Source organism: Adiantum capillus-veneris, chromosome 4 (genome assembly GCF_014529385.1).
Source record: "Adiantum capillus-veneris isolate H3 chromosome 4, ASM1452938v2, whole genome shotgun sequence".
NCBI classification, from domain to species: Eukaryota; Viridiplantae; Streptophyta; class Polypodiopsida; order Polypodiales; family Pteridaceae; genus Adiantum; species Adiantum capillus-veneris.
Window position 1 is genome coordinate 118,062,448 of NC_140934.1, and position 144,179 is coordinate 118,206,626.

Genomic DNA, 144,179 nt, shown 5'->3' on the forward strand with positions numbered 1-144,179 from the left:
CCAGCTTGATGAGAAGCAAAAAAGGAAGATCATTTGTACCATGTCAACATGTTGGCAAGAGCAGGCGCAACGATTGACAACCAAACTCCAAGGAGAGATTTTTGAACAGTTACTCCAACTTCCAATATTTTGCAACCTACAGAACTCGACACATTCTATACAGAGAGTAGTGCTTTCCAACATTCACAACACCTTGTCATAAGTCAAGGTCCCACACTCAGCCACAAAATTCTTTTCAAGAGGGCAACAGTGATGGCATGCATTAATTCAAGGGAAGAAGTAGATGCACGCCCCTTTACAGATAGAGCGCTTGCAAAATCATTGGGCATATACAGAAGAAACATCGGTTTTGCCAATGCACGACTCCATTTAGAGGATGAGAAAAATCCTTTTCCAATCTTAGCATGTCAACGAAAAGCTCATCTTCCTACAAACATCACAAAGGACATTAATTTAAGGAGGTTATGTTTGGTTTCTGGACAGCAAAGAATCGAGTCTCTCTGAACAAGAAGGACATATGCCAAAGGCGTATCGGCAGAAAGGATATTCTCATACATCCACTGCATTTTTTGGATGAGCCTTAGGTATTATCAACCATTTCCAAGTATATTGACCAATGTTCACCACTGTCAAGCGGTCACAACCATAATCAAACTATAAAAACCACTATCAAGTAGTATAGTGACCATTGTTCACCACTTTCAAGCTGTGAGAACCACTATCAAACTGTAAAAAACCTCTGAGAATTGAGAAAACAATTGAAAGTGGCAAAGCAATTAAAGTACTATTAGTGATTTTAAGTAACTAAAATACTACTTTCAACCCCCTAAGGGTGGAAGCTTGTACTTTGCAAAGTGCTAAAATAGTTTGTCACCACTTTAAAGTATTTTAATAACCACTTGCAATCTACCAAGTGCTTAGGTGAGAACCTATGTAAGCACTTGGAAGTTTTTAAACCACCTAAAGGTGATTGAAAGTGAAAAACAAACCACTTGAAAGTGATTTAATGACCACTTTAAATATTTTTTAGGTGGTTTTAAGTGCTTCAGGTGGTTTGAAATCTGCCAAGTGCTTGGGTGAGAACCTTGAAGATTTCAAACCACCTGAAGATGATTGAGAGTGGTTTGAAATCTGCCAAGTTCTTGTTGGGTGAGAACCTTGAAGATTTCAAACCACTTGAAGATGATTGAAAGTGGTTCCAGGTGACCCTTTTCAATCACCTTTAGGTGGTTTTAAGTGCTTCAAGTGGTTTGAAATCTGCCAAGTGCTCAGGTGAGAACCTATGTAAGCACTTGGAAGATTACAAACCACCTGAAGGTGATTGAAAGTGGTCAGCAAACCACATGAAAGTGGTTTGATAAACTTTTTCAATCACCCTAAGGTGGTTTTAAGTGCTTCAAGTGGTTTCAAGTTGTTCAAAGCCACTTCAAACATGAAAAACCACTTCTAAGTGGTAAATATTACTCTTGAGTTCTTTTACAAACCTAAGATCTGGGTGTTATCCAACTGAAGCTAATTGAAAGTGGTAAACAAATCACTTGAAAGTGTTTAAATGACCACTTTCAATCACCTATAGGTGGTTTAAAGTGCTTAAGTGAGAACCTATGTAAGCACTAGTTGGTGCAATGAAGATGGAAGCTTCATGTGCCAAATTATGCTTGAAAAATCCACCTAATGTCCCTAGCCTTAGTCCCAAGACCTCACACACCTTCAAAAATGGTGAGAGCTAGCAGGGAATGAGGAAAGATTGAGAGGAAGAAGATGTATCTTATGAGAAAGAAGTATTATCCTCACATAATTACTCTAATAGCATAGCTTAACTTAGTAATTAGCATGGTAGAGAAGTTGAGCATTCAATTGAAGCTTAGCTCTTGGTTGGATTTTCATTCCATAGTCATAAGTTGTTGGTGTAGGCCTCTAGTTCCCAATGCTTGGAGAAGGAGATGGAGTTCTTCTTGCACACATGAGTTGTGTGTGTGTGTGTGTGTGTGTGTGTGTGTGCAGAAATGTGTTAGACTAATTGCACCCATGTCTCTCTTCTTGGTCAACCGCTCTTGAGAAATACTCATGTTGGCTGCCCATTGGCCCCTGCAAATCTTAGCCAATCACAAATTAGAAGCATAATTGATAGCCTTGTGACATGTGTCCCTCTTTCCCTTTTGTAAGAGCTTTAGGTACTTAAATAATTCATTTAAAATCTCATTGAACCTTTTTGTCTTCTGGCCAATAGGAATTAGGCAAGCCATTTGGCTGTTAGATGCTCATTTGACCCCTTGGTAGATTGTCCAATAGTCTTCTAAGGAGCTTAATTTCTATTGGTTCTTTTATCAAGTAGTTTTGAATTGATTAGACTAATTTTACTCTAGCCTAATTCTCATTGGCCCACCTCTATGGCCATCCAATAGGATTTGAGGGGAAATTAGGGGCAAATGGCCTAGGAGCCTGCCATGTGTCCATTCTTCCCTTTGGGGAGAGCTTGGGAGTGTGTGTGTGTTTTTCTCTCATCCCCTACCATTAGGGCTCCCCCCCTCCTTCCTAGGGATGTGAGAAGACTTTTTAGTCTTCCCATGACCATCCAATTTTCCCCTACTTTGGCCATTGGACAATACAATTAAGTTTAGGAGCTTTAGCCTATGGAAGTCTTAATGGAGCTGAACCTTTGGGCTTTTAATCCCCATTGAAGCACATAACTCTTTTGCAGACTGTCGGGCAGCCTTACCAATATTCTAGCTTTTACTCCCCTGGTGCTTCCCCATATTAAATAACCAATTTAACATGAGAAAATCATTTGGGAGAATTAGATATTAGTTTTTATGATAGGTACCATCACCCACAAGTTATAACACATAAGAGGAACATTTACGACGTAGAAGTTGTTTTGCATGTTTGAAAGGGGCTTCAAACTTCTTGAAACCACCTAGCCTGAAGAACCTTAAACCACCTATAGGTGGTTAAAAAAGGTCATCAAACAAATTTCAAGTGGCTTGTTCACCACTTTCAATCACCTTCAAGTGGTTTGAAATCTTTCAAGTTTTGTCAAGGAACACAAAGATTGTATTGTACAAAAGTCTCCTTTGATGGGAGAAGCTATAATACAAAGCCTTTATGGAGGGGGGGCTGGCTCCATGTAAATCCGGTCCTCAAATGTTGTCAATTGTTCTATTTCTCTCTCTTTTAAGGTATTGTCAATGCCAAATTAGGTAGGTGTTGTAGACGGCTGGCACGTCACCATGTGGGAACGTGTTCTTAGAAGATGGGCAGTGAATCACTTAGTAATTACTACGGTAAACCCGAAGCATATAAATAGGTCCCATTACTTTGATATCGGGTGGGAAATTGTTATCACTTGTATTAGCGCTTTGAGCTATAATTGCATTTGAGCATCAGTGGCAGTATTATCGGCTACATTTTCCCTCTCTGTAATCATATTCACTGTAATATCAATCATGATATATATATATTCCAGTGATACTGACTTCTCAATAGTCTTCTGAATCTGAATCTTAACTTTACTCCAGTCTTTAAGTCTGATTCTCATTTCAGTATTTATATTTTCGTCTAGTCACTGATTTCTGTCTAGTCTGCTGACTGAACTCTTCCTACTCTAAGTAGTCGAAATCCTTCAACACTGGAATTAGCTGTCTCAAGAGATCAGCTCCAATTCCATTTTGGCGATCACGGTGGCTAGAGCTGAAGCTCGTTGACTGAAAGACTCTTCTCCCAGTTGAAGTTTTCAGCAATGGCACCAAAATCTAATCGTGGCCGGAAATCTACCAATCGTGTGGACCCCATTCCTGAGGAGTCAGGAAGAGAGTCTCATCCCAAGCAAGAGAAAATGACTAACACTGAGGCTCAAGAGGAGCATAGTCAGGCTGATGAGGCGCAGGACTCACAGCATTCCAGTCATTCTCGACGCAGACGGGCAGAACGGGAAGCACGAAAGGCAAAGAGTTCTAAGAGTTCTCAGTATCGCCAGAACGATGAGCATATCAAAGGCAGAAAGGGAAGTCACCGAACTTCTAGCAGACAAAACAGAGAGGATACTGAGACTGAGACAGAAATAGAGATTGATTGGGATGCTGACACTGACAACTGCAAGAAGGCTCCCACGCGTCAGTCTGAAGCCAAGAAGCGAACTGGTGGAATTAGCAGCAATCGACATGATTACTCCGCTTCCCTGAAGATTTCCTTCCCCATGAACATGAGGGAAAAAGGATGATCCTGATGTTCACATACAAGCTTTTGAGCAGTATGCTGAACTAAAAAACATTGATGAAGATGATTGGGGGGAATACTTTCCACAAACCTTGAAGGAAGCAGCAAGGAAATGGTATTACCATTACCCTGCATGCCAACTAAGATCATATAATAAATTACTTAAGGCCTTCAGGTTGGAATATTCCAACAATCGAGGAGATGAGGATATTCTCTGTGAATTGGATCAGATCAAACAGCGGAATTTGTCAGTCCGCAGCTATGTAGAAAAGATCAAAGAACTGACCAGACAACTGCAAGAACCATCGTCTGAGAAAAGATTAAGGGCATGGTTTCCGAATGGGTTCAGAAGCAAGAAGTTGAGAGAACAGGAAGTACCAGCACCTACAAAGAAATTCAATGACCTGGTCCAACGAGCGCTAAAACTGGAACAGCAGGCTAAGAAAGAAAAAAGCCACAAGAAGCGAAGGACCATTATCAGTAGTTCGGCTACTGAAGCTTCTGATTCCAGTGCAACGTCCAACAGTTCCGAGAGAAGTTCCAATGAGCAGACAAAGGAAAAATCAATGAGCAACTTATTTCTGCAGGTGAAGTCATTTTAGACAGTTCCCTTGTGCAAACTGTTCTTGATGCCTTACCAGATTCTTACCAGACTTTTGCTAGTACTTAGAGACTTATGACCCAAGGAAATCCAGAAGTTGTCAAGTTTGATGCATTATGCACATTGCTGTTGTAAGAGTCACTTTCTAGAAAAAACAAGACTAGACAGCGTGCAGTTGAACATGCTTTTATTGCTTCTCAAAGAAAGGGTGGTAACAGCAATGCATCCACTTCTTATGGTTCTGCTGCGAGTGACAAAACTTCTGTTCCTAATGCTTCTGCTAGCAGCACTTCGTCTAACAATTCTGGTGATAAGGGCAAAAAGAAGATGCATTGCCATTATTGTAAAGCTAATGATCACTTGATCAAGCAGTGTCTTAAGTTGAAGGCCAAAGAGGCTAAGAAGAAACAGGGTGGTTCCACTACAAATGCAATCATTGTTGAGTCTTCTGTGAAAGCAAACTGTAATGCTGATGTCAATACAGAATGGGATTTTAGCGTAGAGTGCACTTACAATCCTAATGTCCATGATGCACGCTCGTCAGTTGTGCTGAAAGATTCACATGTGTGGTATTTCGATTGTGGTGCTACAAAGCACATTACCTCACATCGTGAATTGTTCACCTCTTTCGAGTCTATCCCTCATGGGAATTCTGTCACTTGTGCCAACAATGCCTCTTATCCGGTTCAGGGAGTTGGAAAGATTGTGCTTATTACTGCTAATGGCAGTTCTTTCACACTTGTTGATGCACTTTATGTACCTGGGATCAAGAAGAATCTTTTGTCTATATCTGCACTTGCTAAACTTGGACTTGTAGCCAAATTTGTGGATGACAAATGTACAATTCATGATCTCAGTTTTGGTGATGAAATTGTTGCATCTAGGCTTTTGTGCCGTGGGTTGTATAAGCTCACTTTGTCTGACAAGTGTGGACAAAATTCTGGAAATGCAGTTGCAGATTCAAGGACTATTTTAGATGCAAAACTTTGGCATGCACGTTGGTGCACCCAAAACATGTCGATGCCAGATATGGGCTTGTGCAAGGCTATGGATGCATACAGGTGCACGTAGTGGTGTTGGGGCAGGTGTCTAAAGCCATAGCAGCGAGAGGATAGCGGAAATGTATGCTTAAAGCGGCTTTTTAGGCTAGAGGTGCAACTGAGTGGTCCAGATGGGATGACATGTCGAGATTTCCGAAATGCCAAAACAATGTCCTGAAAGGTAGTGCTCAGTGTGCTCTAGAAGTCGGTCCAAACGGCTCATCAAACGAAGCCCCGGGGTTCTAGATATTGCAGTTTAAAGAAAGGGTGTGTAGCAGATCCCCGACGGGCAGCGCAGATGGGGACAAGTGGCCCGGGCTGGTGTCAGCGCATACACGGGTAGAGCTTGAGTTATGGGGCATGCCAGTCTTCTCGGATTGTGAATGGGAGCTCTGGTTAGCAAGTTAAGGTCACTTGAAGATTTTTGGGGGCCGGGTTTGAGCCCACTTGCCCGCAAGGGAGTATGTGCCATTTGGCAGTTTTTCGGCCTCGCCAAGGTTCTTGGGGGGTAGTGTGCACTATGTAGATCTAGTCGGAGTCAACGACACTAGAGTCGGAGTCCGGAGCATGGAGGTATGTTTGGCCGAGGTCGGCAATTCGTAGCGAACGTGGATGGTCGGATGCTTTTTTCCATGTTTGGGACACGCCGTTTGAGGTCGTGAGGCGATCTGAATGAAGTGGAGTTCATGGGGTGTGGTAAGAGCAAGCCGGAACTCCAATTTAGAATGGTCCAACAAGCTGACGAAAAGTGTGTACGTGCGAGCACCGACAGCATGCGCAGCGAGTACTTGGGGAAGTTTTTTTTGAAAATGCAAAAGTTGAATGGTGGGAGTTCTTGGGGGAAGAAGGGAAAAGCCAAAGGTTAAGCTTTAAGGCTAAAGAGCTCACGAAGAGCACTGGCCATGGAAACCTTCATGCTGGGCTTGAGCGGGGCTCGCCCTTTCGTGTGTTTTGGTCCACGCCAGTTGCGGTGATGAAGATTGTACATTTTTTTTTAGTGTGCCTATGAAAGAGAAAGCCCCCATTGCAGTGGATTTTTTGCTTCGTCTCGCCCCCCTTCCCCCCTTCTCTTCTGCTCTCGTGTGTGTGTCTGCGGACGTGTCGGCAAGGGTGTGCCACCCGGACGAAGTGTTGCAGAGAGAGAGAGAGAGAGAGAGAGAGAGAGAGAGAGAGAGAGAGAGAGAGAGAGAGAGAGAGAGAGAGAGAGTGGTGCTTTTCATGTGTGGGAGAGCGCAGAGGCTACTGCATTGGAGTGTGTAGGTTGTGTGATTTAGTGTGCATCCGTGTGAGCACGTGTGTGCGTAGAGTCTGGTGAAAAGTGCGAGTTGAAGGTGCTCGCCAAGTGGATTGGGGTGTAGTGTGTGCCCTGGGCTATAGGAGGCAACCGTGTTAGCGTGCTGGGTGCATCCCCCATTCCCCCTCTCCATCTTCTGGTGCCCCCACGGAGGAGCGCGCTGATAGCTCCTCGGTGATGTGGTTTGAAGTAAAGATGTGGCAAAGCAGTGGCCCGATCTTCAGCGGAAGCGAGGATGCGGATGACTGGCTGGCAGATTATGAATTATTCCTGCAGTCATTGCAGATGACAGGTGATGAAGACAAGGTGCGTACGGTGCCCTTGGTGCTGCGAGGAAAAGCGAAGCTATGGTTTGATGGTCTACGAGCGGCAGAAAAATAGGTTTGGCAGAGTTTTAAAGAGCAGTTTCTGTTGCGGTTTCGTAAGGTGTTATCGATTGATGAAGTGGAATCGCAGATCAAAGGTCTGTGGCAAGATGTGAGTGCTAATTTTGAGGTTTTTGTGGCTGAGTTCGAAGCTCGTTGGAAGCAATTGGTGGCTATCACCATTGTGGTCAATGGGGATTGCTTCAAGATGAAAAAGTTTCTTGCATGTTTGCATCCTGTGGTTAGAGAAAAGGTGGATGATGACGAGCCTAGGTGCTATGGTGAAGCGGTCCAGGTTGCCAGGTTAAAGAGCCGCAAGGTGAGAAGAAAAGTGGATCTTGGCTTGCTTAAGCCGGTAGATTGTGCGCCGATTGTGGCAGCAACAGGGTGTTCTTTGGATAGGTCAAGGATGGTGCCAGGGATGCGAAGTATGGAGCCTGTGGAGGTAAGGCCGATGGTCAAGCGCTTGTGTGGAGATGCCTATTTGCAGGGTGCCAGTGCCTGTGGTGGATGCGCTTGCCAACGAGGGAAGCCATGTGTTGAGGAGAGCCTGTGTGTGGAAAAGATGGCAGATACCAAGTGCCAAGTGCAACTTGAGGAGATGGTAGAGCCTGTTCTTGTGGAGGGTTTGCTTGAGAAAGTGGCAGATTGTGGCCGAGATGCCAGGAGTTTGGAGCTTGATGATAAGAGTGTGCAGGGCCAAGTTGGCGGTGGTCAAGCCTTTGTGGAGCTTAAGAGTGAAGATGTAGCTACCGAGTTGGCCTATGACAATGGTGATGAGAGTTGGAGCTCGAGCTTATGGGAGGCAGGTGAAGAGGACGAGTCCACGTCCTATGGCGAGGAGACAGACTCCAGTGAGCTTGAGATGGTGCAGATAAAGCTGCCTTGCTATGTGCATGAAGAGGTGATGGTTGCCACTGTGGCTGAGGAGCAGGAGGAAGTGCCCAAGCTTGAGGATGATGGTATGCAGATAAAGGTCTTGTGTGGCACCATGCTAATGGTGATGTTGGTTAAAGTGGCCGTACAGTGGGCTTTGGTCATGAGACAGGTAAGGAGCTTGGACAGAGAGGAAGCTGCCATGGTTGTGAAAAGTGAGTAGGTTACAGAGGATGGTCTGCAGGAGGCATTGGTTGAGCCATGTGGCTCTGTTTGCATGGATGAGCCTGAGGAGACAATGGTCGAGGCCACCACAGGTTTGGAGTGCAATGAGATGGTGCCGGTAGAGAGGCCTTTGGGTGATGAGCAGGTGCATTTGGCCATGGATGAGGAAGAGCAGGCTGTGGATGCGGTGAGGCCATCAATGGAGGTGTGCATTTGGATGTTGAAGGCCATGCTTGTGAGTACAACAGTGCAGTGGGCATGTAGCCAGTTACAGGAGTCTGTGGAGGAGTCCTCCACTTTACATGGTTGGGTGGGAAGGTCAGGTTTGTCCATCGATGCTGGTATGTCTTTTGGTGTTGCCGTTGGGCAAAGTGGTGAGCACGATAGTGCTCTTTTGAGTGCTTGGATGCCAGTGGTTGCGTGGAGCAGGGAGGCTATGTTATGTGCACTTTGGATGCACTATTGTGTTTGTGTTGGGGTGCAACACTAAAGGGAATTGCTACTTGTGGATGGACAAGACCAGTGCTAGGTGTTTGACCCGGGTGGATGATAGTGGATAAAGCAGAGGGTTGGGCAACCCGCCTAAAGGAAGGGCAGCAGATCATGAGCTATGTATATATTGTACATACAAGTTGTGGTGTGGTTTGAGGTTTGCTCAGTGTTGGTGTGGTTATGCCGTTTTGGTGTGCAGTTAGTATGCTTTTGGTTGAGCATAAATGCTCAACAAGGGGGTGGGCAATGATGGTGCACCCAAAACATGTCGATGCCAGATATGGGCTCGTGCAAGGCTATGGATGCATACAGGTGCACGTAGTGGTGTTGGGGCAGGTGTCTAAAGCCATAGCAGCGAGAGGATAGCAGAAATGTATGCTTAAAGCGGCCTTTAAGGCCAAAGGTGCAGCTGAGTGGTCCAGATGGGATGACAGGTCGAGATGTCCGAAATGCCAAAACAATGTCCTGAAAGGTAGTGCTCAGTGTGCTCTAGAAGTCGGTCCAAACGGCTCGTCCAACGGAGCCCCGGGGTTCTAGATATTGCAGTTTAAAGAAAGAGTGTGTAGCAAATCCCGACGGGCAGCGCAGATGGGGACAAGTGGCCCGGGCCGGTGTCAGTGCATACACGAGTAGAGCTTGAGTTATGGGGCATGCCGGTCTTCTCGGATTGTGAATCAGAGCTCTGGTTAGCAAGTTAAGGTCAGTTGAAGATTTTTCGGGGGCCGGGTCTGAGCCCACTTGCCCGCAAGGGAGTATGTGCCATTTGGCAGTTTTTCGGCCTCGCCAAGGTTCTTGGGGGGTAGTGTGCACTATGTAGAGCTAGTCGGAGTCGACGACACTTGAGTCGAAGTCCGGAGCATGGAGGTATGTTTGGCCGAGGTCGGCAGTTCGTAGCGAACGTGGATGGTCGGATGCTTTTTTCTATGTTTGGGACACGCCGTTTGAGGTCGTGAGGCGATCTGAATGAAGTGCAGTTCATGGGGTGTGGTAAGATCAAGCCGGAACTCCAATTTAGAATGGCCCAACAAGCTGACGAAAAGTGTGTACGTGCGAGCACCGACAGCATGCGCAGCGAGTACTTGGGGAAGTTTTCTTTGAAAATGCAAAAGTTGAATGGTGGGAGTTCTTGGGGGAAGAAGGGAAAAGCCAAAGGTTAAGCTTTAAGGCTAAGAAGGGAATGGCAAAGGTATAAGGTGCAGACCCAAAAAAAAAAAAGGGAAAATTACCAAAATACCCCTCCAATTTGAGGAAATTCCCAAAATACCCCTCCAATTTCAAAAATTCCCAAAATACCCTTGTATCGATTTTGGTTGGAATGTTGAAGATTTTCTTATCTTCATTCGTTTTTGACAATTGAGATCCGTTTTTGAGTGCTCAGCATGTAATTTGTCACTAGTTACCATCGCAAAAAAGGCAATTATGTCTAAAAATAATAAAGCAATTCATCTCCAAAGCCTACGTAACCAACTCAAATTGTAGTTTTAGCATCTTGTACGATAGACAATAACTCTTCTTGTGAAGACCTACAGAAAAATTTATTTTTCGAGAAATTTAGTCTCACAACCAGGGGTATTTTGGGAATTTTGGAAAATTTGAAGGGCATTTTAGGAATTTATGACAAAATATCGGGGGCATTTTGGGAATTTTTGAAATTTGAGGGGTATTTTGAGAATTTCCTCAAATTAGAGGGGTATTTTGGTAATTTCCCAATGCGCTGCCTGAAAAGCCGCTGCCTGAAAAGCCACTCTGTTTGGAAAGTTTGAAACAAAGAAAAAAGCAATAAGGAAAGGGAGCAACGACGACGCCGTTGCCCCTTGGGATTTAAGAAAGAAGGGGAGTTAGTTTTGGAGGGGGGTTTTTTTTTTGGTGTTCGTTCGTTTGAAGGCGAAGAGCTGCTTGTTCGTTTGGAGCCATGGAGAGCTCACGAAGAGCAGTGGCCATGGAAACCTTCAGGCTGGGTTTGAGCCTATGAAAGAGAAAGCCCCCATTGCAGTGGATTTTTTGCTTCGTCTCGCCCCCCTTCCCCCCTTCTCTTCTGCTCTCGTGTGTGTGTCTGCGGGCGTATCCGCAAGGGTGTGCCGCTCCGACGAAGTGTTGCACAGAGAGAGAGAGAGAGAGAGAGAGAGAGAGAGAGAGAGAGAGAGAGAGAGAGAGAGAGAGAGAGAGAGAGAGAGAGAGAGTGTGGTGTTTTGCATGTGTGGGAGAGCGCAGAGGCTACTGCATTGGAGTGTGCAGGTTGTGTGAGTTAGTGTGCGTCCGTGTGAGCGCGTGTGCACGCAGAGTCTGGTGAAAAGTGCGAGTTGAAGGTGCTTGTCAAGTGGATTGGGGTGTAGTGTGTGCCCTGGGCTATAGGAGGCAACCGTGTTAGCGTGCTGGGTGCATCCCCCATTCCCCCTCTCCAACGTTTTGGTCATCTGAATTTTTCCACTTTGCTGCGTTTGCAGAAATCTGATATGGTTGCTTCTTTGCCACCTCTTGAAGCACCTGTCAAATATGTTTGTGAAGGCTATATTTTGGGTAAGATGCAGCGTTCTAAGTTTCCAAAGGATGGTTCAGTTTAGGCCACATGCAGATTGCAGCTTGTGCATAGTGATGTTTGTGGGCCCATGCAAACTTCTTCCTTGGGCAATTACCTGTACTTTGTGGCTTTCATTGATGATTACTCCAGGCATGCATGGGTATTTCTGCTTAAAGCGAAGCCCAAAGTTTTGATGTGCTTCAAACAATTTTTGGCTATGGCTGAAAATGTCTTGAAATGTACTATGGGCACCCTCGGTTCCGATCGAGGGGGGGGGGGGGGAGTATATGTCTCATGAATTCAATGCATTTCTGGCTAGTCTTGGGATAAAAAACCAATGGACAATGCCTTATACACCTCAACAAAATGGTGTTGCTGAGAGGAAAAACTAGTCACTTACGGAAATGGCACGGTGTATGGTTAAAAGTCTTGAGTGTGCCTTGAGCTTTCTTTGTCTTCTCCAAGCTGTGTGCGTTTCTTTGCAACCCTAATTCCAACACTACCACCTTGGCGGAGATGGCTCCATGAAGACGGCAGGAAAAATACTCTCCAACACCCCCTAAATGGAGAAGACCATTGCATACTTCTCTACACCATAATTCAAAGAGGGAAGAGAGAAAACAAGCAAAGAAAAAGGCGAGAAAGAGGTCACCCTCTTCTGCATCTTCTTTATCCTCTTCCTCTTCTGAAGAAAGTGATGGTGCACACAAGGAAGAACAAGGGAGGAAAAAGGTGAGAAAGAGGTTACCTCTTCTCCATCCTCTTCAAAATCTTTCTCTTCTAAAGAAAGTGATGGTGTAGCTCTCGAACCACCTAAAGGAAGAGGCCATAGGAAATCCTATACCGACCGGAAGAGGTCGTCCAAGCTCAAAAAGTTTAAGGAGGAAGGAACATCTCTTTCCTTACCTACAATGGCACTTTTGGTGCTACGAACAAAGTCTTGGCCCTTATCCAACAATTCAATGCAGCTTTTGGAGATGAGGGCTTCACGAAGTCCTCTAAGCTTCATCATGTAGCCATGCATTTTCAAAATTCTGCCACGCAATGGTGGTCTAGCCTACAAGCAAACAATGAAGCTCCACAACATGGAAGCTTTAAGATCTTCCATCATCAAGAAGTTTTAAGATCTTCCATCATCAAGAAGTTTTTGGTTACCGATGCCAAGACAAAGTACTCACCAAATGGCGAAGCTTGAAGCTCGCTCCCTATATCTATTCACAAATATGTAGACAAGTTTTGGGATTTATATCTCAAAGCCACTGTCTTCAAAAAGATGGATTTTGGAGAGCAAAAACAACAATTTTGTGTGGGTTTAACTGAGTATATGGAGGAGTATGTTAACTCCCAAAGGCCACGCACCATATTTGCGGTCATACACCATACCATAGTGGCTTCAAGAATCAATTTTCAACAAGGGGATAACTTGAAATCTTAAGCCCACGGAAAAAAACGATCGTAATGAGCCTAAGAGGAAGGAAAACGTCCAAAAGTCTCCCAAAGCCAACGTCAACAACAACAACACTAAGGAGAAGGGAGCTTAAAAAAGCAAAAATAAGCTCTCTCCTGAAGAGCTTGAGTGTTATAAAAAACATAACCGTTGTTTCAAGTGCAGGGAGCAAGGGCATGCATATCGTGCTTATCCCCACAAGCATACACGTAATGAGCCTCCTACATCTACCTTAGTTGAAATTCAAGAAGAGAATGCTCATCACAAGGATCTCCTCCATGCCATGCTTGGGGAAAGGTAAGAGAACATGATTCTTTCATTCTCTTTGACCCTTGTTCTACTCACAATTTCATATCCATAGAGTTGGCATCCAAGCTAGGCATCCAAGCCTATGAGATGGGAGATGTCCTACCTACTGATGGTGCTTTCAAGGGGCAAGAAGCCCCAGTCACTCCCTTAATTGGTAAATTGAGGCTGCATGTCCAAAGCTATGTGGACAGGGGGGATTTCTTCATCTCTCCTCTCAAGCATGAGGATGTAATCCTAGGGGCACCATGGTTTGATTGCATGACTGCCAATGTTAAATTCCATGAAAGGCAAATTTACTTTAGGTTCAGGGAAAAAGATATGTATGTAGATTCTAAGGAGTTGGGTAGTACCATACCCATTGTACATAAGAAAGCTTTCAATAAGTCAATAAAGAGCTCTATTTTTGTGTATATGATTTTTGTTAAAGATTCTTAAAATACCCCTAATGTTTTAGAAAAAGAAGATATAACCAATCAAAAGGAAAATTAGAGTTATCCAGGTTCCTCAAGGGATTCCAAGATGTTTTTATTGATGACATCCCTTGTGAACTACCTCCCAAATGAGGGGATGAGGACCATGCAATTGAACGTATTCCAAGAAGCTCCTTATCAAGTTTCCCAAGCTCAACAAGAGGAGATTCTGCGACAAGTGCATGAGTTGGTTGAGAAAGGCATGGTTAGTCCTAGCTCATCTCCATTTTGTTCACCAGTGTTATTAGTGCAAAAGAAAGATGGCACATATCATATGTGTGTCGACTATAGAGCACTAAATAGGATCACTATCAAGAATAGGTTTCTTGCTCCACGGGTAGAAGACCTATTAATCTATAAGGGTCAACCTACTTCAGTAGGATTGACCTAAAAAGTGGCTACCATCAAATAAATATAGTTGATCAAGACATTGTAAAGACCACATTTCGCACTACGTTTGTTCTTTACAAGTACATTGTCATGCCTTTTGGCTTGACCAATGCACCAGCCACATTTAACCGCCTAATGGAGAAGCTATTCAGACCTCACCAAACCTTTACTAGTCTTTGATGATATAATCATCTACTCTAATTCATTAGACAAACACAAGCAACACCTCCAGGTGATATGTCAAGTTTTACGAGAGAATAAACTTTATATTAATCAAAAGAAAAGTTGTAACTTCTAATGGTCTAGTAACTTGTTTGTAGTGGAGAATAACACAAGACATAGTGAGAGTTTCATTAGAATAGATTCCTAATGAGCATAGCAACAGATGGAGAGAGCAACAAAAGCATAACACCTAGCTAGATAGACATGAACAATACTTCAAAAAGACAGAGAAATTAATCTATTGACAACAGTTGAGGACCGGATTTACATGGAGCGGGTTCCCTCTCCAAAAGGCTTTGTATTATAGGTTTCCCCCATCAAGGAGATATTTTACAATACAATACTTTGTGTTGCTTGAATAACTTGCTAGTGCAATGAAGATGGAAGCTTCAAGGACCAAGCTCACACTTGTAAAACACAACATCAATTCCCTCACGGTCACAGACCCAAGACCTCACACGCCTTCAAAGATTGTGAGAGCTAGCGGGGTATGGGAGTAGATTGAGAGGAAGAAGTAGTATTCTTACGAGAAATAAGTATGTCTCCTCACATAATCACTCATAATAGCTTAGTAAGTAGAATGGTAGAGGAGATGATCGTGCATTAGAGCTTGGCTCTTGGTTGGATTTGCATCACAAAGCCAAGAATTATTGGTGTAGGCCTCCCTTCTCACAAGCTTGGAGTAGATGATCAGCTTTCCATTAAAGCTTGAGAAGGAGACAAACTTCTTTTCTCCACACATAACATTGTGTGTGTGTGTGTGTGTGTGTTTATGCCTTGCAAAAATCAGCCCCCCCTCTCTCTTGGTTGACCCCTCTTGCCTTTTACTCATGCTGGCATCCTATTGGCCCCTGCAAAGCTTAGCCAATGACAATTAAGAAGCATAAGTGATAGCCTTGTGACATGTGTCCCCCTTTCCCCTTTTGTGAGAGCTTTAGGTATGCTAAATAATGCAATCAAACTTTCATTGGACCCCTTAGTGTTCTGGACAATAGGAATCAAGCAAGCCGTTGGGCTGCCGAATGCTCATTGGACACCTTGATAGACTGTCCAATAGTCTTCTAGAGAGCTTATTTTCTATTAGTTCCTTTGTTAAGTGTTTTAAATGAAAATTAGATTTAATCTAGCATAATTCTCATTGGTCCACCTCTATGGCCATCCAATAGGATTTGAATGCACATTGGGGGCAACTGGGCTACGGAGCTGGCATGTGTCCGCTATGCCCTTTGTGTAAAGGGAGCTTGCAAGAGTGTGTGTGTGTGTGTTTCTCTCTCATCCTCTACTAAAAGGGCTTGCCCCCTTAAGGATAGGGATGTGGGAAGACTTTTGAGTCTTCTCACAAGCATCCAATTACCCTAAGGCTGGATCATTGGACATAACCTTCGAATTTTGGAACCTTAGCATTTTGAAAGTCTTAATGGGCTGAACCATAGGGTCTTTGAAGCCCATTGATTCACATTGCTCTTCTACGATGGCCCTCCATTTGGATCCCTATTTCCCCTCCTTTGGATCCTATTGTGACCAATCTGCCAGCCTAACGAATATTCTAGCTTTTTCTCCCATGGTACTTCCTCATATTAAACGATCAATCTAATATGAGAAAATCATTTAGAAGAATTAGATATTAGTTATTAAGACATTACCTCTCTCTTGAAATCATAGTCGTCCTTGACTATGGGGTAGAGAAGATAAAGCCTTTTTATTAGTCCTTTTTCTAGTGGGTAGAGGATCCCTATTTTACCCTACAACATCGTTCCAGAATGGATGAGTAATCCATTTGGCGCTTGAGAGCCTAAGCTGCCGCCGCAAGCATGTCTGTGCATTATTCCTATCAATATTATGTAGTAGAGTGACAAGCTCTACTTGGTGTTTAGAAGTCGTCGTCTCCGCAAACTTGATCCTAATCATGCATACTTCTTAACATTTGTTCATTTTAAACATTTTTACATTTGCTTACTCTAGGGAAGAATTGTAAGCACTGACAAGGTTTAGGTTATCCTTTAATTGTATGCCTTGCATCCATCTAGCATATTCAAAATGATAATTCTTAAACTTAATAAGATACCGTCGGATAATCTTACTGCCTCTCAATACCTTGTCTTCATGTCGGAGAATGGACTCGGGCTACAACACCTCTTCTTGGTCCTCAATCTCCGGTGGGTCTTCAATAGTTGATTCTTGAGGTGGCTCTCCTTTGTAAGGCTTTAGTAGGCTCACATGGAAAGAATTGTGTATGAACCAATGACTAGGAAACTTAAGTTGATAGGCCATCTCATTGATTGGTCTAAGAACTGGAAGGGACCATAGTACATTTTTGCTAACTTAGCATAGTAGGATTATTTCCCGTGGTGTGCCTTAATCGAGCCTTGGGAAATTTAAGCAAGACCCAATCATTTTTTTAAAAGGCTTGGGCTCTTCTGTGCTTATCAGTAGGCAACAACCTTTTGCCTTTGCTGTGAGATAGAGATAGAATCCTTAATATTTTGGAAAGATTCTTGTAGGTCTCGGCTATACTCATCTGCAACAAAGATCTTATTGTGTACCTTAAGTAGCAGGGGACTTTTGGATCTTCCCTCAATTACCTCAAATAGTGTTTTTCCCATGGAGGTATGTCCAGTATTATTGTAGGCATACTCCAGTGATGGTAAGTACTTTTCCCATTAGGATCTTTGATCTACTTCCGATACATAGGATTTTAGTAGATCAAGAATTGTTAGGTTAGATGTTTCACTTTGGTCATGTTTGAGGGTGATATTCCAAAGAGAAGTTTAGCCTTGTCCCTAAATTCTCAAAGAGACCCTTCCAGAATTACTGGTCATTATAGGATCTCTATCTGACACTATGGACATTGGGAAGCCATGGCACTTGAAGTTTTGTGATATGAAGAGGGTTGCCATTTGATGGGCTTTGATAGTCTTTTTGACAGGTATAAAATGAGCTTGTTTGCTGAACCTATCTACTGTCATCCATATTCCCGTATTCCCATGGATAAACTTAGGGAATCTAAAGATAAAATCCATGGATACGCTCTCCCATGGTGAATTAGGGATTGGCAAAGGTTGAAGCAATCCAAATTGCTTCCCTCTATCAAACTTTGTCTTTTCTCATACCACACATTTAGAAACATACTCTTGTATGTTTTCTTTCATGGTAGGCCAATAGAAATATGTTTCTATCCCTTTTAGGGTAGACTAAATCCCTCTATGACCTGCATAAGGAGGAGCATACGATTCATATATTACTTTCTCACGTAGTGAGTTAGTAACGCATAGTCTATTGCCATAGAGAAGATAAACATCTTGTAAAGTAAATGGTTCCTCTTTCTTCCCTGGTGCAAGGGCTGAAATCACATCTCTAAAATCGGGATCAATAGCGTACTCATCTATCATAGAAGATAGATCTTTGTGAGTTGCTATGGAAACCGCATGCACTCTCGGACGTCTTGAGAGTGCATCGGCTACTTGATTATGCTTTCCAGTAATGTGAGCAATATGAAAATGAAATTGCGAAAGGAAATTTTCCCACCTTATTTGTTTGTCGGAGAGCTTGGTCCGCGTCATGAAATACTTAAGGCTTTGGTGATCCGCCCGAAAAATGAAAGGAGTCCCCATAAATAGTGCTTCTTCGAGTCTAAGGCATGTAGAACTGTGAGGAGTTCTTTTTCATATATGCCTAGAGCTTGCTCAACAGGGTCTAGCCTTCAACTTTCATAGGCTATGGTGTGCCCTTCTTGGAGAAAAATAGCTCCAAGGCAATCACCACATGCATCACATTGGACCTCAAATGGCTTTGAGAGATCCGGAAGTGTAAGCATAGGTTGAGAGATAAGCTTTTTGAAAGCATTGTTCTCCTTGACAGACCATGTATACCTAACATTTTTCTTTGTTAGGTCATGTAATGGTCCCGCGATTTGTGAGAACTTTTCTATGAAGCTTCTATAGTATGCACACATACCTATAAAGCTTCTTAATTCATGTAGATTCCTTGGATTAGGCCATCCTTTTATTACCTCTAGATTTGATGGATCCATTTGGATTCCATCTTCAGAGATAATGTGACCTAAATACTAAATCTCTTGTAAGAAAACATCACTTTTCTTTTGATTAATATAAATTTTATTCTCTCGTAAGACTTGAAATATTAGTTGGAGGTGTTGCTTGTGTTCATCTATAGTGAATTAGAGTAGATGATGATATCATCAAAGAACACTCTAGTAATGGTTCGGTGAGGCCTGAATAGATTCTCCATCAAGATGTTAAATGTGGCTGGTGCATTGGCTAAGCCAAAAGGCATAACAATGTATTTGTAAAGACCAAACGTAGTGCAAAATGCGGTCTTTACAATGTCTTGATCAGCTATCCTTATTTGATGGTAGCCACTTTTTAGGTCAATCCTAGTGAAAAGTAGGTCGACCCTTGTAGCTTATCAAATAGGTCTTCTACCCATGGAATGGGAAACCTATTCTTGATAGTGATCCTATTTAGTGCTCTATAGTCGACACACATACTACATGTGCCGTCTTTATTTCTCACTAATAATATGGGTGAAGAAAATGGAGATGAGCTAGGTCTAACCATGCCCTTCTCAACTAACTCATGCACTTTCCGCATAATCTCCTCTTGTTGAGCTGGAGAAACTCTATAAGGAGGTTTATAAGGTGGTGAAATTCCTAGAAGAAGTTCAATTGCATGGTCATCATCACTGCATCGTTTAGGAGGTAGTTCACAAGGGATTTCGTCAATAAAAACATATTGAAATCACTTGAGAAAATTGGATAACTATAATTCCTTGTGATTGCTTATATTTTCTTTTGCTAAAGCATAAGGTTCATTTTGAGAATCTTTAACAAAAATCATGTACACAGAAATAGAGCTCTTTAGTGACTTATTCAAAGCTTGCGTAAGTACAATGGTTATGGTGTTACTCAACTCCTTAGCATCTATGTACATATCTTTTTCCCTGAACCTAAAGTAGATTTGCCTTTCAAGGAATTTAACATTGGTAGCCATGCGATCAAACCATGGTGCCCCTAGGATTACATCCTTGTGCTTGAGAGGAGAGATAAATAAGTACTCCTTGTCCACATAGCTTTGGACATGGAGCCTCAATTTCCCAATTAAGGGAGTGACTGAGGCTTCTTGCCCCTTGAATGCACCATCGGTGGATAGGACATCTCCCATCTCATAGGCCTGGGGGCATAGCTTGGTGGCCAACTCTGTGGGTATGAAATTATGAGTAGAACTAGGGTCAAAGAGAATAAAAGAATCATGTTCTCTTACCTTTCCCCGAGCATGGCATAGAGGAGATCCTTTGTGGTGAGCATCCTCTTCTTGGATTTCGACCAAGGTAGCTCTAGGAGGCTCATTTTGTGTATTCTTTTGGGGACAAGCATGATAAGCATGGCCTTGCTCCTCCACTTGAAACAACAGTTATCTTTACGATAACGCTCTAGCTCTTCAGGAGAGAGTTTATTTTGCCTTTGTAATCTCCTTTCTCCTCCTTAGCTTTATTGTTGTTGGCATTTCCTTTAGGAGACTTTTGGAGACTGTCCTTCCCCTTAGGCTTGTTATTACGGTCCTTGTTCTCCGTGGGTTTAAGATTTCTCCTAGACCCTTACTGGAAATTGATTCCTGAAGCCACCATGGTATGGTGTATGACCGCAAATATGATGCGTGGCCTTTGGGAGTTAACATACTCTGCCATATTTTCAATTAGACAATTACAAAATTGTTGTTTTTTCTCTCCAAAATCCATGTTTTTGAAGAGAGTGGCTTTGAGATGTAAGTCCCAAACCTTGTCAACATATTTGTGAATAGATTTGTAGGGAGAAAGCTTCAGGCTTCACCATTTGGTGAGTACTTTGTCTTTGGCATCACCGTAGCAAAAAAGTGCTTCATGATGGAAGCTCTTAAAGATTTCCATGTTCGTGGAGCTTCACCATTTTCTTGTAGGCTAGACCACCATTGCTTGGTGGACTTTTGAAAATGCATAGCTACATGGCATAGCTTAGAGGACTCCGTGAAGCCCTCATCACCAAACCCCGCATCAAATTGTTGAATGAAGGCCAAAAATTTATCTGTAGCACCAGATGTGCCATCGTAGGTAAGGAAAGAGACGTTCTTTCCTCCCTCTTTGAACTTTTTGAGCTTGGACAACCTCTTCCACACAGCATAGGATTTCCTATGGACTCTTATTTTTTGTGGTTTGAAAGATGCATCATCACTTTCTTCTAAAATAGAATAATTTGAGGAGGATGGAGAAGAAGGTGACCTCTTTCTCGCCTTTTTCTTCCCTTGTTCCTCCTTGTCTACACCATCACTTTCTTCATACGAGGAAGAGGATGAAGAAGGTGACCTCTTTCTCGCCTTTTTCTTCCCTTGTTCCTCCTTGTCTGCACCATCACTTTCTTCATAAGAGGAAGAGGATGAAGAAGATCGAGAAGAGGGGGACCTCCTTCTCACCTTTTTCTTCTCTTGTTTTCTGTCATCCCTCTTTGAATTATGGTGTGGAGATGTGTGCGATGGTCTTCTCCATTTAGGGGGTGTTGGAGAGCGTTTTGCCTGCTGTCTTCGTGGAGCCATCTCCATTGAGGTGGAAGGAGACTCACTTCTTTTTCGCTCTTTTTTTGGGAGCTCTACAATGGAAACTTGAGTTCTCCGTTGGGAAGGAGATGCGTCACAAGTAGTAGATTTTTGAGCCCTTCATACGTATCCTCTTCTTGTTCCCTTATCAGAGAGAGGCCTCTTTTGGAAGTCTCACGAGGAGGCTTCCTAGGTACTCTCTCTTCTTGGTGGGGAGTTTGGAGATCCCACGAGCATGTAGCTGCCGTTGCACCTCACTTTGGAGGGATGGATTGCCCATGGCATTTTGAAGCCTAGAAACAATGTAATTATGAAGCATAGGGACATCATTAGTAGCCTGCTTATTAGCAAAATCAAAGCTATCAACATGAATTTCACTCTCTTTACTATTGTCAGCCATTCTAACAATTTTTAGGTGTACTTTAGCAATTCAAGCCCTACTTGCTACTCCTCTTAACCCCTTTAGAAAAGAACTAGATCGAGAGGAAGAAGGAGTATTCTTACAAGAAAGAAGTATGTCTCCTTACATAATCACTCATAATAGCTTAGCATAGCTTAGTAATTAGCATGGTAGAGGAGATGAGCATGCATTGGAGCTTGAATCTTGGTTGTATTTGCATCACAAAGCCAAGAGTTGTTGGTGTAGGCCTCCCTTCTCACAAGCTTGGAGTAGATGATGAGCTTTCCATTAAAGCTTGAGAAGGAGATAATCTTATTTTCTCCACACATGAGATTGTGTGAGTGTGTGTGTGTGTGTGTGTGTGTGTGTGTGTGTGTGTGTTAATGCCTTGCAAAAATCATCCCCCCCCTCTCTCTTAGTCGGCCCCTCTTGCTTTTTACTCATGCTGGCATCCTATTGGCCCTTGCAAAGCTCATCTCTCATTGGACCCCTTAGTCTTCTGACCAATAGGAATCAAGCAAGCCGTTCGGCTGTTGAATGCTCATTGGACCCCTTGGGAGACTGCCCAATAGTCTTCTAGAGAGCTTAATTTCTATTGGTTCACCTCTATGGCCATACAATTTAAATGCACCTTGGGGGAAACTGGGCTAGGGAGCTGGCATGTGTCCACTATGCCCTTTGTGTAAAGGGAGCTTACAAGTGTGTGTGTGTGTGTTTCTCTCTCATCCATACTAAAAGGGCTTGTCCCCTCAAGGATAGGGATGTGGTAAGACTGTTGAGTCTTCCCACAAGCATCCAATTTACCCTAAGGCTGGACCATTGGACATAACCTTCAAATTTTGGAAGTCTTAATGGGCTAAACCTTAGGGTCTTTGAAGCCCATTGATGCACATTGATCTATTGCAGATGGCCCCCCCTTTGGATCCCTACTGTGACCGGTTTTCCAGCCTAACCGATATTCTAGCTTTTTCTCCTCTCGTACTTTCCCATATTAAATGATCAGTTTAACATGAGAATATCATTTAGGAGAATTATATTATATATTAGTTATTATGACAAAAGTGAATTTTTCTTACAAGAGATTCAATATTTAGGTCACATTATCTCTCAAGATGGCATCCAAATGGATCCATCAAAGTTAGAGGTAATAAAAGGATGGCCTAATCCAAGGAATCTGCATGAACTAAGAAGCTTTATTCGTATGTGTGCATACTATAGATGCTCCGTAGAAAAGTTCCCACAAATCGCAGGACCATTACATGACCTAACAAGGAAAAACTTTAGGTATATATGGTCCACCAACGAGAACAATGCTTTTGAAAAGTTTAAAGAGAAGCTTATCCCTCAACATGCGCTTACACTATTGGATCTCTCAAAGTTATTTGAGGTCCAATGTGACGCTTGTTGTGATTGCCTTGGAGCTGTTTTGCTCCAAGAAGGGCATGCCATAGCCTATGAAAGTCAAAGGCTTGACCCTATTGAGCAAGCTCTAGGAATATATGACAAGGAACTCTTAACAATTCTACATGCTCTAGATTTATGGAAGCACTAATTATTGGGGACTCCTTTCATTTTGCGGAAGGATCACCAAAGTCTTAAGTACTTCATGGCGCAGACCAAGCTCTCGGACAAACAAATGAGGTGGGAAATTTTCCTTTTGCAATGTGGGACACGTGTCTAACCTCACTATCCTATCTTAGTGCAGTTTTAGCGATAACCACGATTAAATTGTCAATCCATGGGACGAAGCTGACTCGACTGGTGCATAGAGGCTACAAGAGGTTGTCAATCTCTCAAAAAACAACTATCAACTCGCATCTAGCTCAAGATACACTCAAGTGACTGAAATCATCAAAAGCAAATCGCTCATCGACAAACCAATCACATCCGTTACAACATCAAATGACATCCAAATGTAACAAAACTTCTAGGACAAGTTTATAAGACCTAAGCACACATGCTATGGTCTCAAACCCCACTTTAGTTCAAGTGCCAAAGTCGCGATTATTAAAAGAAGTGGATTTTTGACCTAGCCGTTTTTTATCCAAAATGCACCTAAATGCTTAGCAATGATGCCCCAATACCCCGCCTATGCTTAGTTTTTTATTTTGAAGTGTAAATTCCTACTTATGATGAAATTAGGTTACGGGTCAGCGATGCCAAAATCTACGAAATATTGTTGTGTGTTTACATCAATGCGTAGAGCTCTTACCTACGGTTGCAATGCAACAAACACTACTTCAATGTGACAACCGGGGAGGAGTAGGAAGCGCAAGAAGGAGAGAGGTGAGCACTTTTAGCTCACGCTGTGTATTTCATTATCCAAAACTTACAATTAACTCACAAAAATTGGCTTTTATACCTTAGCCAAGGTTTTTGGTGGTCAAAACTAATAATTTGGAAGCTCTAACGAAAGATAGGTAATGACAGGTTGATACAATCTGGAAGCTTGTAGCCCCGGCTCATCAATTACAAGGTTTACCCAAAAAATAAGAGTTACAATATTCTCCATTTATCAAAACTAATAAGTGTTTTACAATGAGAGCTCCAAAAAATGGTATTCGTGGTATCCGTGTTAGCTTGCTGCTACCATTCCCCCTCCTCGCATGTGTTGTCCCTTAACACAGCTTTATGGGCTGAAGTAGTCTTCGGGTTGGCGGCTGGTGAGGCGGTCTTTAAGTGCATTTAGTGCCTTTTGGTATCTCATCTTCCTCTCTTTATTTGGCACTTGCAAGAACTACATGGGGACTTTGTTTTTCAGCTCCATTGTTGAGTACCTACAAACCTTGATGTGAGATTGATGATCATTGGTCCAAATATTTTCGTTCGCCAAGTGAAGAATCTTGTGTAGAACGCTTCCTCAAACGCCAGTATATTGTGAGAAGGTAAAAACATGCGTCTGACGTACAAGCCATACAAGACTTCTTCGGAAGGTTGACCACTAAGGTCATAGCATAATCCTTTATTACCCTCGACGAATGACATCCAAGGGGAGCTTGCTTTCTCTGGCTCATGGAAGACTTCGATGCATGTGAGAAGCATTCGATAAATTTTATATAACATTGCACATGATAAATCTGGTAGACTTTTGAAGAAGGACGTGGCGCCCGTTAGGTTTTTCACCATGTACTCTTTAATCAGCGGTTCCTTTTCTGGAGTAGGCAATCTGCGGTAATTCAGCCAAGTTGGCCGCTTCTTTGTTAATGCCTCCTGTTCTTGCCAGGTCCTTAATCTTGGTACAGAACAGAAAGTAGGATCCTTTTGTATGGCGGCAGGTGCTCTTGTGAACAGAATCAAATACCTTGGATTCTTGGTCAACCTATTGAGCCTCCATGATCTGCACCGTCTTCTTGCATGTCTTTGTACAACCTTTCCTTTACCTGGAGAAACTCCACCTTTATTAGAGGGTAAGGCAGGGATTGTTGGTGCCATTGTGCATTGATTTGATTGGGAGTGAGTTGTGTAACGTTGATGGAATGAAGAACTCTCAGCTCCCAATCCATTGCTGCCTTCCACTGCTCATCTACATCTTGTGTAATCTTCTCTTTTAGTGCATCTTCCTCAGCCTTTGAGAGTTGGACCATTGGCACTGTATCCATTTTGGTTATGTGTACCTGAAATTCTTCCTTGCCACTTAGCTCTTCTATTGGCTGTGTCTCCATCTCAACAAATGAAACTGAGGGGATCTCTATCTATGGCTGCTCAAAAGTGTCTGCCTCTTCTTGGGTTTCTGGCCGTCCCTCTCTCAATAACTGGTTTACTCTTTTAAGTTCTGCTATTTCTTTCAGCATCTCATCTTCTCTTTGGACCCGCATCAAAGCTAGGTCTCTGCACTGAGACTGCTCCAATTTAAGCTCCATCTCGAGGTCTTTATTCTTCTTCTCTAATGCCTTGTAGACCTCGTCTGTGCCTTTGATCGAGGATGCTACGGGACTTTCTCTGATTTGCTGCAGGAAAATTGCATGATCATTTATTCTTTGCTCTCAGTACTGTAGGGGGCATTGGCTACATCTAACTGAACCTGAATCTTTTGAACTGATAGGGTTGTAGTTAGAAGTTTGTTTGTGACTTCTGTTAGCTGTTCATCTTTTGCTTTGCATGCATCTGACAATTTTGTAAGCAAGTCACCAAGATCCTCCATTTCTTTCTGTTGTTTATCTCTTGCGAGCTGATGTTGTTCAGCTTTCACTTTCAACTCCTGCACTTGCCTTTGTAGATCGGTGATGACGTTTAGTCGGTTGTCTAACTCCCCTTGGAGTGCGTCAATCACCAATTTTAATTATTTGGCCCTTGTGCTATGGCTAAGTGCTGCTGAGCGAAGTCGTTCAATCATGTCCTACATTTGCTTAGCATACGCATTAACTTGTAGGATCACTTTGTCATTTGATTGCCAATCTTCGTTTTGTTCCATCTAACTTGATGTTTCTGTAGATTCTCACTGTATCCTTTGGCGGCATCATGGCTGCTGGTTGTTGTTGCCTTTGTGGCTGTGGCTGATCTCGTGCCGTTTTGTCATCCTGAGGCTTCATGGATGCCTCTGCCTTCTCTTGCTGTGTTGTTAGAGGGTGTTTCCTCGGCCTCTTGTTCTTTGGGTTGGTCAGACTTTGTGTTGTCCTCTACTGGAGCAGGACTTGCTGTCCTTTTTGGCTCTTCGTTGTGCTCTTTTTGTTGCTCTTGTGTAGATTCAGTTGTCTGTTGTGCCGGTTCAACTGCTTCTTGTTGTTCAGGCTCTGTCTCTTTTTTTGGCTCAGTTGCTGTGGTTCTAACTGCTGGTAATGGTGGTGGGCTTGGCATGGGGTGATCAAGATATTCAAAAACTGGTGAAGAAGAGCATGGAGACACCTCAGCCTGATCGTGTTGTGTTGCTCCTTGTTCAGTTGTTTCATCTGCTTACTTTTGTTGTTCTACCGCCTCTTTTGCTTTTCTCGCCGCTTCTTGGGCTTCCTTCAGCTTCAAGGCTTCTGCTTCTTCATACATCTTTTCCAAGGATTCTGTGGGATCTTCAGCCTGCTTCCTGGTATGATGCTTGGTTCTTGGTCCTTTCAGCTCAATGGGTACCCACTTTGTTGGGTCCTTGCCTTGTGCTTGGCTGTTGTGTTTGTAAGATTGCTTCTCTCTTTCAAATATGGATTGCTTTTGTACAGGTTCCTCCTGGTGTGCTGCCACGCATTTTCTCTTCATTTCTTCCCATCGTGCTCTTTTTCCCTCGTTATTTGAGCTTTCACTGCTGTGCCGTTCTGGTGAGCTCTCAGCTGACTCTTCGTCAGACTTGTATGATCTCTTGGCAGATATTGTAGCTCGAGGGGAAGGTTGTGCTGACACTATCTAAGTGTTCTGATGATCTGGGTCAGGCGACAAGTTGTTGTCCATGCCGATGGCATGGTACACAATCCTAGTCAGAACTTTTGGTGTACGCAGATATGTGATTTTCCCTTTTTTTTGTCCCTTTCAATGTGGATAAAACATACTGTGCATGGTCAATTGGTTTCCTAGTGGTTGATTTGAGGACTTGCATAAAGGTTGTGGCAACTGCATGATTTGGTGTTGTATACCTTGGCGGTCTTTTGGCAAGGAAGTGGAAATGCTGATGGTACAACCTTGAGAACTCTTCCACCTGTTTGTGGATGAGGTCGACAAATGTCGCAGCGGCACTTTCCTTGGTGAATGTATCTGCGTCTTTCTATCTCTTGCCCTCATTGTCATTCCTTTTGTTGGCAGTCAGAGTGCTTCTGCCACTACCTCCTTCGTAATCACTACCTCAACATTATTTCCTTGTGGGTAAGAGATCTTAGTGGTTCCATCTTCTTTGCTCATGGACAAAAGCTCATAAGCCTTTGGGAAGTCCACTCCACACGGATCTTGTTCATATTAATCTCTGAGTCCTAGCCTTTGGTTGGATTCTTTGGTCTTGAGCTTTGCGACGACATCATACACTTCTTTTGGTAGAAGTTGTAGCTCTACCTGATGTCCTTCCTCGCTCTTGAATCTATCAGGAACACTATAGTGTTGTGCTCTTCAAGCTGTTCTCTTGAAAGATAGGATGCTTTGGGGTTTTGACTGAGTCGGGGTCCAATTGGTATGCTGGTAGCTCTTGCAACTTTTCTTTTTGGTTGATCTTCTTCTTGGCCTTCTTTGCTGCTTGCATGGATCCTGTTTGCATGGATCCTTCTTTGCTGCTTGCATGAATCCTGTTGAGTGAATAGAGTGTCAAAGTTAGTAATGTTGGCAGACTTTCTCTGAAATTTCCTTCAGACTGAAATGCTGACAATTTAGGTCCAATTTGCTTCAAATCAATTTTTGAACATGCATAGATGCATAAAAACATGTAAAGATCAAATTCATAAAGTCAATACAAAAATTTGCAACAAAAGTAAATAATCGCGATTATTTAGCTGAGTAATTTCTTTGACTTTTTGCAAACTTGGCATTACACGCTTGAAGTATATACCAATTACATACTCTGAGTGAAATATGGGCTCATTTGGATGCATAGGGTGAAAATGGGGGCAGATTTAGGCTTTAGGTCTCTAAAACAGTAGATGTAAAGAGATTTTGCGATTCTGAGCTCCAAATTTGTTCAAACTTGGCTAGTGGTCTCAAGACATCATGTACTTTGGATGTATGGTGGCAAAATTGCAAATTTCTTAAAAAAAAGTGAATAACCGCGATTATTAACTTCTCTACCAAAATATAGATTTTTTGGTACAACTTGGTTCTAGGCATTGTATAGACCTTGTGTATGGGATATGGGGTGATTTGGATCAAACAATGTGGCTCATAGAGACTTCTTTGCATTTGTTGGCAATTTTCCAAGTTAAATGTGATCATTTTAACTCATGCTCAAATTTTGGCATGTGTTAGGTGTGTACAAGTGATAGGTGATGTGATGATGCAACTTTCAAGGAAAAATAGTGCAAAAGTAAATAATCGCGATTATTTACAGCAATCATATTTTTCTTGCAAAACTTAAATTTTTTGACCTAAACACATTTTATACAGCTAAAACAAGTCCTAAATTGAATTTGGTAAGGTTTGGTCTTGCTGGCATCACTTTGTTCTTCGTCAGCTCTGAAACCTCTGACTACAGTGTCTATTGAGTTGGTTAGTCACTTTTAAGGCTATGGACTTGTCCGCAACATAGTTATGAAGCAACTCATCCAATTTTGGTCCATTTGGAGTTAGTTTGACCCCGTATATCGAATTTGATGCTTTGTAGCCTTCGAGTCTTTTTTTGCTTTTTGAGGGCTCTGCTTGATTGATTTCATGAAACCAATCATATACATTGTGTATAGACCTAGTAGGTAAGTCGTCTGTGGAGTCAGAACCCAATTCTGGCATTTGCCAAAAACCTAGATTTTCTACTTGGGACCCCCTCGAACTTTGCCGAATGGTCAACTATTGCTATAGAAGCATTCTAATATATTGGGGCATGCTACAGTTCAAATCTCATCCGATTTGATTGAGCTGACAGGCCGCTATGGTCGATTTTTGGTCGTAGGTCTTCGTGTACCGCTCGGATTCTAGGGTTTTTTTCTAGGGATTTAGACTAGCTTCCGGCCATACAAAATGGATTATTGTTGAGTAAAGAACTTACCCCTCATGTCTTGTGTGAGACGGCGCTGAAAACGGGTGACTGTAACTCCGAAAAAGATGCGCGAAAGAGGTTGAAAAGCTCGAAATGAGGTGGTTTTAGCCTACCTTGGGTATCTATACTCGGACTTCCCGAACCATTTTTCCCCAGATTCCCCTATTAGTCCTACTAGGCTGTGAAATCTATGTTAGACTCAAAAAAATTTCCAATCAGATTCCTGTAGCTCATTTTGCAAGATTTCTGCAGAAGTAGGTATGGCAGCCTAATTTATGCTTCCCGCTTCCATCTTTCGATTTCATCGGAATTTTTTGTGTTTGTCTGCCTTGTCTTTTTGATCACTACCGTGTCTTTAATTTTCCATCTGAGTTCCTTTGCTATTTATTATTACCTGTTTATTGAAAAAATCAAAGAAAATAGCAAAATGTGCTAAAAAACAGTTAAAATCCAATAATTAAGAAAATCCATTGAAAAACACAGGTTTATTGTTTTTTGTTGGATTTATCCATTTTTAAGTCTCAATATCATTGCAGCGAGAAGACCCTTGCCATGTGGTTAGCTGAGAGGGGTTTCCCACCTGCAACACAGTCACCCCCAATACACTCAAACAATTTCAAAACAAAGGCTTTAGTGGGTGGGTGAAGGGACAATGATGCCTCTACCCTTTTCTTGAAGATATTAGATGGTTGTATCTATAAATGCTCTTTGATAAGTCAAGGATTCTAATTCAAATTCCAAAACCATATTCCTTTACTGCCAACCACATCATAAACAACAGAGGAGAGTAAGATCATTTCATGCTTGGATGGACTTAAGTGCACAATCTTGAATGCTTCTATTCAACTTCTTCTAAAGAATTCAAAGAAAATTAAAAAATGCTTGACAAATCTTATCAAAATGATTTCTAGGCATTTCTTAGCGCTTTCTAACAACTTGTTTAGCACTTTTTAACCACCTATTAAGCACCATTGAGCACTTTCTAACCACCTGGTCACCACTTTCTAACCACCTAGTAACCACTTTCTAACCACCTAGTAACCACTTTCTTGGCAACATAAAGCATTTCAAATCACTTTCTAACAACCTATTTAGCAACATTGAGCACTTCAAAGCTCTTTCTTACCACCAAGTCACCACTTTGTACTCCTTATGGCAGAGAAAGTGCTTTAGAGTGCAGATTAATTCCTTGAAAGCACTTTGAAGTACTTTCTAAGCCCCGTTCACCATTGTAGAGCACTTCAAAGCAATCTCTTTACTCAATCCTTAATAGTTGGTCTAAATTCATAACCACCTAGTAAAGCAGTTAGGAGCTATGTCAAAGTACTTCAAAGTACTTTCAAGGACCCATTCTCACCACTTTCTGACAACTTATTAAGCCCTTTCAAGCATATTGTAGGCACCATTGAGATCTTCTGAACACTTTCAAAACACCTGGCTACCACTTTCTTTGAACCAAAAAGCATTTCAAATCACTTTCTAACCACCTATTGATCAACAATAAGCACTTCAAAGCACTTTCCACCTAGTCACCACTTTTACTCCTTGTGAGCAATTAAAGTGCTTCAGATTGCAAAATGGTTCCTTGCACTTTGGTGTACTTTTGAAGCACCATTCGGTATTGTGGAGCACTTTCTAACCACCCGGTTACCGCTTTCTTTGCACTGTAAAGCATTTCAAATCACTTTTGGACCACCTATTAAGCAACATTGAGCACTTCAAAGAACTTTTTTACCACCTAGTCACCATTATGTGCTCCTTGTGAGGAGTTTAAGTGCTTCAAAGTGCCGGTTGCTTCCTTGAAAGCACTTTGAAGTACTTTCTTAGCACCATTCAGCATTGTGGAGCACTTCAAAGCAGTCTCACTCAATCCTTACCACTTGGTCGAAACTTCATAACCACCTAGTAAGCTATATCAAAGCACAAGTACTTTGAAGGACCCTTTCAGCACTTTGAAACACTTTCTTACCACCTATCAAGCATTTTCAAGCATATTGTAGGCACCATTGAGCACTTCAAAGCACTTTTAGGTGTGCTTAAGGCATTTGTAAGCACTTTCTAGGCACCATTGAGCACTACGAAGCTTTTTCTAGCCACCTGGTTAGCACTTCCTACTCCAAGTAAGCATTTTAGACCTATCTCAAAGCATTTCATAACATGAAGCACTTCCAGTATGAAGTCTAACCACTGGGTCAACACATTTTACTTATCTATTGAACAATTTGAATGTATCTCAAATCACTTCTAGGCACTTTAAGCAACAAGATGACTTGCAAGGAGTCCAAATCTTCTTCAAGATTCTCTGAATCAGTAGTGGCACATGCCTTGGACAACATGTTGGTGATAGCTGTGACCTCTACCTCTTTGCGGTCTACCTCCCATGGATCTAAATCGTGTGAGTTCTTGAGCACCTCCAGCTCCTTGTTTAGTTGCTCCAATTCCCTGTAGAAGTCATTATAAGCAGAAAAACGCCCTTCATTTTTAAGCCACGGGTCCCTCTTTTCCTGTAGCTGCACTTTCACCTTGCCTAGCAGCCTTTTTTGCTCATTCTCCTTGCCACTAAGTCCGCCATGCAAAGCACCAGCTGAATATACATTGTAGTCTCTACTGCGTGAAACGGCTACATGCAAAGCTTCACTTCAAAAGCAACAGGAAAAACAGCACATGCAGACATGGAAACCTCAATAGTTCAAAACGACAGTAGGGTTTACCTTCTTAGTCCGGCAAAGAAGAGGCGAGAGTGAATGAGATGTCTGCAAACCTTAGCAATTCAAAAAGGCAGTAGGGTTTACCTTCTCAGTCTGGTAGAGCAAAGGCGAGAGTGAATGAGACAAGCGTTTGAGTTTTGAAGCTCAGGAACATCACCTAGAACGCGGGAAGAATTTGTCAAAAGTTGACATCGACGTCGTCCTATGACAAGTCACATCACGCATACCTTGAAATGATGACTGAGCCATCCCGCCCTACAATCAATGGCCCCTTCCAACTACTAAGGCTATTAACATTTTAAAATTCCCCTTTTCTCTTTTTAATGATGACTGAGCTGCCCTGCCCTACAATCAATGGCCCCTTCCAACTACTAAGGCTATTAATTAACATTTTAAAATTCCCCTTTTCTTTTTTTATTTTATCACAAATTCCTTTCCAAAGTAGTCTTTTGGTGGTACCCCAAAAAATGAAATAGTGGTACCACCAATACATGCTTAGACCTGCGCGTGCGCACGTGTGTGTGTGTGTGGGGGGGGGGGGGGGGTGAGACCACATAATTTGCGTAAATAATTGGTCAGTTCAGCATCTTGAGAAGAGAAATTGGCTAACTCTCCTTTGTGTGCAAGTGTTAGGGTGGGAATGTTTTCAACGAATTTAGATAAATCTGCTACCCCTTCCTTAGAGTTGTTGACAAGTTGGGTGAGGGTATGGACACACTTGTCAAATGACATGGGATTTGGCTAGATTGGATGAATTAGTTCAGATGCCGTAGGGTCATGTATGCATCTAAGTACCTGAAGAGAGGCTTTAGAATGAGGCTTTGTATGAAGCTCTAACCCTTGAGATAGTGCTAAGTTCTGCATAGTCCATAAAATGTTAATTAGAGAAATATGCAACCAAAGGTAAAGAACTGGTAGCCTCTTCAACCTTCAACCGACCAGGAGAACCTATAAGGGCCGTGTGAAGAGAGCCCCATCGCACAAGGATCAGTCCAAGGTAAAACTATCTAGGACAGATACTGAGGGATAAAATATTATAAGTAGGCCTTTGAATAGTATCAATACTACCCTTGGTGCTAGGTGTGTGTGTGTTCCAATAACAATATAGCATATACACCAAAGAATCCTTACAAATTACAAAAGTGACTAGAAACTATGTCAATGAAAAGGTGGTATAATTCCCATTCATAGTACAAAAGAGTCTTTATACATAAGTACAAGAGAGTCAAGAGCCTGAATATTTATAAGTCCACCATCTTCAAGCCAAGCAACTTTGAAAACCATAGTTGAGAAGGTAGCCCTCACCTGCACCCATGGAAACAACACAACATATAGTTAGCATTGGCATCGTATGCAAGTGATTCATGGGTATCCGACATGTTATAGATGTCACCCAACTAGATTGCTTTCAAAGACTAATAATAAAAACTAACAATAACTTATATTCAGCGATGTTTTATTTTACAAGGGGTTGCAGGAAACCATGCAGAGCCCCTGTAGCTTTGCAAGTTTTCATGAGATAAAGGCCGGAGACGAGTCTTATGAGGCTTTTTTGCCACTCATTGGGCCACATATACATGTTTCTTAACTTTATAGAGTTTGGCATTAATTTTTGCTTTTTTTTTTGGGTCACTAATAGTGCTCATACGTGCATTCAATCTATACTTTGGAGCCCCCTGTAACACAAAGACATGTTAGTAAGTATGCACTACACCTCCCTAGGTGGAGACAGAAAACATAAAAGGTAGAAAGTATGAATGTTCAATCACAAACACGTAGAGGCGGGATATTCCAGAATCTTCTAGTTGTTCCCATAGGCCAAGGAAATGTGCTGCCAAGGCCCATCATAAACTTGATGCAATAAGTTTCAAAAGTAACTATATCATACAATAAACCATGGTAGTTGACTCAACAACCAGACCAAGCCCACAATTACTTAATAGTGAGGCATTAATCACCAAATCCAGCTTATGTCAGATGGATTTTTCCTATTGATGCTATCAATGCAAGTAATCTCTTTATTTTTAACCATGAAGTGACCAAGATGACTTACTAGACTTTTTGAAAAAGATTACAAACCTAAAGTGCTTATGATATGTCCGGAGACCTCTATTTAAGGAAATCTTTTGAACTTCAAAGAAACAAGGTTAACCAAGTCATTGACTTAGTAAGGCTTAAAAGGTTAGCAACGACATTATTCGAAACCCTAATTAAGGTTACAAAAGTTAGTATCACCCAAAGAACCATATCCAACATATAGTTACTTACCTTAAAATATGACCAACCATTCACAACCATATTTGGCTACATGAGTAGCTATAAGGTAGGCTAGTTATAAGTGCCAAGTTAAATCCCAATCCTTAGATAGAGTACATGTTTAAGTTAACAACAATGTCTAAGTTAGTCGATATTTGGACTGTCATAAAAACATCAGGCATATATTCTGCGCAAGAGCTTTGCCATAGATTTGTCACACAAAAAACAACAAGCAAAAAGCTTCATTTCATGACTGCATCTGAGTAAGAAGGAAAGCTCAATAACAAACCCCAAAAGGCACCTCATCAGAAACATAACCGCGGCAGCTGCCTCAGTAAAACATCTCAAAAGCCCACCATATAATATAGGATCATCACCAACCTTATGTAAGAAGGTACTTCCCTATTGATGCTTTTTTTTTGAAAAACCTCTAGCATTACTTTCTTAGCCATAAAAAGCTCAAGGAATCCTGCATTGAAGAAAGGATACAAACTTTCAATGTATTTCACTACTAATCTACACGTCGTCAGTAGACATATATTGAAAGAATTCTCTGAGATCGAAAGGATATTGAAAAAAACTAGTGCCGCAAATACCAAAGGGTCAGTAGAAGCTGTCAACCATAAGAAAGCTAGTATGACATAGCAACATAACAGACATACTTCAACTTAGTATAGCCAAGACATGCATGAGTTCTATTACCATATCAAAAAGTGATCGACATATTTTTGGTGAACCCAACGCGAATTTGCCAGGGTGAGAGTTTATGGTGGGTAACCATGGGTAATCATGCAGAGCAACATGGTATGCATTTTGACCCAACAACAACAATGCAAATGTTTCAAGCATTTTCAAAGATCATGCAACAACAACATTGTTGGACGGATATGCCGCGACGGACGTCAGCATAGCGAGAACTCACCTAACATATAATTGTCAACTGAGGATGGAGCTCGACCCACAGGCGTGTGGAAGCAAGCAAAGGGTGTCAACCTCTACTCGATCGACTAATGACTGTTTCCTACAGAGATATCAAATCTACATGCCATCGGTTCTGTGAATGTGAGAGTCTCGTATGCTGCTACCGCAAGCCAAAAGCCCATTAGACGTTCTTGAAATGTTACGAAACTTGAGGGATATCCTATCAACACCAATAGGCCACTCTCCCTAAGGTCCGTGACCAAAAAAACCTACCCAATACCCTCCGTGCAGAAAACGAGTAGGATGTTTGGCCGGTTTTTATAGGTCGACGTTTCCGAAAACTAAAGTGCCTAATGTGTAGCTCTACTCGCTCTAATCACGTGGATATGCTAAAATGAAAAAACGGACAACAGTTACTCACCGAAACTCCAAAAGTAGCTCGCGAGTGAATCTGCCAAAACACAGACGAACACGCGTTGTGAGCGGGATGAAAACACACACAGCGCCTCTATAACGACCCGACACACACTCTTGGGAAGATACACACACACACTATGGGGCACCACTCGGCTTAGACAACACACCTGGCCGAGACAGGGAACACACCTCTGGAGTGAGAGGAGAGAGACTATCCACTTGCCCACTCCACACAGACACACACACACACACACACACACACACACACACCCAAAAAACTCAGCTCAAAAGAGGAGAATTTCTGATGTTTAGATACAATTGAGCTTGGGCCAACACCAATGGGGAAAATAGCTCACACAACATGGGTAAAATAAGCCAGATACAATCACAAACTAGAGCAGAAACTTCGCTCATAGGAGAAACTTACACAGAAAAATAGCAGGAAAAGAGTGAGTAATTTGGCAAAATGGACAGCGCCATCGCGTCCGGAACGGCCCAAAACCCCAGTCTACAATGTCAAAGTGCTCAAATCCGACCTCGGATGAGCAGTTTACGGCCAAAACAGGCTCCAAAAACACCAAAAACACACCTGCGGCTGTTCCTCCTCTCTTCTCCACGTTTTTTCTGGTATTCTCTCTATTTTTTCAGTTCCCATACTTAGCTTTACTACTTGGGCACCCTTGGCCTTTTAGATGACCTCAAACGGACCCCGAATAGGCCAAAAACTGACCCTGCAGTGCATAGTTGTCACCTTTTTGCATCATTCGCACACCTGGCACTCAGCTTTTTTTCAATAATGCATCTCGCCACCACGTGAAGTGGCCCCAAAAAAAGGTCCTCATGATGACCTTTCTGCATAATTCTCACAAGCAAACACCCACGTCGTGTCCGTCCTCATCCGCGTGCAAATATTGACCTCGTTCGCCCTCCTGACGCCACTAGATGCCATCTGACGTACCTGCTGACCTCACGTCGTCGGCCCGCGGATAGCTTCCTCAAGAAGTTTTACGCGCTACCAACTCCTCCTTATTGTAGAAAAAACACACTAATACTGATAATAGAGAAAATCGCTGCACTATGTACATGCTGTCCTACCTGTACACATGTGGGCCCCACATAACCACCTGGCTAAGGAAAATGGGCAATCCTTTATTTGATGCACCATGCATGTATATGTACATATGCGCAATCCCTTGCTCCAAAAAACTCCTGACATAATTTGCCCATCCCCTAGCCTGCTAGATCATTCATGATCAGCAGCAACAAAGAGAGATATGAGACTCGCCGCATCACAGGTCTCCTCATCCCTCACAGACATCACTCGCTCTTCAGAAAACTCATCTTGCTCCACCATCATCAACCTGGCATGATACAACTTAAGACGCAATCCATTTACCCTTGACGTATGTAAAGTCCCATCCAGGTTAGCCAACTGATATGTACCATTCGGGAAACACTCCACTACCTTGAAAGGGCCTTCCCACTTAATTTGAAACTTCTTTTGGAAGGTGTTGTCCAGTTTGCTGTTGTAGCGCAAAACCAAGTCATGCTTCTTGATACCCTTACTTTTGACCTTTTCATTTATCTTTGCCAAAGCCTTATCCTGCATCTGCCCATAATGCTCCAATGCGCTGATCCTATCCAACTGGACCTCTTGTAACTGCAAGAGCCTCTCTTTGAATGCATCACTAGGCAACCCAAGCAACTTTTCTAACATCTTGACCGCAGGCAACTCTACCTCCACAGGCAATAGTGCTTCCTTTCCATACACCAAATGAAATGAAGTAAACCCTGTACCTGTCTTCACGGAAGTACGGTAAGCCCATAATGCACTAGGAAATTCCAAATCCCAATTCTTTCCTTGGTGCTCTGTCACTTTAGAAAGAATTTGTACCAACTCACCATTGAATCTTTCATTTAAGCCATTACACTGCGGATAATAAGGAGTGGTATGCTGGTGCCTAATCTTCATCTTTGTGCATAAGAAGTCTAGCAGTTTAGCTCTAAATCCTGGCCCCTTATCTGAAAGTAGCTCTAATGGCACCCCAAACTTGCAACATATTTCATCATACACAAATTTTGCCACATCCTTTGCAGTGATATGTTTTACTGCTATAGCCTCTGCCCATCTAGAGAGATAGTCCACTGCTGTCAAGATATAGCTTTTGCCCCTGCTTGTGATAGGTAACGGGCCTATTGCATCAATCCCCCACTTTTCAAACACATCAAATGCCATAATGGTTTTTCGTAGCTCTGGCTTCAACACTCTCTTCCCAAATGCTTGACACCTATTGCAAGACCTACACCAATGGTGAACATCCTTGTGCAGACTAGGCCATACATACCCTTCTTGCAAGATCTTATGCAAGGTGATCTTTAGAGAAAAATGGCCACCACATGCGCCTTCATGATTCTCTTCCAGCACTCTGTAAAGCTCCTCCCGCCAAGGTACACGTCTCAACACGAGATCAGCCCCTTTCATGTATAAGACATCACCAATCAATTTGTACCTGTATGCTCTACGCACAAAGCTATACTTCTTAGACTTCTGAATCTCCTTTGGAATGATTCCTGTTAGCAAAAACTCCTCTTCTTGAGCCAAACTTTCCCGGCCATGATAAAGAGGTAAATTGGTCCTCAACACGAATAGCTCCCCAATCATGCCTTGAGCTGCTTCATGTTCCTCTCCATTTAGAGCACGTTCAATGTGTCTGATGCTCCATGCTTCAAACTTCTTTAGCAGGCCTTTAATTCTGAAGCACATTTCCTTCAATGAGGTGTTCTTGCTCTTCCACACACCCAGCACTTGCTTCACCACTAACAAGGCATCACCTTTTATGCTCAACCTTCGAACCCCATGCTTCAAACAAATGTGTAATCCGGCTTCCAATGTAGCATATTTAGCCTCATTGTTACTATGCGCATCCAATTTGAACCCTCTCTTGCATACTAGCTTCCCCTCTGGATCATAAAGTGCTATACCCCCTGAAGCTGCATCGTGGCTCTTTCTGTATGAACCATCAAAGAACAACACATGTGCATTGCTGATCTGTGGCACTTCTTCAACTACCTTTCTCACCACCTCTTCCTTAACAATAAGGGGATTCTCCTTGTAGGTCAACAAATCAGCTAGGGTAGCCCTTGTACTATCTTCCACTAGAAAAGAGAACTCAAACTCTTGCAGCTCAATTACCCATTTCTTCACCACATTTGACATGTTAATACCATTAATTACCTGTGGCAAAAAGGCATAACTCGTCAAGAAAACAAAAGGCCGTGGTAGCAAGTAATGACGAAATCGTCGACAAGAAAATATTACACTGGCCATCACTAGCTCTACTTCCGATAACTTTCTCTCCGCTACCAACTTCACTCGGCTTGCACAATACACTGGCCTCATATAATGGCTGCCCTTCCCCTTTTGCAATAGCATGGCTCCAATGGAATCATCCCCTACTGATGGATTTACATAAAAAGCTTTCTCCCAATCAGGAGCCTGCATGGCTGACAAACCCCCTAACACCTCTTTCACCTCTTGAAACACTTCTTCATACTTGTCATCCCATTGCAATGGATCATGCTTTGCCACTTGCTGTAATGGATAAAGAATCTGCGAAGACAATGGAATAAACCGTGCCATGTACTTCACTTTGTGTATAAAGGTTGCCAATTGCTTCGTACTCATAGGTGATGGAAGAAGAATAATAGACTTAACCTTGTCTGGATCAGCCTCAATGCCATTTTCTGACACCATGTGGCCCAATAACTTCACCCTTGGCTGTGCTATATGACATTTCTTTGGATTTAGTTGTCCTCCACATTCATCATATCGAGCCAATACCATCTGTAGCTTCTCATGGTGATCAGCCCTACTGCTATAGACACAGAAGTCATCCATAAAAGCCTTAACACAACTACCAATGAATGGTTCCAACACCCAATTTGCTCTCTCTTGATAGAAGGAAGGTCCATTTGACAACCCAAATGGCAATACTGTGTAGCAATAGCAGCCCCATGGCATAATAAAAATTGTCTTTGTGCGGTCTTTAAGAGCAATCTTCAATTGAAAATAGCCTGAAAAACCATCACACACACTGTACCTCTCATAACGTGCCACTGAATCCAAGATCTGATTGATGAATGGAAGAGGATATGGGTTCTTCTTAGTGGCTGCATTTAAGGGTTTAAAATCCACACAAATTCTCCACTTCCCATCCTTCTTTGGACTGACTACAACTAGACTCACCTATTCTGTGGTCTCCACTGGAACTATGAACCCTGCCTTCAATAACTTGTCCACCTCTACCCGCAAGGCTTCCATTTGCTCTTGACCCATCCTTCTTAGCCTTTGCTTCACTGGCTTAGCTCCTTCTTTCAGCTCTATATGCATCTCTTCACCCTTGAACCCTCCGATCTCTTCATATGAAGTAATGAACAAATCAGGAAAACTAGCTAGCATATGCAAAAATATATCCTTCTCCATAGCTGAGAGGTCTCCACTAATCATTTGCGTCATTAATTCCTGCTTCTTTGACAACTCAACCTTGGTTTGCATCAGCCCTTCAATCACTTCATAAGGCCCTTCACTTTCATCTTCAACCTCATTTGCAAATGCAACTAAACCAATCTCCTGGATTTCTTTGTCCATCAAAAGAAATGCAACATCAGCATCCTCATCACTGCTGGTAGTGCTATCACTGTCCTCATCTGTCACCGTGGAAGAGTCTTCATCACTAGACTCATCCTCATCTTCATAAAGCTCCTCTAATCGTTTCTTTGTGTCCATATTATAAAGCTTCTTGGTACCTGTCTTTCCATAGAGGCTAATCGTACCATGTCGCCAATCTTGAACAGCTCCCACTGCACGTAACCATGGTCTGCCCAGTATAATAGGATATGCTCCCAACCCTGCTGGCATCACATGAAAATCAACCACTGCCTTTGCATCATATGCCTCCACTTCTAAGCTCTTTACAACACCCAAGCATTTTACTTTTTGATGGTTTGCCAATCTGATCCGAAAACCTGACACCCCAGCCACTGTGAGACCCATCTTCTCAACGCATGAATGTGTTATGACGCATATTTGGGCTCCGCCATCCACATAACCTTGTCCCAAATTTTTCCTTTTATGCCACACATCTACTATTGGACAAATGTCTGGTAGCTCGTCCATTGTCAACACCTTCACTGAACCTCTCTCTGGCTCTTTCTCCATTGGGTTAACCATCCTCTTCCACTGTCGCTTTAGCTTAGGCACCATCTCTATAAGCTGCCCAAAAGTAACATCTGCCTTCCTGCTCATCATATCCTCCTTCAAGTCATAGCTTAATTGCCCATCCCCTAGTGGAAAATCTGAAACATGAAACTTTCGACGAGCTCTCCTTTTCCTCTTGGCCTTGACATCCTCGCCTTCATGGCTCTTTCCTTTCTTCTTACTAGGACCTGGGGCACTTCTTCCTTCCTTATCCTCTGTGGTCCTCTTCCCAATAGGCATCACTAATGTATCCTCTAGCTTTGATGCCTTCTCCAAGGTGACTACACTTAGCACTTTTGTCTTTCCCTTTTCCTCCTGGGTCAGTCCACTGGTTCCTTCGTCTCCCTTAATTTCGATGCCATAATCATTTGACCTAGTTAACACCTGTCTTGGCAATGGATACATGTCTCCCCCCATCCTTGGTGGCTTATCACATTGCGGGCTGATGTGACCCACCAACTCTCCACAATTATAACATGTGGGCGTCTGCCTCCAAAACCTACTATTACTTTGTCCAACACCATTCCTAGGCCTTTCTTCACCTCCTGGCTGATTTGCAAACCTCCCTCGACCTCGATTATTTCCCACTTGACCTAGCATGTTTAGGCTGAGATTCTTCATCAAATCAACCACTTGCCTCATGTCTTGCCTTAGCCCATCATCTTGCACTGCTGTAGTGACCACTGTTGGCATAACCTGAGTAGTAACAGGAACCACTGGTTCATGATGAACCACTGACATGCGCCCTTGTAAAGACTCTATAGGCTGAAATTCAGACCTCATTGGCAAAGACTCCACCCCTAACTGGCTCATTTTCCTCAACTTCCACTCTTTGTTCCTTGATACCTCTAGTGCATCTTCATATGTCCTAGGCTTCTTTAGCTCCACTCTCCAACGTATATTCTCCCAAAGACCAGCCAAGAACCTGTCCTTCTTCATCATGTCAGGCGGGGGTACCTGTGGTGCTAAAGCCTTGCACATTCGCTCCCATGCCAATGAAAACTTTCGTATGTACACATCTACTGGCTCACCTTCCTTTTGTACCAAAGCCTGTACTTCTTGCCACACTTTGTCAGGATCTTCTATCTTCACAAACTCCACTTCCAATCCATGCCTTAGATTGTCCCAACTCAATCTTATAGGTGGATCAGCCATACGCAACTCCTCTTCAAATGCTTTGGACCAAGCTCGTGCATCACTCTTCAAACAAATTTGGAGAAGCCGTAATATTTGCGTAGGGTCATGAATCTGGTTGCTAATGCAGGCAACCTCCATCTTTTCCAAAAAGTCCTCCACATCTTCATCACTTCTTCCATGAAACTCGGGATAAGAGAAAGCCATGGCTACCCAAGTTACAATGCTTTGAGAATCCCTTTGAACACACGTGCAAGAACCCAAAACTTTTGAGTACCCAATCCCCAGAAACTTCAATGGAGCTCAGCTTTAGATGAGAACAAACACATGCACATCAAATGAGTTTTCATAGTTAATCATCGGAATGACAACAGGCAAAGGACATTCCAGGATCTCTCTCAATCTTCTTGGCCCAAACATAAAGACTATGCGCTGCTGGAAAAAGATCTTCCTGGACACATGAACATTAATCTGAATTCTTTGAGTTAAATGAAAAGGAGTGAACTGAGGGCCATTTTGATCATCCATTAAAGCCAACCATGAAGCTCCTAAGAAGGCACACCTGACTTATCCTTTGATTTTGCCAAAATTTCAGCAGCATAACAGCATAAATGGCTCAAAATACCAAAAAACCAGCCATCATAACTTGGGAAAATTTCGATAGAGTTTCCCCAGAAGTAGAGCAGTAGGAACCCAAAATATAGACTGTATCTGTATGCATAAACTGCCAACAATAGAACCCGAGCATCAAATAGGACTCACTAGTACATAGCCTATGGCGAGGTCACAAAAAGGGTGCTCCAGCTACCTGTATCACCGAAAGGATCTCTACATTTGAGAATCCCCCATCTCAATAAAAACCTCACGCTATCGACCCTCATACGAAGGCTAATGCAAATCGCATATAGTCAAGTCTCAGAAATGACTATCTTCCAGACCAAGTCTCAGAAATGGCTGGGACTGCCAAATACAACCAAGTATGGCTCCACAAATGCGTACAATGGCAGTTTCCATAAGTAACGTACAATCCAGCAGAAAATGCGCTCAAATAGGCGCCAAGTGATGCATTCCCACAACAACTGCAAGTGACATCACTGCTAGTATATCACTATACTCCAGCTACATGTACCTGTGTGAATCACCTGTACATGTACCTGTCCCTGTAACCTGTAACATGTAACCTGTAATCTGCAACCTGCAACCTGTAATCCCGAATCTCGAAGCTCGAAGCTCGAAGCAGAAGGTACTCAAAGAAGATCCTCCGTGGGGGCACCAAAAGAATGTGAGCGGGATGAAAACACACACAGCGCCTCTATAACGACCCGACACACACTCTTGGGAAGATACACACACACACACTATGGGGCACCACTCGGTTTAGACAACACACCTGGCCGAGACAGGGAACACACCTCTGGAGTGAGAGGAGAGAGACTATCCACTTGCCCACTCCACACAGACACACACACACACACACCCACCCAAAAAACTCAGCTCAAAAGAGGAGAATTTCTGATGTTTAGATACAATTGAGCTTGGGCCAACACCAATGGGGCAAATAGCTCACACAACATGGGTAAAATAAGCCAGATACAATCACAAACTAGAGCAGAAACTTCGCTCATAGGAGAAACTTACACAGAAAAACAGCAGGAAAAGAGTGAGGAATTTGGCAAAATGGACAGCGCCATCGCGTCCGGAACGGCCCAAAACCCCAGTCTACAATGTCAAAGTGCTCAAATCCGACCTCGGATGAGCAGTTTATGGCCAAAACAGGCTCCAAAAACACCAAAAACACACCTGTGGCTGTTCCTCCTCTCTTCTCCACGTTTTTTATGGTCTTCTCTCTGTTTTTTCAGTTCCCACACTTAGCTTTATTACTTGGGCACCCTTGGCCTTTTAGATGACCTCAAACGGACCCCGAACAGGCCAAAAACTGACCCTGCAGTGCATAGTTGTCACCTTTTTGCATCATTCGCACACCTGGCACTCAGCTTTTTTCCAATAATGCATCTCGCCACCACGTGAAGTGGCCCCAAAAAAAGGTCCTCATGATGACCTTTCTGCATAATTCTCACAAGCAAACACCCACGTCGTGTCCGTCCTCATCCGCGTGCAAATATTGACCTCGTTCGCCCTCCTGACGCCACTAGATGCCATCTGACGTACCTGCTGACCTCACGTCGTCGGCCCGCGGATAGCTTCCTCGAGAAGTTTTACGCGCTACCAACTCCTCCTTATTGTAGAAAAAACACACTAATACCGATAATAGAGAAAATCGTTGCACTATGTACATGCTGTCCTACCTGTACACATGTGGGCCCCACATAACCACCTGGCTAAGGAAAATGGGCAATCCTTTATTTGATGCACCATGCATGTATATGTACATATGCGCAATCCCTTGCTCCAAAAAACTCCTGACAGCGTGATGTAAGCATCAACACGTACCTCTCCTCGTGGGCAACACACTGTTGCTCTCCGTTTGCGATTCCGACCAGCGTAGCTCCTGTAGCACACACACACACACACACACACACTCTCACCCTCTCGCAGTCTCCCAACGACACAGAAGATCAGATTATTGGAAGTCCCCCTACAAAGCTTTAGGTTTTGGCTTATATACTAAGCCTTAGAAAACCTAATGTTCGACCAAAATGACCTGATTTGTCCCTAGGCTTCTATATAGCTTAATTACAACACCGTGAGCTCGCTTTGCTCATCCAACAAGCATCTGTGGCCTAAATACAATTGCCGACTTAAAATATGAAGTTCCCGTAAACATTACAAAAGTGGCCGTTATGGCTCAAAATAATAATAACGGGATATTCGATGATGTCCATGAACTTGTATCTTCACATTACAGCATCCATATTTGTCTTCATCACTTCATTAGCACCTTTATTTGGAATCTTTAGAGAATCTTTGAGAAATCTTTGTGGAAGCATAGTTGAAAGGTTGACCTTTCAACAAACATGCCACTGAAAGAAGGGAGATTTCATCAACCAAAGCCATACAAGAGGTTGTCAATAAAATGGATCAATTCTATGGCAAAGATGTGACCAAGTACTTGCACAAGTATGTGAAGGAGATGGAGGTACATCGCGTGACAGAAGGTGAGATGATTCAAAGTATTGAGCTGGTTTTTGCTCTAGAAATTAAGAAACATGTAAGGGAAATTAAAGATGGGCATGAAAGAAACTTGGAAGAAATCAAAGTAGCTTTAAAAGAGGAATATTTCATGGAGGATTTTGAGAAAGTAGCCAAAAGGACATTTTTAGAATGGGGAGCCACAAAGAAGGGACTTTCAATAATAGAGCTACTTAGAGAATTTGAGAGGCACTATGCACAACTCACAAGGACAAAAAAGGCCACACTAGATGGAGAGAAGACAAATCTTTTCTTACAAGCTACAGGTAAAGAGTTTCAAGATTATTTGGAGCTGCTTCTTGAAGATAAAGATGCTAAGCAAGGACTAAAGACCAACTAGAATGAGGTTGAAGGTGCTATCTCACTTCTTGCCAAGCCACAAAGAAGAAGGGACAAGATGCTAGTAAACACTACAAGTCCTTCCTCCTCAACTTCTGACAAAATGGTAAAGTCTGCTTTTGTAGCTCCTAAGTTTGATGAGTCCATGCTAGATGAGCTTGTGAAGGGAAATCATGAATTGAAGGTAAACCTTGGAAATCTTGAAGAAAAAGTCCAATCATCGGGGACACTTCTTGAGCAAAGACAATAGCCCAAAGAAGGTTTTTTGCATAGATGTTTTTGGTGTGATAGTATAGACCATGTAAGAAGGGATTGTGATAGTTTTAGTGATGCTTTGACACAAGATGTTCTCTTTTTAAAGGATGGTAAAATACACTTAAGAGAGATAGGTCTATCCTTGATAACTAACTTTGGGAAGGGGGAAATGCAAACCCTAGTAGAAGATATGAGAACTAATCATGTCACCTCTTCAATTGAGGCAACTACTTGTGGAGTGAAAATTAAGCATCTTAGTGATGAAGAGATGAGTGATCACCATGGTAGAATTTGACCAGATGTCATGGAATTATCTAAAAAAGCAAAGCTTACAAAAGAGATTCTTCATGAAGCAGGTGATTACGTATGTCTAGAAATAGGATGGAGTGATCCAGTGGACTCAACGTATGTGCATGCCTACATTAGAAACTTCCAAAACCATGAATCCATTGTAGAGGAAAAGCGTAGGTGTGAAAATGGTGATGAAGGGCCTTCAAAAGAGCTACAAGAAGTGGAGGAATGAATGGTGCAGCCTCTCCACAAACACCACCAACACAAGAGGCACCTTCACCAAAAGTGACCATGGAGGAGTATACAACAGGGAAGAAGAAGGATCCAACAAAAGGTAAGACAAAAGGAACAACTTACAAACTACAATCTAACATTGAGCTTGCTGCAAACTTGAAGAAAGTTCTAGAGGAGAGTATTTTGAATAGCAAGGTTGAGTTTACTTTGGGTGAGGTGCTTGGCATAGACAAGTGTGAATTTTGTGAAGAAATTATTGACATTGTCAAGAGAAAGAGGCAAAAACTTGGAGAGGCTATGCGCACACAAGTTGAAGGCGATATTGTGAAGCCACAAGGAGTACATGTGCAAGATAAAGAAGGTGATAAAGCTATGGTAGGATGCTATCAATCTTATAAGAATGTAAGACAAGTAGAATTTGTTGATGATGGAGAATAATCTCAAAGCATTTCCAAGATCCACTATTCTAGAAGCCACTAGGCACGAGCTACTACAAAGACATTGGTCAAGGTAGGTGATCTTGAAGAACCATTTGTGGGCCTTAATTGACCATGGGTCTAAAATAAACATAATGTTAAAAAGTCTCTACAAAAAATTCAAATGGCCAATGGACATAGAACATGGTTGGATGCTCAAAGTGGTAAATAATTCATCAGAGGTGAATAGTACATAGCATGTCCAACTGTAAAGGTGACAATAGGTGATATAAAGGTTGAGCAAAATCTCTTTGTACAGAACATATCTTCATATCATTTTATCCTTGGGTAGCCCTACATTGTGGGAGTTTGAATGGAAACAAAGGTAATGGATGATGGTTCATCATATGCTACCATAAAAAGCAAAGATGGTATATGTGCTATTCAATTTTGCAAAGTTTTTGTAAATCATAAAAGAAATTGTAAAAACCTTAGAGAGCATCCTCTACCAAATGTGAGTAAAGAGTTTCATAATCATCAGGAAATGATGGGTTTTGGCCAAGTACCATTGTAAAGTGGGATTGTAGCAGTACAAAAAGAAAAGGGTTCTCGCATTATCCAAAAATGGATGAAACTTTTTCTATGGGCTCCTTGGTAACAAGAAATGGGCCAGTATGTTTCACAAAACTTGAAGATTGAAAGAGATTTGAGATGCAATATGTACATAATGTACAAATACTAGGCATGAAAGAGAGTGGGTTGTTAGAGCCTACATAAAATGTTTTGGGTTTGTGTGAGCAAGTCTCTTTTGTAGATACTATGGGTGAGCTTAATGCTATAAAGGAGTCTAGTTTTCATATTGGGAATAAAGTTGTGGAAGTATGCTTTGTGAAAATGTATCAAGTCATAGAAGCTTTCAAAGAAAACCAATGTTTTAAGCAAACACTTGGCCCAGAAGTACATGCCCAGCAATAGGGAAAAGATTGAGCAAGCTTCTTTGCAACCAAGTTTGAGGAATCCTAAAAAACTTGGGAACACCTTCACAAAGGAGTCTTTGAGGAGTTGCATATTGGCTACAAGGAGTTTCTAACATAGGAGGAGACAAAGTGCTTCAAAGAAATGCTTTCAAAACATGGTAAGGCTTTTGCATTTGAGACACATGACGTGGGATGTGTTGATCCTTCTATTGTAGCTCCTATGGTAATTTTTACAATACCTCATACCCTAAAATCTACGGCATATTCCGGTTCCAAAGGCTCATTTGCCAAAGTTAGTAGAGCTATTAAATGAAAAGATTAAAATGGGAATTTTGGAGCCTTCTTGTGCTCCATACTCAAGTAGGTGGTTCATAGTTCCAAAGAAGAATGGTGCTCTACGCTTCATCCAAGATATGCAACCAATGAACATGTGACAATTAGGAATGTAGGTATCGGTCCAATTGTGGATCAGTTTGTAGAGGTGTTTACAGGAAGGGCAATCTATTGAATGGGGGACCTCTACTCAGGGTATGATCAATTTCAGCTTGCGATTAAAAGTAGATACTTGACAACCATGAGGACACCTTTAGGTTTGGTAATAATGTGTACCTGGCCACATGGAGAAACCAACTTGGTTGCACATATGATGAATGGGATGAATAAGGTCTTATGTGACTTTATTCCTCAAACCACAATGTTTTTCATTGATGATTTTCCTATCAAATGATGTGAAGAAGGTGAGAAAGATGAAGCTTTGGACTCTTAGGAGGTGCTGTAGGTTTGTGAAAAATCACATAAATGATTGTGGTAAAATTTTGTCTACGTTAGAGGAAGTGAATCTTACTTTGTTAGGGAAAAAATCTATATTGGTGTCAATGAAGTGCTCATTGTGGGGCACATGTGCGGGCCATATGGTAGGAAACCTTGTCCAACAAAGATAGATGCCATCCAAAGAATGAAAGAAACATGTACTAGCATCATTGAGGTTAGAAAATTTTTGGGAGCATGTGTCTTTTATGTTATTTGGATTCCACATTATCTACATGAAGGTGATCCTCTTTATCAATTGATTAGGAAGAATCAAAAGTTTAAATGAATAGATGCACATGTAAAATTGATGAAAAATATAAAGGAGTTTCTCCAAAAGACACCAACTTTGAGAAAGGTAGACTATGAGTGTAAAAGGCTAGTAATTATGACAATAGACACCAAACGTACAAGAATTGGATGGGAAATAGGGAAAAATGATGAAGAAGGACACATGCGTGTAGTCAGATTTGGAGCAAAGATACTAAGTTCTCACCAAAAGAAACTATCCTCAGATAAAGAGAGAGTTGTGGGGTATGGTTATAGCCTTGAAAAATGGGAAAGATTATCTAATTGGTGCATGTGTGGTTATAGAAATAGATTGTGTACCATTTCTTGGAATGATTACAAGCTGTTCAATGCCAAAAATTGCTATGTTAGCACTAAATTGCTTACACTAAGTCCTTAAATCTTCTGTTTAAGCACATTGTAGGTAAATACAATACAATGACAGATATGCTATCAATGGCAAGGTATGAACATGAGTCGCAAATGATTGATGATGTTGATGATGTGGGCACAAAGTTCTATTCCATCTCTCATGCCAAAGGTAACTATGTTTGCATGTGTAATCCACTTGAATTTTTCTTGAAAGATCTTTATGAAGGTGATTGGCTTCTTATTGAAAGCTACTTGAGTACTTTAACAAAGTAGGATGATTGGTTTGAACAAGAGTTCAAGAGGATACAAAGAAAAGCACATGGGTAATTTCTGAGGGATGTTTACTTGTGGAAGCATCCTAAACAAAAGGGTTCTACACCACAAAGGGTTATATGTAATAAAGAGACTCAAGTAACTCTCATGCAAGAGTTTTATGAGAGTCTATGGGTTGGACACAGGGTGTGTGGGTAACCTTCTCTAGAATAATACTGGTGGAAGGGTATATACAAAGATGTATGTCAATTTGTAGAGTCATGTGTAACTTGTCAAATGTATTCAAATGTACGGAATGATGATAGGTTTCACTCTACATATCAACTATCCATGCACTATAACATTAGGAAAAATATGAATCATCTAGGGGCCCTTTGGGATTAAGGTTAATTAGAGGCCAGCCAATAGGAAGAGGATGGTGGACACACTCTATATCTTCAAAAAGTAGGGGGACAAGGAAGCCTTACACCTCTTGATGACCTCTTACCTAATGAGAAGGTAAGGGAGGTGGCTAGGAGAAAGGGATGGGGGACCACTTTGACCTCTTTTACCTCACTTTTTGGCCCGGATTTATAAATACATAAAAATTTTATTTTTTGTAAAAAAAAATCAAATTTCAAATTTTTCCGTCTTAAAAGGTCCCCAAACCTATTTCATGGTCAAAAGAAGCATTCTTGACCTCCAAAAGTAAAAAATGTGTACTAAAAAACCCAAAAAAATGATTTTTTTCAAAAAATCAAAACATAATTTTGCACCTTCCAAAGCCTTTGTAAACATATTTTATAGCTAAAAAGTGATTTTCTCTCTCTACAAACCCTTTTCCAAGTTCTCCATTGCTGCAACAACTACATTCACCACCTATAGTCCAACATTATCTCTCTGCTAGCTTTCTCCCACCTCCATTGTAGCGCCAAGCAAGCTCCTCCCCCATTTATTCTCCTTACCCACCACATATGTTCACACCAAGCTAGCTCGTCTCCCTTCTCTCACCTCCATTACATCATGAAACAATATTATTCTCCTTATCCTTTCATTCACTCACACTACATGGAAACCTCTACCTTCTCTCACCTCCATTACAGGATGAAACAAGATTTTCCTCCTTCTACTTTCATTCACTCACACTACATGGAAACCTCTACTCCCAAAGGTGGAAAAATTATGAGCTCACATGACTTGCATACCACAACAACAGGAGGTGTGAATAGTAAGTGGGCAGTGCAAGGGTTCACCTCCAACATAAAGATACAATGGTAAGAAAACTACCCTTGTAACTTACATTCAAAGCTTAACATCATCTCCATCTTTAAGTTTATCCTATTGGAGAAGACCAACCTCTTTATGGCTTTCAATGTCTAGGTCTTCACACCTCAAAACATTGGGAGGTTGTTGTAACATGTGATTGAGTCTCACAATGCAAGTAAGTTATGTTATCCATGGAGAGTTATCAGAAATTCTCCTTCTAATTTCTTCTTTGTATAGTTGTCACTAGATTATTAAAATGATGTTATTTTTTACTTTATAACTTTGTGTTCACAAAATCTGGTGTTTACTTATAGAGTCAACTTGTTTTGAGAGGACATGGACAATAAAAAATGTGTAGAGATGAAAAACATTGTATCTTGGTGCCAAAGAGCCTTTTACTACCATGCTAAGAGATTCTAATAAGAATGCTAAAGAGATTCTGATGAAAAACATTGTATCTTGGTGCCAAAGAGCCTTTTACTACCATGCTAAGAGATGTTGATAAGAATGGTAGTATTTCTTATTGGTACTCTCTAGGATCTCTTAGAAAAGCTCTCCGTAAAGTACTACCATCTTCCCTAGTGTCCTAGACACACAAATACTCAAGTGTATATGAAACTCTAGATGAGGAAGACAAACACCTATAAGAGAAGCCTGACAACAACAACATCGTCTTCCTTTGTGATTATTTTCATGAGTTTGGATTCTTTACTAAATTCTTTTGTACTTATACTCATTTTGGTGCAATGTAAACTTGAGGGGTGCACTATGGAATCTTGTTAATGTATAACGTGAGTTCAAAAGGAGGGGTTTTAAAATGCAAAAGAATTAGGCAATTCAACAGAGATACATTAAAATAAGCCTGGGTTTTTATATTCAATTTTGGAAAAAAATCCTAAAATAAGGGGTCATTTTATTCATTCAAACATAAAAGAGGGGGTTTTTTAATACCCCGTGAGCACACGTTATATAGAGGGGTATTGAATGGTGAACCCTCCGAGAATGTAAATATGTTTTTTTGTTAAATGGTGTCATATTGAGTGAGAGTATTTAATTAGATTACAAGAGTTTCATACAGATTTGAGAAACATTATTGATTTGCCTCTAAGATGTTTCAAGTTTCAAGTCTTAGTCACTCCACCATGAAGAAATTCAAGCAATATTTTTATTTCAGTTTAATCATTTATGGTTATTCTTATTGAAGTGGATCCTAACCTTTCTGAAGATGTCCTCATTTGGGGATGTTGAATATATCCTACTTCATTAGCAACGTACGTTTCACAAGTTGAGAAAACCAAACTTTTGCTTTCCAACATGCTATTGTTTCCATGCTAGTATGCCTATGCCAAGCTTGACTTATAGAAAGGACATCTTGAGATAGATGTGCAGAGGAAGAGCTTGATTTCTTGATATGCACAACAACCATTCCCACCTACTAGATAAAGAATAAGGAGTATTTATGGATACATATATACAAAACCTCTTTGATCTAAGAAAGGACTACTGCCTTTCTATTTTGACAAAGTGGGTAGAGCATGATAAAGGCTTTGTGGACTAGAGTACACCATGACCATTATCATTACTTGATACAGAATCTGAAAAGTTTATTGATCAGTCCCCATGATGGAGAGCATGTGCTAAGTGTTGGTCAAAGATATGAAGAGCAAGGGCTTCCCACAGATGACACGTTCCAGAAAATTTAGAAAATATTGAAGATTGAACACATGGGCACACAAGCTCCAAGAGAGAGCAAAGAGAATAAAACAAGTTTTTCCCCATTAACCTATGGAAAGAGGACATTTTTGAAGATGATGAAAACCCTAAGGTAAAATGGTTAAATTTATATATAATTTTTACAAGCACATTATTTAGGCCATTAAAATTTTAGTGAAACATCATTTCTATTAATTGATTTGAGGGATTTTTTGCACAGGTTCATATTATAGATCCTGACAAGTTTCTAGGGAGAGGGAAGGGCTCCAAGCTTTCAGATATGAAAAGGGGTCAGAGTTTGGATCATTAAATTGGAAAGCTTGCACTAGTGGCTCTGTCAAGGGTGGTAGGTTCACATCCAATAAGTGGAGTGGAAAAAATCATACTTCTTGAGAAGCTAGAAGCCATTAGATTTCTTGGACTTTCTTGAGGATTTTGGCACTATGGCCAGTTATATCCTTGCCTCTTTTGGTGACTCGAAGCAGTTGCAGGGTTATAAGAAGTAGGAGTACTTGAAGTGGAGGGGAAAAAAAGAAAAGCTTGATGTTGGCTCAAGCAGCCAAAATTGAATTTTGTAGTTTTCCCCATTTGCTTCCATGCCTCTCTCTAGTAAAGCCATTGTAAACACCTTTCACTTGCAGATGATCTATTGTATGCATCCTTCCTTTTTGTATACTCCTCTGTATATTTGTAGCAATATCAGAACTGTCTAATATTTTTTGAGTCTCTTATGATCTTGTTCTATGCCACACTTGTCTATAAAACCATTGGAATACTTCGAGCAAGCTATTAGCCTTTGCGATCCTCCACCATGTCTAGTATATTTGAAAAACTTGGTTCTTGCCTGAGAGTCAGACTTCTCCATACCTTGAGTAGACCAAATTGACAAGCTTCCATATTTCTTTACAAACCAAGGAGTGTGATTGTAGATAATGTGTTGCACAAAAAAAAGACAAAGCTGTAGTAATAACTTATGCAAGTATTGAATCAAATTAGTACAATCAAAATTCATAATTATTATCGTGTACTGTGTGAAGTGCTCTGAAATCCAAGCACTTGTCATAGATTTCTTGAGTCTGTTCAACTCTTTCTTAAAGTTGCAAAGGTCATTCTTCCCCCAATGACTTTTATTGCAGTAAGAAAAGACTACATCAGGGGCTTCACACACTTCTGTCTTCTCATTTCTTGCTCTGACATCAACTTCATGGTACTTCATGGCATTGTGAAGAGCCTTCCATTGGTTGTAATGGAATTCAAATGAACCCCTACCCAACTTTCCATGAAATCCCAAGAATGTTATTGCATTCATCCCACCAATATAAAGTGACCTCTTGGGGTTTGACTCAATGAAAATATTCCCCCCATGAAATCCAATATAAGACAATACCCTCTCAATACTTTTTATTGCAGTTTCTCTGGCTAATAAAGGTTGTAGTTTCCATGCAAACCCTATGTAGAGGTGCAAAATCTTCTCAATGATTCTACATGCAACATGTAGAGGTGGACATTTGAAAGGGGAATATCTAAAACAGCTTGAAAGTTTGGATCTTTAGAGTGTCTATTTGGGGCTTTGTTCCAGTTAGCAAGATTCAGCTTCTTTACTGCACCCATGCAATAGATATAGGGGTTGTTTGCATTGGAACCCCTTGACACATTGTACATACACTTTAGTATCTTTAGGTCCCCCCCAATGTTCCATTCCACCTTGTACCTACCAAAACCCTCAACATCTAGCTCCTCCCCATCCTCTTGCACTTTGATTATAGCAAGGATACTAGTGTGGTGGAATACTGAATTCAACACATTGAAATCTTCACCATCAACCTCAAAAGTATCCAACCACCAAATGTTTTTCTCTGACTACAAACTAAAAGTTTTAGGATTTTTTTGCCCCTTTTTGGTATGAAGAGATCTATTCATGAGGGTTATGGATACTCTCTCAAGCTTTCTACCCTTCACGATTTCACTCTCACCTAATTTGATGACAAAAATGGCTTGCCCATTCAACTCAGTGTGTTGAAGATCATAGAAGTTTATCATAGCTCTCTGCAAAGTTTTCAAGTCAAAGATCAGATTGTTGGAAGATTTAAACTTGAGGTCTTTCTTCTTATCAGGATATATGTCATTGATGTGGAAAGAATCTCCAAGAATCTCCATAGCCTTGGAGTTAATTTAGAGCCTGGCTTGTTGAACAACTAATGGCTTTGGAAGTAAGGAACCCTTCACTCTTGAATTATTCAGGTTTCTATTGATGAGCTTAAATAGCTTTCTATAAGAATAGTAAGGAGGAATCTCAAACTCTGAGCAAGCTTTTTCAAGCAATGATAAAATCGAGCGAGTTAATGAGAGGCACTTTATCAAAACACACACAGCCAAGAGCTCCTGTAAGTCACTCATTTCTTCACTTTCAGTATCCTTGTTTAATTTTATTTAGCTTTTATGAGAAATCTAATAAGATCCCAAAAGACAATATCGAAGGTTGACTGTAGGCAAGAAGTTAATGTTGCATCAACTGCTACATGCTTGTCTCCTCGCGTTTCTTAAAAGGGAGAATCTTAATAAAATCCATTAATATTATGTTCCCAACTTTTATTAGTTCCCCCCCTCTCTCATCGTGCATGCAATAAACAAAGACTCTAGACTCCAGAGCCTCTGTTTGCATGCAAAAAGACTCTCTCTCTCTCTCTCTCTCTCTCACACACACACACACACACACACACACACACACACAGAATGTGCAGTACGTCTTTGATGACTCTATGGCAATTCATGTGATGTACTCTCCACACAAAACGACCTTGCTCATTTAGCAAGGTTGTGTGTCCACTACCACATCCACATCTAGTAGTGCAACCTCCATCTTCAAGCTAAGATCCAACACCAACTAACCCGTCCTCAAGCACAACCTCATATGCCTCAATAGAAGTTAGTACATCTCCAAAGCCGAACCAAAAGACAACATTAATCCATTGAGGGGCCTCTCCCCTTTGAATGTGGATCTCGGTTGCCACAATGGGGCCGCCCCTACCACGAGCCGACTCCCACCTAAGGAGCGTTGCAAGATTTTGGGCCATCAATTTCCTCTCCAAATAGTGTGGGGTAGGACGGCTGCTTCATGGGAAAAATTGAGTGGAGGGGTGCCAAACAGGCGCAACCGAGGGAGGAGCACTTGGGCATCCCCCTCTGAGCCGATCTCCTCATCCTTGGACTGAGCCATCTTTGTGGCATCTCCATTAGCAAATCTACTACGCAATGTGGGGTCCACTCCTTGCCGTAGAGGCTCCCTAAGCCTCCCCGATCTAAGCATTCTTTCAAGCAGAGCGCTGTATAGTTCTCACAAACCCTCTTGAAGACTCTACTCACATTTTATTCACTACAACAACATTGAGTTATTTTATTTTTTTGTAGTACTCACAATAGGGAGCTATAGATATATTAGATATCCAAAAAGAATTACATGGCCATGCTCAACAAGAGCCATGGCATCAAAGAGGCAAAACCAGCCAACACCATACAGACCATTGGTCAGTATGACAATACAACCATAGATGGTCAAACAAGGGTGGTTATCTCCGACAGACATAGATCGAACCTAAAAATTGCGGGGCCCATAGTCCCCATCACTGAGATGCTTTGTGAGGTGCCGCCAACGAGCAACCACTTCCACCAGTCGTCCGTTGCCTCGATTATCATTCCAAAAAAATGGAAGGAAGCATAACAACTCCTCGAGCCACCAATCCACCGAAGAATCGACCATCAAACAACATGCAAGCTATTCTTGGTGAGCCAAAAACCAACCCAAAAGACAAGCATTGCTGTGCCAGTCAGTGCCACCAAAAGAAGGGCGTTTGCCAATCGCCTTGCTCTTGTCAATTGATGCAACCGAACCATCACCTGAAATTGGCTATCGATCTTCCCCCCCAAGGAGGGGTCGGGAGGGTAGCCTCTACCAGGAAGAAAAAAATAAGGAGGAGGCACGGGGCATACAAAACGAACAAGGACGAGACCGAAGAAACTCGCACCTGGAGCTTGCCCAACCCCTCACAATCTCACCCTTTCCCCTCCACTCTAAGATGCCCAACTCGACATGACCCACAACCGCCCTATTGTTGCGGACTCACCTTGGAGGCCCCCGCTCAGGCTCGTCTTGCAGGCCGTAGCTACAAAGCACATCAGTTCCTCACAACCCTACCTTAGTATTTAAAAAAAAAAAACATTTGAGCTTTTTTATTTTTTTAACGGAGCTTCCTAAACCTACTCACATTTTATTGACATTACAAAAACATTGAGTTTTTTTAAAAAAAGGGAGCCTCCTAAAGAATCTGCGCTGGCGCAGATCCTTTAGGAGGCTCCCTTTTTGGATTTCTAAAATAAACCCTTAGTGTTGGGCTCTCTTAGTGGGACTTTCATAGTTTTCAGTGCATGATAAAGACTTACCTTTCATTTCACATCCTGTCTTTACTTTTCTTGCATCCTATTGTTTTAGAATGCTAGGCAACATTTACTTTCTCTCCATGCTTGAAAATGACTTTAGAGATCAAAACATTAAACAAAATATTCATAGGAGTTTGATCTTATGATGCAGTCTTTGAGAAAGTCCTTTTTGTCTAAGCGGCAAGTTTTCTCCTTATACAAATACAAAATGGAAATACTAGTAGAAATTTTTGAATTTGCAAAATATTCAAACTATTTTCTAGTATATTTTATCGGGTTTTTTCTCCTTTGCCATCCTTTGCAACCGGCTAATCTTGATTTTCAATCGGCTTAAGCCTAAGTCAGACACATCTTTCTCAGACATCGAGGTATTGATAAACGATTCTCTGATTTGAGGATTTAAAAAAAAAATCACTTCACTAAATTGTTTAATTATTTTCTATGCTTATTTGAAAGCATTAAAATATTCTTTTGTTTTTATTTTTAATATGTCTTTTTATTTTACTTCTTTTTTGTTTTATTTTGTTTCAAAATACTATTGTGCAATGTGCACCAGTTACCTTATTATTGGGGTCCTTTCATAATATATAAGCCATTTGCAAGTAGCGAATACCGACTAGAAGAACATAAAAAATGGCCTGATTGAGACTTACCTTAAATGTTATTTAAATTTTATTTGTTTTCTATCACATAGCCTTGCGTAGACCATAATGAACTTTTACATTGTTTTTTTGGGACTCCATTAGCCCATTGTAAAAGGGTTACATTTTGGGTGCAATTGTGGACCATGGATTAAAAAGCTTGTTGATTAGTGATACATGGCAACAAACTATCTTTTTTTGGCTTTCTAAAAGAAGCCTTAGAGATGTGTTGGGTTAGGATACTTTCAATGTTTTCAGTCATGATTGAAACTTACCTTAAATGTTATTTTGGTTTTAAAGCATTAAATGGATATTTTTATTTTATCTTAATTCTAGTGAGTTCTATACTACATAGACACACATACACACACACATATATTAATTTTATATATATATATATATATATATATATATATATGAACAAACCATGATAAAGAGAAGAAAAACCGGTCCAATGATGTCAAAACTTAGCTCAAAAATCCTACAAATTTCAAAAAATTTACTAGTATATTTGGTTTGCTTCTTTGCGAGGAGGACACTCGATCACTTAATAAAAGAGACATTTTTGAATAGTGATTCACCTTATATAATTCTAATTAAACTCAACCTAAAGATTTTATTACTTTCTTATTGTTTTAGAAAGCCATCGTGATCCTTTCACTTGTTTAAAAAAAGCTCAATGTTTTTGTAATGTTAATAAAATGTGAGTAGGGGAGTACCATGTCTTTCAAGTAGGTATCTTAGCAGATATCGTTTGGGAAATGTAAATGAAAGGCAAAGGTGCATGAAAAGACAAAGTGAAAGGGAAATATCGTGGGCAGGCTGCGAGCTGAAGACAACAAGTGGTGGACCATCTGTCATGGAGTGCATTAGGTTGGATCGACGATCTTTTTTTTATATGCAGTTTGTCTGTCGCATACTCAACATAGAGCTTGTTGCAGTGAACCGGCTCAAGCCAATGATTACAATATCGTTCTGAGGTCCTTAGTTCAAATAGTGGCGCCTGTGGTAGGGGAGTACCATGTCTTTCAACTAGGTATCTTAGCATATACCGTTTGGGAAATGTAAATGAAAGGCAAAGGTGCATGAAAAGACAAAGTGAAATGGAAATATCGTGGGCAAGCTGCGAGTTGAAGATGACAAGTGGTGGACCATCTGTCGTGGAGTGCGTTAGGTTGGATCAAATGATGTTTTTTTAATATGCAGTCTCTCTGTCGCATACTCAACATAGAGCATGTTGCCGTGAACCGGCTCAAGCTAATGATTACAATCACGTTCTAAGGTCTTTAGTTCAAAGAGTGGCGCCTACATGGGCATTTTCGTCTCATGCAACTCTAAGGGGTTGAAGGAATATGGTGAGATTTCATGTGAGTAGGTGCCAACAATTTTTAATTCAATTGTTTTGATGATGCTATTTGGAAAACTAAAGGGAAAGGACTAGAGTGGGAACTTTTCAGTAAAAAAGGGGGAGGAAGGCACATGGAGGAGAGAGAAAATGAGAGATTTTTTGAGGAAATTTTTTGTTCGTTCGCTGCTAGTTAGGTCTTTTTTTGAAACAAAACATTTTCTTGCGTATGCGAGGAAGAAAGTTGGAGCAAGATGATGGAGCCGATGCTAGAGAGATAATATAGTTTGGCAAATAGATGAGCGTAAGATGGGGCCTGAGAGGGAGTTGAGGAAATGGGATGCTACTAGGCCATCGTTACTACTCTCTCTCTCTCTCTCTCTCTCTCTCTCTCTCTCTCTCTCTCTCTCTCTCTCTCTCTCTCTCTCTCTCTCTCGCTTATTGTCTCACTCGCCAATAAGGAGTAGCAGGACCAGGCCAAGCACAAGGAGCCGATGTTGAGCAAGCGATGAGACTACAAATTGTGTCCCTTGAGTTGGGGTGGGGATGTATGGGGTCCCTGACAAAATTCTTCTTTTCAGCTTGTGCGCGCAAAGCGGCACGATAGCGGCAGTAGACAGGTTGCACAAAGCATGACAGAAAGAGGAGGTGATGGTTTTGCTCAGTGTGGCTTGCAAGGGCAAATATAGAGGAAAAGATAAAGAGAAATGTGAGGTGGGGAGGGATCACGGTTGCACAGTGCCAAGCAAGAGCACGCCTCTAATGGTGACATGCGTAAGGAGTTCACTCTTTGATGCGTGTAAATTATGATATATTTGTGTAAACTCTTGATACCACATGGAGGACATCCAAGAGGAGTATGTCTATCATTTATCTATTGGAAGCAAACGACACATGGGAGTTGGTGCCATTGCCAAGTGGCAAGAAAGCTATTGGCTGTAAATGGGTGTATAAAACCAAGCATAAGGCTGATGGTAACATTGAGCGTCACAAGGCAAGGCTGGTCGCAAAGGGTTATGCACAGACGTATGGCATAGACTATGAGGAGACCTTTGCTCCAGTGGCAAAGATGATGACTGTGAGAGCTGTCATAGCAGTGGCTGCATCTAGAGGATGGATTATGCATCAAATGGATGTAAAGAATGCCTTCTTGAATGGTGAGTTGCAAGAGGAAGTGTATATGGATCAGCCACCTGGTTATGTCGATCCAGGTTACCCAGATTATGTATGCAGACTTCTCAAAGCTTTGTATGGTTTGAAGTAGGGCTCTAGAGCATGGTATGACAGGATTGCCAAGTATCTTGTCAGTATTGGTTTTAGGAGAGCTCATGCTGATCATTCACTCTATGTACGTGAGAGTGATGTGGGGATTGTGGTCATTACCATATATGTAGATGACCTTATTATTGTTGGTGACAATGCTATGGAGATTGACCATGTGAAGGGTCTTCTCAAACAGGAGTTTGAAATGAAAGATTTAGGCGAGTTGCGCTACTTTCTTGGCATTGAGGTGATTAGGACTCCAGAGGGTGTATGGCTATCACAGAGACAGTATGCTTTGAACATGTTGTCAAAATATGATATGGCTGATTGTAAACCAATTTCTATTCCCTTGGATGTGAATGCAAAGCTGAGTGCAGAGAAGGGTGATGTCGTTGAGGATGTCAACATGTACAGGAAGATTGTGGGTAGTCTAATCTACTTGACTATCACGAGGCCAGATTTGAGCTACACAGTAGGCTTGGAGAGTCAGTTCATGCAGCTTCCGAGGAAGACACATTTGGATGGAGTACGACGCACACTTAGGTATGTGCAAGGTACTCTTGACTACACATTTTTCTATGCAGCAGATGCACCATTAACATTGTATGGGTATACAGATGTAGATTGGGCAGGTAGCATTGTTGATAGGAGATCTACGAGTGGATTCATGTTCTCTTTTGGGAGTGTTGCTGTTACTTGGAGCAGCAAAAAGCAGCCTACGGTTGCTTTATCGAGCACAGAGGCCGAGTACAGAGGTGCAACAGTTGCGGCGTGCAAGGTAGCTTGGCTAGGCACATTACTTGAGGACTTGGGAGTGCAGGTGGACTAGCAGATTGTCATCCATTGTGACAACCTTAGCAGCATGCAGTTGGCTAGGAACCCAGTGTTCCATGCCAGGACCAAACACATAGAGGTCCATTACCACTACGTTCGAAAGCGAGTGTTGGCGGGCGACATCGACTCGGTCTACGTCAGCACAGAGGAGAAGATAGCGGATATCTTTACCAAGGCCCTCGGAGCTGAGAAGCTTCGACGTTTTCGGATTATGCTTAGACTCTGCGACATGCAGAGCTCGAGGGGGAGTGTTGAGATGTCGAGCTCTACACCTTGAGCTGGCATCCAATACGGGTCTTGGCCGCTTACGGCATTTACTCACTGGCGCGTTAGGTGACTGACATGGAGGATCTCTGCCAGTGATTTTACAGCTGGACTACACATATAGTGCCAGCCTAGTACACTTCTAGCGAGTTCACACTTAGTGACCGCATGTACATATGTGCTACTTTTCAGCTTTAGCACTTAGTCATATTGTACTCTCTTTTTTGTGAAGAAGAAGAAGAAGCTTTCCATCTCTGTGTGCTTTGTGCTTGTCTTGTGTAGCTCTCTTGCATCCTCATTCTTTACAATATCTGCAAGAGGTACACTTGAGACAAGCATGACATCACCATCACTGGCATAGACTGTGTAACATTTAATGGCCTAGTAACTTGTGTGTAGTGGAAAATAGCATAAACATAATGAGCATTTCATTAGAATATATTCCTAGTGAGCATAGCAAGAGTGCTTGGATGGAGAGAGCAACAAAAATCATAACACCTAGTTAGATAGGCATGAACAATACTTCAAAAAGAGAGAGAAATTAAGCTATTGACAACAGTTGAGGACCAGATTTACATGGAGTTGGACCCCCCTCCAAAAAGGCTTTGTATTATAGGTTCCCCCCCATCAAGGGAGACATTTTACAATACAATACTTTGTGCCTCTTCAATAACTTGATGGTGCAATGAAGATGGAAAGTTCAAGCACCATGCACACACTTATAAAACACAACATCAATTCCCTCACGGTCTCAGAGCCAAGACCTCACAACCTTTCGAAGATGGTGAGACCTAGCGGGACATGAGAGTAGATTGAGAGGAAGGAGTAGTCTTACAAGAAAGAAGTATATCTCCTCACATAATCACTCATAAAAGCTTAGCATATCTTAGTAATTAGCATGGTAGAGGAGATGAGCATGCATTGAAGCTTGGCTCTTGGTTGGATTTGCATCACAAAGCCAAGAGTTGTTGGTGTAAATCTCCCTTCTCACAAGCTTGGAGTAGATGATGAGCTTTCCATTAAAACTTGAGAAGAAGAGAGAGAGTCTTCTTGGTTCACACATGAGATTGTGTGAGAGTGTGTGTGATAATGCCTTGCCAAAATCAGCCCCCTCTCTCTCTTGGTCGACCCCTCTTGCAATTTACTCATGCTGGCACCCCATTGGACCCTGCAAAGCTTAGCCAATCATAATTGAGAAGCATAAGTGATAGCCTTGTGACATGTGTCTCCCTTTCCCCTTTTGTGAGAGCTTTAGGTAATTAAATAATGCAATTAAGCTCTCATTGGACCCCTTTGTCTTCTGGCCAATAGAAATCAGGCAAGCCATTGGGCTGCTGAATGCTCATTGGACCCCTTGGGAGACTCTTCAATAGTCTTCTAGAGAGCTTATTTTTTATTGGTTCTTTTATTCAGTGTTTTTAAATGAATTAAACTAGATTTACTCTAGCCTACTAATTCTCATTGGTCCACCTCTATGGCCATCCAATAGGATTTGAGTGCACCTTGGGGGCAACTGGGCTAGGGAGCTGACATGTGTCCCCTATTCCCTTTGTGTAAAAGGCTTGCAAAAGTGTGTGTGTGTGTTTCTCTCTCAAAACCCTACTAAAAGGACTCAACCCCTCCTATGTAGGGATCTGGGAAAACTTTATGTACACTTACAAAGCATCCAATATCCCTAAGGTTTGACCATTGGACGTTACATTGAAAATTGGAACCTTAGCATTTTGGAAGTCTTAACCATAGGGTATTTGAAGCCCATTGTTGCACATTGCTCTTTTGCAGATGGCCCCCCCTTTGAATTCCTATTTTCCCTCCTTTGGATCCCTACTGTGGCCAGTCTGCCAGCTTAACCAATATTCTAGCTTTTTCTCCCCTGGTACTTCCCCATATTAAATGATCAGTTTAACATGAGAAAATCATTTAGGAGAATTAGATATTAGTTATTATGACATTACCTCTCTCTTGAAACATAGTCCTCTTCGACTATGCGGTTAGAGAAGATAAAGCCTATTCATTACTCCTTGTTCTAGCGGGAAGAGGATCCCTATCTTACGCGACAACATTGTTCATGACTAATCCATTTGGCACTTTAGAGCCTAGGCTACCGCGCAAGGCATGTTTGCGCATTAGTCCTATCAATCTTCCATGGTAGAGTGACAAGCTCTACTTGGTGTTTGGAAGACTTCGTCTCCACCAACTTGATTCTAAGCATGCATACTACTTAACATTTGTGCACAATAAAGAAAAAGAGAGTCTTATAAGACAAAGACTTTGTTCATTTTAAACATTTTTACATTTGCTTACTCTAGGGAAGCATTGTAAGCATTGACATGGTTTAGGTTATAAGACCTATTTAAGAATTTTCGGAATTATTCAAGTCCCATTTCTTATAATGCTATTAGAAAACTTAGTATTTTTGTCTAGTTTGAGCTATCATCTATTGACGGTTACACTCTATGTTTCATATACCCCTTAACACATATCTATAGGGATTTGTGTATTCATATACATACTTATATTCATCAACTACAATGACATCAAAAGAATGAGGGAAGCATGGCACTAAAATCAATTTGCATTATACAACATTATTCATGTAGAAAAAGTTCTTTGGATCAATAGCTCAAATTTAAGATGTTTACGTTAAAGACTTGGCTATATCAACACTCATGAAAAGAATCTACAATAATCAAAAAAAAAAGAAAGAATTGAAGGGACCTCAAAATAGTGTGGTGTTTAGAAACACCAAGATAGAAAATAAAATCCAATTCACATATTTACATGGATCCAAGTATTTAACAACTCATCCAAGGAAATGATACTATGTCAAGAGGCTCAATGACTATAAATACATCATTAAACTTTGCATTTTCTCATGTATTTCTCCAATACGTACAAGGTTTCTCTATCACAATCTGCTTCATTTACCAACATATTGCAAGTATACTCTCGTTTGTCTCTTGCATAGATCCAACCAAGTAGCCATGCAATGATTGTTCTCTCCAAAACACTTTCAAGCTCTTCTATTGATTGATTCCACATTTTTGGAAAATCAAGTAGGTGCCGGGCATATTCCACATTACACTGTAAAGGGCCTCGTAAAAAATTAAGGTATTATTTCTCTCCAAATCATGAAAAATTATCCATGCTACATCCAAGTTCTTGTGGTATACAAATCGATATCCAATTAGAAGATCTGTCTTTTGGCATGCTGCATGTCCTACTATGACATTAAATTTTTGATGTTGTTGTGGAAAGCATAACTCAAGAATATGACGAGTCCTTTGCAATCTATTAGTGCTCCAAATCCACACCTCAAACCATTGCATGCAAAAATCAAGGAAAGTTAATGCATGTTTGCAAATAAAATGCCACACATTTGTACTCTCTTCAACGAGATGCATATGTTTTTGCCAATCTGGGCATACATCACCATGTTGCATTTCAATGGTCTTAAGTTGTTGGGGTATAAAGCCCAATGTGGTCGCCCAGGTAAGTGGGCAGGCTACCAGGTATGTACACATATTCTTTTGTTAAAACCTAATAAGAACTCACTATGCTCTACACATTACAGTAGAGCGAGTTCACCATATCATCATCCTCTTCTTCTCGCACTCTCTCTCGCGTCGCACTTCCGCTCGTACTCCTTCAACTGGTATCAGAGCTCAGATCGAGGCTCGGGGCAGCATTTGCAGGTAGCTAGAGTCACCTGCTCAGATTGGAGTGAGATTCGACAGGCGAAGACACGGCCCCAAATCCTGTGGGTGAGGTCATCTCGGCCACCGTTCGGCTTCGACAAAGTTCTGCGCAGACCATTTTCGACTACATGGTCTCGGCGGGTGCAGATCCGACTCTGCAAATTTGGGGTTTCGACCTACGACTGCAAGTGCTGAGGATATCTGCACTTTGAGAGTGCTGATTTGTGGCTGTCTACACAACGAAGGACGGCTCACAGTTCTTGGAGGCGTGTCACATACGACACGAGCGCACCTACACACAGACTGTAGGCGACATCCACTAGTTCATCAGGTAGCTTGTGTTTGCTGCTTGATATTCCAGATTTCATCCTGAAATTGCAGGTACTTCCACATGGGATGTATTGTTAGAGATGATGTATGTCTGTTGAGGGTTTTCTAGATGTGAGTCACGTAGAAAACAACGGCCTGAGCGGTTACAACATACAGTGGGAAATTTGTGGATGTATGACTTTGTGGGAAGTCTATGTACTGTCAGATTTACTATAGACTTTGTTGAGGGTCGAGTGAGGTTTTATTGAGCTGGGGGACTCTCAAATGTTGAGATCCTTTCGGTGATACTAGTCTTGGAGCGATCCCTCGAGCACCCTTAGATAGACAGCTAGGATGTATTGACTGTGAGTTAGACAGTTGGGATTGCATCTTTGCTTTACTGTCCTTGAGGCATTGTCACAGTTTATGCTTACAGGTGCAGGACAGGTTTACCCACAGCTTACAGTGTTAGAGAGACAATCGTTTTTTGAGCTGTTTTTGGTCTGTTTTTGAGTACACCAGAGCCATCTTACAAAGGAGACTCTGCCAAAATTTCTGCAGAATCTGAAGCTTTCTTGGTTCATTTGACAGGTGGATATTGGTTCAGAGATCAGTTTACAGGGGAAACTTTGCCGAATTTTTCCCAGGAAAGTAAACTACTATGAAGCGTAGCTATGGCTGTGGATCACAGGACACTGCTCTTTACAATATCAAGAAGCTGGATGGAACCAATTTCCCATTGTGGAATAAGAAGATTTGGCATGTGTTGGTACAAAAGAAGCAAATAAAACCTATAAAGCTCAAGGGGATAAAACCAGAAGATATGGACGAAGATGAATGGAGCAAAATAGATGAATTGGCACTTTCTATCATTATGCTGACTTTGGCAAAAAGCGTTTACTTCAATGTAGCAGACGAGATGTCGGCTTATGAAGCATGGACAAAGCTGAGTGATCTTTATGAGAAGCAAAGTGCAGCTTCACAGGTACACTGGCTTAAGAAGCTTCTTGACTTGAAGATGAAAGAAGGGACCCCTATGTCCAATCATCTGAATGAATTCAACACCATCTACAATCAGTTGTTGTCAGCTCAAGGTGTCAAGTTTGATGAACCTGTTAGATCTATGTTCCTGTTGATCACATTGCTGGAAAGTTGGGACACTTTTCGCACAGCTTTGAGAAATTCTGCACCTCCAGATGGTTTGACCATAGCAGGTGTAGAAGGCAGTCTGCAGAAACCAATAGAAAGACAATGGACAAAGGCAAAGGAACAGCCTTAGTTGTCACGGGAAGGACCAAAGAAAAGTACAAAGGTGGAAAGAGGAATCAGTCTCGTAGAAAATCTCGCAGTGCTAAAGGCAAGAGTGACATAGAATGCTACCATTGTGGCAAGAAGGGTCACATGAAAAGAGACTGCAGAGAATGGAAAGCAGAAAAAGGCAAAGAGAAATCTGAAGACCATGGTGAGAAGAACAAGTCCTCAGTGAAGGTTCAAGAAATAAATGTGACAAACACTGTTGTAGAGGATGACAGTCTAGTGTCAGGAGACATCTACTTCTTGAAGAATACAATGGACTCAGCTCTTCTTATAGCATCTGATGGAAATGCACTGAGTGACTGGATTATAGACTCAGGGGCATCACTTCATGTGTCTCCAAACAAGGAGTGGTTTACCTCTTATGTGACCAATAAAGATCATGTTCGGCTAGGCAATGGGCAGATGTATGAGATCTTAGGGTGTTGGAGATGTTCAATTGAAGTTTCAGAATGGCTCTTCTTTCACGCTGAAGAATGTGAGACATGTTCCCACAATTACAAAGAGCTTGATTAGCACAGGTTTACTTGATGATGCTGGCTACGTCACCACTTTTGGACAGAACATGTGGAAGATATCCAAGGGTTCTTTGATAGTAGCACATGGCGTAAAGTCTGGAGGACTTTACATGATTTATGTATCAAATGTCTCTAAAAATGTAATCAATGTAACCGAGCAACCGAACGTTTCTTTGTGGCATAGCCAGTTAGGACATATGTCCAAGAAGGGAATGGAAATCTTGTCTCGTTGTGGTTATTTGCCTGGCTTTTCATTTAATGATTTTGAATTCTGTGAACATTGTCTGTATGGTAAGCAAACACAACAGCCACATAAGCATAGAAGCAGTAGAAGGGATACACAGCTGGCACTTGTTCATAGTGATTTGTGTGGACCTATGCCTAACCTATCTCTAGGGGGAACTTCTTACTTTATGACATTTATAAATGATTACTCGAGGAAAGTATGGGTTTAATTTCTCAAGCACAAGGATGAAGCGTTTAGTGTTTTCAAAACGTTTGTGACACTTGTGGAGAATCAGAGTGGCAAGAAGCTTAAATGCTTACGCACTGACAATGGTGGAGAGTATGTTTCAAAGGCCTTTTAGGACTTTTGTGAGTCAAAAGGTATAAAATGTGAACTTACTACTCCTTACAATCCTCCTCAAAATGGTGTTGCTGAGAGGATGAATAGGACCATACAAGAGAAGGTCAGAAGTATTTTGTCTAATGCACAACTGCCAAATGGGTTTTGGGCTGAAGCTGTATCAACAGCTGTTCATCTTATAAATAGATCTCCTAGCAAGGTTTTGTAGAAGGATTCAGTGGGCAGAGATGGTATGGTCAGGCCAAATGCCCTCATACAAGCATCTCAGAGTCTTTGGCTGTGAGGCATATACTCATTTTCCAAAGGAATTTAGGAACAAACTTGAGCCAAAGAGTAGAAAGTGCATCTTTCTAGGCTATGGTAATTCTGGTGAGATGGGGTACAGACTTTGGGATCCTGAATGCAGAAAGGTTATCCGCAGCAATGACGTTCACTTTAATGAAGCCAAATATCATTCTAAACCAGAGAGGGTTGAGGAGATTAGAAGCGTTGTCTTCCAAGAAGATGGACCTGCACATGCAAGACAAAATGTCAGGGCTTAAGAGGAGCAAGGACAGGATAGAGTGGAACCACAGGTTTTGGCTGAGCCTTAGCCACCTATTTTGCGTAAATCGGGACGGATCTCACGACCTCCTGATCATTTTGTTTCATCTATGAACTATGTCATGTTGACTAATTGCAATGAGCGAGCCTTCATGTTACAAGGAAGCATTACAAGTGGTTGACTCGAAAAAATGGCAGTTGTCCATGCAGTCAGAGATGACAGCTCTGCATAAAAACCAGACATGGAAGCTAGTTAAAGTACCACAGGGCAAAAAGGCTCTACCTTGTAAATGGGTTTATAGGTATAAGATCACCGCTCATGATAGTCAACCAAAGTACAAAGCAAGGCTTGTTGCCAAGGGATTTAAGCAAGAACAAGGCATTGACTTTGATGAAGTCTTCTCTCCGGTGGTCAAGATGACTACATTGAGATGCTTTCTTGCATTGGTTTCCATATTAGATTTGGTGTTGCAGCAAATGGATGTCAAGACAGCGTTCTTGCATGGTGATTTAGATGTGGAAATTTACATGCAGCAGCCACAAGGGTTTGTTGAGAAAGGCAAGGAAGATTTGGTATGCCAGTTGTTAAAGAGTCTTTATGGCTTAAAACAATCACCGAGGGCATGGTACCATAAGTTACACAAGTTTATGCTTTCTCAAGGCTACAAACGTAGTGAGCTTGATCACTGTCGATATACAAAGAAGGCTAAGGATGGCAGTTGGCTGATCCTTATTTTGTATGTGGATGACATGTTGATTGCTGGCAAGCACTTGGAAGAAATTTCATCTTTGAAGTCAAAGATCCCAAAATCGTTTGACATGAACGACATGGGTGAGGCAAGTCATATACTTGGTATGCGCATTGAGAGAGACAGATCAAAGAAGTTGATTTGGTTATCTCAAACAGAGTATATTGACAAGGTTTTGCAATGTTTCAATATGGAGAAGGGAAAGGCATTGAGTGTTCCATTGCCACCATATGTGAAACTTAGCAAACAAGATTTTCCAGTGTCTGAGGAAGAACAGGCTGAAATGGATAAGATTCCATATGCGCCTACAGTGGGTAGTTTGATGTATGCAATGATTGCTACTCGCCCAAAATTTGCATTTGCAGTGGGAGTAGTAAGTCGATACATGTCAAACCCAGGAAAGAAACACTGGGAGGCAGTGAAAGGAATATTGAGATACCTGAAAGCTACAAAGAGTATGCGTATATGCTATGGGAGTCAGGAGCTAAGTGTAAAGGGTTTTACAGACTCAGATTATGCAGGTGACTTAGACAACCGAAGATCTACGTCAGGGTATGTCTTTACATTGGCTGGTGGAGCAGTATCATGGAGTTCTAGATTACAAGATTGTGTTACTTAGTCTACTACAGAGGCTGAATATGTTGCAGCATCAGAGGCATGCAAAGAATGCATTTGGCTTAATCGACTAGTAACAGATTTGGGAATCAAAGAAGAGATGCCTGTGTTATATTGTGATAGTCAAAGTGCTATACAATTGGCTTGCAATCCAGTTTATCACTCAAAGACAAAGCATGTGGATGTGAAGTACCATTTCATCAGGGAAATTCTCGAGGATAAGCAACTTCAGCTTGTCAAAGTTCACACCACAAAAAATCCTACTGAGATCTTACGAAAGGACTTCCCTCAGAGAGCTTTGCACATTTTTGCAAGCAGTTAGGTGTAGGGTAGTACATCACTTCTCTACATCTCTTGTATATTAGCTTGTATAGTAGCTTCTCTCACACTTAAAGTACCACATTGGACTTTAAGTGGGAGGTTGTTGGGGTATAAAGCCCAATGTGGTCGTCGAGGTAAGTGGGCGGGCTGCCAGGTATGTACACATATTCTTTTGTTAAAACCTAATAAGAACTCACTATGCTCTACACATTACAGTAGAGCGAGCTCACCATATCATCGTGCTCTTCTTCTCACACTCTCTCTCGCGTCGCACTTCCGCTCGTACTCCTTCATAAGTAAAACACCATTGAGTTCAAGGATCAATACTCTTCTTTGTTTTTGTATAGTATTTGAGGATGGTGGAATCAGTTTCCTTCTAGGCCTATGAGTCCTCAATGACATGTGCCACCTCAATAGTAAATGCTTTGTACATTTGAAATCAAATTTATATGCTTCAGAATCTCCTGTTCGAAAAAAAAGGCATGATGGTCAATGGAAGAGATATTATTTTCAATTAACACACTGTGCACCAACATTATTTATTTTATCCATGATATATATAGACTTAAACCTTGAGAAGACAACAAAAGAAAATATTTTTCTTCAATACACAAAAGAAATCTTGTACAAAGAGCTCCAACCACAAAGATAAAAGAGAGACTTCTTTTCCAAGGTTGAATAACATCTAGTTGATGAAATATAAAAGTGTATATATTTGTTTCATGTTCAAATAATTGGACCCAACACATTGTTTTGGCCGGAATACTAGAGCCCAACACATTGTTTTGGTCAAAATCTTCTTAACACATTTCCACCACTCTAGATGTATGTGAACATTCCAGGTGATTGAGTCAACGCGCACGCCAAGCCCTTACTGGTTGTTTTCTTCCACCTGCAATAACAAATATGCTAGATTAGATAACAATTTGATTTTATTTTTTATATTTTTTGATAAATCTAAAGTGAGTCCTACCCATAAGCTTAAGTATGTAATCGAACTGATATTTTATTGTTTAATGCAGCTAACAGGTGGAAAAGTCTAAGGGTTATGTGAAAGGATCTCGAAAGGATATTATATATTATAATTTATTGTTCAAGTGCTCTTTATGAGTTTTGGCCATTTATGACCGGCCGGCCAGTTTGTAACCAATTTGACCATTCAAGAAATCTATATAACAAATACGTGCAAGAGGGAAATGGTCACTCTTGCCCGGGGGGAGATTGCACCCAGTGCCAGTCTCATTCTTCTCTCCTCTCTTCTTTCCTCTCTCGACGTGCTGGGCGTAGCACTCTTCTCTAGGAGGTGCGCTTGCACGTTCTCGTTCGCTCTATCTCGCTCTCTATCTCTCTCGGTTTGCATACGTCATGGTTATGTGCTATGCAAGTTGGCAGGTACGTAGATTTAGTCGTTTATGTCTTGTTATGTGCTATTTTTCAGTATGTTGCAGGGCAGCCATGCTTCCGGCTGTAGCAATGGTATCAGAGCATAGGCTACGCTCCAAGACTACATATTAAAACAAGCTGCAGCTAAGTATTTTGCTTTCTTATGTTTGTAGATTCTGTTAATTGCTTCAATTTGCAGTGATCATTGTCGATTGCATGATATAAGTAGTGATTTTTTGGAATTAAAGAGAGCCCCTTCTTTGTTTTAATGATATAGAAATTGTTAGTATAATTATGATGATTAAACATAATAATATAAGGGATTAGACTAATTTATAAGGAGATACTCAATGGAAAAAAGAAAAAAAAAGGGGAATAGTGCATAATCCTTGATAGAGAATTACGAAGAGCAGATGCAAAAGAAGAAGAAGAAGGAAAAAAAAACTGCTATGAGGCAAGATGGCCCTCGGCTCCTGTGTGTGTCGGCGTGTTGGTGCCCCCTCCACCTCCGCGAGTAAGGAGTCACAGACAAGGAGATCGGTGGCGGAATCCTCATGCAATGGAGGCAAGAAAGGGTGGACCTCTGACCTCATCAAAAACTTGAATCGGGCGCTCTTAGGTGAAATGAGCAGCTAGTCAACAATGTTGTGCGGTAGAATTGGGGATCCTGGTTTAGCAATGAGCACGGAGGAAAATAGGGGAAAGGCGAGGTAACAGGTTTGGGAAAGGAAAGAGAAGGCATAGAGAGAGAGAGAGAGAAAGAGAGATATTTTTGGCACGAACAAATGAAAATGAGAGAGGGATTCAAGCCTTGCTGCCTCTGTTGCCCTCTACCCTGGCCCCATCTCCGCACCAATATTGGCTTTGTCGGATGTACGTACTGCAGCCGGATGCACGAGCAGGGGACGGCATTAGCTGGCAGCTTGGTGTGCACATGCAAACTGGAGTTGATCTCCCACTCATGCAACACCTTGGCACCCAGACTCAGAACTACAGTCCAGTGTCTGCAACAACTGCCAGTGGCGACCCCAACCCTGCCTTTGTGGACACAATCGACCCCACCCTCGGCTAAGAAAATTGGGTGACGCTGTCTCATTTGCCATGTAGCTATTATTTGCATGCCAACTTTGAATAGCAGTTGCCCCTTCCACTCGAGATAGTTGCATGCATCACCCACCAACCCCCTGCTCCCGTTCTCTATCACCCAACCGTCATGCCGTTTTGTTACAGCCAGTTGCAGGCAGTTTCAACTCCCAATCCTTGGTGGACTCTTCACTTGTCTTCACTTGTACTGCTTTTGTGTGTGCCGCTCTTGCAAAGTCCTCACATTCACTTTTGCACGCAGTTGTTGGTAGACCTTTCTCTCTATCTCACATTATCTCTATTTCTCTCTGGCCGCCAACCACTAGCTTTAGTACAGCTGCATGCCAACACTCAGAGAGGTACACCAGTCCTCCAACTACCCATGGCCCTCCCTTACACATGCAGAACACTCACATATCTCTCTCTTTTCCTCCCAACTCGCCCTCTTCCTCTGTTGCCGTAGTTAACACTCTCACTCTCTCTCTCTCTCTCTCTCTCTCTCTCTCTCTCTCTCTCTCTCTCTCTCTCTCTCTCTCTCTCTCTCTCTCTCTCTCTCTCTCTCTCTCTCTCTCTCTCTCACACACACACACACACACACACACACACACACACACAGTTGCCTGCATGGTGTCATGCGGCTCGTGATCACAGTGGCTGCAGGTGACGTGATGGACCTCCCATCAGCAACCTTAGTATTGTGCATCCATGCAATACAGAGCGGACCTTGACAATTGCGAGTCGGTCTACTTTTCCTACCCCATGCGTGCAGTACACATCGTTAAAATATTCTCTGTCTACCATCCCTTGATCAACATACACCACTGGCCAGTAACGGTTTGTTGCAGGGCTGCAGCACGCACCCTCCCTCCCTCGTGTTTTTTTCACTCCCACCCCCACAATATCATAGATGATCTATTGGCCAAAACTTGAGTAAGGTGGGTTCTTTCACCAACTACCAAAACTCGCCAGTACTGTCTTGCCCAGTTTGACCATATCCTACACTCACAGCATTACAGAAAGCCATAATGCGGGCAGGGCACTTCTCTCAGACACTTTTTCCCACAAGATTTGTCGACGAGCATTTGGTGAAGCTTTCAGGGATGCTCACCTCTTCTTGTTGTTTAAAGTCGATGATGGGAGAACTGCAAGTCAAGTTTAAAGCAGGAGAGTCTTCCTCCAGGATGGCAGCAAATTCAGAGTCCTTGGTATGTAAGGCAAATAGCTCGCAAAAATTTGACAAGGAGACAGGACCTATCAAGCCCCAAGTGGCGTGCCTTTTTCTCTACGGCCACGGTGAGGTGGGATAGCCACACTCCGGAAATTAAGCGATACACCACCTCTCTTTCTAGGAAGAAGATCGGAAGCTGGTCATGAGACAATGTACCTCTAATAGAGGCTTGATTGCTTGCTGGGAGATTGAGCCTCAAAAGGGTCTGATAAGCCTTCCAACTCATCGGGAACCTCTTGCTCAAAGAAATCCCTAAAGTAGGTGATCACTTCTTGAGGGAGAACATCGGCATCTCCTTGCCCACTCTGAGCTTCCTGAACGCTGACATGATGCATTTACTCTCTCTCTATCTCTCTCTCTCTCTCTCTCTCTCTCTCTCTCTCTCTCTCTCTCCCTCTCTTCCTCTTCTCTCTAGCACTCAAATGGAAGGCCTCTTTGTTGCAGCAGTTCATCCTTGACTAGTTGTCTGAAGCGGTACACATGCAGTTTTCTACGAGCCTCGTTAGGGCTTCTTTAATGTGACGTGCGCGTGTCATGTTGACTCACTTGAGTGCAGGCAGCTTCAACAAGGTTTTTTCACCTCCGAGAATTTAAGGTCTTTTGTCCCAAGACTCAAATGCAGCATAAAATATTACAAGGTCTTCTTTCATCTTGCTGTACATGTTCATGACCTCGTCATATAGTTGATGTCAAAATCCCTGCAGCCATGAGTTGCCCACATTGACTTTAGGTGACGCATGCTAGTGCCCAACCACACACACACACACACACACACACACACACACACACACACACACACACACACACACACACACACACACACACACACACACACAAACAGATTGAGGAGCTTGCCTTTCCTGTAGTGTTGCTGCACGTCGGGAGGGCATGGGCTTTGATGATGCATGGAGCAGGTTCCTGGATACCTCCTTCTCCATTTATGGCAATGATGAATCAGTCTATACGGAACCCTCATCATCCATGATTGCTATACCTGCCGAGGAGAACGTTGGTGCAACCAAAGTTGGTCCGCGCTATAAAGTGTGTTTTGCAATGCAAAGGGTGGTAACCGGTGCATGGTAGAGGGCTAAAGCCAGTGTGGGAGACCTCAGCAGGACAGTGGCAACGGAAATGCGTGCTTAAAGGGGTTCGAGGTTTTGGGTGGGCCTTGGCTTTGGAGAGGAGTGAAAAAAGAAGAAGGAGGAGTAGGTTTCTTTTTCGAGGAGGAGGGTTTTTCCCTTTGGGCTGGAAAGATAGGAAAAAAAGAAGGGGAGAGGACTGCTTCGATGGGTTTTTTTTGGTCGGGAGCTGCTTGTTCGTTTGGAGCCGTGGAGAGCTCACGAAGAGCAGTGGCCATGGAAACCTTCAGGCCGGGCTTGAGCGGGGCTCGCCCCTTTGATCTTTAGTGTGGCCCGGTTTCAACGAGGATGATTGTACAGTGTTTGGTGCCAATGAATGAAAGAAGGCCCCCATTGCACTGAGTTTTGTGTGTCGTCTCGCCCCCCTTCCCCCCTTCTCTTCTGCTCTCGTGTGTGTGCGTGCGGGCGTATCAGCAGGTGTGTGCCGCCCCGACGGAGTGTTGCACACACACACACACACACACACACACACACACACACACACACACACAGAGGGAGAGAGAGAGAGAGAGAGAGAGAGAGAGAGAGAGAGAGAGAGAGAGAGAGAGAGAGAGAGAGAGAGAGAGAGAGAGAGAGAGAGAGAGAGAGAGAGAGAGAGAGAGAGAGAGAGTGGCGTTTTGAGCGTGTGGGAGAGTGTAAAAGTCGCTGCATTGAGGTGCACGGGTTGTGTGAGTTAGGGTGTGTTTGTGTGAGTGCGTGTGCACACGTGGTTTGGTGAAAAGAGCGAGTCGAAGGTGCTCGCAAAGTGGATTGGGGTGCAGTGTGTGCCCTGGGCTATAGAAGGCATTCCGTGTTGGCGTGCTGGGCGTGCTCCCCATTCCCGCTCTCCATCTTCTGGTGTCCCCACTGAGGAGCGTGCTGATAGCTCCCCGGTAATGTGATTTGAAGTAAAGATGTGGCAAAGCAGTGGCCCGATCTTTAGCGGAAGCGAGGATGCGGATGATTGGCTGGAAGATTTTGAGCTATTCCTGCTATCATTGCAGATGACGTGTGATGAAGAAAAGGTGCGTACGGTGCCCTTGGTGCTACGAGGAAAAGCAAAGCTTTGGTTAGATGGTTTGCAAGCAGCAGAAAAACAGGTTTAGCAGGGATTTCGAGAGCAGTTTCTGCTGCGGTTTCGCAAGGTCGTGTCGGTGGATGAAGTGGATGCCAGGATCAAAGGCCTGCGGCGAGATGTAAGGGCCAATTTTGAGGTTTTTGTGGCTGAGTTTGAAGCTTGCTGGAGGCAATTGGTGGCTGTTACGCATGTGGTTAATGGCGATTGCTTCAAGATGGAAAAGTTTCTTGCGTGTCTGCACCCTGTGGTTCGTGAGAAGGTTGATGATGAAGAGCCGCGAAGTTATGGTGAAGCGGTCCAAGTGGCCAAGGTCAAGAGCAAGAAAATGAAAAGAAAGATGGAGCTCGGCTTGCTTAAGCCGAAAGAGTATGCGCCGATTGTAGCAGCAAGGTGTTCTTTGGGCCCGTCGAGGATGGTGCCAATGATGCAAAGTATGCAGCCTGTTGACGTAAGGCCAATAGTGAATTTTTCTTGTTCGGAGGTGCCTGTTTGCAGGATGTTAGTGCCAATGGTGGATGTGCTTGCCAACGAGGGCAAGCCATGTGTTCAAGAGAGTCTGTATGCAGCGAAGATGGTAGATGCCAAGTGCCAAGTGAAGCTTGAAGAGGCAGTAGAGCCTGTTCTTGCGGAGTCTTTGCTTGAGAAGATGGCAGGTTATGGCCAGGTTGTAGGTACCAAGAGCTTGGATTTGGAAGATGAGAGTGTGCAGAGCCAAGTTGGTAGTAGCCAAGCTTTTTTGGAGCTGCTAAAGGATGTGAATACAGGTGCCGAGTCAGCCTATGGCAGTGATGGTGATGGGAGTTTGAGCTCGAGTTTGTGGGATACAAGTAGAGAGGACGAGTCCGCATCATATGACGAGGAGACAGACTCCAGTGACCTTGAGATGGTGCAGATAAAGTTGCCTTGCTATGTGTATGAAGAGGTGATGGTTGCCACTATGGTTGAGGAGCAGGTGGAAGAGCCCAAGCTTGGGGATGATGGTATGCAGATAAAGGTCTTGTGTGGCACCATGCTAATGGTGATGTTGGTTAAAGTGGCTGGGAAAGAAAAAGCTGCCATGAATATGGAAGGAGAGCAGGTTTCTTTTTCGAGGAGGAGGGTTTTTCCCTTTGGGCTGGAAAGAGAGGAAAAAAAGAAGGGGAGAGGACTACTTCGATGGGTTTTTTTTGGTCGGGAGCTGCTTGTTCGTTTGGAGCCGTGGAGAGCTCACGAAGAGGAGTGGCCATGGAAACCTTCAGGCCGAGCTTGAGCGGGGCTCGCCCCTTTGATCTTTAGTGTGCCCCGGTTGCAACGAGGATGATTGTACAGTGTTTGGTGCCAATTTATGAAAGAAGGCCCCCATTGCAGTGAGTTTTGTGCGTCGTCTCGCCCCCCTTCCCCCCTTCTCTTCTGCTCTCGTGTGTGTGCGTGCGGGCGTATCGGCAGGTGTGTGCCGCCCCAACGGAGTGTTGAAGAGAGAGAGAGAGAGAGAGAGAGAGAGAGAGAGAGAGAGAGAGAGAGAGAGAGAGAGAGAGAGAGAGAGAGAGAGAGAGAGAGAGAGAGAGAGAGAGAGAGAGAGAGAGAGTGAGTAGCATTTTGAGCATGTGGGAGAGTGTAAAAGTTGCTGCATTGAGGTGCACGAGTTGTGTGAGTTAGGGTGTGTTTGTGTGAGTGCGTGTGCGCACGTGGTTTGGTGAAAAGAGCGAGTCGAAGGTGCTCGCAAAGTGGATTGGGGTGCAGTGTGTGCCCTGGGCTATAGAATGCATTCCGTGTTGGTGCGCTGGGCGTGCTCCCCATTCCCCCTCTCCAACGCGTTTACATTGAGTAGAACTACACATTAGGCACTTTAGATTTCGAAAACGAAGACCTACAGATTTCGGCCAGACATCCTACGTGTTTCTGCACGAGGTGTTTTGGGTCGGGATTTTGGTTCATAGATCTTAGGGAGAGCGGCTTATTGATATTAGTAGGGTCTCCTTCAAGTTCTATGGTGTTTCGAGATTGTTTGATGGGTGTTCGGCTCTAGAAAGCGTTATAGGAAGCTTCCTCTTATGCACTCTTGAAGGCTGTGACTTAGACAATTGGTAGAGACCTCTTTAGGAATTAGTTAGGAGTCGGTCGAGTGTAGGTTGACACCTTATGCTTGCTTCCACGCGCCTACGGGTCGAGCTTCGTCCTTAGCTGACATTACATGTTAGGTGAGTTCTCGCTGTGTTGACGTCCGTCACGGCGTATCCGTCCAACATTTGCGCCGCTGCCGGGGACGAAAACCCTAGGTAGGTGACCGAGATAATCCTTGAGGATTGGGATTTTTGGCTTGCCAAGAGCCTCGCTTTACATTTAGATAGGATCAGAGGGTGGAGGACTCTCTAGGTCTTAGAGGGAGTCTAGGAAGTGTGTGTCTGGCCTAGATCCTTCGACTTAGGTAGATGAGGTAGAGTTAGGTAGTTTTAGGTGGTAGTCGAGTTCTAGGGTAAGAGTTGGAGTGGTAGAAGCGGTGAGAGGAGAGCTTGAGAGTCCGGAGAGGCCAAAAAGCAACCAAAAATGCCATTATCACCATTTCACATGATAGGTAGGAGGAGAGTAAGTAGGACATCATGATTCAGGATCTAGAGCATTTCATGCATGAACACTTGCTTGGTAAATTCATTACAAGTTTGTAAAAGACGTAAAAAGACGCAAAAGTGTGTTTGGAAGCCTAATTGAAGTCCACAAGTTACTGTGAGTGTTTCTGATAGATCTATAGAGCATCAAGAGCATTCCTGTCAGAATTTTTTTTAAATTTTAAGCCAGGAGACATCCTACGCGTAGGATGTCTACAGGCTAATCTGGGAGTAATTTTGGGATTTTGAGTTGACCAGTGTGTTCAGAAGGTAGGGTTTACCCTAATTTCAACTGGAAAGTGAAAATTTGGCCATATCTTGACAGGATAAGGTCAGATAGACTGAAATTGCTAGACATCCTACCCAAATAGTGCCAAAACATTATTTTGAGACGAAAACCATAAGATGGCTACATGAGCATGTCTTGCATGATATATTGAGTGACTGAAAGGGGTTTCACTTCATTTGGGTGAGAAAATTGGATTCAAAGCGGACTTTAGCACTTTTGACTGAAAAAGACAAGAACAACTAAAATTTGGGACTTTTGACATCCAAACCAAAATCTAAACATACCACTGGGTTACTGACATCAAGGGGAAGCTGTGGGACAAGTCTGGGGTCAAACATGCCAAAAAGACATCCTACGCGTAGGATGTCTTCTGAGTGATTTTGGACTCCAAACTAAATTTTGAGTATACCAAAGTGATCAGCAACTCAAGGGGAGCCTGGGCTTTGAGTTTGAAGCCATTCTAATGAAAAAGACATCCTACGTGTAGGATGTCTAATGCAAGAAATTGAAGCCAGACTTTGACTTTGAGCATAGTAAGGTGTTGTATAGCTTAAGGCAAGCCTCCTAGTCAATTTTGGTCCAAATTGGAGTTGATTAGACTGATCAATATCAGCAACAGGTTGTCGGAACAGATTTCTGACTCATTGACCAGCTAATAGGTGTCCAAATCAAAAAGTAAAAGCAGTTGTAAGCTCAGCACAACAAGGGAAAACCACAGTGCAAAAATCCAGGCAAAACACAGTAGGAGACATCCTACGCATAGGATGTCTATTGGGGCATAGTGCAAAGAAAATTTGACATGGCATAGACAGTGAGATTCTATTGGGCTTAGGGATTCAAGAACTTCTTTCAGAAGTGAATTTGGACCTTGTTTGCCCATTTGACGAAGCAAAGACTGAATTCAGACTTTTTCGCTTAAATTGAACAACATCTGAGGGTAGTACTGTTTCAGATTAGCAGACCTAATCCAGAACATCAGCAGTGTATAAAATACAGTAGTGGTGAGATTAACTCTCTAGTTATACCAATCATTACTAAGATAACCTCTAGCAGATAAATGCTTTGATTCGATTGTCGAAATTAGAACACTTGTGTACAGGTATATTCAGCAACAAAGCAAGAAGTTGTGCAGAAACTGACCCTTTGCCAGGTGAGTGGTTGGATTTGTGATAAATTGTATTGATAAGTTTGATGAATTTAAGATCAGGAAGATACATTGTTAGAGACCAGAAGGTGGCAGGTGACCAAGGTAGCTTAGTGTCCACCGAAGAGAGTGTAACTCAGGCAAGGCTAGATCCGCTAGCACCGATTATTGAGGAAGGTAGTGATACTGACACTTCGTCAGAAAAATCTTTCTTCATGATGGGTAGTCAACAGCCAGGAGGTTTCACCTATGATGGGCCTATGCAAGGAGAAAGCACCTCCGAAAATCCTTTGAATGATTCCAAGCTCACGATGATCTTCTTAGAGGGAACAAACTCAAGAGGAGCCCTAGTCTATTCTGACTATCGAGGCCGCAAGTGCATTTGTATTGAGGAGAGTCCAGCTCAAAGATGGGAGATAATCCGAGTGTATGATGATGGAGATAGATTCCGAGACAAAAATGGGAACCACTATTTAATAGTTAGTAACCCTGAAGATTACAACAGATATGGAGATAACGTGGCGAAAGGGAAAATGGTTTCAAAAGCTCAAGAACCGCCACCAAACATTGATCGGCCCGGAGCTATTTTTATGTATGATAAGAAAACAACCAGGGTTCCAACTTATAACGAGAACGTGGGAGTCTACAAGCATGAGAGTGAGGGTATAGTCTCTTACTTTCGCAGCAAAGAAACATACATAAACGAATTAAGCAAAGACAAGGTTCTTTACTTATTCTCTTACGAAACTGCTACGGGGAAGGGCATAGTTTTTGTTAATAGATACGGGCGAGAATGCCAACGTATTCTCCCAGAGGAGGTAGAGAGGGCAACAGGTCCAGGAGCATCAGCATATGACCCTGAGGAAGTGCCAAGAGCAACCTACACCCCAAGCAAGTCAACGAATCCTTTTTCAGATGAGTATGACGCAACCTCACATTCCACCGGACCGCAAGCATTCAACAACCAAGACCAACCAACAAACCAGCCATCATTGCAGGCATGGCTTCGACAAAGTGCAACAATGGAATCAGATCAAAACCGAGATGGTTATCAAGCCGCACGAGGGCTCAGGGATTTGCAAGAACCACCACTCTATTCAAGGTATCAGGCAGAGAGTAACCCAAAGACTCAAGGGTCAACAGAGCCTGGAGGACCACCCTTAGAACGAGTTCAAAGATAAGAACCACCTCCAGCGAGAATCGTTAGAAATTATGGCTTAGGAGCACCATTGGGAGAGGAACGAGCCTATTACAGAAGGCCTGAGGAGGTACGATATCGCAAAGGGCGGTACAATGTAGTGGCTGATGCTCTCAGTCGAATGCCAGAGATCAACTCTCTCCTTTTCATGAAATTGCAGAGTGAGTTTTTGGAATCTCTCAAAGGTAAGTGCGAGCATGATACTGCATACTCCAAGGTGTGGAGCTATGTTAGAAAGAGGGATCCTTCTCACTCCAATGTTGGTAGTGGTTTTGTTTCCTACACACCCAGTTCTCCTTTTTCAAGTGATGAACTGCACAGATGGAAGAATTTTTCCATAGATGATGGGTACCTACTCCACAAGGGGAGAGTGTGTGTACCGACGGACACGGACATTCAGCGCCAAATTCTTTATGAATGTCACGATAGTCCAAGTGCAGAACACTCGGGATTTAAGAAAACTTATGCATTCGTAAGACCACAGTTTTACTGGCCACATTTGCATGGGTATGTTCAAGACTATGTCGTACATTGCCAAAAATGTCAAGTTAATAAAGCAGAGTGCCTGAAAGCAGGAGGACTCTTACATCCTTTAGAGATTCCCAATGGTAAATGGGAAAGTATCTCCATGGATTTTATTGTGGGTTTACCAACCACTATTCGAGGACATGACTCGATATGGGTGGTCGTAGACTGGTTGACTAAACTTTGTCGGTTTATTCCAACCAAGTCAACCATTAAGACTCCAGAATTAGCTAAGTTTGTGGACAATCTTTACAGGTTTTATGGATTGCCAAGTAACATTGTGAGTGATCGTGATCCCAAGTTTAACAGTCATTTTTGGAGGGCTGTTTTTAAACGATTGGGTACACAACTTAACTTAAGTACGACTGATCACCCTGAAACAGATGGTCAGACTAAATGAGTCAACCAAGTGCTAGAGGATATGCTATGAGCATACGTTAGCAAGAAGCAATCAGATTGGGAAGATTATCTTCCTATTCTTAAGTTTGCATATAATAATGCTAAGCATATTACAACTGGTTTTAGTCCATTCATGCTTATGTATGGTTTTCAACCTAGATCACCAGTGACGGTGGGGTTGGCAAATGAGAAGCTCCAACAGGTCAAGGAGTTTCTTCAAGATCATATGGAAATGGTGAGACTTGCTCGTCAAAATGTTCGACAAGCACATGATCGGTATAAGAAGTATGCTGATGAGAAACGTCGGCAAGTTACCTTCACGGAAGGGGAAGAGGTATTTTTGTGTGTGCCAGAGCATTCAGAAAGTCTGAAGACTGGAACTACACCCAAATTATCTCCACGTTATTGTGGGCCATTCAAGATACTCAAGCGAGTTGGCGATAGGGCCTACAAACTTCAATTACCTGCGCACTCTCGTGTCAATCCGGTATTTCATGTAAGTCGTTTACGTAAACGCTTGCATGGGGACGACAATGTTATCGGCCATCAGATATTGGTTGATTTCACTGAACCTCCCATTCAATCGCATGAACCTGAACGCATTTTAGATTTTCATGAACTACGTACTCGTCAACATGTACGTAGTCAAGCTTTAGTCAAGTGGAAAGATCGACCTGAGGAAGTTGCCACTTAGGAAAACATTAGTGTTCTTAAGAAGAAATTCCCCACTTTTGTTTTCGAGGACAAAAACGCTTCTCCAAGGGGGGAGTAATGTCAGGCCAAGGGCCAAACCAATGGGGTCACGGACTCGGCCAAGGGACGGCTGCCAGTGGGAACGGGTTCAGGCAGGCTGGAAGCCTATAAAAGGGAGGTTGGGCGGATGGGCCGGGTCTGGCAGTCCATTGGTTTGAGAACGTACATGAGTAAAACCGCACTCAAACAGGCACCAAGAACTACTGCATGCAGTGAAAGTGATCCCTGCGGGGATATCTGCTCTCAAAAGAGCTCAGTAGCTCTATGTGTGCTCACAACAAAATGCATATGTCAACGCATCTTTTCGTAGAGAATCTGCTGTCGAAATGAGTGCCAAATACCTGTGAAAGCGCTGTGTCTGGTAACTTGGAGAATCTGTGAGTGAATGGGCTGAAAAACCCCCTGTAACATGTAACCTACGTGTCGGTGTCGGTATGTGCCGATTTCTGCCTCGGGCAAAAAAATGTTAGTCGAATAGCTGCTAAAGGTATCGTAATCGTAAACTATGTCGTATAGTGCGATCGGTGCTCATGCCGGGTGTCACTCCTCTATGACAGACGTACCTCACCCGCGCATGTCGCAAGCACGATCATCGATTGCAGGACCGCGCTCGTTTGGGAAAACGTCTGGTGTCTGGGTCGGATGTCGGAGATCCGCCGTAATGAGCAGTGTCGAGCCGGTGCGCATGAGCGGTGTCAATGTCGATGTCGCCTTCCGCCGCCGAGCGGAAGTGGCTAGCCGAGTAGCCGTAAACGCCTACGCTCGAAGCGGAGAAGGACGCCGAGATTGGACTAATGCCAAATAATGCAGGGCTTACTCGCCCGCACCTGTAGCCGAACACAATGTGTCTGTCTCGCTCAAGCTCTCTCTCTCACGCTTGCTTTTGGGGCATGTGTGTGAGCCGGTCAAGGAGTCGGGGGTCGGAGCATCAAAATGGGGTTTTGTCGAGGGCTTTGTGTGGGAATGAGCCCTTGCACACAAAAAGGTTTTAAGGCTCAAAGAAAAATTCGATCTTTGATTGTTGAGAACTGCTTGTACCAACGTTGACGAACCAGAGGATGAGATTGTGTGTGTGTGTGTATGGTCTGGCAGCCTGGCTTTGCTCGCGCTCGTTCTTCTCTACTGATGTAGCTCATTCAATGCCAAGCTGGAGTCGACTGCTCACAACCGACCACCTTTGGCCCACTGTATACACTGTGTGTGTGTGATGCAAGATGACGAAGTGCTGCTGCTCGAGAGCCTTGTTCATTTGCTTGCTTGCCTTGCAACGTGATCTCGGGCACTCAATTCCGCAAATTGGCAAATTCACATACTGCCCGATTCTATCAATGCTACTATTGCTTCGATTTTGCACCTGCTACAGCTCCGAAATGCTCTCAAATGCTATTGGTTTTACAAGCCTTGAAAGATTCACTACGGCCCCTTTGTGCCGACTTTGTTGTCGATTCCCTTCTTGTTTTTGCTGCTCGATTCCAGCTCGTTCCTGCTGCTCAAATTCGAATCCTGCTTGACTGCCCACGATGCCAAGCTTTCAAACTCCAAGCCCTTTGCACTACAGGAATTGCCCCAATTTGAGCTACCGCCTTGAATCCTGCTCCAAGCCTTTTTTACTGCTCAAGTGATTTGCTAATTTCCCCAAGCTCCAATAGAGAGAGAGTGTCTGTGTGTGCTATACACAGCACGATTCCTTGTTGAATGCCCTTTAAGCCTTCGATTTTAGCTCGAATCTTCTCGGCTTCAATTGCCCCTTTGCTCAATGTCTTGGACTGCTTATACACCAAGCTTTGCACTGATTCATGCTCACTTATGTGATGCCTTGTTCCCCAAGATGGGCTGCACACGCATGGTGTAGCCGTGGATGCCTACGAGCTCCCTGAGTTCTGATACCAATTGTTGTACGCGTGTAGCGCATGTACGCGGTGTGTGCAAGAGAGGGGAAGAAGAGAATGGGGAAGGGGATGATACACAGATAGCCTCTGTGTTGGGTTAGTGGAGAAGAAAGAGAAGAGTCAACCCTCTCTCTTTTTCTCCCTATATTGATTAGGTAAATCAAGTATACAAGGGTGGTTTCCCACGACCACCTGGCCTACACCCCAACACAATTCCCTCACTGTCTCAGACCCAATACCTCGCACACCTTCAAAGATTGTGAGAGCTAGCGGGGTATGAGAGTAGATTGAGAGGAAGGAGTATTCTTACGAGAAAGATGTACATCTCCTCACATAATCACTCATATTAGCATAGCTTAGCTTAGTAATTAGCATGGTAGAGGAGATGAGCATGCATTGAAGCTTGGCTCCGATGGTTGGATTTGCATCACAAAGCCAAGAGTTGTTGGTGTAGGCCTCCCTACTCACAAGCTCGGAGTAGGTGGTAAGCTTTCCATTAAAGCTTAAGAAGGAGAGAGAGAGAGATTCTTCTTGCTTCACAAATTGATTGTGTGAGTGTGCAAGTGAATAATGCCTTGAGAAAATTAGCCCCCTCTCTCTCTTGGTCGACCCCCCTTGCTAATTGCTCATGCTACAACCCTATTGGACCTCCCCAGGCCTAGCCAACGGAAATTAAGCAACATAAGTGATAGCCTTTTGACATGTGTCTCCCTTTCCTTTTTGAGAGAGCTTTTGCTAATTAATTAATGCAACTAAACTCTCATTGGACCCCTTTGTCTCTTGGCCAATAGGAATCAAGCAAGCTATTGGGCTGTTGAATGCTCATTGGACCCCTTGGGAGACTATCCAATAGTCTTCTAGAGAGCTTAATTCCGATTGGTTCTTTTATTAAGTGTCTTTAAATTAATTAAACTAGACTTACTCTAGCCTAGTTCTCATTGGTCCACCTCCAAGACCATCCAATAGGATTTGAGTATACCTTGTGGGCATATGGCCTAGGGAGCTGACACGTGTCCCTCTTTCCCCTTGTGTACAAAGGAAGCTTGTGTGTGTGTGTGTGTGTGTGTGTGTGTGTGTGTGTGTGTGTGTGTGTGTGTGAGTTTGTCTCTCATTCCCTAATTCTTGGGCTCGCCCCCTCCTACATAGGGCTTGACAAACACTTTTGGGACACACACAAAGCATCCAATTTCCTTAGGCTTTTGACCTTTGGCCACAACCTTTGAATTTTGGAACTTTAGCATTTTGGAAGTCTTAATGGATTGAACCTTAGGGTCTTTTAAGCCCATTGTTGCACATTGCTCTTTTGCAGATGCCCCTCCCCTTTGGATCCCTATTCTGCCTCCTTTGGATCCCTACTGTGGGCGGTCTGCTAGCTTAACCAATATTCTAGCTTTTTCTCCCCTGGCACTTCCCCATATTAAATGATCAGATTAACATGAGAATTTTTTTTAGGACAATTAGATATTGATTATTATGACATTACCTCTCTCTTGAAATCATAGTCATTCTCGACTATGGGGTAGAGAAGATAAAGCATATTTTTCCTAGTGGGTAGAGGATCCCTATGTTACCTTACGACATCGTTCCAGAATGGATGACTAGTCCATTTGATGCGTGAGAGCCTAAGCTTCCGCAAGCATGTCTGACACATTAGTCCTATCAATCTTCCATAGTAGAGTGACAAGGTCTACTTAGTGTTTGGGAGACGTCGTATCCGTAAACTTGATCTAAGCATGCATACTACTTCATTTTTGTGCACAATAAAGAAAAAGGGAGTCTTATAAGACAAAACCTTTGTTCGTTTTTAACATTTGTACATTTGCTTACTCTAGGGAAGCATTGTAAGCATTGACAAGGTTTAGGTTATCCTTTAATTGTATGCGTTGCATCCATCTAGCATCTTCAAAAGGATAATTCTTAAACTTACTAAGATATCGTCGGATAGTTTTACCGCCTCTTAGTACCTTGTCTTCATGTCGGAGAATGGACTCGGGCTGCAACACCACTTCTTGGTCCTCGATCTCCGGTGGTTCTTCAATAGTAGGTTCTTCAATAGTTGCATCCATCTAGCATCTTCAAAAGGATAATTCTTAAACTTAATAAGATATCGTCCGATAGTCTTACCGCCTTTTAGTAGCTTGTCTTCATGTTGGAGAATGGACTCAGGCTGCAGCACCTCTTCTTGGTTCTCGATCTCCAGTGGGTCTTCAATAGTAGGTTCTTGAGGTGGCTCTCCTTTGTAAGGCTTTAATAGGCTCACATGAAAAGCATTGTGTATGAGCCAATGGTTGGGAAACTTGAGTTGATAGTCCATCTCATTGATTGGCCTAAGAATCTGGAAGGGACCATAGTAACTTTTTGCTAACTTAGCATAGTACTTTAGTGTCCTGTAGGATTCTTGCCCATCATTTGCTTTAATCGAGCCTTGGGAAATTTTAATAAGACCCAATCATTTTCTTTAAAGGCTTGGGCTCTTCTGTGCTTGTTAGCAACAGCCTTTTGGCTTTGCTGGTGAGATAGAGATAGCATCCTTAATCTTTTGAAAAGATTCTTGCAGGTCTCGGCTATACTCATTTGCAGCGAAGATCTTCCCATGTACCTTAAGTAGCAGGGGACTTTTTGATCTTACCTCAGTTACCTCAAAAGGTGCTTTTCCCGTGGAAGTATGTACAATGTTATTGTAGGCATACTCCACAAAGGGTAAGTACTTCTCCCATTGGGATCTTTGATCTACTTCTGTTACATCTAGGTTTTTAGTAGATCAAGAATTGTTAGGTTAGCTATTTCACTTTGTCCATCCGTTTGCGGGTGATAGGTCAAAGAGAAATTTAGCCTTGTTTCTAAATTCTCAAAGAGACCCTTCCAAAAATTACTGGTCATTCTAAGATCTCTATCCGACACTATAGACATTGGCAAGCCATGGTACTTGAAGATTTGTGAAATGAAGAGGGTTTCCACTTGATGGGCTTTGATAGTCTTTTTGACATGTATAAAATGAGCTTGCTTACTGAACCTGTCTACTATCGTGCATATTCCCGTATTCCCATGGATAGACTTAGGTAATCCAAAGATAAAATCCATGGATATGCTCTCCCATGGTGAATTAGGGATTGGCAAAGGTTACTTTCCTCTATGAAACTTCGTCTTTTGGCATACCACACATTTAGAAACTTACGCTTGTATGTTTGCTTTCATTGTAGGTTAATAGAAATATGTTTCAATCCCCTTTAGGGTAGATTGAATCCCTCTATGCCCCGCATAAGGAGGAGCATGAGATTCATACATTACTTTCTCACATAGTGAGTTAGTAACGCATAGTCTATTGCCATAGAGAAGATAACCATCTTGTAAGGTAAATGGTTCCTCTTTCTTCCCGAGTGCAAGGGCTGAAATCACATCTCTAAAATTGGGATCAATAGCATACTCATCTATCATAGAAGATAGATCATTGTGAGTTGTTATGGAAATCGCATTCACTCTTGGCCATCTTGAGAGTGCATCGGCTACTTGATTATGTTTGCCAGCAATGTGAGCAATATGAAAATGAAATTACGAAAGAAAATTTGTCCACCTCATTTGTTTGTCGGAGAGCTTGGTCTGCGTCATGAAGTACTTAGGACTTTGGTGATCCGTTCGTAGAATGAAAGGAGTCCGCAATAAATAGTGCTTCCATGAACTGTGAGGAGTTCCTTTTCATATATGCCTAGAGCTTGCTCAATAGGGTTGAGCCTTCGACTTTCATAGCCTATGGTGTGCCCTCCTTGGAGCAAAACAACTCCAAGGCAATCACCACAAGCATCACATTGGACCTCAAATGGCTTTGAGAATCCGGTAGTGTAAGCACATGTCGAGAGATAAGCTTTTCTTTCAGCTTTTCAAAAGCATTGTTCTTCTTGGCAGACCATGTATACGTAAAGTTTTTCTTTGTTAGGTCATGTAATGGTCCTGCTATATTAGTGAGAACTTTTCTATGAAGTGTCTATAGTATGCACACATACCTGTAAAGCTTATTAGTTCATTAAGATTCCTTGGTTTAGGCCATCCTTTTATTACCTCTAACGTTGATGGATCCATTTGGATGCCATCTTGAGAGATAATGTGACCTAATACTAAATCTCTTGCAAGAAAAATTCACTTTTCTTTTGATTAACATAAAGCTTATTCTCTTTTAAAACTTGCAATATTATCTGGAGGTGTTTCTTGTGTTCGTCTAATGAATTAGAGTAGATGATAATATCATCAAAGAACACTCTAGTAAAGGTTGGGTGAGGCCTGAATAGCTTCTCCATCAAGCGGTTGAATGTGGTTTTGCATTGGTTAAGCCAAAAGGCATGACAATGTATTCGTAAAGACCAAACGTAGTGCAAAACTTGGTCTTTACAATGTCTTGATCAACTATCCTTACTTGATGATAGCCACTTTTTTGGTCAATCCTACTAAAGTAGGCGGACCCTTGTAGCTTATCAAATAGGTCTTCTACCCGTGGAATGGGAAACCTATTGTTGATGATGATCCTATTTAGTGCTCTATAGTCGACACACATAGGATATGTGCCGTCTTTATTTTGCACTAATAGCACAGGAGAAGAAAATGGAGATGATCTAGGCCTAACCATGCCCTTCTCAACTAACTCATATACTTGCTGCATAATCTCCTCTCGTTGAGCTTGAGAAACTCTATAAGGAGGTTTGTTAGGTGGTGAACTTCCTGGAAGAAGCTCAATTGCATGGTCATCATTGTCTCGTTTAGGAGGTAGCTCACAAGGGATGTCATCAATAAAGACATCTTGAAACCCCTTGAGAAAATTGGATAACTCTAATTCCTTTTGATTGTGTATATTTTCTTTTGTTAAAACATTAAGTTCATTTTGAGAGTCTTTAACAAAAATCATGTACACGGAAATAGAGCTCTTTATTGTGTTGTTGAAAGCTGGTGTATGTACAATGGGTATGGTGTTACCCATTTCCTTAGCATCTATGTACATAGTTTTTTCCCTGAACTTAAAGGAGATTCTCCTTTTAGGGAATTTAACATTGGCAGCCATGCGGTCAAACCATGGTGCCCCTGGGATTACATTCTCATGCTTGAGAGGAGAGATAAATAAGTTCTCTTTGTCCAGATAGCTTTGGAAATGGAGCCTCAATTTCCCGATTAAGGGAGTGATTGAAGATTCTTGCCCCTTGAAAGCAGTGTCTGTGACATCTCCCATCTTGTAGGCTTGTATGCCTAGCTTGGTGGCCAACTCTATGGATATAAAATTGTGAGTAGAACCAGGGTCAAAGAGAATAAAAGAATCATGTTCTCTTACCTTTTCCCAAGCATGGCATAGAGGAGATCCTTTGTGGTGAATTTCCTCCTTTTGGATTTTGACCAAGGTAGCTCTAGGAGGCTCATGACGGATGTTCTTTTGGGGACAAGAGCGGTACGCATGCCCTTGCTCACCGCACTTGAAACAACGGTTATCCTTGCTCTTCACGAGAGAGTTTATTTTTGCCTTTGGAACTCCCTTCTCTTTAGCTTTGTTGGAGTTGCGCTTATGAGACTTTTGGACATTGTCCTTCCCCTTAGACTCAGTGGAACCCTTGTTTTGCGTGGACTTAGAATTTCTTTTAGCCCCCGTTTGGAAATTGATTTGAGAAGCCACCATAGTATGGTGTATAACCACCGATATGGTTCTTGGCCTTTGAGAGTTGACATACTCCGCCATTTCTTCAGTTAAGCCCACACAAAATTGTTGCTTTTGCTCTCCAAAATCCAACTTCTTGAAGACAGTGGCTTTAAATTGTAAGTCCCAAAACTTGTCCACATATTTGTGAAATGGGTTCATGGGTAGAGAGCTTCAAGCTTCACCATTTGGTGAGTACTTTGTCATTGGCATCAGTGGCCAAAAACTACTTCATAATGGAAGCTCTTAAAGCTTTCTATGTTCGTGGAGCTTCACCGTTGGCTCGTAGGCTAGACCACCATTGTCTGGAGGACTTTTCAAAGTGCATAGCTACATGGCGTAGCTTAGAGGACTCCGTGAAGCCCTCATCTCCAAACGCCACATCGATGGATGAAATTTAAGACGTTGTCTGTAGCACCAAAGGTGCCATCGTAGGTAAGGAAAGAGATGTTCTTTCATCCCTCTTTGAACTTCTTGAGCTTGGACAACCTCTTCCACGCGGCGTAGGATTTCCTATGGCCTCTTCTTTTTGATGGTTCAAAAGTTGCACCATCGCTTTCTTCAGAAGATGAAGAATTTGAGGAAGGTGGAGAAGAGGGTGACCTCTTTTTGGCCCTTTTCTTGCCTTGATCTTCTTGGTCTTCACCATCACTTTCATAAGAGGAAGAGGATGAAGAAGATGGAGAAGAGCGTGTCCTCTTTCTTGCCTTTTTCTTCTCTTGCTTTTTGTCATCCCTGGCTTTGAAGTATGATGTGGAGAATTGTGCGATGGTCTTCTCCATTTTGGAGGTGATGAAGAGCATTTAGCCCATCCTCTTTGTGGAGCCATCTCCGCCGAGGTGGCAGGAGACTCACTTCTTTCTCGTTCCTTCGATGGAGGCTCTTGAATTCTCCTTTGAGAAGGAGATGCGTCATCAAGGAGAAAATTTCTGAGCCCTTCATATGGATCCTCTTATTCTTCCCGAATCGGAGAGAGGCCTCTTTTGGAAGTCTCGCAAGGAGGCTGAAACAGTTTCACTAAGTGGGAACGCTCTCTTATGAGACGGACAATGGATTAGTCAGTAATTACTACGGTAATTACCATGGTAAACCCAAGGCATATAAATAGGGCCCATTACGTTGTAATCGGGTTGGCATTTGGGCTAGCATAATCTTGAGCATAGTCGGGCTAGCATTTTGGCGGCATTTGTACTTGAGTTGTCAATCATTGGTAGTTGTCGGCTGTACTGTATATGTAAATCATATCATATTCACTGTAATCTTTCATCTGTAATTTCAATCACGGTAGATATTCCAATTACACTTACTCTGTATTCAATACTCTGAATGTGAATCTGAATATTATTCTTAGTACATAGTCTGGTTCTTATTCCGGTAGATAAATTCCAGTTCAGTTTTTGATTCTCTATCCAGTCGACTGTCTGAACTAATATATCATCAGTAGTTGAAATCTTCTAACATTGGAATTAGCTATCTCAAGAGATCAACTCCAATTTAATTTTGGCAATCACAGTGGGTCGAGTTGAAGCTCGTTGACTGAAATACTCTTCTCCCAGTTGGAAGTTTTTAGCAATGGCACCCAAACCCAGTCGTGGCCGGAAATCCACCATCCGCGTTGATCCTATTCCTGAGGAGTCGGGAAGAGAGTCCGACCCTAAGCAAGAGAAGGTGACTGACACTGTGCAGGATTCAGAGCTAGACGAACAATACTAGGAGCTGGAGAAAAGAGACGAGGTCGAAGGAATTATGCCAGAAGTATAAGGCAAAGAAGATCGAACGGATGTTAGCAGCGCTGAACATATTTCCTTTAGCAGAGATTGACTTGAATGCAGTTTTACTGAATAAAGAGCAGGCCGACAAGCAGAAAAAGAAATTCCCAGATCAGTTTACTGAAATCAACATAGGGAAAAGATCAGTTCAGTTAATTGGGAGGGTGGTGGAATCAGCTTATACTGGCATGGTAGAGGAGCCAGTACATTCTGAAGAACACACAGTGGATCAGAAGGCTGATTCAGAACTGAATGGGTCATCCTCGGATTATGTTGAGGAATCGACCAAGCGAAAAGGAGGCGTGCCTAATTGGTTGCTTCCAGACGACTAAGAAGTGGAAGAATGGAACCTAGGCTCGGAGGATAGTCCTAGGATGATCAAGGTCAACAAGCATCTCAACCCTATAATGAAGAAAAAGGCACGCATGATGTTCCAGAATTACAAAGACGTATTTGTCTGGGAACACACAAACATGAAAGGGGTGTATCCTGAAGAATTTCAGCACCGGATACCGTTGAAGCGAGATGCTAGGCCAGTACGACTGTTCATCACAGAGGTGGCCAGTAGCGATTGGTTATTTCCCATAGTCGTAGTTCCCAAGAAAAACGGGGAATTGAGAGTTTGTGTTGACTATAGGAAACTCAACGCTCAAACTATTGAAGATCCATTTCCATTGCCTTTACTGACATGTTGCTTGATGAGATCACAGGATATGAAATGTATAGCTTTATGGATGGTTACAGTGGCTATAACCAGTTACAGATTGCTCCTGAAGATAGAGCGAAGACCACTTTCATCACCAAGTGGGGAGCTTTCATGTATCTGGTGATGGCTTTTGGCCTGTGCAATGCACCAGCTACCTTTCAACAGTGTATGATGGAAATGTTTAATGAGTTCCTTCATCGGTTCCTCGCTATGTTTATGGATGACTTTACTATATATTCAGATGAGGAACAACACCTACTATTCCTAGAAATGGTTTTCAAACGCTGTCAAGAGAAGCAGATTTGTTTGAATCCATTTAAATCTGTTTTCCTAGTCTGGAAGGGACAGTTACTGGGACATGTGGTTTCCCAAAATGGAATAGAAATGGCCAACGATAAAATCCAGTGTGTTCAGCAAGCTAAAGCATCCAGAAATGCATTAGAGTTGAGCTCTTTCCTAGGATATGTTAACTTCTATAGAAGGTTTGTGCATAAGTTTGCTTCTCAAGCAGTACCATTATACGAACTCACAAAGAAGACCAGTAAGCTCAATTGGACTGTTGAATGTGAGGAGAGCTTCCAGAATCTGAAAAAGGCCATTATCAGTAAATCAGTCCTTAGGAAATCAAACTGGGATGTTATTTTCCATGTACATGTGGACGCTTTGATATTGGCAATGGGGGCAATATTGGCTCAGCTAGACGGAAGGACTGATTATCCTGTTTATTTTGCCAGTCGCCGCAGATTCAATCAGGCTGAACAAGGATATACAACTACTGAGCGAGAAGCCCTTGGAATGGTTTTCAACGCTACAAAGTTCAGGCATTACCTGTTAGGAAAGTTGTTCCATTTTTATGTGGACCATCATGCTCTTTTGTTCTTGATTAATAAAGTCATTATTCAAGGCAGGCTGATACGGTGGACGATGTTCCTAATGGAGTTTGAATTCAGAATTTTTCATAAGCCTGACAAGAATCACTGTGGAGCTGATTTTCTGTCACGAAGTACGGAAGGTTATTCAGAATTACCCTTGAGGGATGAACCAGTGGACGTTGAATTATTTCAGTTGGAAGCAGGAGAATCATTTGATCCTGAATGGTATGATGTTTATCAGTTTCTTTCTCAAGGTGCTTTTCCAGAGGACTGGAAGCAGAACCAGAAGAAAGCTTTGGTCATCAAAAGCTTGAAGTTTACTATCATTGGAGGGTCACTCTATCAATTATGTGTTGATGGTATACTTCGGTGTTGTGTGACTATGGAAGGGAGAATGCAAGTTATTTCAGAAGCATATAATGGCGAATCTGGTGGACAATTTTCCAATGAAGCTACCTACAAGAAGATTCTGCAAGCTGGTCTGTGGTGGTAAACACTAATTGCTGATGTTAGAAGTTTTTGTAAAACTTGTGACATATGCCAAAGAATGGGTAGACCAACAGCTGCAGATATGACTCCTTTAACGCCAGTACAACCATTGGGTGTGTTCATGAAATGGGGATTAGATTTTATGGGACCTTTTAAGAAGGTTATCCCCAAGAAGAACAAGTACATAGTAATGGCTACTTCTTATGTCACTAAGTGGATTGAAGCTACGGCTCTTCCTGACAACAAAGCCAAGTCAACTGCAAGGTTTCTATTTGAGAATATTGTCTGTCGATATGGATGTCCGATAGAGATTGTGTCAGACCAAGGAACACATTTTATCAATGACACCATGGAAATTCTATTGGATATGCTTTTAGTCAAGCATCAAAAATCTGCTCTTATTATCCCAGATGCAATGGACAGGCTGAAAGTAGTAATAAGACAATCAAGACTATTCTCACTAAGGTTGTGCAGAAGAAACCAGACCAGTGGGATTTGAAACTCCAAACTACTTTATGGGTGTATAGGACAGCTTACAACGTCACTACTGGGTTGACACCATTCATAATGGTGTATGGCACTGAAGCTGTGGTTCCTATGTAGTTTATTATCCCAAGTCTAAGAATGGCTATGAAATATGGCTTAGACTTCAGCCACAATATGAAAAAACTCCTAGATGAACTTATGCAGCCAGATGAACTCAGACAACGGGCTATGCTGGAAAAAGAAATTGTTCAATAATGAAGGAAGCACTGGCATGATTGCCGAATTAAGGTTCGAGAATTTTAGAAAGGAGATTTGGTGCTTCTCTATCAGTATAGATTGGGGCCGAAGAAGCCAAATCTGAAGATTGCCTGGACAGGACCATTTGAGGTAGACTAGGTCTTCTCCAATGGTACAGTAAGACTGAAAGATCTATCTGGATTATTGTTTCCACGAGTATATAATGGTGCGAAGATCAAGCTCTACTATTCAGAAGCTAGAGAGTCTGGGAAAGAACAAGGTACTAGGGAATTGGGAACTGAAGATCAAGAGATACCAGAATCGGATATTTTTGGGCTTTTTCATGTGCAACCAGTACCAGTAGAACCAAACCAGACTGATCTTAGAATCAGTACAAGTGTGGTCAAACCAGACTGGGAACCAGTCCAGTATTAGTGGGAACACACTTTTCAATTTTTAAGCACCCAACGGTCAGATGGCATGCTAGTAGTAATCATTTCAAGGATGGGTAGCAGACTTGTCCAATGCATGTCTGCCATGACAGCAGCGATGCACAGAAGTCTAGGAGTGGCAAGTGGTGGAGCTTTTATGGCGCAAACGCGTATAACAGTGGGGAGAGTCAACATTTTTACTCACAAATCTCCTCCGCGACAATTTCCTCCCGTTGTTCACTCGGCATCGCCAAGCTCTGAGGTATCTTCACTACAGCCGCAGACCTCGTCTTCTGAGGAGATAGTCGACTGTCGACTAGCTTTGCCAGCGACACCTGGGTACGGCTTTGAAGCATCAAGTAATTATTCCTCTTCCTCACCTGTTTCGTCGTCTTCACAGTGTATGGGTAGGAAGAAGCGTTCAGACAAGATGCAGGAATCTCTTGAGGAGACCCAAGCCATCGTCAATGTTGCAAAGGAAAGCCTTCCCATCATTCCTTATAGCAAGATTCAGTGCTACGTATTCACCGACCAAGCAATGGCTTTGCTACAACTATGGGATCTACGAGTCGTTCTACAAGCCACAAGAATCGCTTTCGATGCGGCCATCATAAAGCAGGTTCTTGATTCTTTTGATGTTGAAGATGGCAGTGCCATAGTGTATGGTCAAAAGGTGTCTGCTACACCAGAAGACATAGATTTTGCATTCCGGATGCCTAATGAGCCCAAGCCATTTGTGGCAACCCCACAACAGATCAGTATGGTCCTAAAGGAGGATGAAGCATTTAAGCGCAAGTGGAAAGCAAGTGGTCAAGGGATTCCAGTGGCAGGACTGAAAGCTTCTACTGCTTACAGGTTTGTGGCCGAAGCAGTGAGTCTTAAAAATAATCCAACATATGTGTCCGAGAAAGTTTTTTCTATGCTGCTCGCCAAGACATTGGATTCAAAGGTCTCTATCAACCTTTGTCAGATCCTGTCACACAACGTGCTTCAACAAACTGCCAAGTTGAAATCCTAGAATGTTTTTAAAGCTTGTTATGTTTGGCAATTTTTATATTGGGCTACTACTCTAGATACTCATGGCCAGGTAAAATTGGCTTGGAGTGAGAAGCCAGTTTCAGAATCCAAGAATATTAATCTGTCTTCAGATGACGAAGCCATGGACATTCAGACCACTCCAACTGGTTTGAAAAGGAAGGCCACCAAAGATCCGGCTGGCAGTTCGAAGAAACTGAAGACTACACTAACGAAGAGTAGTGCTTTTTTGAAGCAGATATAGAGTCAGGTCAAAACTGTGACTATTGAAAAAGCTATAGTTAGCCAACCTGATAAACAACCTGCTCAGAATGCTGAGGTCAACCAGTCAATAGGACATAGTACAGTCGCTACTGGTATTGGCAAAGATCAGGCAGAAGCATCGACTTCTACGAAGGTAGCTTGACAAGTTGGCTGTGGACAAAGAAAAACTGGACAAGGGTAAGGGTCAACTGGACAAAGGAAAAGATCCAACATTTCCAACTTTACTGGGTGGTGTCTCTATCTCAAATAATGAAGAAGCGTTGCACTTGGTAAAGAAGGAAGGATAGGTTGTAGCAGATGCAGACCCATCCACTGAAAGGACGTCTTTTTCTACAGAAAGTTGATTATGCAGCCTTATCCTATATGGCTCCAGTTATAATATATGAGCCTACTGATTCTGACCCAGCTACAGTTAAGGATGGATGTTTAGTCATCATCCAGTCTTCCTAGGATACTATTGTCCACTGTATGGGACAAATGCCGGATGCTGCAGGGTCAGAAGATGAACTGAATGAGGCTAAAGCTGACTTAAAGGATGCTAAAGACCAGATTCAAAAGTTAAAGACAACACGAGATGAGCAGAATTTGTGCCATAAGCTACTTGAAGCTCATTCAGGTAGGGCTATTGAGTTATTAAAAAGCAAGTTAGTGAAGGTGGAGTCTGATATGAAGATTGTGAAGGAAGAAAGTAATGAAGCGCAGAGAGATGCAGATCGGGCTGAAACGATGCTGAAAATGAAGAGAGTTGACTTCAACGCCTTGCTACTTCGCCATATAGCTCTGAAGGCTTCCCTCACTGACAAATATATTTATAATAGCTTGACTGAAATTTTAAATCCCGTAGGCAACGCTGTCTTTGATCTGGAAAACTTGAAGTCTCTTATGGAGACTATGCAGAGTGATTTACAAGACAAAATGATTGAATACAATAATGCTTTGATGAATCAAGCAATCCTGAATTATATTGAGTAGCAGAATTCCCTGGATGAAGAAGGAGAAGATAAGGAAGAAGAAGAGGATAAGGACAAAGGAGCTGATAAGGAGGAGGATGACCAAGAAGAAGGGCATACTAATGATGATGATGATGCCTCACCTCCACCTCCACCTCCAGGACCTGGTACTGGTAGCGTAGGGCCAACTAAAGGAGGTCAGCCATAGCCAGGCCAGAATGAAGGACAAAAGTCGGACAGTCAGCAGTCCGAAGAACAACAATCCAGTCACACTAGGAATCAGCCAGCAAACCAGTCCCAGCTCAGTAGGGGAGGCTAAAGGGAAAAGCAAAGTTCAGGAGGAGGGGCCAACAGCTGATCAGAAGCATTCCTTATAACTTATCACCCTTAACAGGCAATTGAGACATCATCAGGCTTCCATAACCAGACAATATCCGGAGGATGATAATCTTCTGTCTGATCTGGAACATTTTTAAAGACTGTATGTTGGGGCTAGGGAAATGGTGGAGCATTGGAAATCAGTGGCTTTTCATGATCAAGAAACTTGCCATTTACCTGCGCATCCCAGCACAGTCCAGTTGTGTTGGAAAGGGTTCTTGAATGGATAATCATTGCTAAAGAGAGAGTGACCAACCCACATTTGCAAAGACAGTCTACTTTAGATTGCCGCTCTCTCGCTCTTGAATTAGAACTTCTGCTAGGAAATAAAACGACCTATAAATGTATGGAGGATGTTAGGGAACAACTGAAAGAGGTTTTGATGTAAATGCAAACTGCCATAGGAGTCTTGGATCGAAGAGTAAGGGCCATTCTTGAGGATCAGACAACCACTAGTAAAGGACCTCACACTAGAATGTCAGTCGGAGAATAGGCAACTGCTCTCCGCAAACTGTTTCAGCTAGTGAGAATCACTAGAAAAATGATGCAGCAAGAGAATCAGGCTGTTCTCAATTTTTAGAATTCGTGCCTGATTCTCTAATTCTCTGGTATGCTTTCCCAGCAAGAGAGACAGAACTGCCAAGATTTTTTCCAGCACTTTACCCTCAACATCCAGAACGAGTTGATCGCCTTACATACTTCAAGATTATTGATGAGCTCCAAGAGTGGTATGAGCGATCGATTGTAGAATGGAAAACTTGGCAAACACTGTTCAATGATGCTCTCCAACTCAATGATATTCATGAGCTAAAAGAAGAGATGCAAAGGATCCGGATATGTATGGGTCAGTGGAAGATTCAGATCAGGGGCCTGACCAAGATCACTAATCAGTTGTTGCAACTTACTATTGAGTCCTCTAAATTGCCTGAAAAGGATATTGTAGCTAAGGCGGGCCTAACATCACAGTATAGAGAGATGGCTGAGATTCGTTTTGAAGCTCGGTTCAAAATCAATCAACCTCTTCCAGGAGGATGGATCCATACTGCTTCGCATTGTCACAAGCTGGCCAGAACCATGATCACCAAAGGCAGACACACACTCTATGATCCTGACACTAAAACCTATCATTCCCTAACGCCTTATAAAGTAGAGATGACCACAAAAAGATGGGATCAGTTTGAGCAAGAGACCATTTACCGACTCATTCAGAAGGAGAATGTTGGCACTGGGATTTCTCAGATGCTCTCCATGCCAAAGAGTAAACGGAAGCTGGTTCAATGGAAGGATACTGGGTAGTTCCATCTCAGAATTCAGTGGCGGATTTTCTTCCTCAGCTGGAAGGTTGATATCAGTTTGGGTGGACGATGAGAGCTCCACCTTGGCCTTTTCAACTGCCTCTCGCAATCTTTGTATGGCCATTCTGTCATTGGTCAAGTCCAATTACCAACATTAGAAGCAGACGGTGGATTTTTCAGCTTCAAATCAGAATCAGACAGGGGAATTTTTTAGAAATTTTGGAATCTTGCCAAAATTCAAGAAAGGAGGGAGGATATAGACGGCTGAAACAGTTTCACTAAGTGGGAACGCTCTCTTATGAGATGGGCAATGAATTAATTAGTAATTACTATGGTAATTACCATGGTAAACCCAAGGCATATAAATAGGGCCCATTATATTGTAATCGGGTTGGCATTTGGGTTAGCATAATCTTGAGCATAGTTGGGCTAGCATTTTGGCGGCATTTGTACTTGAGTTGTCAATCATTGGCAGTTGTTGTCGGCTGTACTCTATATGTAAATCACATCAAATTCACTGTAATCTTTCATCTGTAATTCCAATCACGATAGATATTCTAGTTACACTTACTCTGTATTCAGTACTCTGAATCTGGATCTGAATATTATTCTCAGTACATAGTCTGGTTCTTATTCCAGTAGATAAATTCCAGATTCAGTTTCTAATTCTCTATCCAGTCGACTGTCTGAACTAATACATCATCAGTATAGCTGAAATCTTCTAGCATTGGAATTAGCTATCTCAAGAGATCAGCTCCAATTCCAAGGAGCAAATTTCTAAGCCCTTCATATGGATCCTCTTATTCTTCACGAATCGGAGAGAGGCCTCTTTTGGAAATCTCGCAAGGAGGCTTCCTAGGTGCTCTCTTGTCATGGTGGGGAGCTTGGAGAAACGCATGAGCACAAAGTTGCCATTGCACTTCACTTTGGAGGGATGGATTTCCCATGGCCTGTTGAAGCCTAGAAACAAGATAGTTAACAACCATCGAGGCATTGAGGGCCGACGTTTGAAATCAACCCACCTCTCTCTATGGAACCTCCCCCCTTCTAAAAATAAAAATAAAAAAAATCTCAAGCACACGGCGTGTGAATGACTACTTGAGAATCAAGATAAAAAAAATCCCTAGTAAAAGCTTTCACCGAAGCAAAAAATCTTGCATGGTAAGGAGTCTTTGTCCTCAAGTACCGACGGAGCCACTGGTAATCATTTTTCTCCCTCTTTTATTTTCTCCTCAAAGGGCTCCACTTTCCAAATTATTGATACTTTGACATGCATGTTTTGGTCATTTGAATTTTGCCAGTTTGCCGTGTTTGTAGAAATGTAATACGGTTGCTTCTTTTCCGCCTCTTGAAGCACTTCTCAAACATGTTTGTGAAGGCTGTATTTTGGGTAAGATGCAGCGTTCAAAGTTTCCAAAGGATGGTTCAATCAGGGACACATGCAGGTTGCAGCTTGTGCATAGTGATGTTTGTGGACCCATGCAAACTATGTCCTTGAGCCATTACCTTTACTTTGTGACTTTGATGATTATTATAGGCATGCATGGGTATTTCCGCTGAAAGAGAAGTCCGAATTTTTTATGTGCTTTAAACAATTTTTGGAAATGGCTGAAAATGTCTCATGTACTTTGGGCACCCTCCATTCCGATCGAGGGGGAGAGTATATGTCTCATGAATTTAATGCATTTTTGGCTAGTTGTGGGATAAAACACAAGTGTACAATGCCTTATACACCTCAGGAAAATGGTGTTTCTAAGAGGAAAAAAAGGTCACTTATGGAAATGGCATGATGTATGGTCAAAAGTCAAGCTTTGCTGCATTCTTTTTGGCTTGAGGCGATCATATGTGCCACTTATGTACTAAACAAGTGTCTTACAAAAGCTTTGCAGTCTATTACTCCATATGAAGCATGCCATGATAGAAATCCTTCTATTGAGCATATGCTTGTTTTTTGTTGTTTGGCATATGCTTTATGCCACAAACACAACACAAAAAATTGGAATGATAAGGCTGTCAAATGTATTTTTGTTGGTTATAGTGTTGAAAGCAAAGGTTACAGGTTATATCATTAGCAAACAAAGTGTATTCTAGTTTCATGAGATATAGTGTTTGTGGAAGATTTTGTTCAGCCCTTGCTATCATCTACTAGAGACAGTAATGTAAGCTCAGAGGACATTTATGATACTTTGTTGCCTCTTTTCAGTGGTGGAAATACGAATGTAAATTCCAATGAGGCAAATGTACAGGCTATGGGGGGTTTCTAAAAATGTTACAGATCAGCCTATTACTGATGCAAATGTACATGATGTACTTGATGAGGAAAGGGTTGAAAATGAGCAGGTTAGAGATATGCCAAAATGGCTCGTGCATACATTGCGTGACAATAAATTGGATGCGCCTTTGTCTAGTCATACTCGTTCGAGCTCTCACCATGCATCTTATATATCAGATTTTTATGCTTTGGCTGTGTCTAGCTTACATGATATTGAGGAACCTCTGTCTTTTGATGAAGTATAGAATTCAAAAAATTGGATGTCTACCATGCAGTCAGAATATGATGCACTTATAGAAAATGACACATGGACTTTATGTGATTTGCCTCCTGGAAAGAAGGCCATTGGTACGAAGTGGGTTTACAAGTTAAAACGCAATCCGGATGGTGAGATCGATCGCCATAAGGTTCGACTTGTTGCAAAGGGTTATGCACAGAAAAAAGGCATAGATTATGAAGAGACTTCTGTTCCCACTTGTCATATGACTACTGTGTGTTTTCTATGTGCATTGGCAGCTCATTTTGGTTGGGATGTACATCAATTAGACACTGTTATTTCTTTCTTAAATGGTGACATATTTGAGGAAGTTTATGTAACGCAGCCTCGCAGTTTTGTCAAGAAAGGACAAGAGGACAAAGTGTGCAAATGTAAGAAGGCTTTGTATGGGTTGAAGCAATCTCCTCGTGCTTGGTTAGAAAGCTGACACTCATTTGTCAAGCAAGTGTTTTGTAACAATTCAATGGAAAGCACATTGTATGTAAAGTGTGAGGGTGATGTACTTCTCATTGTGGTTCTTTATGTTGATGATTTGCTGATCAGTGGACCAAATGAGAGGCATATTTTTGAATTTAAGGTTGATTTGAATGCTACTTTCAAATGAAATATTTGGGGTTGTTGCATCATTACTTGGGCATACAGTTTAAGCAGCGTGATGGTGGTATTGCCTTGTGTCAGAAAAGTTACATAGAGACATTGCTATGTAATTTTGGACTTGAGGATTCCAAACCTAATTCCACTCCCATGGAAACAAGTTTGAAATTGAGTCTTCATGATGCTAGTGATCCTGCAGATGTCACTTTTTATCAACTGCTATTGGATGCCTCATCAACACAAGGCCAGATATTTACTTTGGAGTCTCACAGGTCAGTAGACTTATGCATAGCCCAGGTTCTAAGCATTGGTAGGCTATCAAGATGATTTTCTTCTACCTTAGTGGCACTTTTCATCCTGGCTTGTTTTATCCGAAGGGAAGATCATTGCCGCCAGACTTACATGCTTTTTTGGACTCAGATTGGTTGTTTTGACACACGAGTGTCCACAAGTGGTTTTTGTTTCATGCTTGTCAATTCATGTATATCATGGTTGAGCAAGAAGCAACCTACTGTGGCCACTTCTAGTTGTGAGGCTGAGTATAGGAAAATCTTCATAGGTATAGTTGAGTGTGTATGACTTAGACGCCTTATGGCTGATTTGGGTGTTGGACATGACACTACCAACACTATCTACACTGACAATTAGAGCACATTGGCAGTTTCGAGGAACCCAATTTTTCATGCTTGCACAAAGAACATTGAGGTGCATTACCACCATGTCAGGGAGATGCTATCAGCAGGAAAGATCAGCTTGGCTTATGTGCCAACACATGACAACCTTGAAGATCTTTTCACAAAGGCATTGTCTCGTGATTATAAGCTTGAAGCTTTCCGCAAAGCTTTGGGCTTACTCCCCTTTGTGGACTGATCATGTCCTCAAGGCATGGCACTTCCCTTTACTCATGTGCCAGCTTTTGTTCACCGCATCACTCGAGGGGGGATTTGTTACCATATACATGTGGTAGTGATGTGTGTGAACACCCTAGGACCATCGGGACATTTTTTCCCTCTTTAGGAGGTTTTTTCCCTTGTGCATAGTATATACGCCCATAACTCTAGGGCTATCTATCTTTCCATTCCACACTAAGTAACACACTCTCTATTGTGTGCCTTGAGCTTCCTTCATCTTCTCCAAGCTGTGTGCGTTTCCTTGCAACCCTAATTCCAACAGGTAACACCAAGACATGAAATTCCCTCACACCTTATGAATTTGAGATGAAGATTGCCAGGAAGGACAAGTTGAAGCAAGAGGCACTATTTGGAGTGATTCACAAGAAAAATGCTGGCGCCACTACTTCTGAAGCATCTCATACACCTTCTAAATGATAGAAGGCACCTGATAAGAAGAGGCTTCATTGGACTATTGCTGGTTGAGCTATTGGTGATCTACCATTGTCCTTTTTCTAGATGACGTAGATCCAATGGTTTTAGAAGTCACCTTTGGAATCCTAGGAGGGCAATCGAGATTTGGCTGCCCAAATACAAGAGATAAAGGAAGTATTGGAGCTACCTTTGACACTAGCATTTTTTGGAAATTTTGGTACTATACCAAAATTCAAGAAAAGGGAAGTGAAATGTAGAAGGCAGGAACCACCTCTAGTAGGCGGTTGATAAATACCAAAGGCTTCCAAAACTAGTAACCAGAGAGTTACCACAATAACTGATAGTGCATAGTCAATCAAACACCAGTCCAAGAGCTTATCAATAGGATCCACTATTCATTTTTGGGGGACTTTGTCACAACGTGTAATACTGCACTCTCTCTCTCTCTCTCTCTCTCTTATTGTGCACTTGATCTTTGATCTTTTGTATTCCCAAAATCGTGCTACCATATCTAGAGCCATTTACTGGCATACTTGTACTTTTTAGTGTTACTACCACTTGTACTTTGTTTAGTCTTCTGAATGCAATTCTAGTTCCAGTCTCAGTGTCTTTTGTCATTTAATTTCCAGTTTTTCCTTCTAGTATTCTAAAATTTGATTTGATTCTTCTGAGTCTAATATCACTAACTCTAAGTACCAACCTAGAATATATGTCTTAACATATCCAAATCATTCCATATATTGTAACGTTTCTCAATCATGATCACCAATGATCATGATCACCAATGAGCCCTTGCTTTGTAACTTCAATCATTTTTATAAATGGACAAATTAATTTAAGGAGTCTTTGCATGTTGGTTTTTCTCTATAAATTAGTATACATGTGCAGATACCAAGTGGAAAATTTAACAAGTCAAAGAGTGTTCATAATTTTATTTTATTTTTGTCATTACAAATGAAAGGAGGAGAGTAATGAAGTGTGCTACTCTCCACCCAACCGTTCTCTCTTATAGCTTCCCGCTAGCGTACACTTTGTCCGACCGTGTCACTGGCCTTACCCTTAGGACCCGTGTCCTTACATTACCTTCCCCCTTTGAGAATCATTTTCGTTTTCAAAAACAAATGTTGGAAAATGTTTCTTAAGAGCGGAGACATTCTCCCATGTATAACCTTCTTGAAGTGTATCTAGAAAATTTACCAACACCTGTCCTATGACATGATGTCTGTTGCAAAGCTCATGAGAATCCAAAATCTTTTTGGGTTCATGAGGGATGCTTGGCAGTTCTATAAGTTCAACTAACACACCTGTGTCAATGATACTATCATTCTGTTGTCCTAGCTATTTTTGTAAACAGCTAACATGAAAAATAGGATGAACTTGTGAGTGCTCGGGAAGAGCTAACTTATATGCCACTTGACCTATATATTTGAAAACGGTAAACGATCCACAATACAGTGGTGAAATTTAAAAAATCACGAGATACTCCACGTGGGTCTCTTAGCACTTCTAGTTTTGTGCGTACAAAAGACGACAATCCTTCTTATTATGTTGGCCCCATGCACATGGCACAACACCTCACATTAGATTCATCTCCTAAATATTGTGATGTAGAGGTTCTTCATATGGAAGAAAGGCACAAGTGTTGTAAGTCTGCTTTAATGTGATAGTCTGCCTTTGGCCCCCATGAGTTGATTCGCATGCAAGGCACTATTAATGGACAACGTGTTCATATTTTAGTGGATAATGGTGGGACTCATAACTTCTTGAACTATAAGCTAGTCAAGAAATTGGAGCTTACATAGACTCCCTGCTCCCGCAAGTATGTGGTAGAACAGATGTCTAGAAATGATAAAGAAGTATGTGACATGGTAGTTCAAGGGGTTGAACTTATTGTTCAAGATCATACGATGACCCTTGACTTTCAAGTTTTGAACATGGACCGTGTTGATGTAGTTTTAAGATGGGAGAGGTTGTATGGTTTAGGAAACCCATTACACTAGTTTTACGAACACAACTCCTTATCCTTTATGGATAATGGTAAACATGTGCTCTTGCTTGGTGAGAAAAATATGCCACCTGCACTCTTATATGTACAACCGAGCTTTCTATTTTACAAAAAGCAGATTTAATAGATGAAGTCTTTTTGTGTTATTGCTTGTCTCCAAGTCTTATGAATTCTCAAGAGCAAAGTGATGTGGATTCTAGTTATGGTATTTTAAGTGCAATCAATTTTAATGAAAATAAAAGTGCTAACAATTCTAAAGAGATAAGTGCTCTCAATTCTAATTATGTTGAGCAATTGCAACTATTGTAAAACAAACATTAAAGGAACTACAAGATTCTCCATCCAGCATAACTCTAGTTTACTATATCCTTTTGCACGACAAAAGTTGACTCACTTACTCATGGATTATAGTGATGTATTCTCAATGATTTACCGTCGGGTTTATCCCCTACATGTGATGTGTAGCATGGCATAGCTATCCTATCGGGCACTAAACCGATGAGTAAACCATCTTATTGTACGAGTGCTAGTGAGGCGAAGGAGGTTGAGCGTCAGTTGGCTGACTACCTTGCCCGTGATTTCATTAGACCTAGCACTTTGCCTTGGGCATCACCAATTCTATTGGAAGAAACTAAAGATGATACTATGTGCATGTGCATAGATTGTTGCTGATTAAATGCCATAACCATCAAGAACAAGTATCCTCTACCTCAAGTGGATGAGTTGTTTGATCAACTCCACGGGGAAAGATACTATACAAAGATACATCTTCTTTCAGGATACCACCAGGTGCATATCCATTTGAAAGATATCTCTAAGACTGCCTTTAAAACACGATTTGGGCATTATGAGTTTTTTGTTATGCCTTTTGGTTTAACCAATGCTCCAACTAAATTTATGACACTCATGGATAGTGTCTTACGTCCCTATCTTGGAAAAATTACTATGGTTTTCCTTGATGAGATTCTCATTTAGAGTGAGACTGAAGATGAACACATAGAACACTTATAATTAGTCTTCGAACGGCTACAAACTCACACCCTATATGCTAAGCAAGCAAGTCCAATTTCCTTAAAACAGAGATACATTACCTCGGTCATGTGATCTCTTATTCTGGCATCAAGATGGACAGTGACAAGGTCGTTGCCATTCTTCGATGGCCACATCCCAACATGGTTAAGGAGCTTCAAATCTTCTTAGGCATGGCTGGATTTTATCGACAATATATTTATGATTATGCCAAAATTGTTGTTCCTATGACAGATCAACTTAAAGCAAAAGGTAAGACCTTTTCTTGGGAAGAAGTTCAACAACACAATTTTGAACAACTAAAGGTAGCTATATAGCCACTATTCCCATCCTAGCAATCGTTGATCCACTTAAGCCGATTGTTGTAGAGATTGATGCTAGTGATAAATCAATTGGTACGGTACTTCTCCATGAGGGAAGACCTATAGCATTTGAAAATAAAAAGTTGGATAGAGCTCAACATAATTATTATGTCTATAAGAGAGAGCTCTATGCCATAGTTCCTTGACAATGACTACTTACTCCACAAGGGTAGAGTATGTGTGCCAAAGGAATCAGAAACTAGGTGCCATATATTATTTGAGTGTCACAATAGTCCAAGTGCTGGTCATCCAGGTATTCGTAAGATGCATGCCTTAGTTCGACGGCAATTTTATTGGCAGGCTTACATCATGATGTTCAAGAGTATGTACTAAAATACCAACAATTCCAAGTTAATAAGGCAGAGTGCCTAAAGGTAGGTGGCCTTTTATATCCTTTAGAGATTCCACAAGGTAAGTGGCAGAGTATCTCTATGGATTTTGTAGTAGGACTACCTAATACAAATCGTGGCTATGATGCCATGTGGGTAATTGTAGACCGTCTAGCAAAGATGTGTCAATTCATTTTCACTAAGACTATGCTGAAGACACCGGAATTTGTATGGCTATTTATAGAGCATATATATAGACTCTATGGTCTTCTAGCTAGTATCATTAGTGATAGAGATCGAATGTTTGATAATCACTTCTAGACAGCTATGTTCCAAAAGTTGGAAACTATGCTTCATCTTAATACATCTGATCATCCACAAACAGATGGTCAAACCAAAAGGGCTAATCAAGTGCTAGAGGATATGCTACACAAGTGGCTATAGGGTTTAGTCCATTTATGATTTTATATGGTTTTCAACTTAGATCACCCGTTACGGTGGGGTTGGCTACGGAGAAGATACAAAAAGTGAAGGATTTTCTCCAAGACCATTTTGATATGCTTTGAGTTACTCAAAAAAATGCTAAGAAAGCTCAAGATTGATATAAGAAGTACACAGATGAGGATCGCCATCTTGCGACGGGAAAAGTTGCTTCTTAGCCTCTTGAGGTTGCGGAGAGGTAGATTGTCTCTTGTTCCTCTTGGAACGTGTGGAAGATCTACCTCGCCATTGGCTCTTAGCCGAATTGCTCTTAGCAAAATTATTCTTAGGGTAGGAAACATTTCCCTTCCTCTCTTGGTCGTCATTATACGTTTTGGCATGAGCGATGGCTTCTTCCAAAGTTTTTGGATGTTGGGTCTTGACATGAAGACGATAGTCTTTGTCAAGACCCCTATTGAAACCTCGTATCTTTTGGAATTCATCTAGAACTTCTACTTTTGATATGATTTATTGATACCTAGAAAGAAACTGAGTGAGAGAGAGACCTGACATGTGGCATGCATCCCATGCTATCTAATTCTTATCTTCTTCATTGAAGTCCAAAAACTCTTTGGAGAAAGAAGCTTGAACTGCATTCGAAGACTGAGGACGAGCATCTAGTGGAATGTCATCCACCACTTATACGCCTTGTCTTTAAGAGATAGACTTGTTTCCACAACTGTCTTAATATATGGGGTGTGTCTCAGCCTATGAATATCACTCCATTTGTGTAAGAATGTATTGACCGCATCCTTGTTGTTGCGATCACGCTCTTCAGTCTGAAACTTAGGAATGGTGGTATTCTTAAGTAATGCATTTCCACCTTCTGCATCTTATGAAATACTTGCCTCATGGACTCCTGGAGTCCTTCGAATGTGGGTTCCTTGAACAATGCAAGCTTGGGTTCCTTGAACCGTCTGAGAATTCATAAATGTCATAAGTAGTTCAATAAGGTTTGTAACATTTTCATTTAATGTAGAGTGGTTGCGTTCAAGTCCACTTTGGCAAGTTTTCAAAGTCTTTAAAGCAGCCATATATACAAGGCCATGATCTCCTAGACCATCATCGCCACGCATATTAGCATCAGCAGCACCCGTGGTTGCCAGATTTGGATGTGCGTGCTTAAAATCAAAAGTGTGTGTTTGTGGGATATCCTCGCCGGCCATGGTAAACACACGCTAATGTAGAGAGAGAGAGAGAGAGAGAAAAGAACATCAACTTGTACATTGTAAATCTTGAAGTCGTGTTTTTTATGCTCAATGACTTTTACGTTACATGTAATCCTCGCCTTGCAAAATTTGTAGCGCTTCACATCTTTTTCTTTGTAAGACCACCTTCATTGATTCTTCACAAAAACTCGTCGTTTTTGTGAAGTCTTTCGTTCATTTGTAAAGCTTCTTTCTTGAAGAAAAAGGAATTTTGGAAGAAAATTGGTCTTTCTCTAAGGAGTGAAAAGGAAGGGTGAAACTACTTCCTTGAAGTTTGTTGCTTTCCTTTCCTTCTAGCTTTCTTTGTCAACTCAAGTATCTTTCCTTGTTGTATACAACAAGTCTCAATTGCTTGGATGGTAGGGTGTTGGCTTCTTACCCTCATGGGGTGGGTTCAACCCTCCTTATCCAAGGGTTTAGAGGGACTTCCTACGTACGTAGCCAACAGATCTTTGTTGTGGTAGAGTTGTCGATCGATTTTGCCTTGGTCGCTGTCATAATAATCAATATCTAATTCTCCTAAATGATTTTCTCATGTTAAACTGATCATTTAATATGGGGAAGTGCCAGGGGAGAGAAAGCTAGGATATTGGTTAAGCTAGCAGACCGGCCCCAGTAGGGATCCAAAGGAGGGAGAATAGGGATCCAAAGGGGGGCCCATCTGCAAAAGAGAAATGTGCAACAATGGGCCTAAAAGACCCTAAGGTTCATTCCATTAAGACTTCCAAAATTCAAAGGTTGTGTCCAAAGGTCAAAAGCCTAGGGAAATTGGATGCTTTGTGTGTGTCCCAAAATTGTTTGTCAAGCCCTATGTAGGAGGGGGTGAGCCCAAGAATTAGGGAATGAGAGAGAAACTCACACACACACATAAACACACAAGCTTCCTTTGTACACAAGGGGAAAGAGGGACACATGTCAGCTCCCTAGGCCATATGCCCACAAGGTGTACTCAAATCCTATTGGATGGTCTTGGAGGTGGACCAATGAGAATTAGGCTAGAGTAAGTTTAGTTTAATTAATTTAAAGACACTTAATAAAAGAACCAATCGGAATTAAACTCTCTAGAAGACTATTAGATAGTCTCCCAAGGGGTCCAATGAGCATTCAACAGCCCAATAGCTTGCTTGATTCCTATTGTCCAAGAGACAAAGGGTTCCAATGAGAGTTTAGTTGCATTTATTAATTACATAAAGCTCTCACAAAAGGGGAAACGGGGACACATGTCAGAAGGCTATCACTTATACTGCTTAATTATCATTGGCTAGCCCTAGGAAGGTCCAATGACAGTGGAGCATGAGCAAATAGCAAGAGGGGTCGACCAAGAGAGAGAGGGGACTGATTTTTGCAAGGCATTATCACACACACACTTACACAATCTCATGAGTGAAGTAAAGAAGACTCTCTCTCCTTCTCAAGCTTTAATGGAAAGCTTACCACCCACTCCAAGCTTGTGAGAAGGGAGGCCTACACCAACAACTCTTGGATTTGTGATGCAAATCCAACCAAGAGCCAAGCTTCAATGAATGCTCATCTCCTCTACCATGCTAATTAATAAGCTAAGATATGCTAATATGAGTGACTATGTGAGGAGATGTACATCTTTCTCATAAGAATACTCCTTCTTCCTCTCAATCTACTCCCATACCCCGCTAGCTCTCACCATCTTCGAAGGTGTGTGAGGTCTTGGGTATGAGACCAGAGAGAATTGATGTTGTGTTTGATGAGTGTTTTGCTTAGTGCATGAAGCTTTTATCTGCATTGTACTAGCTAGTCTTGAAGGAACACAAAGAATTGTATTGTACAATGTCTTTCGTGATGGGAGACACCATAATACAAAGCCTTTTGGAGGGGGGACAGGCTCGATGTAAATCCGGTCCTCAAATGTTGTCAATAGATTTATTTCTCTCTCTTTTGAAAGTATTGTTCATGCTATCTAACTAGGTGTTATGCTTTTTGTTGCTCTCTCCACCTAAGCACTCTTGTAATTCTCATTAGGAATTTATTCTAATGAAATGCCCACTATGTTCATGCTAATTTCCGCTACACACAAGTTTTTAGGCCATTAAATGTTACATTGGTATCAGAGCACAAGGTTTCTATTTTCTTGCTCAAGAAGGGAGGTCCTCAAGCTAGCTATAAATGGTTCGTATTAGTAATTGCCTGTGAGTAAGTAGAATAGGGATTTTTCAGCCTTGCAGTGCGCTTGCCTTCGTGCAGCTAACGGGGCATCACCGTCGAGCGCTATGGTCTTAATAGTGGAGTCCTATGGGGCTTGCCTATGGCTTAACCACTATTGAGCTATTAGAAGCTTAACAGGAGCCGGTGCTGTTTTGGTGTTGAAGGACCCTCTCTTCTATTCCTTGCAATTAATGGTATTCGAGCTACGGGTACAGTAGGTTGAGTGATTTTTCTAAAGGGGTAAAGAGGAGTAGCAACTAGGGCTTGAAGTGCCAAAGTACACCTAAAAAGTTTACACCTAAAAGTTGTTAGAATGACTGACAATAATAAAGAGAGTGAAATTAATGTTGATAACTTTGGTTTTGCTAATGAGCAAGCTACTAATGATGCCCCGATGCTTGTTAACTATCTTGTTTCTACACTTCAACAAGCCATGGGAAATCGATCTCTCCAAAGCGAAGTGCAACGACATCTTCGTGCTCATGGGATTCTCCAAGCTCACCACCACGACGAGAGAACACCTAGGAAGCCTACTTGTGAGACTTCCAAAAGAGGTCTCTCTCCGATTCGGGAAGAAGAAGAAAACCATACGAAGGGCTCAAGAATTTACTTCTTGATGGTGCATCTCCTTCCCAAAGGAGAACTCAAAAGCCTCCACCGAAGGGACGAGAAATAAGTGAGTCTCCCGCCACCTCGGCGGAGATGGCTCCACGAAGACGGCGGGCTAAACGCTCTCTATCACCTCCAAAACAGAGAAGACCAGCGCACCCTTCTCCACACCATAATTCAAAGAGGGATGACAAAAAGCAAGAGAAGAAAAAGGCGAGAAAGAGGACACCCTCTTCTCCATCTTCTTCATCCTCTTCCTCTTATGAAAGCGATGGTGAAGACGATGAAGATCAAGACAAGAAAAAGGCGAGAAAGAGGTCACCCTCTTCTCCACCTTCCTCAAATTCTTCACCTTCTGAAGAAAGTGATGGTGCAACCTTTGAACCATAAAAAAGAAGAGGCCATAGGAAATCTTATGCCGCATGGAAGAGGTCATCCAAGCTGAAGAAGTTCAAAGAGGGAGGGAAGAGCATCTCTTTCCTTACCTATGATGGCACCTTTGGTGCTACGGACAAAGTCTTGGCCTTTATCCAACAATTTGATGCGGCGTTTGGAGATGAGGGCTTCACGGAGTCCTCTAAGCTATGCCATGTAGCTATGCACTTTGAAAGATCCGCCAGACAATGGTGGTCTAGCCTACGAGCCAACGGTGAAGCTCCACAAAATTGGGAAAGCTTTAAGAGCTTCCATTGGAAGCAGTTTTTGGCCACCGATGCCAAAGACAAAGTACTCACCGAATGGCGAAGCTTAAGGCTCTCTCCCTATGAATCCATCCACAAATATGTAGACAAGTTTTGGGACCTACAACTCAAATCCATTGTCTTCAAAAAGTTGGATTTTGGAGAGCAAAAGCAACAATTTTGTGCGGGCTTAACCGAAGAAATGGCGGAGTATGTCAACTCCCAAAGACCACGTACCATATCGGCGGTAATACACCACACTATGGTTGCCTCTCGAATCAATTTCCAAACGAGGGCAAAAAGAAATAATAAGCCCCCGGAAAACAAGGGTTCCAATGAGCCTAAGGGGAAGGACAATGTCCAAAAGTCTCCTAAGGGCAACTCCAACAAAGCTAAAGAGAAGGGAGTTTACAAAGGTAATAATAAACTCTCTCTTGAAGAGCTTGAGCGTTATCGCAAGGATAACCGGTGTGTCAAGTGCGGCGAACAAGGGCATGCGTACCGCGCTTGTCCCCGAAAGAACAACCGCCAAGATCCTCCTAGAGCTACCTTGGTTGAAATCCAAGATGAGGAGACTCACCAAACTCACCACAAAGGATCTTCTCTATGCCATGCTTGGGGAAAGGTAAGAGAACATGATTCTTTTATTCTCTTTGATCCTGGTTCTACTCACAATTTTATATCTATAGAGTTGGCCACCAAGCTAGGCATACAAGCCTATGATATGGGAGATGTTCTACACTAAGATAGTTCTTTCAAGGGGCAAGAAGCTTCAGTCACTTACTTAATCGAGAAATTGAGGCTTCATGTCCAAAGCTATGTGGACAAAGAGGACTTCTTTATCTCTTCTCTTAAGCATGAGGATGTAATCCTAGGGGCACCATGGTTTGATCGCCTGGTTGCCAATGTTAAATTTCCTGAAGGAGAAATCTCCTTTAAGTTCAGGGAAAAAGATATATATATAAACGCTAAGGAAATGGGTAACACTATCCCCATTGTACATACGCTAGCTTTCAACAAGTCAATAAAGAGCTCTATTTCTGTGTACATGATTTTTGTTAAAGATTCTCAAAATGAACATATCCCTTGTGAGATACCTCCTAAATGTGGTAATGATGACCATGCAATTGAACTTCTTCCAGGAAGTTCACTGCCTAACAAACCTCTTTATAGAGTTTCTCAAGCTCAACAATAGGCAATTATGCGGCAAGTGCATGAGTTATTTGAGAAGTGCATGGTTAGGCCTAGCTCATCTCCATTTTTCTCACCTGTGCTATTAGTGGAAAAGAAAGACGGCACATATCGTATGTGTGTCGACTATAGAACACTAAATAGGATCACTATCAAGAATAGGTTTCCCGTTCCACGGGTAGAAGAACTATTTGATAAGCTACAAGGATCGACCTACTTCAGTCGGATTGACCTAAAAGTGGCTACCACCAAATAAGGATAGTTGATCAAGACATTGTAAAGACGCATTTTGCACCACGTTTGGTCTTTAGGAATACATTGTCATGCCTTTTGGCTTGACCAATGCACCAGCCACATTCAACCGCTTGATGGAGAAGCTGTTCAGGCCTCATTGAACCTTCATTGGAGTGTTCTTTGATGATATTATCATCTTCTCTAATTCATTAGACTAACACAAGAAACACCTCTAGGTAATATTTCAAGTTTTAAGAGAGAATAAACTTTATGTTAATCGAAAGAAAAGTGATTTTTTCTGGCAAGAGATTCAGTATTTAGGTCACATTATCTCTCAAGATGGCATCCAAATGGATCCATCAAAGTTAGAGTTAATAAAAGGATGGCCTAAATCAAAGAATCTTCATGAACTAAGAAGATTTATAGGTATTTGTGCATACTATAGACGCTTCATAGAAAGTTCTCACAAATTGCGGGACCATTGCATGACCTAACAAAGAAAAGCGTTAGGTATACACGGTCTGCTAAGGAGAACAATGCTTTCAAAAAGCTTATCTCTCAACCTATGCTTACACTACTGGATCTCTCAAAACCATTTGAGGTCCAATGTGATGCTTGTGGTGATTGCCTTGGAGCTGTTTTGATTCAAGAAGGGCACGCCTTAGGCTATGAAAGTCGAAGGCTCAACCCTGTTGAGGAATCTCTAGGCATATATGAAAAGGAGCTCCTTGCAGTTCTACATGCCTTAGACTCATGGAAGCACTATTTATTGGGGACTCCTTTCATTCTGCGAACGGATAACCAAAGTCTTAAGTACTTCATGACGCAAACCAAGCTCTCCGACAAAACAATGAGGTGGGAAAATTTCCTTTCGCAATTTCATTTTCATATTACTCACGTTGCTGGCAAGCATAATCAAATAGCCGATGCACTCTCAATACGGCCGAGAGTGAATGTGGTTTCCATAGAAACTCACAATGATCTATCTTTAATGATAGATGAGTATGCTATTGATCCCGATTTTAGAGATGTGATTTCAGCCCTTGCATTAGGGAAGAAAAAAGAACCATTTACTTTACAAGATGGTTATCTTCTCTATGGCAATAGACTGCGTTACTAAATCACTATGGGAGAAAGTAATGTATGAATCTCATGCTCCTCCTTATGCGGGGCATAGAGGGATTCAGTCTACCTTAAAGGGAATTAAAACATATTTCTATTGGCCTACCATGAAAGTGAACATACAAGAGTATGTTTCTAAATGTGTGGTATGCCAAAAGACAAAATTTGATAGAGGGAAGCAACCTGGATTGCTTCAACCCTTGCCAATCCCTAATTCACCATGGGAGAGCATATCCATGAATTTTATCTTTGGATTGCCTAAGTCTATCCATGGGAATACAAGAATATGGACGATAGTAGACAGGTTTGTGGATGGGGGGAATTGGATGCTTTGTGTGTGACCCAAAAGTCTTTATCAATCCCTACAAAGGAGGGGGCGAGCCTTGAGAGTATGGGATGAGAGAGAAACTCACACACACACACAAGCTCCCTTTACACAAAGGGAATGAGGGACACATGTCAGCTCCCAAGCCCAGATGCTCACAAGGTGTACCCAATTCCTATTGGATGGCCTTGGACGTGGACTAATGAGAATTAGGATAAATTAAATTTACTTTATTCAATTTAAAATCCCTTAATAAAAGAACCAATGAGAATTAAGCTCTCTAGAATACTATTGGATAGTCTCCCAAGGGGTCCAATGAGAAGCAGCCCAATGGCTTGTCTGATTCCTATTGGCCAGGAGGCAAAGGGGTCCAATGAGATTTTAGTTGCATTTATAAATTACATAAAGCTCTCACAAAAGAGGAACGGGGGACACATGTCAGAAGGCTATCACTTATACTGCTTAATTATCATTGGCTAGCCCTAGGGAGGTCCAATGAGAGTGGAGCATGAGAAAATAGCAAGAGGGGTAGACCAAGAGAGAGAGGGGGCTGATTTTTGCAAGGCATTATCACACACATACTCACACAATCTCATGTGTGTAGTAAAGAAGACTCTCTCTCCTTCTCAAGCTTTAATGGAAAGCTTACCACCTACTCCAAGCTTGTGAGAAGGGAGGCCTACGCCAACAACTCTTGGCTTTGTGATGCAAATCCAACCAAGATCCAAGCTTCAATGCATGCTCATATCCTCTACCATGCTAATTACTAAGCTAAGATATACTAATATGAGTGATTATGTGAGGAGATGTACATCTTTCTCATAAGAATACTCCTTCTTCCTCTCAATCTACTCTCATACCCCGCTAGCTCTCACCATCTTCGAAGGTGTGTGAGGTCTTGGGTCTGAGACCGGAGATAATTGATGTTGTGTTTGATAAGTGTTTTGCTTAGTGCATGAAGCTTTCATCTTCATTGCACTAGCTAGTCTTGAAGGAACACATAGAATTGTATTGTACAATGTCTCTCTTGATGGGAGAAACCATAATACAAAGCCTTTTGGAGGGGGGACCGGCTCCATGTAGACCCGGTCCTCAATTATTATCAATCGCTTAATTTCTCTCTCTTTTGAAAGTATTGTTCATGCTATCTAACTAGGTGTTATGCTTTTTGTTGCTCTCTCCACCCAAGCACTCTTGTAATTCTCATTAAGAATTTATTCTAATGAAATGCCCACTATGTTCATGCTAATTTCCGCTACACAGAAGTTTTTAGGCCATTAAATGTTACAGTCACTCACCTTGGATGGCTGCCTTGGTCGTTGCTTGTTCTCTTTTGCTGCACACAGGACGTTGTGTATGTCTTCTCTTTTGTTGCATTGTGGGCCGTCATCTTCCCCGCATGTTTCTTGCAGATTGTGGGAGAGGGGATGTGCATCGCATGCACATGCATCCAGCTTTCCCCCTTTCCCAAAATAGCTCAGATACCATTAAAAGGAGGAGAGTAATGAAGTGTGCTAGTCTCCACCCAACCATGTTATCTTATAGCCTCCCCTAGCATACACACTGTCTGGTCATACCGGTGGCCTTGCCCATAGGACTAGTGTCCTTACAAAAAAGCTTAGGGTAGGTCTCTCTTGACCCCCATGTATCTTTTGCTGCACTGTGGGCCGTCATCTTCTTCGCGTAGATTGTGGGAGAAGGGATGTGCGTCGCATGCACATGCAGCCCACTTTTCTCCTTTCCCAAAATAGACTGGATACCATTGAAAGGAGGAGAGTAATGAAGTGTGCTGTCTCCACCCCCAACCATGCTATCTTATAGCCTCCCCCTAGCGTACACATTGTCTGGTCATGCCGGTGGCCTTGCCCATAGGACCCGTGTCCTTACAACAAGCTTAGGGTATGTCTCTCTTGACACCCATCTATCACAAACACGATATCATTGATATCAACTTGTTCAAGCTTCTATGATGTCTCCTTCAAATCCTTTTCATCATCACTCACTCTTTTTGAAGCAAGCATTTCATGGGTCTATGGTGGGTAGAAGTAGTCATGTGTTTCCTTTGCTGCAATTGATGATGGGGCATGAATTAAAAACATGTCATAAAAGACATACACGAGGTCTTTGCCCGCTCAAGATTAAGGTGGTTCCTATACCTAGAGTGAATGAAATCATAGGTAGACCGATTGCATTTGCAATCACCACTAGAGGTTGCAACCAATAACATTTCAGTCACCACATGCCCAAGTTCCACTTTGTCTCCCACATGTTCATTCCACCATACTAGATCTTGATGCTTCTTGATTACTTTATTTTGCCATAAATCTTTGAATCTACCCTCTCTATTGGTGTAATCAACATATAGGTAGAAACCCTCTCTACCCTCGTCGCCCAAGAGAAATTTTTCATATACCTATCCAATGCAAATTTGTATGCATTTGGGTCCAACATCTTTTTGTTGTCCTTGCTACTTGCACCTTCTCTCTAGCAGTAAACTGGTTAAATTTTTTTATTTCTTTGATAGCTTCATACATAAACCAGTACACCCTGCTAATTATAAATATTTTGGTATCAATAATCTGTAGAAGCTCCATATAAGGCTTGCTAATACCATAGATCTTCTCTATGTTGCACCCAAAAAAACTGGCGATTAGGCAAAAGATATAGAACCTTGGGCGCAATGACTTGATAGCTTGGATACTTTGAGGGCCATCCCTTCTATCTTTGATTAGCAATTGTCTTTGCTATTGCTACTTTAACATCACATAGAATATCCAAAACATAGTATACAAATGCAAAGCAGTTTTCACAGAAGATTTGGAGGGCCTTTTTAGGTGACTTGGCATGAAATAGGCATAGGTAAATTGATGCTTCCTAATAAATTTCACCATATGGTTGGTGTTGAGTTGGTTTCTAGAAAAATCCACTTTATAAATAGAATTTTCCAATGTCTTTCAAGAGCATATTCAATGTATGGGACCGCACATGGTCCCCACATTAGCCTATGGTACTTCTCTTGATTGGCCAAGCCCGCACCCTTCATAATTTTATGATTTGGCCTTCCATAACTCCTACATACAATATTTGATTTGTGCGGATGTTACAGTTGTGATCTAGTATCCTCATGTAGGATAGAATACAAATATACCTTTGCGGTGGTAGATTTTGGAAAAGGCAAAAACTTTGAAGTTATCATTGGGGCGACCTTTTATGTATCAACTCTAAATACTTCAAGATTGGGGCTATGAACATCGCTATTTGCAGCACAAGGGGGTCATAACCAAGGTGAGCACCAAGGACCATAGTTACAAGGACATAAACCAAACTTCGATAGAAGACTTTGTTGTAACTACGGAGGACGGAACAAAACTACCTGGTTGGCTAGTCAAGGATGCTCATATTTGAATGTGCAAAGCCTCAAAATGTGGAAGTCTTAAAAAGGAGGATTGTATTCTAGAACGGCTAGTAGAAGATAACTACTACATGAGGGAACAATTTCTAGAGGAGTTGTGTGAACCCTTTGGGTGGGAGAAAATACTGGAGACTTTGGATGTCTTTGTAAATGAGGTGACCAACACCATATTTTGCGACAAAGTTGGCTATGAGACCCTTTCTAATGGTTTTGGTTGTCCAAGAAATTGAAAAACTTTCTGAAGCTACTAAAACAAAATTGATAAGCGATTGTAAACGGATAGTGGATGAGGTTTTGGTATGGGACCATTCACACGATGGTGAAGAGAAGTACCATGATTCAAGAAGTGAGGAATTGGTAAACGATGTAGAAGAAAAACTTTCGGATGATTTTGAACACAAAATTGCACAAAGAGGATGAGCCAACTTTCTATAAGTTTCCTAACCAAAAATTACGGAGACAAGTACGATATCAAAGAAGTCTAATGAAGAAACAACGAAACAAAAATTGGAAAAAATTGCCAAAGATGATGACCAAAACGCAACATCTCAAGCTCGTGGGAGCAGATGATTGTGTCCAAGACAAAATATTAAAAAAACCATTGAATTTGACAAGTTTTCAGACAAGGTCAAAGAATCAAAATGAAAACAACCACAAAACAAAACCAAAAAGCCACCAAAAATGTCAAAAATGGAACACAAAAGTGAATACCAAAAGTTAAAACGGACATTGAAGGAGGTTTGGACTACAAAAATGGAAACTGAGGGGGACTTTAACTCTAAAACATTTGACACACCCTCTCATTACAAAAAATACACAATTTAAGACAGACATATTGTAGTGGAGCAACCGATGGGAGAGCCAAAAGAACCATGAACATCGTATGATGGATCTGAAAATATAAAGAGGATTGATCTATCAATAATCAGGGAGGAATTGCGATGAGCATACATAGCCACACATCTCACTAAGGAGGAGGATCAGTTGTTGTTGATAGCTACCTTCAAACAATATAAAGATGTGCTTGTTTGGTCTTACAAAGTTTTAAAGGGGGTAGATCCTAACATTTGCCAGCACACAATACCTTTTCAAAGCAATGCAAAACCGCATGACAATGCCTATACACTTAAAATGAAACTTTTGCGAATAAAATTACAAAAGAGATAGACAAAGTGAAAGAGGAAAAATTCATCTATGAGATCGAACATATGGAATGGGTGTCACCAGTTATTGTGGTGCCTAAGAAAATTGGTAAATTACGAGTATGTGTAAATTTCAAACAAGTAAACGCTGCCATGATCAAAGACAAATATCCCTTACCTATCACTGATTGTGTGATTGAAAGAATTGCTAGGAAGGGAGCCTATAGCTTTCTAAATGGCTTTTAGAGCTATAATCAACTCACGATCAAGCTGGAGAAATAACACAAAACCACCTTTGTTACATAATGGGTCATATTTGCATATCGGGTAATGCCATTTGGTCTAACCAATGCACTTGCCACATTCCAAAGGCTGATGAGTCATGCCTTTGAGGAATATCTAAGAAAATTCTTTTAGATCTACATGGATAACATGTGTGTCCATTCTCTTCAGCACAATGAACATGTTGATCACTTAAAGAAAGTCTTTGAGAAATGTAGAACATATCGTATTTGCCTAAACCATGAAAAGTGTGCTTTTATGGTAAGACAAGCCAAGATTCTGGGCCATATTGTATCCAAAAATGGTATTTCCACTGATCTTGAAAATATACAAGTGATTGTTGCTCTTTTGAGACGAGCAAAAGTTTGAGAGGTACAAGCTTTCAAGGACCATTGTGGGTATCATTGTAGGTTCATTTACATGTATGTGATCATTGCAAAACCTCTCTATTCTCTCATAACAAAATTTGTATGGAACGAGGAAAATGTGAAAAATCATTTCACCAATTGAGGCAAAAACTCATGTCTGTTCCAATTTTGAGATCTCCCGACTAGGACAAGATATTCCACATCCATGTAGATACATCGGCTTATGCAATTGGATGAATCTTGGCTTAACATGGAGAAAACAACATGGATTTTTAACCTATCACTCCAATAGATAGCTCAATAGTGCACAACAAAATTATACGACCACAAAAAGAGAAGTTTTAGGGACGATCTATTGTGTCAAAAAGTTTAGACATTACCTTCTTGTGAGCAAGTTTTTGTTCTTTGTGGATCATCGGGCATTGTTATACATGGTGAGAAAACGATGCAGCACGAATTGATTCGTTAGACGGTTCCATATATTTCTTGAGTTTGACTTCACAGTAGTGGTAAAAAAAGGGACTACACACCAAAGAGCCAACCATTTGTCACAAATGCTATATGGGAAATTTCTTTTAGGAGTTGAGGATGACTTGCCTGACTCATATCTCTTCAACCTTTAGATGGTACCACAGTGGAGCAAACAGGTTATACCTTTGCTCACCATTGGTTTGCTGCAAATCAAAAAACATCCATCCATTATCAAGAAATCTTGCAACTTAGTGTTAATTGCAGGATGCTTATACAAGCAAGGACATGATGGCATACTTAGGTTATGCATTGATCCGTGTGAAAAATAAATATATCTATAGCAAGCACATGTGAAAATTACGAGCATTCACAATGCAAAAATGCAGACATATTAGAGACTGATGCTACTTGGAGTATATTGGCCTAACATGCAGAAAAGCGTACATAACTACGCTAGCTCCTGTAATATATGTGCAATAAAAAATCCAATCAATGCTACACTGTTCAGGATAGTGGTAGCACCCCAAAAAGGGCAACGTACATTATGGAGTACTTGGAGCAAGGTAGACTTTCAGAACACTTTGGCAGAGCTAGAAAATACGATCGATACAAAACAAAGCTACAAACTATGCTATTATTTAAAACCAACTTTACAGGAATTGGGGAGACAACGACTCAATAATTTGCACTCCAAAACATGAATATCTACCTATTCTTGCACAAACTCATGCTGGTCCAATAGGAGGACACTTTTTGACAGAAAAAACCACAAAAGTGATACTCCTAGTAGAAGGGATTTGTTGGACCACTTTGTTCATGGATGCTCAGTATTATGTGAAATGATGTGATGCATGCCAACGCACCAAAGTATCAGCTCAACAAGATGACATGCCTTTAAGACTAATCATCGGAGCATGCGATTTTGCCAAATGGGGAATAGAATTTGTAGGGTCTATCTTGCCACTGGCGTATAGGACACATGCTCAATACATTATAGTGGCAACGGACTACTCAACCAAGTGGGTTGAAGGAAAGGCTACACAGAAAAATGATGCTCAAACCACAACACAATTCTTGTATGATAACATTTTCACATGATATGGCCTTCCTATTGAGATTGGGAAATTGAGACACTTATTTTCTCAATGATATGCTATTTTTTTGCTGCACAAATTTATGGTGATGCATTCTAAATCAGCTCCATATCATCCTCAAGCCAATGGATAGGCCGAGAGTACCAACAAAACACATTGCCAACAAAGATTGTTATTGAATCTAGATCGGATTGGGAATTGAAGCTACATTCAACCATTTGGGCATATTGGGTAGTATATAAAACACCACAAAATGTGACTCCTTTCAACTTAGTGTTTGGAATAAATGTGATATTGCCATTAGAATTCTTGATTCCTACACTACGTGTAGCTCAAACCTTGGAGTGGACCGGACATGAGTTTTTTGATAGAGTGGACCAACTAATATAGCTTGGCAAAACTAGGCTCCCAGTCGGTTGTTGCAATGCATGCACAAAAATGACAAATGAAACAATTCCACGACCAACATGTGAAAAACAAGGAATTTCAAAAGGGTGATTGCGTGTTAGTCTACACCCTTAAGCAACATACCCAAAAGCTTAAAAAGCGGGGTAATGATCCATTTGTGTTCATTGACATATCACCATGATGTCTAATTTGATAAATGGTTGTAGACTGAAAAAGTATCAGCAACCTCTCACTATCGATATGCTGGAAAAGATACATCTAGTTAAGGAGAGAAAGAAAATAGCTCAAACAATCAAATATCAAGCACATGAGGGGGCCAAGTTGCAAAATTGAAAAAGAAAGAAAAAGCAACAACCATCGCCTCTTATTGCAGCAGTACGGGTCGAGCAAACTTGGCTTGGCGATATAGAAGTGCCAATCAATGTCCAGCTTGCCAATGGCACAACAAAAAGGATACAAGAGCATATATCAATGCTATGCAGTATTCCACCTGCCTAAAACTATCAGAATCAATGATTGAAATGACCGAGATCGAACTCAAAGCAGCCAATAAGGAGACCATGGTTAGTTTGGGATAAGCCAATGTCTTGATTAATATTGATGGAAACCACTTCCCACATTGATTCCATATTATGGCCCACAAAGATCTCAATAAGCATATTATTTTAGGAGTTTAATGATAAGGACTTACCAAGATCTTCTAGATTGGAAGGATAACGAGCTTCATTATTGTCTAAAAGATGAATCTTATCGTACGTCATCTGCGTAGAAAGATCATATTTGGGATGAACAAAAAGATTGAAGAGCGTATGAAATAGAGGAAGAATTGTTGGATTCTATACCTGAACTACCTACCAGTAAATCAAGAAAAAATAACTACCCAAGTCTGGATTAGGAAATCCATCATGGCATCAAAACCAACTCAGCTATGGATTCCAAAGACAATGCTTGTGACTCGATCCTTGGCCTCACCGCCCATTAGATTTTCAACTGCCAAAACCAACAAAGCTAAACCCAACCGATGCCAACACTTATATCAACCAATTCTAGCTTCAACTAGATTCACCAACTGCAAAAGGAAGCCAAAATCCAAACTGGAGCTACCACAAAAATCAACAACATCCAAAGGGAATGGTAATGGAAACCAATAAACAACCTGCTTGAGACATGATCTTCAAAAACAACCCTTATATGGATCCCTAGAATACAAACCAATCCTCTCGTGGGGCCACACAATGGCCAATTAAAAAACCAACCATTAAAGATAGGGCATCCGTGCTTCACAAACTTCTAGCTGGAAATCATGCACATGAGCAAACCTTGCCAACGAAAACCATTGAACAATTGGTTCAGGACCCACCTCTTGCACCACACTGTGTTACCAAATGCATTACTTCCCTAAGCATGATAGGGCCACCTTACATGGCCATGCATAAACACGATGTTTTTACCCATGCATCTCGCACAAACCTTCGTCCGGGGGGAGTCAGAATGGAAAGGGGGGAGTAACAACAACATCAACAGTGGCTACAGTAGTTGATGCAACGCATTGCAAGATGTTGCGAGATTGTGTGTATAGTGTATAAAGTGTGTTTGATACTTGAAATTTATGTTTCTTTTGACAAGTTTTTAGCAAATTTTGACTCTTTTTGGGCAAAATATTGAGCCATATCGACAAATTTCAAAGGAAGAGATACTGAGAGTGAGAGTATGTATTTATGAGTGTGAGGAATAATTTTGGAAAAATTTTTGGCCAAATAATAATAATTGTCTTTGCTTTTTATCTTAATGATGATAAAAAATTAATAATCAAAACCAAGAAATTCAAAATCAAGTTCTGAAAGAAAACGCCGAACGTACAACGTAAGAGCTTTGAGCATGACAAATATGGAGTGATTTGAGACGAATCAAATTTTGGGTGAACTTCAAATAGACCAGAATTGCAAAAGCAAGAGCAAATGACAACCAAAAGTCCAAACAATGAGCCTTGTGAGTCGCAGGTGGTATGATAGGGAAAATGTGGCCAACTAAGGTAAGTATGCAAATTGCACTCGGGGCAAGCCGGGCACATATAGGAAAAATGGGCAAAATTGAGGCTAATTACATCTTGAGACCTTGAGAGTGAGACATGGTTTTTGAACTAGAGTCCTCCGCCAAATTTTTGCTTGCTAGAGCCACTCCAGGCCTTCAGACCTCATCAGATTGCATAGGTAGGCTTCTTATCAGTACATGAACAGTCTTATATGGTCCCAAAAGCACAAAAAATATCAAAGAAATTGTACAAATCAAATCAAAAGAGGGATTTGCACAAACTGACAAAGGACCTTTGGAAAGGAAAACCAAAGCAAAATTCAAAACTAAGTGCATGGGAATGTTTCCTTTACTAGGCAAAATCCAGCCATGCAATCACAATATGAAAATAGGGTGGAACATGGATCGCAATCCATGACCCCCAACCTCCATATGCAAGAAACATTTGGTCAAAAGCTTGCTAGTGAAGTCGGCATTGCACTGATGCAATCACAATCCAAAAATCTTGTAAAACATAGATTGCGATTGATGTCCCTTAACATGGCGAGTCACAAAAATTCCAACATAGAAAGTTTATTGTTGCCTAAGGGAACGTTGGTGCAACCAAAGTTGGTTTGTGAAGGGAACTTCTCTATGCCGAGCTATGGGTGCTAGTATGCCCATGGCAAAGGGCTAAAGCAGGAACGAAGTCCCTGGGAGAGCATGTCGTGGCGGAAGTGTATGTCTAATGTTGTTTTTTAGGCCAAGGACGCCTCAGAATGGTCCAGGTGGAATAGAAGGTAAAGGTGCGTGAAATGCTGAGTCAGTGTTCTTGAATGTGGTCTTTGAGATGCTCTAGGAGCCCGTCCAGATGGCTCGTCAAATGGGGCCACGGCGTGAAAGATATGCTAGTCCGAAGTTAGAAGGCTTTGCAGATCCCGACGGATAGGGCAGATACAGACATGAAGCCAAAAATGGGATTAGTGGATACATGTGAAGTGTTTGAGCTGTGTAGCATGCTGTTCTTTTCGGATTGTCAATCGGGTCTCGAATGAGCAAGTTATGGCCTCTGGAATATTTGTCGGGGGTTGGGTATGTGCTCACCGCGCCACATTGGTAGGCATTATGACGGGACTTTTTTTGAGCTCGCCAAGATTCTAGAAAATTGTATCCGATGTGGTGAGTTAGCTGAAATTTTGCGGATCATCGATCAGAGTCATGGGCATCGCGATACGCACAGTTCAAGTAGGCAAGCAACCATGATGAAAAGAGATCGGATGTTTTTTTCCATTTTTGGACATGTTTTTCGAGGCTAGCATGACATCAAGTGGTGGATGAGAGCTGGAATTGGAAATCAGTCGATGAAGTTCCCATGCGGTGGCTGGAAAACTCATTTGGTGAATTCAAGCACATAAAAACACCGACAACATGGGAATAAATGCTAAAATACCCTCTTGGCTATAAATGCAAAGGCTAGAAGGTTGTATTTTTTAAAAAAAAGTATGGCTGGAGTTTGGAAAAACAAAAGGGCAAGGTCAAAAGATAAGTCAAAGAAAAGAGAAAAGGTTTTTTGGGGGAGAGCCAAAGAGCAATAGCCCTGGAGCTATTGCTTGGAGAGGGGATTTTTTGGGGAAAAGGAAGGAGAATAATAAAGGGGTTTTCACCTTCGAGGGAAAGGAGGACGTTGGAGGAGGAGGAAAGTGGGTGACTTCGTGCGCTCGGAAATCGAGGCTAGCATGGGTTGGTCATGAATCGACTCGTAAGGGCGAGTGCTTTGGAAGAGAAGAGGCCAGCGAGGGGTGCCGAGAGAAGCAGCTTCTGTCGAAGTGAAGCCAATGGTGGAGTTTTGGTCGAGGTGTGTGCCGACGAAGTCAAGATTTGAGGGAGGTGTGTGCCCTCTGTATGAAGCAGGTGATGGTCATGGTGCGGACTAGAGCAGAGTGTATGAATTTCATACATGGTGTTTTTCATTGAAGGAAAGCTATCATTGCCAATTTTGGCGTCGTCTCTCCCCCTTTCCCCTCTTTCTTCTTTTCTTCTCTCCACGTTGTGTGGTGCCGGTGTGTGTGAGTGTGTGCGCCTCCCGGGGCCCTTGTGTGTGTGAGAGAGAAAGAGAGATAGGTTTTTATTTGTGGAAGAGTGAGAAGCGGGCAAGATCCGTATGATCATTGTCGGAGGATTGTGCAGAGCGCGTGTGCATTGGGCAAAGTGCAGGCGAGGCCCTGCTAGTGTGAATCGTCTTTTTTGAAGATGTTTTTGAGAGGACAGGGGTGCTATGAATACCCGAGCTATATAGGGGCAACTGTTTGTGCGTCGGGTGTGTTCCCCATTCCCCCTCTCCATCTTCTAGTACCCCCACGGAGGAGCACACTGATGCTCATGTTTGAAGACAAAGCAATGAATTTGGTGATGCGTAGGGTGCAGCCTTTGAAGAGAAGGTGCTACTAGAGAAGTAATGGCTTAGACGGGATTTTCCATTTTCACTTGGGTCGAAGATGCAGGAACTTGGCTCCAAGACTATGTGTTGTTCATGCTAGAAAGTGGTTTGTTGCAAGAAGACGGTGTGGTACAAGTGTTCCCGCTCCTAGTTATGGTAAAGCGAGGCTATGCTTTGATGGCCTACGTGAAGAAGAAAAGACCGATTGCCAAGCTCTAGAAGTGGCTTTTTGAAGCAAATTTGAAGCGGATGTGCAGCTGGATGAAGTAAAGAGAAAACTAGACGGTTTGAAGCAAAGCTTGGAAGGTGATTTTCAAGCGTTTGAGTGGGAGTTCGAAGCCCTTTGGGGGAAATTGATCAAGGTAAATGCTGCAAAAAATGCCAGTTTTTTAAAGTTGAGTAAATTCATGGATTGCCTGCATGAGGAAGTGCATGATAAGGTGGAGATTGATGGCTCGGTGTCATACGAAGAGGCTGTAGCTCTAGTGAGAGGGCGGACCAAAAAGATCCTGAAAAAGCACGAAGCTAGGCAAGGTTTGCCAAGTGTTCTGATGCCAAAGCAGGTTGATGCGGTGGTAGCCGAGCCAAGGATTGTGAAAAGAGAATTGCATGTACGAGAGGAACCGAGGGTTCTGTTGTTATAGAGAGATAGGGCGATTCCTATGCCAAGGATTCCAACTAGAGAGGCTCCGATTGTGGAAGATATGCAAGTTGTTCTCGATCGGGCAAAGGATGTGCTGCCAAGTCAAGGTATGGCCGTTCAAGCTCCATTGAGTTGTGGTAAAGATCAAAGGGTGCGGTTTGCAAATAAGATGGAAACGATGAAGCTAGGGGAGGTACCCAAGCTTGAGACAAAGGAATAAGTTGAGCTGAATGATAGTAGCTCTATGGATGCAAACACTAGTTGGGAGATCGAGTCGTCCCAAACCAGGTATGATGAGTTTGACCTCTTACATGTGAGTGGAGAAGTTGTGAATATATGCGAGGAGTAGCATGAGGTGCAAGCCCAGGTGCCTAGTGAAGACCAAATGGATCAGTTTAGGCCTACAGGTGAAGAGCAGGTAAAGATGGTGTGTGGTGCCATGTTAATGGCCGTGTTGGTGAAGGTAGCGGTAGAGTATTCCATAATGGTGCAACAGGTGCAAAGTTTGGCCAAAAGGCATGAAGCAGTCATGCCCATGGAAGATACCGAGGGTGATGCAATAGAGAACAAGTTTCTCTCTTCCTTGGCAGAGCTTGATGATGCAGCTGTAGAAGAGCAGGTGATGGAAGCCGACAAGCAAGCAGTGCTTATCGACCTTGAAGGGCTAGTAGATGAGGAACAACTTGCCGATGCTGGAATTGAGTGCATGGCAAGTGAGAAGGGCAATGTGGAGACGAAGATAGAATAGTTTTCTATGCAGTCAGTGCACTCTATGATAGGTGATGGGGATTCCAAGGCGGTGTCTAAGCTTTCCAAGGAGCTTTGTGAATGGTGGTTGAAGGGGATAGTGATAAACACAGCTGTGTAGTGGGCTATTGAGCAGGTACAAGATTTGCTAGATGAGGATCTAGCTTTACATGGTTGGGAGGGTGGGTTAAGTATGTTAAGTATGTCAAGTCTGCTCGGTGCGAGCGATGGTGCAGGTATGTCTTTGGATGACGAGCATGATGGTGCTCTATTTGGTGTTCTTGGAGGTGCTTTATTGTGAGCAGGAAGTATGCCATGGAGTGCATGGAATAATAGAAGTATGCTACTGGCGGTTTGGGTATGCAGTTGGCTATGTGCCCTGATATGGCACTATCTAAGGGTGAACTACAGGTGGACGGAAGAGACCAGTACATGGTGTTTGACCCAAGCGGATGATGACAGGTAAAGTAGGGGGTTGGACAACCCGCATGAACTAAGGCAGTGGGTAGAAAATGCCAAGTTTTGTACATATGTTAGGTGGTTTTGTGATGTGGAGAGAGTTTGTTTTGGTGTGGCAGTTTTTTTAGTGCAATAAGCCTGTTTGTGGTTGAACGTAAATGTTCAAAAAGGGGGTAGGCAATGATTGTGCAACCAAAGTTGGTCTGTGAAGGGAAGTGCTCTATGCTGAGATATAGGTGCTAGTATGCACATGGCAAAGGGCTAAAGCAGGAACGAAGGCCCTTGGAGAGCATGTCGTGGAGGAAGTGTATGTCTAATGCTGTCTTTTAGGCCAAAGAGGTCCCAGAATGGTCCAGGTGGAATAGCAGGTAAAGGTGCCCGGAATGTTGAGTCAGTATTGTAGAATGTGGTCTTTCAGATGCTCTAGGAGCCCTTCCAGACGGCTCGTCAAACGGGGCCACGGTGTGAAAGATATGGCAGTTCGAAGTTAGAAGGCCTTGTAGATCGCGACGGACAAGGCAGGTACAGACATGCGGCTAGAACTGGGATCAGTGGATACACGTGAAGTGTTTGAGCTGTGGAGCATGCCGGTCTTTTTGGATTGCGAATTGGGTCTCGAATGAGCAAGTTATGGCCTGTGGAATATTTGCCGGGGGTCGGATATGTGCTCACCTCGCCACGTTGGTAGGCATTATGACGAGACTTTTTTTGAGCTTGCTTGTATGCGACATGGGGAGTTAGCCAAAATTTGCGGATCACCGATCAGAGTCATGGCATCGCGATACGCACAATTCAAGTAGACAAGCAACCATGACGAAAAGATATCAGTTGTTTTTTCCCATTTTCGGACATGTTTTTCCAGGCTAGCATGACATCGAGTGGTGGACGAGAGCTGGAATTGGAAATTAGTCGATGAAGTTCCCATGCGGCGTGGTTGAAAAACTCATTTGGTGAATTCAAACACATTAAAGCACCAACAACGTGGGAATAAATGCTAAAAGGAGGATTTTGGAGGAGGAGGAAAGTGGGAGGCTTCGTGCGCTTGGTGATCGAGGCTAGAATGCATTGGTCATGAAGCGACTCGTAAGGGCGAGTGCTTTGGAAGAGAAGAGACCAGCAAGGGGTGTCGAGAGAAGCAGCTTCTGTCAAAGTGAAGCCAACGATGGAGATTCGGTTGCGGTGTGTGCCGACGAAGTCAAGATTTGAGGGATGTGTGTGCCCCTCTGTATGAAGCAGGTGATGGCCATGGTGCAGCTTAGAGCAAAGTGTATGGATTTCGTACATGGTGTTTTTCATTGAAGGAAAGCTATCATTGCCGATTTTGGCATCATCTCTCCCCCCTTCCCCCCTTTCTTCTTTGCCCCCGGGGCCCCCTGTGTGTGTGAGAGAGAAAGAGAGATAGGTTTTCAGTTGTGGAAGAGCAAGAAGCGGGCAAGATCGATGTGATCGTTGTCGGAGGATTGTGCAAAGCGTGTGTGCATTGGGCGAAGTGTAGGCGAGGCCCTGCTAGTGTGGATTGTCTTTTTTGAAGGTGTTTTCGAGAGGACAAGGGTGTTGTGAATACCCTCAGCTATATAGGGGCAGTTGTTTGTGTGTTGGGTGTGTTCCCCATTTCCCCTCTCCAAGGTGTCTTTCAAGTTTGGTAGAAAATGGACATTTCAATCATCAAAAACCAAGGGAAATGGGGATTTCACCCTGCAAATTGTCATTTTCACCCATGGTTGGGAAAATCTAACCCAAAATAAATAAAAAGTGCACCAATAGCTTGGGGAAGATGACTAGAAGCAATCATGTATGTTTCATGAAAATTGATGTCGGAACATGGATCACAATCCATGTCTCCCTAAAGTAGATTGGCAAAAAATATAGTGGAATTTGGTTGCAGTGATCTTAACTAATGAAATATTTCAAGTTGTGGTTGTTTTCTCGTCCAAGTAACCTAAAATTGTCAAAGTGAGCAAAGTCAGAGTACCAAGTGTAGAATTTGTGATTTTTGAGCAAGCCTAACACCAAAGGGCTTGGAATTTGTTTTGACCAAAGTAATGTTGGAAATGCTTGAGAATGGGATCAAACTTGCTAGAGAGAAGTAAGGGTCCAAACAGACTGCAAATCAGACACAACTCAATAGGAAATTGGGATTGGGGTGAGTCTTCAATTCCAAATTATTAACAAAGCTAAATGCCAAGTAGATTGACCACAATCAGAGATCAAAAGTGCTACCCAAAACCACATATGGCAAACTCAAACCAAATCAGACCATAACTTGGAAAACTGAGGAGAAACTTATCCAAATTTGAAAATAACTTCACCAATGTGTTAGGATAGGCTATAGAAACAGGCTCCCAAAGGTTCATCCTAGATGGGCAACTACAATTTCAATGGCTTGTGGGTTGCACCACATGACGCTTTGAAGGTATTCACCCCAATTACCTACCAACTTTCAATGAGCATCACATGCCCCCATATAATTAAGCCATTCTACGGTAGATTTATTTTCATTTATCCTGGCGCATACATTTTCTTGATATCATCGCCTCTTATATCGTTTATTTCTCTTGTCTAATTTTTTATTATGGTCTGTCGCTAGTGCAGAGTCGCTAGATGAATCGCTACTCGTGTCTTCTCCTCTCCAAGATAGATTGTCATATAGGGTACCATTGGGCCTTGAATGGTTTTTCCCCACATTTCAACTAAGATTCTTTGTCCTTAGAGTCAATTTCAACCGATGATTCCGATTCCAAATCGTGTGGGCTATAGTCTTTGAGACGCTACTGGTTCCAATGTCCATCAAGCCTTCATCTTGTAGGTCATCAGGAGCTATATGCAGTGCTCCTATCATATTTAATGGTACAATTTGTGGTAATTTGTCCCCCTTAGGTGTTACCCAAGTCGTCCCTCTATTTTCCCAAATGTTATGGTTGCTGCTAGGTGGACCCAATCCACATTGTCACACTCAACCATTCCAGGTAGAACATCCATATAAGGGGAGTCTTCCCCAACATCAATGTCCTTTTTACACGTGTAACAATACTGCAATGGGTCCGAGTGAATTGTGGTGTCAGATCAAAAGTCAATTATAAATTTGTTTCCTAGAGGATGTGCTCGACCAGTCACCACAAGATCAACTCAAATGATAGAGCCTTGGAGCTATAACTAGACATGTTTTTTAGACCAATCATGCACCATTTTTGCTTCCCTCATGAAAGGATGTCCTAAGATCATCTTAGATGACATAGTGTGCTTGGAAAAATCCATAACAATGAAGGTGTGCCTTACCTTGTGTCCAAGATATTGAGATCTTCTAGCATCCCAATAGGTTTAACAATGGGCCCATTGGCCATCTTTACCAAGGTGAGATCTCTCCATAGATTCCCAAAAAATTTAGTTACAATTTTAACCCTATCACCCCCATCAAGGATTCCCTTCACAGTTAATCCTTTAGTAGTGATTGGTAGGGTTGCATTGGATTCATCACCTTCAGAGTACTGCCCTAACTTGTTGACAATTATTTCAACAATAGAGTTCTCATCCAGTTTGGGTTGTGGATCTAAGGGTTTCTCCTCTACTAGCACTTCATTAGACCTATCTATCGGTGCAAATTGTGGTAACCCGACCTTCAATTCTCCATTGAGGAAAGCTCGAAGAGCTAGGAATAGCTTGGGGTCTCCATATAGTTTAGACATTATGGTGGTTCTAACTTTTGAAGCCATGAAATCCATCAATTTGGTAATATTTAACGGAACTTAATGGGCCTCAGTTCCTTGACATGGGGAAGATGGGATCTCCATTTCTTCAATAGGGTCAGGTAATCCCGCTGTAAACATTCTCTCCAACAAGAACGGAGTACGCCCACTTCCCAACAATGACTTAAAGTCCCTTTCTTCTTGGATGACACTTGGTATGGCTAGTGGTCTATGGTCCTTGTGAGGTTGATTTTTGTAGGAAACATTGTGCTTGTAATTTGGATCTTCCTAGGTGTTGGTTCTAGCTCCCTTTGGGTCTCCTCTACCAAAATCCTTAATTGCTTGACTCGCTCGATCTCCTCTATACAGTTTGGGTCAGTTCCAATCTTCTTCTATGTTCCTTGGGTTGTGTTCATTGTGGCTCATGATGATCCTCCTTGTTTTTTCTTTTTATAATGGACATTTTAGTCTCCAAGGTCTCATCTGAATCAGAATCATTTTCAACTTCGTTCATATACATGGGGTCGTCTCCAGTCCCTATGTTAGTCTTTGAACTAGGGTTTCACTTCGCTACCTTTTGTGATCTCTTCCTTAGTGTTTTCTTCTTCTTCTTGGATTGGAGGATTGGTGCCACATCTCTTTCTTCAAGAATTTAATTTTGGTTTTGGAGCATCGATAGTGTGAGTACATTTACTGGTACCACCAGTGTACTTTGTGATGGTGCCTCAATAATCTCAAATAAGTTCAATGGCATGATCCTTGGTGGATTTGGATTATTAGGACATTGGGCAATCAAATGATCTATCCCACATCAATTACACATAAGCATCAACATTGTAGATGTGCTCCCTTGATTGGTGTGCACTAGTGTGGCATTCTTTTGTAGTTTAATAGGACACTCAGCCACACAATGTGGATCCCCACACTCATAGCATTGAAGAGGAGGTCTCTTGGCAGTGAGATTGATATTTTGGCCTCTTGCGGCAAGAGCAGCTACTTGATAAATAGGTTTGACTTATCCCCAATAGTCCTCCATGTAGTATTGTGGACACTCTTCAAGTGCCTCCATCCCATATGAAATATTAGGGTCTATATCTTCCTCACAGCCTTCCAAACAAGCACTAGATGACTCGCAACCCATATGATTCACAGGGGTGACTCTTGGGATGCGAGCGCTATAATCCTAGCACTGGAGGTGGTAGCAATGTAGCTTGAGAAACATTTTGGGCTCTAGGAACCATGTGTTGTGATAGTTGTTTAACATGTGGGACAGGCACAATGCAAGAACTCGAGGTGAATCTGTATACGCCAAGGGTGGTCTATTTGCCATCACACATTTGAACATTATACAATCCTTAGCTTGGTGGCTATACCTACCACACGCATTGCAATTCCCCTTTGAATTTTACTCTAAATGTAGGGCATTCACTAGTGCTATGAGGACCAAAGCAGCGATATTTGTTCAACAGGTGGGACATGCATCAATGTAAGAACTCAAGGTGAATCCATCTAGGTCAAGTGTGGTCTAGTCGCCATTACATGTTTGAAAAATATACAATGCTTAGCTTTGTGACTGTACCTACCATGCAATTCGCATTGCATTTTACTCTAAATGTAGGGCATTCACTAGTGCTATAAGGAACAAAGTGAATTGAACACCATTGTTGCTCCCTTCTTGGATACATATGATTGTTTTGTGGAGCACAATTATCTCTAAGAATTTTTTGAATGGCCTTGGTGAGATTTGCCAAAACCATCTCATATTTTTTTGGCTCTTTAATAATAGGATTTAAGGTCATTGGCTCATGCCGCAATGCTTGTGAGCTACTAGACTTTGGTTCACAGGACACTCTTTCACCTGCAATTATTAAATTTTCTTCCAATTGGATTGCATTTGTAGTGACTGCCTCCTAGGTTGTAATACCTCTAATGGCTAGACCATTATAGATATTTCCATGTTGCAATCCTTGGAGAAATCTATCGAGTAATTGGTTATTGTTGAAACACTCATTTACAGGACAACGAGAGTTTAAGTGCTTTAGACAACTGATAAAGTCTCTTACCAACTCGCCTTCCTCACGTTCGGTCTTTTGTAGCTGAGATGTTACACCCCAAAGCACACCTTCTTGTATATACTCCTTTAGGAACAATCTTTGAAGAGTAGGGTAAATTTGTTTCTCCTCCATCCTTAAGGTCCTTTACCAATACCCAACCTTTTCACTCAAAGTCAAGCTTAAAGCATTGCTCTTATGTAGTTTGTTGTGTTCTCCTAGGGAATCTCATATTTGTTCAAACATTTTGATGTGCTTTTGAGCATCTTTATTCCCATTGAATTTTTGTGTAAGCTTTGCAATCTGTACCGCTTTACTCCTAGGTTCTCTTTCAGGCGCCTGATGCATATTCTCCAAAATAGATCGACCTATCGTCTGAACAAATGCTGCCAAATCACCTATGTGAGGAGGTATGGTCGATGGAGGCACTCCTACTAGAATCATAGGTGGGACGGAGACGATTATTGGCCCTAGCATACATGTAGCCGATGTAGGATATGTAATATGACTGGGCATAGGCCCACTTGGATAAGGTCTTGAAAATGGCCCCCGTGGATCATATGTTGTTGGTACAATCGGAGGTGTATGATCCATGTGTGCATAAGTGGCTACAAAGACATACAATTGAGGCCTAATAGTAGGTACTATGTCACTAGGTAGCAGTACTGCACTAGCCCTAGAGGCAATAGGTGCATTCTCTGTCAGGTTATCATTGGAGTAGGCACCGCGGTTTCTTTGAGAGGAAGTTGTTGTTCATGGGCTCAAACTGCATTGGGACTCCGGGAAAAACAACATATGAGGGGTCCATGGAACTCGTCATAGGAGTCTCCATTTGTGATAGAGTAGGCTGTTTGGCCTTGCTCGTATCCAAAAATCCTCATGGGGCCAGTTGAGGATACGTTTACCCCTTGATTCTTGCCTCTCTGAGTGGATGATGCCTTCGATGACATCACAGATTATTCATTGTTTCTCCTCACTATTAATGGTGCTAGATGTAGATTGTACAATCTATAGCCAACCTACACGGTAGGAGTGGCCAGAGTATAGATCCATCAACATGGAAGACATCACAGATTATTCTATGTTGCTCCTCAGTATTAATGGCGATAGATGTGGATTGTACAATCTATATCCAACCTACATGGTAAGAGTGGCCAAAGTATAGATCCGTCAACATCTCAATGTGGAGGTCATATTTCCAATTTTCATTAAGGAATACCCCTTCTAGACTTGACATGTTAGAGGTTCAAGTTGTGAGGTGCAAGTAATGTTGCTCCCCATGGTTTTGCCTTTCGCGGTCAGTACTTTAGATGGAACTTCTAGGGGAGGTAGCTTGGTAGGGCCTGCATTGAAGGAGGTAGACAGAATATCTGCATGGAAACTCTTAGGGAATGTGGGACCCACGTGAGATGTGATTAAAAAAAAACTTTCCCACCCCCTTCATATGCTTCATTGGCCGTGGGTTTGGAGCGAGTAGCTATACTCAATGTCTCCATAAAATGACTAAACATGCTAGCACTAAGTTGTGGAGCCCAGGGTTTTGTATAGGATAACCTTCCATCACGTCTATGTCAGAGGAAGAGTCACTAGCTGCTAGGTGGGGGTCTTGAGTATTACTTCCTTGGGTTCCCAATGAGGGCCTAGAGCCTAATGTGGAGAGATAATGGGTGTCCGTGTAAATAGAGGCACTTTATATATGCTCGTGCTCTATCACACGACCAGGGCATAGGTACATGTGACCTTGACACCCTAGAAGTGTTGATAAGTGCCCATGAAGGCCGCTCACCTAGTTTTTTGGGTGTTTTGCAACCCAGTTTAACTCTCAAAATTTTTATTTTTTGGTACTTTTTTTATCAAGCTATGGAATATAGCGTGTGATAGCTCAAAACAAGCGTCTCGATTAGAGAGAAGTGGCATGCTTTACAAGCCAAGATTTGGTTACTTTACGTCCTTGAAATCCTCTAAAAAGTATAATTCCAGTTGGGAACGAGGCTTAAAATGGAAAGTCTAAAAGTGCAAGTGTGAAGGGGAGGGTGGAGGACTTGTCCCCAATACCCTCACTCCCTCTTGTGGGGGTAGACTATATATATAGTCTTGGGTCTATACTATATCATAGGATTGAGGCGTGGGCATGGGCTTGAATAATGATCCTGATCCCGATCATTCTTTTAATACGCGGTTTCTTTTTTGTTTCTTTTTGAAATTTATTTATTTTATTTTTTGGCTAAAAATATGTGCAAAAAATTATTGAAAATGCAAAAATATAGATTTTGAACCAGAAATTCAATAAAATACACAAGACATAGAGATTTCAATGCAAGACTTGCAAAGAAAATCCAAAAATTAATTTAGAGAGTAACATTGCAAAAAATGCTTGAAATTACTACAGTAATTACTTGAAAGAAAAAAAAAATGGAGAAACACATCATCTGTCCTAACCCTAAACCTTACCTCAACCAAACAACAAATTTGCAAAAAGCTTCAAAAATTAAAAAACTACAGGAAGGACAAAAAACAATTGCATCCCAATGTAAATGCATAGCGCCTCCCCGGCAATGACGCCAAAGATGTTGTATCATAGGGGACTTGTTGTGCACTGTGTGTGAGGGAGCCACTAAGGCTGTAAACACACAATCCATGTGCGGGGAAGCCCACGAACACAAACAACTTTTCACTCACCTCTATCTTTTTGTTGTTGCACCGCTATGAAGAGGGAGCCCACCATCGCCAACGGCCGTTTCTCACCTACTTTCGCTACTGTAAGGTCGCTCGCTGACCCTCGCTCACGCACACATGCTCTCAAACACTCACACAAAACAAGAGTCTACGCTACAAAGAAGGAGAGCAAGCAAACCATACATTCAAGAATAAGATAAAGGTTAGGGTTACAAGCCCTTATGTGAGTCGTCCCAATCACACTTGGGCGCCCACACTTGGCCGATAGTTAGTATGCTCTCTCTCTCTCTACTAAATGTGGCGTGCAATGACCAAAGTTAACACTAGTGTAAGCTTTACTAGTGTACAATCGATGAGGTCTTGGACTAAGCTCTTTCCATATCTAAAACATTGATACTAACTTGTATAACACTTTTGTGCTGAGAAGCTCATCACAATCACTTACGACACAAAGACCATGGAAACCCTGGTCTCCTTTTCTAACCTATTTAGCCTAAGAATCTACCTAAGGCCACTCTGTCAGACTTGGTTGTGTTCACTCTAATCTAGGTACTCGTTCCCCAACAACGACGCCAATGTTTGGGGGTCCACACAGGTCAACACCTATCATGTCTTCAAAAGAGATGGAATGAAGATGAAATGTCAATCATGGGAAGCAACTGACTTGACAAGGGCATGGAGGGATGCCAAGAGGTGGTCAAATTCTTGTATGAACACAACACACTCCACTATGAGACTCAATGTGCACTCTATCTATTGAATTCTTTGATCCTCTTCTTTGGACCTCTCACCTATCCACATGCATATCCATGAGCAAATCAATCCCGACTGACTCCAAACTTCATAGGCATCATATTGGGACTATATAAAACATAACTTGGTCATTAATCTTGTAATATGAGTCCAATAAAAAATGAAATTTACTTCTAGTAGCCTGATGCACCTCAGTTCTTCAACACTTGGATGTGCTTGATAGGTTCTCCTAAAGGTCGCAAATTGCGTGCAATTGACGGAATCTTTAAACACTACTTGGATAGAGATAAATTTCACTTGGAAGGTTGTAGATATAGTTCCTTAGTTTTAGTATGATGATTGCAATGTAGATATCCATAGAGAGAGCTTGACAAGACAAACACAATGGTTTCCTCGGAATTCTGATGCAAAAATCGTGCGGTGCGGTGTGAGAAATTAACAAATACAATAGAAGAGAAGACACACAACTACAAAGCAAAACCTTATCTTTTCATTCCTTCATAGTAATGATCGAACAAAAAAAATTATAAGCTTGCCTTTTATACCCTCACTCCGGATTTTATGGTACAAAAGCAAAATTTGCCATAATCTCATCAACAATTACATTCTCGTCACATTATATTCGAGTACAAATAAAAATTGTGGGAGAAGTCAACATCATTTGAGATTATAATTAAAATTACATGAGAGATGGAATAAATGGGAATATTTGTTGCAATCTTCCAACATAGATCATTGTCCTCAATGATCATTTTGAAGGGTGTTGTTACAACGGAAAAATTTCTAATGTGTTGCCAAACTAGGTAAAAATTGATTAAATTTACCTTACCATTTTCTAGCTTGGTGTTTAGTCCATACTTGGCTCATATTACCCCATTGTAGTATCTTTTGTAGATATTACTACCATTGAGGACAAAAAATTGTTAGTCAAATTTAAGAACCCCATCAACTATCACTAACTTTGCTGTATGATTTTTAAAAAAAAATGATCGTAACGGTCCTAATATTTAGAGCAATTTTTTTTTTTTTGCTTTCTCTCCACCCCTTGCAAAGATGTATTGTCCTCAATGATAGATAATTACTTGGAAGCTTAAGTTGATGTGTTCAGCTAAAAAGGTAACTAGCAAATGTGTCCCATACCACACCATAAAGCAGTCCACATAGCTCAGTGAACATCTCTTTCAAAGATCCCTAGTTTGTTGCCTGACCCAAAACTAAGAAAATAATAATCCAACATAAATTATTTTTTAGCTACATAGATACTTGATAGATGTGTCCCATACCACACTGTAAAGCACGGGGGGGGGGGGGGGGGGGGGGGGGGGGGGGTGGTCACTATATGTAAAACCTGTATCAAAATATAACCACACAGTAAGACAATAGCATCTTGTAGTGCAACAATAAGAGTATACCATATCACAATGACAAGAGTATTTTCCCTAATTCCCCAAATATGGAATAGCTTCCATACACATGTACACAAAAGTTAAGATATTAATTACAAGATCTATGAATATATGCACATCTTGTGTCAAATATATAAAAGCAACAAAAATAATGTGGAGTCAAAATGTGTATACATCATATCTAAGACAAATGAACAACCATATGAAAAACATATCCCATGGTCTCGCGTCAAAGAGGTTACTACAATCAGTTGACTTGCATACCTTGCTTTGTCTCCATGTACTCTAAAAGAGGAGGATCTCTGTTAGGAAATGTGGTGTAGCTAAGTAGATAATTGAGTAGATTACTTAATGGAGAGAGATAATTTTCACACACAAGAGATTATAGAGTAGAGAGAGAGAGAGAGAGAGAGAGAGAGAGAGTACACATGATATATGTGGTTCACCCAATGTGGGCTACATCCACAAAAAAACATCCACTTAATGGCTTTAGTACTTCAAACAAGAAGTAGGTTACAAAGGGATTATACCCTTAATTGAGCTCCCACCTTGCTTTGCTCTCACCACCTCACACCCACCTTGTTGCATCAACTTCAAACTATATAATGTGTGTAGAAATGGCCTCCTTTTTATAGGCCAAAAGGGTTGTCCTCTCTCATGAGAGACAGCCATGTGTAGCCGCCCTTTTGTAAATAAGTCCAAATTGGACCCTCCAATCCGCGCATGTGTGGCCGCCCTTCAGAAGACAAATCCGCTTTTGAATTCAACCACCGTCTACTGACTACCGGCCACAATGGCTTCTCCTCATAATGGGGGCGTTACAAATGTGCATTTTTACCAAAAAAATTTACAAGGGTTAAATCAAGCTCCATACTTAACAATCGTCCGCTTGGAGACTACCTCTAAAACAAACCTTTGACTGCTTTCCATCCTGGCTTTTCATTCTTGAATGCCAATTGAAGATGAGCAAAAGCTCAACTTCTTCTTGTTGACCACCTTTGTAAACATGTCTGCAGGATTTTCATGTCTATGCACCTTTCCTAGCTTGAGTTGTCCCTCTTCCAAAAGAGTGCGTATGAAGTGATACCTCACCTCAATGTGCTTTGTCCTTGAATGAAAGGCTGAGTTCTTTGCAAGATGGAAAGAACTTTTGATATCATTGTAAAAGACACACTCGTCTTGTTTGAATCTAAGCTCTTCTAAGAATCTATGAAGCCACATAATTTCTTTGTTTGCCTCCATCATTGCTACATACTCTGCTTCCGTGGTAGAAAGTGATACCACTTTCTGCAAGTTTGAAGCCCAGCTTATTGTTGTGTAACATTTAATGGCCTAATAACTTATGTGTAGCAAAAATTAGCATGAACATAGTGGGCATTTCATTAGAATAGATTCCTAATGAGAATTACAAGAGTGCTTGGACCAAGAGAGAGCAACAAAAAGCATAACACGTAGTTAGATAGCATCGACAATACTTTCAAAAGAGAGAGAAATTAAGCTATTGACAATAGTTGAGGACCGGATTTGCATGGAGCCGGTCCCCCCTCCAAAAGGTTTTGTATTATGGTTCCTCCCATCAAGAGAGACATTGTACAATACAATTGTTTGTGTTCCTTCAAGACTAGCTAGTGCAATGAAGATGGAAGATTCATGCACTAAGCAAAACACTTAGTCAAACACAACTTGAATTATCCCCGTTCTCAGATCCAAGACCTCACACACCTTCGAAGATGGTGAGAGCTAGCAGGGTATGAGAGTAGATTGAGAAGAAGAAGGAGTATCTTACGAGAAAGATGTACATCTCCTCACATAATCACTCATATTAGCATAACTTAGCTTAGTAATTAGCTTGGTAGAGAAGATGAGCATGCATTGAAGCTTGGCTCTTGGTTGGATTTGCATCCACATGCCAAGAGAGTGTTGATGTAGGTTCTATCTCACAAGCTCGGAGTAGGTGATGAGCTCTCCATTAAAGCTTGGGAGGAGATAGAGTATTCTTTCTTCACACATGGTCAAGTGTGAGTGTGTGTGTGTCAATGCCAAGCAAAAATCAGCCCCCTCTCTCTCTTGGGCGAGCCCTTCCTGCTAAATTGGTCTGGCTTTTGCCTCATTGGACCTCCCCAAGTCAAGCCAATGGGTGTTAAGCAGCATAAGTGATAGCCTTCTGACATGTGTCCCCCTTTCCCCTTTTGTGAGAGCTTTAGGTAATTAAATAATTAAACTAAACTCTCATTGGACCCCTTTGCCTCCTGGCCAATAGGAATCAGGCAAGCCATTGGGCTCCTGAATGCTCATTGGACCCCTTGGGAGACTGCCCAATAGTCTTCTAGGAGACTTAATTCTCATTGGTTTCTTTTATTAAATGTATTTAAATTAATTAAACTAGATTTACTCTAGCTTGATTCTCATTGGTCCACTTCAAGGGTCTTCCAATAGGAATTGGGCACACCTTGTGGGCATCTGGCCTAGGGAGCTGACATGTGTCCCTAATTCCCTTTGTGTAAAGGGAGCCTGTGTGTGTGTGTGGCTTTCTCTCTCATCCCCTACTAAATGGGCTCGCCCCCTCCTTTGTAGTCTTTGAAGAAGACTTTTGTACACACACTAAGCATCCAATTTTCCCTAGGGTTGACCTTTGGACACAACTTTTGAATTTTGGAACCTTAGCATTTTGGAAGTCTTAATGGGCTGAACCTTAGGGTCTTTTTAGCCCATTGTTGCACATGGCTCTTTTGCATATGGCCCCCCCTTTGGATCCCTATTTTCCCTCCTTTGGATCCCTATTGTGGCCGGTCTGCTAGCTTAACCAATATTCTAGCTTTTTCTCCCCTGGTACCTCCCCACATTAAATGATCACTTTAATATGAGAAAATCATTTAGGAGAATTAGATATTGATTATTATGACAGTTGTGCCTCCAACCATGAATACATAGACAGTAGTGCTCCTTTGAGTGTCTTTGTCACCTGCCATATCTGCATCAGCATACCCTTCTAGAAAAATATCAATTCCTCCAAAATACAAGCATTTGTTGTTGTCATTTTTAGATACCTAAGTATCCACTTCATAGCTTGCCAGTGCTCTTTACATGGGATGTCCATGAAGCTACTTACAACTCTCACTGCATGTGCAATGTCTGGCCTTGTCCAAACCATAGCATACATAAGAGAACCTACCATTGCAACATATGGAACTTTAGACATATAAGCTATCTCCTCTTGTGTCTTTGGACACATATCCTTGGTTAGTTTAAAGTGACCAGCCAAAGGTGTAGAAACCGTTTTTGCATTTTTCATTGCAAACCTTTCTAGTACCTTCTTGATGTAATCCTCTTGAGATAGCATTATTGTCTCTTTGTCCTTTCCCTTGATATCTTCATACCAAGTATCCTCTTTGCAGCACCTAAATCTTTCATTGAAAAAGATTTAGAAAGCTCCTCTTTTAGGTCTTTGATGTCCTGCATGTTAGCACTTGCAATTAGCATGTCATCAACATACACCATTAGGATGATGAACTCCCCGTCTTCAAGATTCTTCATGTAGACATAGTGATCCAAGTTGCATCTTGTGAATCCATGATCCAACATCCATCGATTGAAGTTCTAGTACCATTGTCTTGATGCTTTCTTTAAACCATACAAGCTCTTCTTTAATCTGCAAACCATTTTCTCCTTACCTTTTACTTCATACCCCTTTGCTTGAAGCATGTAAATTTTCTCCTCTAAGTCACCATGAGGGAATGCCGTATTTACATCCTAAATCTTGAGCAGCCACAAGGCTTAAGACAATCCTAATTGAATTCATTTTTACAATAGAAGAAAATATTTCATTGAAGTCAATACCTTTCTTTTGAGAAAACCCTTTTACCACAAGCTTAGACTTGTACCTTTTCTTCCCACCTTCTTCTTCCTTCATCTTGTACACCCATTTGTTTTGAAGTGCCCGCTTACCTTTAGGCAACTCAACCAACTCCCATACTTGGTTGTGCCAGAATCTGAAATCAAAAGATGGTTTAAGAAAGAAACAAACCTGTCTAGAGGTTTACTTGCTCTTGTGGATCTTTGAGGAATAGGTTGAGTCTCCTCATTTGGTTTTGACATTGTTGCACATTGTCACCGTTTGCAGTCTTTAAGTCTTTACCGTCCTCAATCTCCATTCACTCATCACCTGTGTCTTTTGTTTTTTTTCTTTCCAAGTAATCTTTGTACATATTTTGTTAAATAAAAAATTCGAAAAAGACCAAGCATGCGGAACACTCTAGCTTCATGGGGGATGGGGTTGGGGGGGGGGGGGGGGGGGGAGAGTTGGGAGGAGAAGAAACCAAACGCATTTCGCTCTTAAGAGAGCTCATTAGTGGTGTTTCTAGGGAGATTGGGCAATGTAAAGAAGTTATGGGAAGGGAGTAGGGGTTTGTTTAAGTAGGGTGAGTTCTGGGAGGGAAGGTGTTTGAAAAAGAAGGGGGGAAGTAGGTTTTGATTTTTGAACTTCAAATTCAAAAATACTTGAGTCTAGTTGTGTGTGAGAGTGACATGAGAATGAATGTTAAGGGTGAGCCTTATTAGACATAGGTTTTAAGAGGGAGAAAGAGAGACTCCCTTAGGGTGAGTTCGTTAAGTTGGGAGGGTTTACGCAGAAATTATGAGCGAAGGAGTCTTATAAAAAAATAGGTAATACTTATGGAAGGATTCCACAGCTTGGTTTGGGTAGAGCAGTAAGGGATATGCACGGTACTTGTTTTGGTAAGTGAATAAATTTAGCGGTAGAGATTTATGGTAGAGTATTGACAACGGTGGTTAAGAGTAGTGTCGGAGGAGTTTTAGAGTCGTGAGCAAAAAAGATTTGGTCCGTTTGTGGGGTACTAAGAAGGTTTTGGAGTCGTGAGCAAAAAATATTTGGTCCATTTGTGGGGTACTAAGAAGGTTTTGCCCATACACGGGGTGCAAAGAATAGGGTTGCAAAGAAAAAAAGGTTGCAAAGAGAAAGGGTTTTGCCTATAAGTGGGGTACACCAAGAGGGATTCTGTTAATACGTGGGGCACAAAAAATTGGTTTTGCTCGTAAGTGGGGTTCAAAGGTGATTTTGCTCATAAGTGGAGTACAAAAAGAATTTTTTAGCTCATAAGTGGGGTACAAAAGATGGTTTTGCTCATAAGTAGGGTA